This window comes from Heliconius melpomene, chromosome 1 (assembly GCF_056956725.1).
Source record: "Heliconius melpomene rosina isolate 202511_hmr_F chromosome 1, ASM5695672v1, whole genome shotgun sequence".
Classification (NCBI taxonomy): domain Eukaryota; kingdom Metazoa; phylum Arthropoda; class Insecta; order Lepidoptera; family Nymphalidae; genus Heliconius; species Heliconius melpomene.
In genome coordinates this window covers 16,954,192-17,098,370 of record NC_140389.1, presented here as the reverse complement: position 1 = coordinate 17,098,370, position 144,179 = coordinate 16,954,192, and the positions used below count along the sequence as shown (strand labels likewise).

The 144,179-nt window shown below is 33.9% G+C and overlaps 9 protein-coding genes and 1 non-coding gene across 12 annotated transcripts; 5 read left to right on the top strand and 5 right to left on the bottom strand.

Moving 5' to 3' along the window:
- The first annotated feature begins 48,176 nt into the window (after positions 1 to 48,176).
- On the top strand, positions 48,177 to 53,788 carry Atg14 (autophagy related protein 14). The gene is made up of 7 exons (XM_085194157.1): positions 48,177 to 48,439; positions 49,007 to 49,429; positions 49,900 to 50,027; positions 51,050 to 51,194; positions 51,650 to 51,853; positions 52,680 to 52,803; positions 53,239 to 53,788. The coding sequence occupies exons 1-7, from the start codon at positions 48,261 to 48,263 to the stop codon at positions 53,332 to 53,334; spliced, it is 1,299 nt and encodes a 432-aa protein (XP_085050283.1). The 5' UTR covers positions 48,177 to 48,260; the 3' UTR covers positions 53,335 to 53,788.
- Positions 53,789 to 54,476: 688 nt separating this feature from the next.
- Positions 54,477 to 74,404, bottom strand: LOC146541817 (uncharacterized). Its single transcript, XM_085195797.1, has 25 exons — positions 74,000 to 74,404; positions 73,318 to 73,449; positions 71,881 to 71,969; positions 71,475 to 71,567; positions 71,059 to 71,119; positions 70,643 to 70,717; positions 69,899 to 70,069; positions 69,258 to 69,461; positions 68,549 to 68,632; positions 68,219 to 68,379; positions 64,093 to 64,195; positions 63,372 to 63,500; positions 62,734 to 62,802; positions 62,143 to 62,223; positions 61,724 to 61,846; positions 61,122 to 61,196; positions 60,082 to 60,165; positions 59,283 to 59,348; positions 58,666 to 58,776; positions 58,247 to 58,346; positions 57,845 to 57,963; positions 57,487 to 57,575; positions 56,960 to 57,097; positions 56,030 to 56,546; positions 54,477 to 55,640 (listed from the first exon to the last, which is right to left on the bottom strand). Exons 1-25 carry the CDS (start codon positions 74,150 to 74,152, stop codon positions 55,539 to 55,541), a joined length of 3,129 nt encoding a protein of 1,042 aa, XP_085051923.1. The 5' UTR covers positions 74,153 to 74,404; the 3' UTR covers positions 54,477 to 55,538.
- A 141-nt stretch (positions 74,405 to 74,545) lies between these two features.
- Bmcp (uncoupling protein Bmcp mitochondrial) lies at positions 74,546 to 86,189 on the bottom strand. The gene is made up of 7 exons (XM_085194171.1): positions 85,829 to 86,189; positions 85,438 to 85,585; positions 83,486 to 83,690; positions 79,448 to 79,705; positions 79,052 to 79,141; positions 77,642 to 77,892; positions 74,546 to 77,093 (listed from the first exon to the last, which is right to left on the bottom strand). The coding sequence occupies exons 1-6, from the start codon at positions 85,890 to 85,892 to the stop codon at positions 77,773 to 77,775; spliced, it is 885 nt and encodes a 294-aa protein (XP_085050297.1). The 5' UTR covers positions 85,893 to 86,189; the 3' UTR covers positions 74,546 to 77,093; positions 77,642 to 77,772.
- A 1,326-nt stretch (positions 86,190 to 87,515) lies between these two features.
- On the top strand, positions 87,516 to 92,311 carry LOC146541815 (proteolipid protein 2-like). 2 transcript variants are annotated; one of them, XM_085194108.1, is made up of 4 exons: positions 87,516 to 87,674; positions 87,870 to 88,015; positions 88,298 to 88,558; positions 89,048 to 92,311. In XM_085194108.1, exons 2-4 carry the CDS (start codon positions 87,893 to 87,895, stop codon positions 89,132 to 89,134), a joined length of 471 nt encoding a protein of 156 aa, XP_085050234.1. In that variant the 5' UTR covers positions 87,516 to 87,674; positions 87,870 to 87,892; the 3' UTR covers positions 89,135 to 92,311. The 2 variants fall into 2 exon arrangements, with proteins under 2 accessions (XP_085050234.1, XP_085050225.1); XM_085194099.1 differs by lacking the exon at positions 89,048 to 92,311 and adding an exon at positions 88,663 to 89,023.
- LOC146541814 (uncharacterized) lies at positions 90,759 to 99,020 on the bottom strand. Its single transcript, XM_085194089.1, has 4 exons — positions 98,024 to 99,020; positions 97,794 to 97,931; positions 96,940 to 97,206; positions 90,759 to 93,540 (listed from the first exon to the last, which is right to left on the bottom strand). Exons 2-4 carry the CDS (start codon positions 97,920 to 97,922, stop codon positions 93,400 to 93,402), a joined length of 537 nt encoding a protein of 178 aa, XP_085050215.1. The 5' UTR covers positions 97,923 to 97,931; positions 98,024 to 99,020; the 3' UTR covers positions 90,759 to 93,399.
- A 2,022-nt stretch (positions 99,021 to 101,042) lies between these two features.
- Positions 101,043 to 106,684, top strand: LOC146541813 (MARVEL domain-containing protein 1-like). Its single transcript, XM_085194075.1, has 3 exons — positions 101,043 to 101,178; positions 103,350 to 103,613; positions 103,859 to 106,684. The coding sequence occupies exons 1-3, from the start codon at positions 101,044 to 101,046 to the stop codon at positions 104,006 to 104,008; spliced, it is 549 nt and encodes a 182-aa protein (XP_085050201.1). The 5' UTR covers position 101,043; the 3' UTR covers positions 104,009 to 106,684.
- Positions 106,685 to 109,521: 2,837 nt separating this feature from the next.
- Positions 109,522 to 119,473, bottom strand: Cog4 (conserved oligomeric Golgi complex subunit 4). Its single transcript, XM_085194034.1, has 14 exons — positions 119,288 to 119,473; positions 118,934 to 119,131; positions 118,608 to 118,710; positions 117,896 to 118,028; positions 117,476 to 117,596; positions 116,782 to 116,964; positions 115,970 to 116,140; positions 114,491 to 114,615; positions 113,737 to 113,850; positions 112,370 to 112,607; positions 111,390 to 111,639; positions 110,754 to 110,941; positions 110,143 to 110,342; positions 109,522 to 109,659 (listed from the first exon to the last, which is right to left on the bottom strand). Exons 1-14 carry the CDS (start codon positions 119,372 to 119,374, stop codon positions 109,617 to 109,619), a joined length of 2,154 nt encoding a protein of 717 aa, XP_085050160.1. The 5' UTR covers positions 119,375 to 119,473; the 3' UTR covers positions 109,522 to 109,616.
- Positions 119,474 to 119,782: 309 nt separating this feature from the next.
- dbo (Kelch-like protein diablo) lies at positions 119,783 to 128,526 on the top strand. Its single transcript, XM_085194046.1, has 9 exons — positions 119,783 to 120,150; positions 120,376 to 120,446; positions 123,005 to 123,166; positions 124,552 to 124,720; positions 125,476 to 125,655; positions 126,048 to 126,206; positions 126,423 to 127,382; positions 127,750 to 127,862; positions 128,384 to 128,526. Exons 3-9 carry the CDS (start codon positions 123,006 to 123,008, stop codon positions 128,406 to 128,408), a joined length of 1,767 nt encoding a protein of 588 aa, XP_085050172.1. The 5' UTR covers positions 119,783 to 120,150; positions 120,376 to 120,446; position 123,005; the 3' UTR covers positions 128,409 to 128,526.
- Positions 128,527 to 128,855: 329 nt separating this feature from the next.
- On the bottom strand, positions 128,856 to 142,865 carry LOC146541809 (uncharacterized). Of its 2 annotated transcripts, XM_085194063.1 has the most exons (11): positions 142,520 to 142,865; positions 135,764 to 135,850; positions 135,483 to 135,586; positions 135,125 to 135,196; positions 133,476 to 133,625; positions 132,907 to 133,105; positions 131,712 to 131,882; positions 131,301 to 131,461; positions 130,681 to 130,901; positions 129,506 to 129,731; positions 128,856 to 129,286 (listed from the first exon to the last, which is right to left on the bottom strand). In XM_085194063.1, exons 1-11 carry the CDS (start codon positions 142,530 to 142,532, stop codon positions 129,065 to 129,067), a joined length of 1,626 nt encoding a protein of 541 aa, XP_085050189.1. In that variant the 5' UTR covers positions 142,533 to 142,865; the 3' UTR covers positions 128,856 to 129,064. The 2 variants fall into 2 exon arrangements, with proteins under 2 accessions (XP_085050189.1, XP_085050184.1); XM_085194058.1 differs by lacking the exon at positions 142,520 to 142,865 and having other exon boundaries at positions 135,764 to 138,765.
- Positions 129,971 to 130,158, top strand: LOC146541810 (U2 spliceosomal RNA). The gene has a single exon (XR_014878722.1). It is a non-coding gene; the product is annotated as a U2 spliceosomal RNA (small nuclear RNA).
- Positions 142,866 to 144,179: the final 1,314 nt, after the last annotated feature.

The window sequence follows — 144,179 nt, the reverse complement described above, 5'->3', positions numbered from 1 at the left end:
ATGATGATCTCTAAAGAGGCGACGTAACGGACGACATGTGACCAGATGTGTGTCACTATTCATTAGTTTGGGTAAAACACCGAGTGTTTATGGCTGTAACATAGTGAAAATAAATAATATATTATTATATTTGGTGTTATTTCACTAGTTTACTATTTGTTCTTATAGTTTCACGCTGTGAGAATCGAACCCAAAGCCGTCGCGTATACTGGCACTTATGGCACTGCGCCACTACGGCCTCAAGTTTTTTCAGAACTTTGAACCTATAACATTAACAAATAACGCTTTAACTTCCCATTCCACCACAGACAAGTATCATATACATAATGACTAAATCGTTAATTCCAGGTCTAAACCAATTAGCGAGATGGATTAACGCCGCTATCTATAATTAGATAATTTGTGGCGGATCGTAGATTAGAGGCCTTTATGACTTTTTAATTAATGTATAATAATTATTATATTATAATAAGTTGTCGACTTTAACGATAAAGATATATGTTATTCTTCACCCAGAAGAAGTGAAAAGTACAGTGCCTACAGAGTCCAGTCCATTGTGTAATGTCTATAATTACATTGAAACAATTTAAATATAATAATATTTGACACAGCGTTTGGCTATACATACAACCAAAGGGGGGGGGGGGGGGGGGGGGGTCGATTTCTACTCGTGGAAATAATTTCATTTTGTTTATTATGAACTAGCGGACCCGGACGCGGCTACGCCTGCTTGAAATATAAGAATATAATTTCTATAGAAATATAATTTCAATCTAGATGAAATGCTAAAAGTGACTATTATATTTATTTTCATAAGGATCAATATCAAAATGACGTGGTAACGAACGCGGTCGCGTAGCGACGACGGTTGTTATTAACATGGCAGAATAAATTGCATGTCAAATTAGAAAGTATTTTAATTTATTAGTATATATGTGTAATCTAATATTATATAGCCTATAGCACTTCTGAAGAATGCACCTTTCATACAAAACAAAAACAAAGTAAATCGATCCAGTAGATCCAGAGATCTTAGCGTTCAAACAAACAAACAAACAAACAAACAAACAAACAAACTCTTCCGCTTTATTATATTAGTATAGATATAGATATATTATTAATAGGTAGGTACTTTAAAGGAATAATAGTAAAGTAAGGAATGTAACATTGTTGAGTTCTTTTGTATTTATTATATATTAATTTATTTCTTTAATAATACTTTTTGCACATCTGTGTATCTTTAAAATAACTGTATATTTTATTTTATTTTTGTTCTATTCGTGTAATAAAGAATTATTATGTTACTAGCGACCCCCTTGCGGCTTCGCCCGCTTTTACTACTGGATTATTCATATAATGTATGTTTGCAAAGCACTTAATATAATGTGAAAATTAATTAAACCCTAATGGAACCCGCATTTTCGTAGTTTCAATAAGGATTTTCCAATTGTTTTACACAGCAAGGATTTTTGAGTAGGTACCGTAATTTTAAATCTGTGCTACTAATCTTTTCAAGTACTTATTAAAATATATTTAAATTACTATTTTTAGATAGTTAAATGACTATTTTTAAACGGAAGAAATTATAAACAAAAGCCTACCTACTAATAACTACTACCAAAAATATATCGCGCTGAAATAATACATTCAACTCTAATTATCCAATACGTGCAAACGCATCTAAATCTTCGTTGCTATAAAGGCAGGCGGGTTTTTTTTTTGCTTGTGGTTAATGCTGAAGAGGGTATTCTGTCCCTGATGAAAAGCAAGCACTACGTGGCTGCCTGTGAGGAAAATTAAATAGAATGCATCGGCCGGGAATCAAACACGGGCCGCCCGCGTGGCAGGCGAGCATTCTACCACTGAACCACCGATGCGTGTAAGGCAGGCGGGCACGGCGGACGCATGGCGAGTGGCGAGCCGTTTCGCAGCAAGGATTTTTTGATATTGTAACAACTTCTAAAGTACTTATTAAAATGAAAAACAGTAAAGACAGTTTTGATCTACATTAAATGGCCAACGTAACTAATATACTTATTTATATGCTGAGAGTAAGGGATAAGTAAAACTTGAGTCGATACTGCTGAAGTGTCAACGACGTGATGTGTCAACAATTAAATGCGTTTTTCTCTTAAACTATTCGCAATTTCGAAATGTTGTAAAAAGCAAATTTTATCTTCGTTTAACGTTGAAAATTAATAAAGTATTTTAAAGGATAAGGATTAATACCATTATGGAAAAATATCCCTCACAATAAAAAATATATTGAAATTATTATTTTTAGACAGAAATATGATCACTACACGTTATCCTTAAAAGATAAAAATATGCTCTCGCGGACTTTTTTGTAGATCTCATTGAGAGGAACAATACTCCAGTACATTTTTTTCACGTAGTATTTACCATTAAAGCAGCGCATGCGCGAAAGTGTCTCAGCGGGTAGGACTTTATTCATATTTTTCGTATTTATGTTAATTTACATAAGAATGTACAAATAATAAACTATATATAAACCTTCTACGAAAAATACTCGACCTAATGGTGAAAACCGCAATAAAATCCGTTGGGTGGTTTAGAAGAAGAAGAGTTAGAAACAACAGACAGACACGAAAAGCGACTTTGTTTTATAAGATATAGGATATGGATAAACAGATAACGGGTAAGCAGAACAGAACAGCTAATATTAAATTAAAACACTTTTGCCTAATTCCTCTACCATTACTCCAAAAGACTTTAATTGTCACCATATTTCCTGCTGGAGGAAGCAACCTATCTATAATCTAATATAGCGCGCTCCCAAGTCGCTACAGTGGGACAGTGGGACAGTTTCACCGCATCCTTTATGCATCTCGGGGGAAACAATCACTGTACTGATACTGTACGAGAGTACGTGGGAGATTCTAAGCAGTTTGTGCTATTTGTGGTGCTCGGGCAGGCCGCTAGTGTCTGTACTTTATTTTATGTTAAGATTAGTTCTAATGGGACTGTCTAACTCAATACAACAACAAGCACAATTGGGATTTTTTGATATACAATCATTTTAAAAAAACAAAAACATAAAATGTCTTACAAATTAGGATAGAAAGTGGGAAATTGAATTTCTTAATACTAATTTTCTTCTTAACTAAGAGCGGAACGTAGAGAACGCAGTGACTCAACACTATGTTCCCTCTGTTTACTCTCCTATGCATAAAGCTGCTATTCTTTTTTTTGGAACATCTCTTAATACAAAAATACGCTGCTTAAAGTTTTAGAAATCGGAAGTTACCAATTTGACCTAACTCAATTGTCTTTTTCATTAAAAAAGAAAGTATTTTCCAAAGAAATTTTCATAGCCGTTTTTTTTATTAAGTTTGATTGAGAAGTTTGGGATTTCTTTAATAATATCAAGAGACAAAGTTTGATGAGACGCCGAATACTTAAACGAGTGATAATGACTTGAATTTTTTGTGGCAATTCAATTTTTTATGTTTTTACTTTGCATTCCTCCATCTTTTAGGGAGAAACGACAGGGGCGGAAGACACAAGAGTTAGATTTTTTTGTTAGTTCCGCCACGAAACCTATAATATTTTGAATTCAGGAGGAAATTGGAGAATGTCTTGACACAGATTTTTTTTCTGCTTACTCGGCTATATGCCGGCTATATGGAAACCCCTGTTTTATTATACAAGATATTTGAGATAAATATTGTATAATGAGAACACAGATAAAATATCGATATAGATTTCCAATTGTATCTAAGTAGGTACAAAAGGCTGACCGACAGCGGTATCGTATCTCGGTATCGTATTCACCGGCTGCGCTTCACACTTCAAATTGGAAAATTGTACGTCCGCACTCTTGCTGTTGCACGCTATTGCGGACCTCACTTAGCGTTCCGCACCTGAACAATGGCTATCGATATATTTATTTATTTATTACTTTCAAATTACCGTCATTTATTATGATTATATAACTTAATATAATGTGAAAATTAATTAAACCCTAATGGAACCCGCATTTTCGTAGTTTCAATAAGGATTTTCCAATTGTTTTACACAGCAAGGATTTTTGAGTAGGTACCGTAATTTTAAATCTGTGCTACTAATCTTTTCAAGTACTTATTAAAATATATTTAAATTACTATTTTTAGATAGTTAAATGACTATTTTTAAACGGAAGAAATTATAAACAAAAGCCTACCTACTAATAACTACTACCAAAAATATATCGCGCTGAAATAATACATTCAACTCTAATTATCCAATACGTGCAAACGCATCTAAATCTTCGTTGCTATAAAGGCAGGCGGGTTTTTTTTTTGCTTGTGGTTAATGCTGAAGAGGGTATTCTGTCCCTGATGAAAAGCAAGCACTACGTGGCTGCCTGTGAGGAAAATTAAATAGAATGCATCGGCCGGGAATCAAACACGGGCCGCCCGCGTGGCAGGCGAGCATTCTACCACTGAACCACCGATGCGTGTAAGGCAGGCGGGCACGGCGGACGCATGGCGAGTGGCGAGCCGTTTCGCAGCAAGGATTTTTTGATATTGTAACAACTTCTAAAGTACTTATTAAAATGAAAAACAGTAAAGACAGTTTTGATCTACATTAAATGGCCAACGTAACTAATATACTTATTTATATGCTGAGAGTAAGGGATAAGTAAAACTTGAGTCGATACTGCTGAAGTGTCAACGACGTGATGTGTCAACAATTAAATGCGTTTTTCTCTTAAACTATTCGCAATTTCGAAATGTTGTAAAAAGCAAATTTTATCTTCGTTTAACGTTGAAAATTAATAAAGTATTTTAAAGGATAAGGATTAATACCATTATGGAAAAATATCCCTCACAATAAAAAATATATTGAAATTATTATTTTTAGACAGAAATATGATCACTACACGTTATCCTTAAAAGATAAAAATATGCTCTCGCGGACTTTTTTGTAGATCTCATTGAGAGGAACAATACTCCAGTACATTTTTTTCACGTAGTATTTACCATTAAAGCAGCGCATGCGCGAAAGTGTCTCAGCGGGTAGGACTTTATTCATATTTTTCGTATTTATGTTAATTTACATAAGAATGTACAAATAATAAACTATATATAAACCTTCTACGAAAAATACTCGACCTAATGGTGAAAACCGCAATAAAATCCGTTGGGTGGTTTAGAAGAAGAAGAGTTAGAAACAACAGACAGACACGAAAAGCGACTTTGTTTTATAAGATATAGGATATGGATAAACAGATAACGGGTAAGCAGAACAGAACAGCTAATATTAAATTAAAACACTTTTGCCTAATTCCTCTACCATTACTCCAAAAGACTTTAATTGTCACCATATTTCCTGCTGGAGGAAGCAACCTATCTATAATCTAATATAGCGCGCTCCCAAGTCGCTACAGTGGGACAGTGGGACAGTTTCACCGCATCCTTTATGCATCTCGGGGGAAACAATCACTGTACTGATACTGTACGAGAGTACGTGGGAGATTCTAAGCAGTTTGTGCTATTTGTGGTGCTCGGGCAGGCCGCTAGTGTCTGTACTTTATTTTATGTTAAGATTAGTTCTAATGGGACTGTCTAACTCAATACAACAACAAGCACAATTGGGATTTTTTGATATACAATCATTTTAAAAAAACAAAAACATAAAATGTCTTACAAATTAGGATAGAAAGTGGGAAATTGAATTTCTTAATACTAATTTTCTTCTTAACTAAGAGCGGAACGTAGAGAACGCAGTGACTCAACACTATGTTCCCTCTGTTTACTCTCCTATGCATAAAGCTGCTATTCTTTTTTTTGGAACATCTCTTAATACAAAAATACGCTGCTTAAAGTTTTAGAAATCGGAAGTTACCAATTTGACCTAACTCAATTGTCTTTTTCATTAAAAAAGAAAGTATTTTCCAAAGAAATTTTCATAGCCGTTTTTTTTATTAAGTTTGATTGAGAAGTTTGGGATTTCTTTAATAATATCAAGAGACAAAGTTTGATGAGACGCCGAATACTTAAACGAGTGATAATGACTTGAATTTTTTGTGGCAATTCAATTTTTTATGTTTTTACTTTGCATTCCTCCATCTTTTAGGGAGAAACGACAGGGGCGGAAGACACAAGAGTTAGATTTTTTTGTTAGTTCCGCCACGAAACCTATAATATTTTGAATTCAGGAGGAAATTGGAGAATGTCTTGACACAGATTTTTTTTCTGCTTACTCGGCTATATGCCGGCTATATGGAAACCCCTGTTTTATTATACAAGATATTTGAGATAAATATTGTATAATGAGAACACAGATAAAATATCGATATAGATTTCCAATTGTATCTAAGTAGGTACAAAAGGCTGACCGACAGCGGTATCGTATCTCGGTATCGTATTCACCGGCTGCGCTTCACACTTCAAATTGGAAAATTGTACGTCCGCACTCTTGCTGTTGCACGCTATTGCGGACCTCACTTAGCGTTCCGCACCTGAACAATGGCTATCGATATATTTATTTATTTATTACTTTCAAATTACCGTCATTTATTATGATTATATAATTTGATTCACGCTTCAATCTAGGGTGAAGACCCGTCGGGATGATAAAAGAAATGGATTCTTTTATCGTCCAATTTTAGAGACTTTGCGTGCTGAGTGGGTGTCGAATCCACAACCATGGCGATTGCAGCCAGACGATGTGTCACAGTGCCACAAAGAACTCATTTGATGTTCTATCATCTCAAATACGGCAGGTTGATATAATTTTTGATATAAAATGAATTCACAGGAGTATATTTTCACTTTAACAATTATATTATATTTGAGAAATAGTATAACAAATATTAGAACTGCAGAACCCAGTATTTGCTAATTTAAATCAGCCTTGACCAAATTAATTTCAAAGTCAGGCTGACCATATTTCGAGTATGCCAGATTATGGCCTGCCTTTATTAAGGAATACGAAGGCGCATTTTCAGTAGCCTTTTGGTTCCTTTGTCATTCGACAAGAATTTGTAAATTTTAAATCTCTAACCCCTTTTCTAAAGGTTGCACAGCAGCACAGCGAAAATCTATAAATTCGCAGGTTATGTGTCCGTATCACACTCGAATAAATAATTTTATATATTTCTTCGCAACAATACAAGATTTAACAAGACAAAGCGTGACGTTCACTTTTGAGAGTGGAGAACAGAGTACTCCCTCCGCCTATCCTCGCTGCCGCCTATACGCTGGAAAAGCGTTAAACTGATATACTACTTTTCAAGGATTCAAAGCCTATGAGAACGATAAAATAAAGAAAACCGATTTTCTTATGTTACACTTATATAACAATGACTCGCTCGTTTTGCTGCAATCTAAACGTTGCTGCAAGTCACTATGTTATTCTATTTTATTTTCCAGATGCTCCATGATGAAGATACATTTTAAAGCTCCTTAAGTAGTGTTTAAGAATCCTACGTAAGATATATTAACCTAAGAAAAATTTTCTGCGTTCATCGCTATATGCGGGCATACAACGTGAAATAGAAAAAAAATAACATGATTTTAGTAGCCTCTTACATTAATAATGTATTGACAATACAATGCTATCATAGGTTAATCTTGGCACCTTTGCACAAGAGACAATACGAAGAGATTAGAAGGAATATATTACTTAGTGAAAGCTTCCTTCATACAAAACAATCATAACGAATTATAACTCGTAACTATAACAATATCATATAACATATACCTATATGTATATATATGTGTGTAATATTGTAACACCAAAGTTAAATCGTATCGTAACTCCTCCGGACATATTTACGATAATAACGAGATCCCAAATAATAAAGCCTATCTCTAACTGTTATAATTATAACGTTTGCTTGATATTAAATATTTATTGGTAACATTTTGGGAGGTTTACTAAATATAATGTTGAAATTGGAGCAGTGTGTGACTCTTGCGATGGTTGGGAGTTCAATTTTCAGTTAATGGAAAGATTATATATGTATATATTTAAACTTCACCGCTCTGACAAGCAGAAGCGAAGTTGTTGATTCGTAATTATTCGTAACTGGAGGTATCGAAATTGGTTAGACTACACCAAAGACATAATTATGTCTTAGCTTTGCTAATACAATTGTATTAGCGAATAGAGTAAATTTTGGGGCAAAAATTAATAATTTAGAAAAAGCAACCATAAATATAATAGATATAGATATAGAATAAATTAAATGTAAAATTGAATATATTTTTTAAAATAAATATATTTGTTTCTTTATAAAAGAAAAAAAAGATAAACAGCGGAATTCAAAGCTGCGCCTCTTTGAAAGCACCAATTATTTATTTTCAATTAAAATAATTTTGAATTCTTTTTTTATTTGATTACTCTGGGCCTTTAAAAGGCGAAGCATGTGTACTGTGTAGTATCTGCCCTTGGAGATCCATAATGTCAAAATGTTACAGGCGTCTAACTGCGCGTACCGATCGTCGTTATTGTTCGATCGATGTTGGCGTTTACATACACGGCCTTTTCATGTTTAAATATACGAACATTCTTAAATAATAATAATTATTGCAGAGACAGCCTTATGTCATTCCATTCTTTACGTACTGTAGTAATAAATACTTCGAATCGACTATCATCATATTAAATCACCTTATTCACCTTCTTTGCCTCAAACAGAGTTAAAAAAACTAGCGTAACTCGTGATTTCGGCAGAGAGTGGGGAACAGTAGTGTCCTAATGGAAACTGCTTGTCGTAACACTAGGTTCCCATAACCCCTCTGTTTACCTTACTGTGTGTGGCTTGAAATTTAAAAAAAAAACTTAATAACTCACTACGTTAGTAAAGAATACATAGGTATAAGTATTTTTCTATAGAACCCCTTAGGGGAGAACCCTCAAAGAGAAATATAATATATTTATATTTTCTAACTGCATTCTTAGAAAATAATTTAGTAATTACTACGATCAAAGGTAACATGTTTTATTTATATGACTTCAGAATATTTTTAATAGAGCTTTAGTAAAAAAAATATTATTACTTTTTAGAAATAGAAATTTTATAATTACATTTTTTTAATAAAAAAAGTAGTAGTATAATATATTATTTTCATATAAATTATATTTTATCCACTACTACGTGCTATTTTTTTCATTGGATTGGATTTAGAAAAAGGTAAATACAAATTTAAAAACTAGACAATAATATTTTAATTGCTTCAAAATAAAAATTGTTTCATTTTTTAAATCTATTATCGGTGCTCTTCAGCTCTATATTTAAGTAGCTTTTGTTCAATGTATTTAGTAATACAAAATGCAACAAAAATATATATACATATTACGAGAATGTTTAAAAAAATGTCTCAGCTAGAACCGACTCCAAAAAATTTTTAAAAACCTCCTTTTTAAGTCCTTTAAAAAAAAAGACTAAATAAGCATTTTAGCCAAAAAATACATGATTAATCTTGAATACATTGCCAATATGTAGCAATTTGGCGTAAAAAATTAATGACCGCATGAACCCAACCGCGTGAACCAACCAGGCAACAAGAACAAAGGTTTACGTTATACGTCGCTGACAAAAACCTTCATAATTGAAACTGCCCATACATTTTCGTAGTTCCGGTGCGACCGGGGACGTTGTTGTGCTGCTTTTGTCACTTTTTGGGCTTCAACTTTTACAAATTATTACACATATTGTTTGGAAATAATTGAATTTCGGTATTGATTCGGTTCGGGTCAGGTTTTTGGGTTGTAGCTGTTGGTGTCAGCTCCAGTCAAGTTAAAGTTCTATTTAAAATGTATATTCTTTTCCTTTTTTTAGAAAATATAAATATATTGGAATCTGCGCCTCTTGGTTTTTTAACTAAAACTTTTTTTGCTTCACGCTCTATCTCGCATATAGCAGAGTATGTAGAGTGAATCTGGAAACCTACTGTTGTGGACTCCGTTCCCATTAAGAAAGTTTCTAAAATAGTATACGGAATTCGTGGTGGCGCAGTAGAATAACGTCGATTTTATGGGTTCGATACCTTATATTCAAATTACTTATAATGCTCCTCTCTTTTAGACAAATTGAGATTTGCCGTTAAAATTTCCCACTCTTAATATGCAAAGTTTCTAAGTTTCGGCAGAAATAGGAGAACGGAGGGAGTGCCTTGACTACTACCACCTACCCGGCTATGAAGGTAAAAGACTGAGGCTGGGTTTTTAAGTCAAAAGAAATACATAATCTGTGGCGGGTTTCCGCTGAAACTGAAATGTTCTTCAAGTTGTAATAGTTCTCGCACAAATGAGAAAAAGTTCTGCAACTTTTGCGCGTTTTTCCCAAAGTTCGATTTGCTTACAGAGAACTTTCGAAAGCGCAGCCAGCTCTCAAGATGTAAACAACGTGGATTTTGTTGTTGAAGATCGCTCTGTGACGCTATTTAGCTTTATCTAGGTTGTCTTTGATTTTAACGACGAGTCAAAGTTTCCAGTCATTTTATTAGAAAGAAAGTTGTTTGAAGACGTCAAGTCATTTTAACTATCGACATTTAAGTCATAGCATCACAGTAGGACTGCATGCTACTGTAAACGTTATGGTCGTGGGAATGATTCGTAACGATATGTTACTTGACCGACATCGCTAAGCTAGAATATATTTGACTGTATAAAATGAGACGATACAGTGAGGACTACTGTTCCGTGTGCCTACTCTGCTACGTGCGGGAAACAGCACGACACTAAAAAGGTTGAGTAATAACTAGCCTGTACCTAACTGTACCTAACTTGTAAAATACGAGAGACGTGTGCATAAAGTCTCTGTGCGGTGTTGGAAACTGTAATAATTCTAACAGCGTTTCAACATTATGCATATATTTCATATTTATAGTTGCTGGAATAAATTTATTTTCATGAAATATGACAAATTTATATTCTTTGTTAAAATATAAACATAAAAAAGCCGTCGCGATGTATCTTCTCGATTGTATGTTTAAATCCTACCGTACCGATATTCGTGCCTTAACATAAAGTTCCCTCTGCTCACACTGCAATATGCGGGATAAAGAGTAAACTAATTTAAATATTTCACTTAAAATTATTATGTTCATTTTACTAAAATAAATATTGCTGAGAAGGGAGTTTTCTCCCTCTATCTAGCCACTACAGCTGTTGCTGAAAACTATATACAAAATACATACATATCTATGTATCTAATTTGTTATTTTTCTTTTAGTTGCGCCTTAAAATTCTATCAGGAACTTTGGCTAATTACCAGAATGAGGAAATGAACCTACTAAATATTCCATGTGATCAAGTGAGAATCGAACACACAACCTGTCACCGTTTAAACATGTATTTAAAATATTTATATCTTCGATCTAACAAATGAGTTTTTAGAACGTTGTACATAATTCTTAAGTTGTATGCAAGTAAGCGATTTTTTAAATTTTCCGAATGGTATTTGAACTAACGAAAATCTTGTACAATTCAAATAAAATACTCCCACTTTTTTCCCAATTTCCGATGGTGGCGAACACTTCATCTGGCAAATGAAAATAATTTAAATATCATACCTCGAAGGGAACACACAACCACTGTGCCACGACGACCTCAATCATAATATCAAGGATACTTATTTTTCTGGCTCCACTCTCCTTTCCCCGCTATGCATCGGATTTTAGAGATATAGCGTGTTGAGTGGCGGAACTCAACGCCGCGTTTTGCCATGTTTCCGAAGAAATTAAAATATTCAATAACTCACCCACAACCTTGTGCCAGGCAGTGTGACGACACCCGGTTACATCATAATATATTATCATGTTATTTCTCGCGCGTATCGCGACGCGAACATAACCTTATTGAATAACGCTGAAATAGTATCACATATCTCCGGAGCCCACAGTGCTCGAATTTGTAACACCGATATCCCGCGATATACTCCTATACCCAGGAGCTATATTTTAAGGGATCTACAATTTACGATACGTATGCTTCTGACGAAGATAGCCTTTGTAGCGTTGATACAAGAGCTATAATCGAATAATACAATATTTCACACATGGTAGCAGGGTTACCAGCCGGTTAGAAATTGCAGGATTTTTTAAATTTTTTGTTTATTGTAAATGACGAGGCAAAGAAGCGGTCAACTAATGGTAAGTGATCACCGCCGCCCATGATCACGTGTAACACTTCTTCGAATCCATTCGAGGAAATGAAATATTTACTATTTTATTCACTCTGGTGTTGATGCCGGCGCCGCGGTGCCAAACCGCGGCGTTGAGTTCCGCCACTCAACACACAATGCTTCCAGAATTCAGCCGAAGCTTGGTATACAAGGTATCTTAATGAGGACAGAGTGTCTTATTACTACGTTTCCAGGTTCCTTCCGCCTATTCTCGTACGTACGGGATATAGCGTGATATAGCGTGACAACGAAAAAAAACATTGACCATTAATTAACAGCGTATAAAATTTTATAACTGACTGAAAACATACAACATTTTAGCAAAGTGGGACTCGAACACACTTGTGCCTCTTGGAAACCGTTACGACATACGTTCCCATTAACCTACGTCGATATGCTCTGCCAACTCTGTAGAATTTTTCATGATTTTTTGAGAATCATATTTATTAAATATTTAAATAATGTTAAAATTGATATTCCGTTTGAAAAAATGGAAAAATATTTTTAGAAAACATTAAAGATAAAAAAAATCAAATCACTATCGTTCGATATTTGTACACATGGCCACCACAACGAGCGTAGAGGGGAAATATGAAGGTTGTTCTGTCACTCAGCATCCACATCTTAACGGGATACCGAGATACCTCTGAGCCGCTACGCGATGGGACCTTTTGAAAAACACGTTTTCCTCACTATCGGGTTATCAGGTCGGCCTATTTGATTTTCGTTATTGGTATGTGAAGTTTGGTTATATATATGGATATTATAGTAGGCGCAGAGGTACAAGTATGCGACTGTAAACACGTCAGGTTGTGAGTTCGATTCCCATTCGAGGAAAGGAGAGCTTACGAGCACGGGGGGGACTATATATATTATATAGATAAAAATTAAAAACCTCAACCTAGAATCGAATTGACAACTCCCAAACGTATTACACTAACTTTAAATTTATTTCTCAAATACATTTGTATTTAAATAACATGGTATACGCTCGTTTTCGGCGGGCGGGTGCCATACAGGCGAGGTCGGACAATATTTGCTGTCGCAAACAAATAACGCTAGTCGTTTTTGTTTCTGCTGAACGGGAATGTTTTTAACTGGAAGATAAAATAACTCTTCTAAACAACTTTTTCCAGAAACGTATCCCTGGGATCCATATCCCAGGTATTCTAGTAGTAAATAAATAGTAAATGGTTACTGGGGTGTTATTTTTTTGCAGTTCCACGCTGTATCCCGCTGGTACAGTCAAGGCATCCACTCCATTGTCCACTTGTCGACCGAGTTATACGACATTGATTGCGTGTTGAGTGGCGGCAATCACTATAGCACTTTGTAATGTCAGAAAGGAGAAATTAAAATAATTCATTAATTCCAGTCCTTCGTAAATAACCATTTTTTAATTTCACGCTGTTTCAAGGTAGGTTGAGGGAACCTGGAAACATACTGTTCCCCACTTTCCGCCGAACTCTGGAAGCATTGTGTGTTTAGTGTAACTGAAAATATTAAATATTTCATTTCTACAAGTAGGAATCCAACTCACAACCTGTCACAATTATAGTCGCACACTTATGCCCCTTTGCCTCGACTAGCCTATATATATATTATCTGCTTTGCGAAAAATAAAATAAGAAAAATAAAAGATAAACTGATAACCCAACATAAGTATACTAAATCTCAAAGCTAGCGCAAAGACAACTCCTAAGTATCCGTGCCAGCTTTACTTGCGCGTGGATTATACGATACATGTATTGTCGCATACGCCGTGTGTTATTAAACGAGTTGGGTAAAGTTTATTAAAGTGCAGCTAAGTTAATGAAGACTGGCCAGAACGACTTGAATATACTTGATAATTTCTCAAGAATTAAGAAAAGTGGTCGTCCTGGCACCGTGGAATAGCATCGGAATGTAAACGCGACGGTTTTAGGTTCTATTTCCAATCATGTGACTAGATTATTCAAATACTCACCCTGATAACACGACAAAACCTAGTGTTGAGTACCCACTCAACACACAATATGTCAAAAATTAAATAGAACATGGAGAGCGGCGCCCACCCTCCTACATGCATGTTAAAAAAGAACTATTTAGAATATCAATCTCATATTTCAAACCGCAATGATTACACAAACTTACACAAACATTCTCTTCCCGCCACTAAGCAACAAGTGATCACTTATCATGTCCATTTTAATTCATAATTTATATTGCATTAAGCAAAACAAACACGTTTTACTCCAGCCCCGGGGCATCAACACAAAAGACGGTCTTCCGCACCCAAAACACAGGAAGCTATGAGATTTAAAATTAATTTTAGATTACTTTGCCTTACCGAAATGATCTAAGTTTAATTTTGATTAGAATTAAAATATACGAAAAAAATTAAACTTATTAGTTTAACATTAACAAAATAAATTTAAAGCAAAAAGTAAAGTCGATTTAAAGGTTATAAATGAAATTTTAATACAAAAGGATTTTTTTTGGACTATTTATAGAATTAAACCTTTGTACTTAGGCCACTTTTAGTTAAATGCACAGATTTTACAATGAATTGACAACGCGGGGAACAATCTGAACGAAATTATTCATTTCCCAATGAAATGAAACACGGAATTACACACTACTTAAAATTAAACTAATATTTGTATTTTTTGTATAGAGCTAATTTTAATGAATATTTAAGACTATCATCAATTATTTAATTAACTTTGACAACGCCTAAATTCTTTTAAATTTAATTTATAATGCAGGCACGCATTTTAAAGTAAAGTTTAATTATAGATAAAAAAATATAGACCTACACGTGGCAACAAAGCAGCTTCACGCTTTTCCCCGCAAAGCAGAATAGGCAGGAAGAACATTTCCTATCTTTTAGCTCAAATTATTAAATTATTACAAGTTCAATGACACTATTTACTAAGCAACGGAACTCAACGCCGCGTTTTATTTTTCCACCAGAGCGAGAAACTGTTAATAATTAATCCCCCTGAGTGAGGACCGAACTGACAGCCTTTGTATTTAAAGTCAAACGCTTGGCACTGTGCCACGACGGCCTCTAGACTTTTAGAGGTCCTTAATAAATAATTAGGGCACTGGGCGAAGGGCGAGAGGTGGCAGGAGATTGAGGTTTTACGACCGCCGGTATTAGCCCCGCTATTATGATAACAGGTCGACTAAAAAAATTTTTTATACCTTCTGAATTTCTTATAACTTCAATATTGTAAAAGCATTTTTACAACTTCTGTATATAGCTTGATATTTATCTATAACCATTGAGCGGAACTATATTTTTTTAGATGTACTATATGTTTTTTGCATCCGCATGTCTAATATAATATGAAGCAGCTCATGCTGTCAACATAAGCCGCCGTGTCTCTGGGGGCCAAGCGTGCCACTGTAAATATGACATTTGTGGGTTAGATTCCCTCTTGCGGAAAATGAGGAACAGAAGTGTTAGTTTTAATGGTGAAAGGAGTGTCATAAAACTAGGTTCCCATGATCGTCCTGATTACCTAGCTATGTGCGGAATACAGCGTAAAACTAAAAATCTATTTACGACGTGTAGAGGTAATTATTTATCGACAACAAGCTTAAAAAAACCTTTGTAATTCCTTAAGCACACAACTATCAATACTAACAAAAGTTCAGAGGATTAAATAGAAATGATGAAATCTGATAAACGCTGGAAAGGGATAAGTTGGTTCAATCCAAGCGAACTTTCCTTATTGTGAGACGGCCCGCAGACGCTGATTTTCCTTTGAATTCTCATAATAAATAAGATCGTATTTATTGGAGAACTTTTCTAAGCTTTCGTTCCTATCGCGGCTTTTTCAATTTACTAGCTAATTTGCTGTTATATTTTTACTTGGTTTTAGATTGTGAGGTTTTGATAAGCTTCTTTTAAAAGTCGTTTTACGCTTTCTGCCCAAATACAAGACAAGGTATATAGAATTGAGGAATGCCTAAGCTTCCAATTCTTCTGTATATTATCTGACATTCACTCAGTTTTAGAAAGGTTTTTTAGCTTTACGTTAGTTAGCTAGTTAGTAAATTTTTAGGTTCACGTTGTATTCCACCCTGGGAACCTAGATTAAAATACTCAGTTCCCATTAAGACACTTCGGTTTCCCATGTTCTACCAAATTCTTGAGGAATTGCGTGTCAAGAGGCGAAATTTACGTCGCACTTTGCCTCGTTACCAGAGTGGAGAGATGAAAATATTTTATTTTATTAATATTTCATTTCCTCGAAAGGGAATCGAACAATCGAACTGACCGCATGTACATATATATATTGATTCCTTCCAACCACAGTCTACTTTTCCAGAAAGAAAATTAATTTAGATATATTTAAACATGACCACAATAACAATCAGCATTCCTTTTGATTTTAAATAAAATGTTAAATCCCACCACCCTATAATGGAATGGCTGCCACAAAATTTATTTTTCATTTGCATTAAGCAATATTGAAAATTCCTCTTGTGTTGGTGTTCAGTGGCCTAGTTTTGTATTTTATATTTTTATAATTGTATATAGCTTTACATAATATTTATTACAAGTACACACGAGACTAGCTCTGGTTTGGAGGCAAATCGCGGCGTTGATTTCAAAACAAAATAAATTCATATAGCAGGATAGACATAGAGTCAAGATGCTCCTTTCTCAACTTTTCACGTGATTTAGAAAAATTGGGTGTTGAGTAACGGACCTGCCCTTTGCCTTGTAGATGGGGGAGGGGAAGGAAAATATTTAATTTCGCCGAGTGGGAATCCGTTTAGGGGAATGACACGTTTAGAGTCACATTTTATCCCATGGCGCCATGACAGCCTCATATCGGAAAATATTTTTTCATGTATATATTGTAATTTATAACAACTTGTTAAGATTCGTTCCCACAACCATTCCATTCAAGAAAAACTGTGCCACTAATTCAGAATAAAGTAATTTCTTCTCAGCCCATCCCAAGTCATAACTCAGCCTCTAACGACCGCCCTTGGCGCTTGATCGAGAACGGAGAAGTGGTTGTGATTAATTAAAATTGATAGCCGGGTATGGGGCGACACACAAGTGATAGACATAAGCGTGTTTGATAACCCTCTAGGGACAGACGCTTTGTTTGCCCTACCTTGTTCTTTGAAGCTAATGATTGGTTCTGACGTTCAGACAATGCTTGTTAGATATGAATATGTGAATAGCAAGGACCTGTGTCAAGTGCGAGTCGCGCTCGGCCACTGAGAGTTCCGGACCAATTTCACGATTACAGGTTAACGGAGAGTATAACTTGTAAAAGTTGACAAAGTCAAGTTTGGGGGCGTGAGCATTTATTTTGTCCGAAGTGTCCACTTCGTACACGTGTACAATTATAAATTTGGAATAGTTTTTATCTGGAATATAAATATTGTTTTTCGGATATTTTCTCTTATTTGTATTGTAAATTCTTAATTCATGTCAAATTTCATTACTGTAAGTCCACGGGTCTTCGACACGACTCTCTATAGGCTACTATTAAACGCCGAATCAAAATGACATAGAAAATGCAGTAGAAACGATATACAAATGCATTTTTTGATTGCGTTGACTTAAAAGATTAACTTTTTTGTGCTCCAAGGAATCTCGGAATCGTAAACTAGAGTATTCGATAGACTCTGAGAAAAATAGTCGTGACATATGGACAGGATACGTAATTTATTATTATTATTATTATACAGAATCTTAAAGAGAACAAAAACTGTGTAATATATAATCTTTTTCCGAGATTGTCAAGCAGTGAATGTAAGGGTGCATAAAGAGAGGACTCCCCGAGATTCTCCGAACGATAAAATGGGGATTTACGTTTTATAATTCAAGCAAATAAAGTTCCGGATGGCCACTAGTCCCCAAAAACAATTCATCCAACAGAAATCTTTGTGATGTACACGGTACTCTCGATGCCTTCGATGTCTAAGACAACTTCCTTTAATGTCGCTTATGTAAAACATCTCCTAACTTAATCCACTGTATCGCTACATTCTTCTTGACTTAATTGGAAAAACTGACGGCTTGAAAAGTCAACGTCAGGTAAGTAATAAATAATTCAAAAGTCGGGGACAGAAGTTTGAGTTGAGGCGGTTTTAGGGAGGTTCTTTGTCAAATTTCAGTAAGAGTTGCGGCTTATCGAGTTTATGCTTAGAATATTTGGTAAGGATAAAATTGTGGGTGACTTCGTGTGACTTTGTGGATTCTTGGGGTACGATTAAAGAAATCTTATGAAAACATATTTTTACTTGATAGAGGTGATTATGTTTTGTAATGTTTATAGGTGAACTGAAATCATTCTCTGTATTTCATCATTTCAATCACTCATTTTAAAGTGTCTGAGGTAACTCTAACCGCAGATACAATGTGTAATACCAAAAAGATTAACGCTATAGGTCCTGTATAAATGGACTGACTATCTATTCAACAACAAATTCTTTAGTTTTATAATATCAATACACTTATAAATTAAGCAATATTGTACCAGTATGTACCTACATTTTTCATATATCATAAAGATATATTGAAAACTAAAGAAATTTATAAAAATACACACCTTTTGTTCGTATAACATTATTAACCCCATTAAGACCCCCAAGAGAAAAATGTAAGATAATGCTTCATTACGAGAGGGATGCTGGGATGGGGATAATCTATCATCTCCTTACAATGTACCTTTAACACCAACCTTTGTATTACGTTATATAAAAATATCATCATTTATATAAGTAATTTCCTTTCTTTTTGTTTGGTTTCAAAAGGAAAGGACCTGACGACCTGAAACATGGAATCCTAGTTCAGGCGTCAATCTCTTTTCCATTTCAACATTCTGTCGCCGCGTTAGAATATAATCATTACTACTGAAGATTTTTACTAAGCAAATTATTATTATGATTACAGTTTTCCCCCGTTTCCGCTCAATATTGGAGACATTGTATTTAAAAGGCGAACCGCAACGCCACGCTTTGTTTCTTTGCTTCTTCACTTTTAAATAATTCACTTCTACGAGTAGAATTGGAACCCACAACCTTAGCATTCAATCAGACACTGTTCCGCTGCACCATGAGGGCTACACTATACCGCCTCATACAAACATCGTCACTATGTATATAAAAAGCTTAAAATCAAAATCAAAAGTTCATGTAGCATTGTATGTACTCGTATTTTCTGCTTTAGTTCTCTAGTTTGTATATTTAATGAGCGTAGACGGTCGTTACAGCGACCTACATACGGTTTACTTTAAAAGTGGAAATAATTGACATCGTCCTACTTCATTGGCGAGAAATGGTTGTGGGTTCGATTCCCTCTGGGGAAAAGAAAAATGCTATATTTTCATTTCCCCGCTCTGGGAACGAGACTCATGACTCATGCAGCTGGCCAAGTGTGGGAATGTAAGTGCATCGATTGTGAGTTGTCGATTGTTGTGAGAGAGTCTTACTCGGGGTAATAAATTATATTATTATTAACCCGTTATGGTAAGACAAAGATATATCTCGACTAGAACGATTCAAATTATTTTTACACTGGGTTCAAGTTTCTTACTGCTTTTTAAAAAAGCTGGCCAAGTGCGAGTTGGACTTGCGTATAATTGGTTTCGTATCATTGTCCATAAAAACTTCAAAAAAATAATGTTTGGTGTAAATTAAATATTTATTTGTTTTAGTCAGTCTCACGCTGTATCCCGCACACAGCTGGGTAGGCAAAGGGAACCTAGTGTTAAGACACTCCGTTCCCCATTTTCCGCTGAATTCTGGAGGCATTGCGTGTTGAGTGGCGAAACTCAATGCTGCTCTTTGCCTTGACACCAGACCGAAGAAATGAAAATATAAATATCAATAAATATTTCATTTCCTCGAATAGAGTCGAACCCAAAACCGTCGCGTTATAGTCACACCTTCACGCTCGTCAGCGCCACGACGGCCTCAGTTATTTTTTTAGTAATTTTTAGTATTGCGGCAACAGAAATACATAATCTGAGAAAGTTTCAACAGTGTAACTACGGTTCAAACAGATGTACGGACAGACGGACGGAGAGCAGAGACTTATTAACAGAATCTCGTTTTACCCTTTGGGCACGGAACCCTAAAAAGAGTCAAATAATTACGCTAGTTTTAGTATGCCTAACATGTATTTGGTTTTAGTTTCAGTTTGAGTCACGACATAAGCTGTGCCCCCGAGCGTCACCCGGAACCGGAAGCAAGCGCACGTGTAAAGCCCAAACTAAACTCATTATGGGAACATTTGTTAGCGGATTTCAATTAAAACTGTTTTACTCTGATATTGTGTTTATTTGGTGAATTGTTTGTGTTTGTTACGTATATTTTATGTATAGGTACTGTTCACCCCGCTCTCGTGGTAATGCGTGGCATTAATACCCAACCTAACACACAATGTATCGAAAAATTGGGCATCGCCTAGGGAGCAGAGTGTCTTAACACTAGGTGCCCGATACATTGTGAAACTATAATTTTGTACCAAAATAAAAATTTGAATCCGCGCCCCTTAAGATAACAGACAACCATGACATCATCTTCTATAAACCACTAAACTTTACATACCAAATATTAATACAGTTTCAGTATATGTTAAAATATCTATTATTGTCTTCGAACCTACAATTACCTAATCAACCATGCTACAATATTTGGCATAGTGAAACAGCTAATGCTTATTTTCATTCACCTACACGCTTTTTCGTATACTGCTATACGAGGTAGGCAAAGGAAATCTGGAAACCTAGTGTTTAAACACTACGTTCACATTAAGACACATCCGTTCCTTCCGCCGTATTGTTGAGGCACCGCGTGTTGAATCAGAGCTAGAAGGAAAGCTCTAGAGCTTTCCTTACTAGATTGCCTCTGCCTACCCATACGTACATGCCATAAAACCGGTGAATAACCGTGAAATTGCTTTTATTCGTGTAACTTTCATGTTTTATTAGCAGGTTACATTCAGCAATTTCGGCTTTGTCACGTCACGTTAAACGTCACAGAAATTCGTTTTAAAAAATATATTATAATAAGCTCATCTGTTCATGACATGTAGAGTTCTTTCTCGTGAATGAAATTTCGTGAAAATGAAAATCTCATTACATACAAAACATATCTAAATAATCGCGACCTCTTTGTAAGTAACTACCATACTCATATGTCTCTTTATTGCAGATTTCATAAGCTAAGTTGACTGTGCATATTAGGATATGCACAGGGTTCGCATCTCCGCAGCGTTTATCTGTTTTTTTTTTCAATTTTCTTCTGTAATACCCACATTTCGCTGTTAACCCTGGTACCGGCAACAATACACCTTTCCACATACATTTCGTCTCGTTCGTATTCGAATCGTATCCATATAGTGGAGTTGGATACTGCACAAACTTCTGTTACTAGCATTTTTATTGCCCTTTACTTCACGTTTAAATGTCACGCAAAAAGTAAGAAATCCTAGAAAATACAAGAACCGCCGTCCTAAATGACTAGTTCAACGCAAGAACTCCACCATTCACAGTAAAATTAACTATATTATTTTTACATCATGTTAAATAAATATTAAACTTTCTAAGGGCATAATCAAACAGATTTTTATCCTCATCCAGGCCATATTGAGCTCATCTATTACTTTGTAATAAGTTTCAAACTCCTCTGTCGCACCGTTTACATCTGGAGGCTGTATAATTAAACGGACGTAAGAAAACTGTCATCTTGGTCAGTGTAATTACTCGTGTGCCCTGATTTCCCCGGGGTGGTGGGTCACGCCCCGAGCGAGCAAACTCATCGTTCCATTTATTTGGAGATTAAAGAATTTTTAGCAATCGTTTTAAAAATGACTTTGACAGAAATAGACAGATTTTTTAGAAAGTTTCTTAACTTTTATGGAATCCAAAAATTTTATTTTATTTATAATTTCACCACCATCATCTCATCTCTTAACACTTTGGTAATCTTATAAGGTTTGGCTGGCAGACAGTCAAAAAATATTAAACTGTTGTTCTAAGCATGGTGAAACTAAAATTAACGTTCACTTTGGAATAATCAATTAAAATAAAACGTCATGCTTACTTGCAGATATTAGTTATGCAGAGGAGAGCGGTCGCGAAACTCAAGAGATAAATATCATAAGACACTACGTTCCCCACTTTCTTTGCCACTGAACACGCATTTCAAATAATTGCGTGTTCAGTGGTAGAGAAAAATCAGAAAAAAATAAAGAAATAAAAATATCATTCCCCTATGTGTAAATCGAACCCATAACCATCTTGATTATAGTCAGAGACCTAACATAACTAGAATTTTTCAAAAACATATAGATACTTGAGAGAAAAAGAAAGAGTTGCAATCAATTAATAATTATACAGCAATCTTCCACCACTAATTGTCGCGACCTCGCGTCGCCCGCGGGCACTCGCAAATTGGACAAAACAATTTCCACCACCCAACCTTTTCACACTTGTTTTTGATGAATATTTTGATAAAAGCATTTCATTTTGCAATTTAATGACAAAAACTGTTCATTTCTTATCTCTTGGTGGAATTTTAAATTAAATTGCAAAATGGTTAACAATTAATTGGGACGTCTTTGTGTGGTTAGGTCGTGCCTGCGTGAAGAGATGGTTGTGGGTTCGAACTCTACTCGAGATAAAGCTTGTTTTTAAACCATTTAAACTTCCATGAGAGTAGTTGAAAGAACAAACTTTTAGATTTGCGTAGTTATTAGTATCATAGTGACTCATAAATCACCAGTTAGGAAGTCATGGCGTAATGAAATAAGTTCTAAAATAAGCCTACAATCTACCTGTATTATAAAAATCTATATATTTTAAGCCCATTTCGCAGCGACTTTAAATAGTTTTCTGCGTGTACTTAATATGATTAAAATCATCATTTAACAGGTGAACAATTAGAATAAACATTGATTTTAAGATTGACCTTCTATTATATAATATTTTACTTTAAAACATAAGGCAGACCGCGCATTTCATCGTCTATTCTCATAGTCAAACGGAACCAGAAAAAAATATTTCAAACGCTGGCAACCCCTGTTTGCGGCAGGAATTTTCCAGGCAACCCTGTTTTATAGTGTTCAGAAAAAATAAGCTCTAATTTGATATATCATTCATTAAAAAAACACATGAGTGCAAATTATTAACATTTAGTGACATGTTTAAACCAGGCAACCCTAGACTTGCGGCAGACTGAGAGCTGGCAACCCTTAATTTTCCAATTCCTTATGCGATTATCTTTCAAATGATGTGCGATTCATATAAAAAACGTATGGGTGCAATTTTCTCCAAAAACGAGTTACGAAAAAATGTAATTAAAGGTGATTGCGGCAGGATTCTTCCAGGCAACTCAGGTGTAATCTGTTCTACTAATCATGTATTATTCATTAATATAGGCTTAATTAAGAAAGCTGATACCTGCAGGTTTCAACAGTCCGATCTCAGGTCAATAGTAACTCAGAACTAAGTGCTCTATAAAAAGTTATCAATACATGTAAATGTGTGGCTTTACCCCTAACGCCTAATATCTTATCACCAAATAATGATTTTAAATAAACACCAATATCATTATTTATGAATGCATATACCACCAACACTTATTATGTACGTAGATAGATGAGGTTGATTTCCCAAAGGAGGGCTGACGGTCTCACGCAACACTCGTGCCTCGTTGTGTGGATCCATAGCTACTTGCTTACTTAATCAACAAGATATTTAGGTAATAGTATTGTTTTTGCAACTTTCAACATGACTGGATAGAAAGAACTCCGTTTTCAATTTTCTAATAGACACAATGGATCTAATTACAATACGCTGTAGGGCACATAGCAAGGTAGGTTGAGAGCACCTGGAAACTTAGTGTTAAGATACTCCGTTCAATTCAATTCAATTCAAAATATTCTTTATTCAAATAGGCAATTATTATAAGCACTTTTGAATCGTCGAATGAACATATGAACAAAAAGCTACCACCGGTTCGGCAGGCAGTTCTGCTGAGAAGAGCCGGCAAGAAACTCAACAGTTGCTCTTTTCAAAATCAATGGTACAATCTATTACATTAGCTGGCAGCTATCCTGCATTACATTCAATAGACATTAATTCCATACATGCTTATCCTCTAGATATTCTTGAACAGTGTAATACGCTTTACTTGTTAGAATTTTTTTTACAGATATTTAAAATTTTTGTAGTGGCAAACCAAGAATACACTGCGGAATTTTATTATATACACGTATACTCAGTTCTTTCCCCATTAAAACACTTCGATTGCCTTCTTTCCGCCGAATTCGAATTCGAATGGAAATAATTTAAATATACATGTTTTCCCTAGAGGAGTCATATTCCACAACTATCACCTATGCACAACTACATCTCAGAGGCGGTTAAGGCGCAAAGAAGCTGCATCTGACTATACACGCGATGGTTGATCTCGATCTAGGAAAATGAAAATTCATAAATTATTCTCATTTTCACCAGTCCTGACGCAAGGTACTGTAAATGCAGATGCAGACAGGCTGTACGTTCATTTTCCACTCGAGAAAATGAAATAATTATCTAGAATTCTGTGGAAAGTGGAGAACGAAAGTGTCTTAATGGGAATGGAGTATCCTAGTAGACAAAACAAGGCGTTGAGTTCCGCCACTCAATATAAAAATGTTTCGGCAAATCGTTGTAAATGGAGAATTAGAGTGTCTAACACTGAATGCCCTCTACTTACTCTGCTATACAAAAGATGATAAAAAAAGCGTGAAGCTTCTAAAATCGTGTCATAGTAGCATCATTTTGGAACTTATATTTAAAAGAACTTAATAACATGACATTTTCATAAAAAATGGAGAGAATCAGAGGACATTACATATGTATATATGTTTAGTTCCCTCAATCTCAATGTGTTGAATTAATCCACTATTTACTCGGCGACTCCTCTAGGTGTCTATCGCTAAGTGACAATAAATAACAGCTGACTCTTAGAAGTAAGAGCGTAATAAATTGTCGGTGCTCGCGTTAGATTTATACGGGGAAGATAAAAAGAACCTATCTATTTGTACCGTCCCAGTCGAATGTGGGAAAGATCTTGTTTCTTTGATTTTTTATAAAGTTGTTCTTTTAGCTTATTTTTTTGCTATTCTTATTGTACATTCAATGGATGCATTTTGAAAGGAGGCGAATCCAGCTCTAAAAAAAAAGTTGTGGCAACCTTAAGTCGGCCAAATTTAGGCAAACAATCAGTGTTAGATTTTTCCTAAAGCTTGTTACTACCACAGTTGCAGTGAAACGAATTACAGGTACATATATCGTCAACTCATCGACATCAATAAACCGTGAAGCCGTATGTGAAGACCAAAAAGGATGACGTCATAAGCCAGTTAGAGCTGTGGGCATGCTCATCGTACCTAGGACGGTTGATCCGCGGTTAGTGACAAATTATCGTTAATCATTTCGTGGTCCATCTTCGAATAAAAATATGTCTGGAAGATATTATAGCACGATAAAAATTCTTTAGCTTCTTTTTTCTTCTTTAATTTCTAGTTTCGATTCTTTGAAGCATTTTTTGTGTGTAAGTTTTTTCCAAGGCCTATTACAATTTAAAATTAAATAAAAAAAGCGTTTTATTTAAAAAAAACAGTTTTATTTGAATAAAATAACGAATCGACTGTGTAATCGAATTAGTCTAGAGTTAGGCACGCTCGGTCAAACGTAACTCGATTATTCTATTTTTTCATACTTTGCGAGCACTACACGGTACGGTTAGATGTGCTTTATAAATATCGATATTTATTGAATCAGTGAGCTTTTAAAGCTCTGCCTAGCCTGCCTTTATGGTTGTTAAAATCGATTTTGATACTCAATAACATTATTTTATGTAGTTAAATGTATATATTTCTTGTTATTATATTTTACTTTGTTTCATAAGTAAGTGATAGGATATATATATACATTTCAGCATATAGATTTAAAATTAATATTAGTAAAATAGTTGACCTGCAATCATGAAATTGGTACGAAACCCTCTGTGGGCGAGCCCGACTCGCTCTTGTGACCGATTTTTGCTATATAAAAAAAAGATTTCTAAACATCTCAATAATGAATACCAGCTATTTATAAAATGACTGCCTAAACATAAAAGAGCAAGGAGCAATTTGGACGAAAATTCCAAGATTAAATACATCTATCTAAGTATACATCTAGGTATAAGTATTCTACCAACGTTCACGGTTGACGGCTGTAACGACTCGTGAATGCGGGATTCTTTAAAAGCCTTTAATCTGCACCTGCTTTCGAGGTTATGGTGTTTGAACCTTTGTTCAATGTACTTCATGGCTCAGGGGTTATGTTGGTAAGTAATAGGTATTGTATTCAATGAGAAGTCAAGGTTGTCATGTCGCAGTGGGATAGCATGCGACTGTAAACGCGATGGTTGGAGATTTGATTCCTACTTGTGGAGTTTTTTAGCTTCACGAGTAGGCAGAGGTTGCCTGGGAACAACACAACACTTCAACACTTCATTTTACCATTTATTATGCAAGATTTCGAAGTGGAGATTGAATTTAGTAAATACTAACCTCCCAGCTGGAGTTGAAATTGTGAGCTAGAATTTATGTTTTTTTACACTACATTTATGTTTTGTTTGTACGGGTATATTCACACATACAGTATATACATATAAACAACAAATAATAGCCACTTTAGCGAAAAAAGGTGGAATTATTTGACCAATATCAAATTCCATACAAACTGTAAACAGTCCATTACTAGCGACAAAAGAAAGTAACATAATACACTACGGAGGGCGTGAGGTTTAGTCGTGCGTGTGTTACATTAAGATGATTTATAAAATAAGGTTTGTCTTCGAGGAGGTATACTGGATGCTATATACAGTTAGTTATTAGGCTTCTCGAGTGGCAGAAATTAATGTTGCTTTTTATCTTAGTAAGGCAGGGAACTCAACGCCGTGCTTGTGTGTGTTTTTGACGTGATAATGTCTTATAAATCGATGAACGCTGGCGGCACGCATGAAAAAGCATGACTCATTGTCACGTTCTGCCTGAGCTGCGTGTGCAAGCGAGAGCGTACAAGAAACGAGGCGCGATCGGCCTAAGCATTCGGTTTAATAAGATTAACAGAGCTAGGAAACGGAACTAATTCTTTCCCCCCAATGAGAATCGATTACAGAACTGTCGCGTTTCGAGACACCCTACCGATGTTCCACAACGGCCTTCATAAAAAATAAACAACTTATACATCAACTTCCTAACTATATTTAGTTTCAGCCATTTTATGAAAACTTTCATTTGAGTATTCAGTACGAACCCAATAATTAGTAGAGTAGTACAAAACATTTAATAAGCAAAACTAATCGCACGAGAAAGTTTAGAATCCAATCGGGCCTTATTGCGGCGGCGGCACTTTAATTGCCTTACGAAACTGGCGGTCGGCGGGCGGCGGTCGGGGCTATAACGAACACTGCATTCCTTCTTTATTTCCGATGCTTTGAGAATATTAAGGGGTTTTAGATTTTTTTTGCTTTGCAGCTTCGTGCTTTTTTAATATGGTTGTTAATGCATAGCGCGGTGTTCAGTTACGCCGCTTAACACATTTACCGGCAAATTGACCATTGACGTTATGTATGTATATGAATTACAATGAATTATTTTAATGTCTTTGATCTGATACCAGATAAAAGGCGGCGATGAGTTCCTCTACTCAAAAATTAGAATTAAATTGAATTGTGTAAATAAGCAAATAAATAAATAAATGTATTGAAACTTGTTCTCTGCCTATCATGCTCTTTGTATATCTTTAAAGATATATATTTGTACACAAATATAAAATAACTTGAAACAGACTAACTGGCCTGAAGAAGCTTTACGACTGCTCGGGGCATTGATTAGTTCCTCAGACTGTAATAACGGAAAAATGCTGAGATTGTAAAATTCTCAGCCGGCGCGTCTTGATGGAGTTGTTTTATTTTTATTATCTTTCTTATCTTATCTTATTTCATTTTTAATTCTACTTTGCAACAGTGTTATTAAAGTTTGGTAGCATTGTAACGTAAGCCCTAAGTAACTAAATTAATATTACAATTATTATAGTTTCAAATCCTACATATTTATTTGATACACTAAAGTAACTAATTTTTTGATATGATTGTTGAAAAAATACATATTATTTCCCCCAGAATTGTTTTTAATTTTTGTAACAGTCACCTCGTGCGGGGAATAATTATATTTTTTTTATTTCCTTGCCCTGATAGTCAATTTTATTCCCCGAGTGGGAATTGAATAACTTTTTTTTACCGTACAACCTCTTTCGTAACCGTACAACCTCTTTCGGAACCTCTTTCTTTCGAACCCACGCCCAATTGACGGCCTCGAATGCTAAATGTGCATTATATCATATACAAATCTTAGTTAACCCGAAGCCGCAGGTAAATGCTAATATATTATAAAATAATATTGAGACTTCACTCTTAGTAGAGTAAGACCAGCTATATGAACGCTCTAAAATCTTAACATAAGGCTAGTTTACCTCGATGGACCCCCATTACCATTTCTACCCCCATTTCATCGTAATTATGAGGCTACTTTCCTTATATTTTTTGCTCGTTTCCCTTCATGGTTAGTATTTAAGTGTTTTCTAACGTCTTTGCATTAGGACTGGAATGAATATCTTTGAAATTTTTGTACATAACACTACGTATTCCTTTACTGTGTGATTGACAGAAAACGCACGGACAGAATTACACGGCGTACAATGCTGTAATTTTGTCGTTTGAAGATGAGTTGAGTATTCTTATACCCAAAACGAAGAGATAATCAATTTATACCTGCGACAAAGAATGTTTCTATTTCATTATTTATATTTTTTCTAAATAAAATAGAATTAAAGTTTACATTCGATTATTGACCAAGTAATTGAGCTAAAGGTTATTTTAATCTTAACGCCCTCTAAGTACAGGAAGTACTGTGCTTAGCGGATATTGAAATGTTTATTTTTATATTGCAGATTTCAGTTAAGGAGGAGGACTGTACGTCATAATACTCAATTCTTAATTATTTTCATTTGAAGCCGCAGAGAAATGTTAGTATTGAAGCAAAATGAAGCGACAAAACACATTGCACAAATGAACTCATAAAAGGTAATTTGACAAACGTGCGCATACAACGTTTCGACTAGCGACGTACACACGTATCTACACCTATATTCATAATAGATATTGGGAATGCACAAACTCTAAATATGAATCTCCACCACAAAGGGGGCACGGTGGACCGTAATTGGATTCCGAGCACCTGCATCGACCGACACCTGCATCGTCGCCAACGGAATATAAATGTGGGGCATAACTATATGCCTGTGTGCAAAATATTGGGAAACCGTGTTGAATATGTCTTTTCTATTGATTCTTTGTATAGCTTTAACCTGTGGCTTTGGTACTATGGTCAATTAGGAATGGACTTTGTATGTGACACGTGGCCCGTTCTAAGTGTCTGAGGTGTTTTACACTGATCGCAGATACAAAAGGATACGCTACGTTTAATAAGAACTAGCGGCCCGCTCGCGGTTTCACCGCGTGAATTATCAATTTCTGTCTCCATGACTACGTCCTAGTGACATCTATGCAAAATTTGAGACTCCTACCATTTGTAGTAACGAAGTTTCATACAAACTTTCGACCCCAAAAACAACCTCTTAGAAGTCGAATATTGCAAATAATCCCGTGTTAGCGAGCACCTACGTCCTACAACTAACTCCTATACAAAATTTGAGATTCCTAGCACATGTAGTTTCTGCGATTTCGTGATGAGTGAGTGACCTTTCGATTTTATATATATAGATATAGATATAGATTAGTAATTCCTAAGGTCAGCGCATTCAACCAAATGAATTCTTCAGTTTTGTAATATCAGTAAAGATTTATTGTTACTTTAACTATAATCTAACAGTGGCGTAGCTAGGGTATTTGCTGCCCGGTGCGGCTCGTGGGACTTGATGCCCCTTTCCTGTTGATGAGTTCTAAACAAAAACAAAAAAAAAAGTAATCATCGACGATGACTTCTAAAAAAAAAACTTATCCACTTTGATAACGTTGAGTTCTAAAAAAACAAAGTGATCGTCGACTTTGAGCACTTGGTGCCCTTTAAAATGGTATAAGGTCTAAAAAAAACAAAGAAAAAACACACTAATCGTCGACTTTGATGCCCTTTTCCTGTTGATGCCCGGTGCGACCGCCCCGCTCGCACCCCCCTAGCTACGCCACTGTAATCTAAAGATAGACATGTGGTGTACACGTGCATAAAGTAAAGCAGACAGCTACCAAATTGCTTATGAATGATGGTTATACAAATTATATTTTAAAATGACCAATTTTTATAATTCCCCCGGCCTTCCGAGCCGGAGATAGCTTCCTGAAGGACTGACACTACTGACATGTACTTGACGATTCAAAAGAAATGACTGTTATCGCCTATCTGAACCAAGAATATTTTATATTAAGTGAGCGAACTAATTACCGAACGTCGCTGTTAGTCTTGTTTATCGCAGCGAGAAAATAATACATTCCCCTGCATGAGAATCGAAGTTTACAGTAATAACGTTATATGTATGTTTGTTTATAACTAAAATCAACACAAACACCTGTTAGTACTCGCGTCGCCTCTGAACATACAAAACTTAAACACAAACGCAAAACTAGTATGGAAGTCTCGAAGTTATGTTACTTATTAAGCTGTTTCAGCTTGACTTCTGGGACAGTCGTGCAATATTTTGTTAAAAGATTCAATTCTCGTGAATACCAACTAAATAATGAAAATCGGACACTAAATTAACTATTTAAAATATTCATCACTAGGAAATTTAAGGTTGTCGTGGCGCAGCGGCACAGATGCACGAACATGCGACAGAAAACGTGATAGTTGTGGGTTCGATTCCCACTTGGGGAATAGAATATTTCATATTTTCATTTCCTCACTCCTATAAAAAGGCAAAGCGCGGCGTTTATTTCCTCCACTCAACACGCCTCCTCCAGAATACGAGGGAAAGTAGAGAATTTGAATTTGAATTTAACCTGCTATGTGCGAGATACAGCGTGAAGCTGTTTAAAAAATAAAACCGTTTATGTTATAAATAAATATAATAAAAGTTTTAAAAATACAATTATGCAGCGAACGAACAAAAAAATTAAAAAAAAATTAAAAAAATAGTAGTTGTCATCCTTCACTCCCAGTCTCTACCAATCTGGAGCATTGTATAAAAACATAAAAACTAAGGATGTTAATTTTTCCAAAATTACTTATATAACCTTCTGGGGGCGAAATAAAAATCTGCATTTTATTTAACTACACCTAAACGCTTATAATATAAATGTTCCCCCGAGTAGGATTTGAACCTATATTCCAATAAAATACCCAATTTCATTATAACAACATTTTACTTAACTCTATTCTAAACGAAATAAAGTCTACTTTTGCTTAACCTTTAACACCAAATCATATATCAAAAAGCTCATAAATCTTAGTTGACACCTAACCACAAATGTTCTTTAACGGAAAGCTATCTTTATTTCTATAGCTAGTCGGAATAAAATCGCGTGAACAGTCTTGTATTGGCTTAATAGAACTGGTATACGTGACAGGTGGGTGATTTATTTCGTTTTAATTATGATATCGTGGGTATTGACTTCAAAATGACTTGTGTTTAGTTGTAACTACCGCTTTATTAGACTTTTTGATGCTGGGATTTTATTATACATATTTATTACCTTTACTTTTTTATAAAATGCATGGAGTTGGATGTAATTAATGTTCTCCCTGAAAGCCAATGATATGTTTATTAAAAGTTCTATTTAAAAATATCTATCGTTGAGTTTCTTGCGAGCTATTACTGTCAGAATTGTTTTTTGAGTTGATGCACGACGGTAGTGGTAGGTCCTATAAGACTGACACTTGTGACTTTTTCATGGAACATGATGACTCACAAATACTTGCTATGGTTTAATTGAACAAGACAAGACAAGTTACCCTACGGCAGCCCATTAAAGAAACTGTTAACTTAACTTATTTTCACGCTTTAACCCTAGTAGGGTAGCCAGAGATAACTGAAGGTCTACCGCTACGATGTCTGCATCCTGAAACTATATTTTAAAAAACTGTTAACTTAACATATTTTTTTTAATTTATTTTATAAATTTATTTTAAAAAACTTATTTAAAAAAAAATATTTTAAAAACTGTTATTTTAACTTATTTTCACGCTTTAACCCTAGTAGGGTAGCCAGAGATAACTAACTGAAGGTCTACCGCTACGGTCTCTGCATCCTTAAACTATATTTTAAAATAAATATATATTTTAAATAAAATATTGATTATAAGGAGGCCGTCGTGGCTGTGGGTTTGAATTCCTACTCGAAGAAATGAAATATTTTCATTTACTTGCTCTGATAGTTGCCTAAGATAAACCGCGTCTCTAAAATCAAGCTATGCATGTAACAGAGTGTTTCAACACTCCCTCTGTACTATATACACGAGATACAGTGTGAAGCTGAAACACCGCCACCATAGTGTGTATAGGAGAAATGAGAAGTCTCAAACGCGCTACGAAGACCTCTCATTTGAAATGTAATTCACATTTTACAACTTCTAAACTCAAAACTGTCACGTTTTAATTCAAATGTACATTTCCAGTCCCACTCCGTTAACAACGCGACAAGTTTATATAGCTTTAACAGTAAAATTTAGCTTGTAACGAAAAGCTTAATTATAGTAGTAGCTGTTAATTGAGACCTTTAAACGGCGGAACCCATCCGGAGCGGAGCGGAGCCTTGTTTCATTCAAACTAACGAAACGAAAATATTGTTTTAATTTGTTTGTCCCAATGTCACCTAATTAGGGCGACACACAGTTATCATGTTTTTTTTTGGACTGAGAATTTTACGTGATAACGTAAAAAGAAAACTTTGATGAAAAATTACATACTTTTATTATATTTTTAAAGATCTATGCATTTTACTCGCTTTTTAAACCAAAATAACTATAGGCTTCAACGAAATCTAGAAACATCCACTGAAAATCGCTTGCTTTATAAATATTCATTATAAGTCAAAATAATTATGCTTAAGTCACAAAATTTTGTTGTGTGGTTGTAGGTTCGATTCTTATTGTTATAAATTTTAAAAAAACTTGTTTTTAAGTAATAAAATATTTACTTTACTTTACGCTGTATCGTATAAATAGCAGGGTAGGTAGAGGGACCCTGGAAACCTAGTGTTAAGGCACTCCGTTCCAATGGGAACGGGAAATATTAAATAGTATTCTTATTTAAGTTGAGTGAACCCAACCTCTGCGACAAGATAAAGATTTCTCATAAAGAGGGCTTAAAAGAAATTCTATAATATGTACATCCATACATATAATATCTATTATCGCTTACAAAGCGTTCCCACCACGAACTATGATAATGTTCATGTATGCATGTATTCAATACTTGTTCACTTGTCATATGCAATTGCTTTAGTCTTTAATGATGGAAAACCTAGTAGTTGACGTTTCAATTTGTACAAAAATCTACAAATATATATAAAACTCTACCATAACTGAGTCACTGACAGTAGCTACGCGCGGAGAACGCTAAAGTGTGCCGTGTGAATTCCTCGAGGAATTATTTATTTTCTGCAGTTTCTCCCGCGATACCAAACGAAATGAAAGGAAATCTCTAAGCCTTCCTGTACAGTGGATTACTATTTAAAAAATTACGTAATTTAATATAGCCTTAAAACACCGACACCATTTTTCAATTCGAACCAGTAGTTTCTCAGATGAGCGTGCTTAACAAAACTATACATTTTAAAATATTTCGCATTTACAGTATTCTACTTGCATCTAGAGAATAACAAGCATTGTCTAGAGGCGTGAGGGCAGTGCGCTATTATGCGGGGCTCAAGACTGTTCTCTGTTCTATTGTAACAGTATTATAATGGAAGCATCCGCGTGATAACTTCTTGATATTCAACCAACAATTGTATAGATAAACTAAACAAAAGATAATATAGATATTACAGTGGCGCAGTGGTGTACAAGCGACGATTGCGGGTTCACGCTTTTCTTTATTCAATTTTTTTAGTTAGATACAGCCTGTCGTTGATTTGTGCCACTCAGCACGGAATATCTCGGAAATTGCGCAGAAAATGTATTAATATTAGGTTTCTTCTGTTAACCCTGCTACATACTCGTACATGTATGCAGAATAAAGCGAGAGCCCTAAAAATATTACATCAATTGGCATTTCCGGTTGAAAAACATTAATTGCTCTTAAAGAATTCACAATTCGACAAACGATCATAATTTTCACATTATGTAAATTTCCCAGCGCACCAACAACAAATGAATGAAAATACATGAATTATTCACATATACATTCATATTTGTTAAACGTTGAATAATCGACGTTAAAAATTTTATAGTTGAACGAGAGGAGTCTTTAAAAGTCTTTTTATGAGTGTTGTAAGTACCAATCTTTCGTTTTAATGTAAAGACGTCTCGACGATATTATAAATGATAGTCGTATGGTAGAGAAGTTAAGTGTAATAAAATTGTGGTCCGATAGTAAATTCTCTGTCTTATTTTAAATATCTTAATATTGAAATATGATTTTAAAACTATATATTTATATATCAGCAACTTCGGGCTTTTTCCCATATAACTGGATAAGTAAAGGGAACCTACATGTGTTTGTTACGACACTCTATTCACCACTTTTTGCCAAATATTCCAGATATTGTGAGTTGAGTGGCAGAACTCAATGACGCGCTTTCTTTACCGCAACGAGAAAATAATAATAATTTAAATATAATTATTGATACCGTGCAGTTGCAAAGCGCTGTTGTGAGTTCCGGCACTCAACACGCAATGCCTCCATAATTCGGTGGAAAGTAGGAAACGCAGTATCTTAATATTAGGTTCCCAGATTCCCATTGCTTATTCTGCTTCTATATCTCTTCACGCATTCACCAGCTTATACCCCTTGTCTCGCGTAAAGATGTTTTACTTAAAAAAAACATTCCATCGAACCCCCAAATGTCGACGACTGCCTCATACAAGCACTGTGCCAACAGTAAATTTAAATCAATAGCTATTAGTTGTAACAAATAGGTTGTCCAAAACGTCTCTAATGTTAACATAAACGTAACGACCGACGACCGCTGTCAATTAGATGTAGTGGCGGTTCCCATCCGACCGCACTCAATTTTGCTCATTGGAAAATGGATTACTATATAAACTATATATTGTTGAATGTGAAAAATTATGGTAATTTATACCAAGAAAACACCCCCAATTATATTAAAACTTAATATAAGAACGCTTAAAAGAAATCACACATTGTTATACTCCGTTCGAGCAAGCTTCAACTGCGGAAGATTTAGAGTAATAAAAAGTTTCCGTTCACTTTGTGGAGATAGAGGGTAACAGATCGACGACGTCGCGACTCTCACGCTTGGTAATTCTACTTTCTTTTAACGACGTCTCGTAAGTTTCAAATGTGACTTTACATCGTTTTTATATGGCAATTATTAATTGAATTAGTTATTTTTTTAGCTTATGAAGCTAAGTGTATTCCGCATTTAGCATGGTACGTAAAGGGAACCTGGTAACCTCATGTTAAGACACTCCGTTACTATTAAAAGACTTCCATTCCCCACTTAATTCTAGAGCCTTAGCGTGTTGAGTGAAGTAACTCACCAGCGAGCTTTTCCTTGGAAGTAGAGCAAGGCAATGCAAATATTAAATACTGAAATATTTCTCGAAAATCCACAACCTGTCACGTTTAGTAGCACGTTTGTGCCACTTTGTCGGATGATAAATTTGTTAATCTATATATTAAAAACCCCCTCCGTCACTGCACTGTTGAATTGCCACGTTGGTTTCACGGAGAATGTAGGAAAGCACTAAGACAGGATTTTAAAGAGAAAAACAGAATATTCAGGACGTTTTAGCGTTGCAGGAGCCGTTTGTTAATTCTATTTTGAAATATCGAATAAAAAAAATCTCTACCGTACTGTTCACCTAAAATAATAGGAGTTGGCAATATATTTACTCTTCCCCAACGCCCTCCGGGGGGTCGTGGACACAGTCGCAGTACAAATCTAGTTAATAATGAAAGCAATGTGAACAAACTGAAATAGCAAAGTTTATTCTGTTCGCGTAAAGTGCTATAGAATTGAAAAATTAAACTACAGTTGCCTTCAAAGGAGTTTACTTTTGTGTAAGATCAATGAGACTATGTTATTCTTTCTGGGCCGTCGTAGTAGTAGTAGTGGGGCAGTGTGTGATTGTAAAACACGACGGGTGTGGGTTCGATTCTCACTCGATTAAATGAATATATTTAATTAGTTAATTAATTTTTCGTTTCCCCACTCTGGCTGAGAAACCGCAGCAATGAGTAGAAAAAAAATATAACCCAAACCGAATAACTAACACATTTTAGTACCGAGTAACTAACATGTAGACGGTGTTATGTAAATATTCCATTAGTTGGTCGACATTTCTAAGAAAATCCGTTATTTAATCCTCTCCAATGTGTCGCGGCGCGCGGCGTGTATAGCGACAAGTGTTTAGTCGTGATCTGGTTAAATGTAGCTCGAATCTGGGGAAATATAACTATGTTAATATCATAAAAAGTTGGTATTAAAAGAACGTGCTCAGCTGGTTTGGGCACTTCGAACGAATGATAGATAAAAGAATGGCAAAAAAGATTTATGATGGAAAAGTGAACGGTAAAAGAGGCAAGGAGAGATCTTGGTTGACCTTCGAAAACACAGTATCAAAGAAGAGGATGATGACAGTGGACGAGGAGAAAGTGATATGTAGAGACCATAGCGTTTAGCGCTCCGTTCTACCATACAACGTGAGCTAAGTAAGTAAAAAGTTGATATTACGATTTGCCTCTCTCTTGACTTCACTTGAAAAATATTTACATAGGATGTAAGAAGTCAATCTCGTTTCCGTTAAGACAAAATATTACCTTCAATCTGTGAGGATAATATATTTAAAAGCTCCACAATCCTCCTTTAATTCGATGTTTACTAAACAAACATCATCTCAGCCCCCCACAACTCCCACTTGAATACGAGAAGTTATGAAGTCGAGTAGATTAATATGCCACAATAAGCTAAGCTAAGGGTCCATCCATTCATCTCGCTGGAGGCTGGATATTACGTGTTTTTCTTAGGAACATCATTAATGTTAGCAACATTGCTTGCTTTACAAGTGTTCGTTGTTGGGCAGGAAATGATTACATCACGTTTTGAGGTCATGTATTTGGTTAGGTCCTGGGTTCAAATCTTCAATTGAAAAAAACGAACCAAGTGCAAGTTGTATTGCAGGCAGGGGCACAGGCGTGTGTCTGTAACGTGATGGTTGTGTTCGATTTCCACTCGAGGGATTTCATTTCTATCTATTAATATTTTCATTTTTTTGCTTTCATACCAGGGCAGAAAACGTGTTGAATTTCGACTTTCTACACGCAACACTAGGCTACCTCTGCCTACTCTGCTATATGCAGGATACAGCTACAGTTACAGTTGGAGTCGTGCACCAAGGGTTCCGTACTAATTTCATGATTATAAGTCGTTGATTTATAATCATGAAATTAGTACAAACCGTTAGAAGGATAGATTTTGATTACGCTAGGACATTGGGCAGTATGCGGCAATCATGGAACATAAACGGCCGTATCTTTGATTAGGTTGACTAAGAAAATTATTCTTTTCTGTGCTCAAAGAATACCTAAGTATTTGATAAAGTTGAACTAATTGAGAAAGTCAGCCGGAAAGTTAAATAAAAGCAAAAGGTTAAAGGTTAAAAATTTAGAACATCCTGAGGTCGAATTATTAAAATATATTTCTATATTACTAATTACTACTGTTATTTAAATCTATCTAATGCATCTTTTTTGATATATACTACGCAACCCTAAAGCATAAATCTCATTAATGTAATTGATGCTGTACTCGAGTGTATCATCGCAGGACGAGAAATAATTATTTCTTACTCCACTATGTTAGGATATGACAGCAGTTTATTGTAACATTCACTTGAGGTTTGTTTTATATAGAACCTCTTTAGTTTTCAGTTTTACTTTAATAAATAATTTAACGTTGTCAAATGATTACTCATATTTTGACCCTTTTTTCTAATTTTAATAAAATCATATCCACTACAAGTTTTATAGAGTAGACAGAGTGAAAGTAGTGACAAGAAACTTTCCTGTTTCTGTTTTCGCAAATTAATTCTACTAATCACTATTCAAGACATTACGCTATTTACCTATTTATTTTTTTGCGATTTCCAACGCCTCAAGGTTGCCTGGAAAACATCGCTATTTCAGCGATAAGGTCGCCTATTGTACCATATTCCTTTACTTGTATTCTTCTATTTCTTTTTTAGGTGTACAATAAAGAGTTTTATTATTATTATTTATTATTATGCGAATATAAATAAAATACGAGTATTTGATACTAGAAACATTATATCAAATTAACATACAACGTCAAGTTGTTTTAGGCTGTCATGTTGCGAGAGACAGCAATGAAGTTTATTTTCTTCACTTATCTTCATCTTATTACACATGTGACACAGATGAACATTTTATTACAAGAATATACGCCTGTTTGTCAGACCAGGGAAATGAAAATTATTCATTCCCCGAGTGGGGATCGAACCTACAACCTGGTTTTAATGATGATGAATAATGTAATCCAGTTTTTTATACTAATAAGAGTACGTTGTACTCGTAGTTTACCATAAGGTAAGTTTAAACGTAGTAATTAGCTATATTTTAATTTATTTTATTTTTTTAAATCTTTTACTATATTCTTTTAAGTTAGTAAATAGTGATTCAGATATTTCTTAAGAACTCTCTGTCTGTTTAAGATTTCGTACCACACAAGGGAAAAACGGAACTAGCTATATCCTATTAACTACTTAGTAGAGGTAACCTATTGTTAAAACTCTCCGTTTATCACTTTCCACCCAATATTTCATAAGGCTCACTAAAAAAATCACAAAACAAATTGTCTACACCCCAACATTTTGTATTCCACTGTCAGTATGCAAAATAACTTTACGCACTCGCATTACAATTTACGTCAGCGAAATCTTAAAGGGAATTACGTCGTAGGTGTCGGAGATACGAGCACTTCTACACACATACACATATGTCCCGAGTCAAATTTATCCTTAAGACATAAGCTGTCACATAAGTTATGTAACGCTATCGTCGTACAGGTGGTTTTGTGTTCGAAATTAATTTGATAAGCTTTATTTATTTGTGGCTCTATTTTTTTCTAAGTTATGTATGGTAACAATTTCACTTCAGAAATATTTTTTGTTCATTTAATTATTTTATACTTTTTTAGAAAACGTTTTTTAGAAATTCACACGAGTAAAAAATTAAAATCAGACACGATATGTCTCGATAATAAGGCGAAAAATTCGGAAAGGAGTGTCTTGACACTAAATTCTCACTGCCTACCCTGCTATGCGGGAGAAAGAGTGAAAACCGCTAACAAAATAAACCAGAAGTATAGATAAATAAAATATTCCTAAAAAGTCACTTCGCGTAAGAAATGCTTCATTCTAACCTTCGTTTGGTTCTTTATATTTGTGAAAAAAAAAATCTCATTAAAATATCACGCTTTAACATTACACCTTTTAACCTACTTTTACTTGTAGATGCAATTAATTTTACTTTCCGAAGTGAATTAGAATTGGGTCATGAGAACGTACCTACTATACTATACGAGTACTGAACCTGAGCGTATAAATTCAACCGAATGTAAGTAAATTATAAAGTACTTTTTCCCGCATAGTAGGGTAGGAGGTGGGGCTTTCTGCTCGATTTTTGTTTGTTGAGTAGCGGAACACAACGCCGCATTTTGCCTACCAGAGTCTAGAATAGATTTTTTGTTTTATCCTGTATCCCCATATAGCAGCGTAGGCGTACTAGCAACATAGTATTATGACACTCCGTTCCCATAAAGACTTTCGTTCCCCACTTTTCGCAGAATTCTGGAGGCATCCTGTGTTCAGTGGCGAGTGACCTCCTACACGGTCTACAAGAACGTTAATAAACGGGATTTTTCATTTTACGCCCTAAAATCCACGCAAAGTTACGGGCAACTACTGTATAAAAATTGGTATAGCAAAGTATGTGCTTATGCAAATTGAAGGTGGAGAAAAAAGTCTGCTTATGGAGTGATCCATTCCTCAAGATCAATAAAAATAAGAGCGTATTTCTTAGTGGGCGGAGGTGCAAGAGGTGCGGGTTCAAATACCGCTACAATCAATATTTTATAAATTTTTCTAAAACATTTTTCAATCCTCAGAGTTTGAACGTGTTCAATATAAATAACAGTCTATATATAAGTGTCATTTGTAATTATGACAGCAATTCTCAACACTAATTGTTAGCTTTGTCGTCGCAAATTGGCGAAGGCCACAATTTCCTTTCCAGACTTTAACTCTCGGTTACTGGTTTGTCATTTCTTGGAGCGCTGACTTTGTCGTTCTCGGTTCTATTGTATATTGCCTATTCTATTTTGGAACAAATAATTCTATTTTAGTACGATATGGTTCTATTTGAGCACCGTTTTGATTTAAATTGGTGATTTGTAGAATAATATGAGACAATATTGTGCAAATTAATATTTATAACATTAAATAAAACTCTGATAAGATCGATCATCTTTTTATTGTTTTTTTTACAGCTCCACGCCCCACTCTCATGTAGCAGGGTAGGTATAAGGAACCAGGAAAAGGGGAAGATGTAAAAACACTCCGTTTCCTCACCCATATTCGAGATAGTATGTGTTGAATGGCGGAGCTTCAAGTTTAATCTTACCAGAAAGGCGAAACGGTAACAGTACATTCCCTAGAGTGATGGTTTAAAATTAAAATATTAAATAATTTCTAATAGGCCTAGAAGTTAATGAAAATACTAATCCAACTTTAGCAAAAGCTAATATACGAGTATAGTGCACGTATTATTCATCTGTATGGTACGGGTTTGATTTCCCCGGGGAGTGTTGATACTTCCGCTACGCCACTTTAATAATGTATAGTATTCTATACTACACTACACATTATCTACGACTCCTTGTAAATTTTACTAATGTTATTGTAATTGCTATATTTTGTGTGAAGGTAAAAATGCTAAAAAGATTTTAATTAATTTTGTAACAATTAATTACATATAGTGAGAAATTAGCTAATATTTTGAACAACTTGTCCAATATGTTGTTTTAAATTAAAAAAAAAACAAAAGATTCGAAAAGATTAGTTTCGTCACTCAACACGGAAAGGAAAAGCAGCACGCCGTTCCCTCCATCCGCGCGTAATGTCTCTGAAAGGAACGAAAAGTACAAAATAGAGTATTTTGATATTACGTTGAGTCCGTCATGGCGCAAGGGCACACGTGTGCAACGGTAAGCGCGACGGTTGTGGTTGTTCGATTCCCTCTTGGGGGACAACATATTTAATATTTTCATTTCCTCGCTTTGGTAACGGGACAACGTGAGGCGTTGAGTGCCACCGCTCAAACCGCAACGTCTCGAGAATTCGGCGGAAAGTGGAGGATGGAAATGTCTTAACACTACGTTCCCACGTTTTTTCAGTCTACCCTGCTGTATGCGGGATACAGAGTGAAAGAAAAACAAAAACATTTTGTTGTTTATCTTCTCTGCTAAATAGAAAAGGGCTATTATGCCATTAAAAACCCATAAAAGTTTAAATTAATTTAGTGCAACTAATGCATATAAAATGATACTTGACGAAGCAACTTCGCCACACAGAATTAACCACAAAATATATACGTATGTATAAATTGTTTAAAACGGTCGAGTCTGTGAAACATTTGTATACGACAGTGAGAAATTTTAATGATGTACTTATTAAGGGGGGCACATTGTCTCCGGTAAAAGCGCGGCGTTGAATTCCGTCACTGAACACTCAATGCCAGCAGAACTCGGCGTATCGGCGGTCTGTGGGTTATAGTCACATGCCTGTGCCCCTGCGCCAATACTGACCTCCAAAATTATTTCTTATTATATAAATACCGAACACAGTATATAAACAACTTTCCGGAGAAACAGACAGAATAAAAAAAATCTTTGTAGATCCACAACTTTAACAATTAAGACAGCAATCAAAATTAATATGAAAGATGAATTACGTTGTTTTAAAGTACAAAATAAACGTATGTAGCTCTTTTGCCAAATTGGTAACTTTTTTTATTTAAAATACAGGCGGTAAAAACGCTTATTTGTTAAAAATACCAGATACATATATTCCAAGGGGACATAGGTTCAATTTATTTGAATTTCTATAAATATTTAAAAACAGTCATAGTCGCTCGCTTGTGCCTTGCGCCGTGACTGGCCTCAAGTAAGCTTTGTAACGAAAAAAAAAATGACTGTCTTCTTCTATATATGTCACGCTAGTGATGTACATGACATATATTATGTTATTTTCTTCGCAAATATATAAACTGGGTCACGATAAGCATGTAAGCCTCACCTGATGGCGTCACGCATAATACGACACGCCGTGGGCTATTTTATATCAGATTTTATGATATTTCTGACATTATTATAAATTATTATAAACTTCCATTTTGTTATTCTTCCATTATATAGAAGTAGAATATAGTAGTTATGCAAAGATCCTAGTATCGGCACACTCCTTTCTCCACTGAAAGCTATAGTGAAATTAATATTATCAAAATTTATCAACATTACTTTTTTAAAATTGCTACCTCGTAGAATTTGTTTATAGGCGTTTGTTTTTAAGTTATATTTTAATAAATATATTTTTATTAAGTACTGGTATGTATCTTATTTTTGGAAAATAGAAAATTAGAACGGGATCTTTTTATCTTCAGTGTGGAATAACTTAAAAAAAATAAAGTATAATGAAAGTACTTGTATTTGCTAATATGACGTTTCACATATAATTTCGTTGGTAGTTATGGCTGACATCACTTGACGATAAAGAACTTTACAGTAGGTAAGTGACCGGTCTACGAGCTGAAGCTAAGCTTGCTGCAGCAGGATGTAGAGCGGAATAGATAACGAAGACTGATCGAACTCCCAACATCGCGTGTACACTGTAAGTCAAACGTATATGAGATTTACGTTACACATACTCTTTTAAATATAATCCACATGATGCATTGAAACAAACAACTCTATTTCTCTTTAAACGTAATCCGGTGTTATTTGTTAGGCACAACCCTTGCGCGATGGCTCAGCTCGGTGACAAATAAAATACTAAGTCCTAGTGCTGGACCAAGAATGTAACAAATTACCCTGGCGCTCACTTCTGACTGCTCTTGTCCTATTTATAAGAGAATGCAACCATTTTTCCTAAAAAAAATCTAGAAAGCGACTGGGAGACTTCTGGGTAATAATTCTATTTAAATTATTTTCATTTCTCTTAGTAGATAAATTACCAACACCGAAACCTGGGGTTTAGGTTCTCCATTTTCAGCTTATTTGAAAACATTGCACCCCCCTCTTTATTTTATCTGTCCAATTCCACAAAATATTTGATATTTCTCTGTTTCAAATTTAACTTCATAGTCATTCCTTTCAATAAAACATATCCCAAGTGAACGACATTACTACACAACTCTATTGAAGTTCCGCCCCTACTGCAGTACTGTACAAGTTTTACTAAAATAAAATAATATCAGCGAAATGCAAAACAGTCCGAGTTCCGATAACTTGGTTTTGTCCGTGTATTGAATTTGTTCGTGTTTTATTCTGTTTTAATGGTACTGCGCGAAGTTTTTATGTTAACTTCACTTTATGGTAATTTAACTATGAATCTGTAAATTTCATTGTTGGACTTTTGTGTTATTTATTAAGTTCACACTACGTCCCTCATATAGTAGGGTAGGCAGAGGGAAACTAGTGTTACGACACTCCGTTCCCACGCACTGAAAGCTTGCGAGATTTCACATACACCAACACATACAAACACGGCAAGTTAAATAAAAGCTTGTAATACATAGAAAATTATCACAAACATTTATAATATATTTCATTTTGTACAAAAAAATACTTAAGCCTTATTCTTTAAACGGCCCTGCAAGTAATGGGAGACACGTTAAACAAAAGGAGGAACCTTACTAAATGACCTTTGAACTTTGTATAAGATCGCTTGCATTTAACTTTGATAAACCGGAACGGTTAAATCTTTAGCTTAAATAAATAATAAGCTTTTTAGCTTAAGCTTCACGGTCTATCCCGCATATATCAGCATTGGTGGACAACGCGTTCCTCACTTTAATGTGATTAGAGAGTGACATAACTCTTAATTTATATTTAAGATATCTGCGTTCATATTTGAATAATTTATACCACTTTTCATTCATAAACTTTCAATTCTAAACGAAGTGATATAATTCACTTCTGTCCACCTGTCCTACTTGACGTCTGACACATTAATTACAGAGTATTAAGCTACATGTCTAAAATATTGAAAACTTTGTGAGCTCCTCGACTCCATCCTTGACAACTTGTCGCAGATACAAGGAGTCATGTGACGTCACGCCGGCAATCTCGTGACATGACATGTATCGGTAGGAAATGGCGACGTAATGAAGGAATCATAGCTGCTGTACTGCTAGGAAATAAGAAAAGTGAACTTGTGTTTATGAATCGCATGGATGTGGCAAAATATTTGATTATTCTCTTTTTCTTTAATTATTTTTTTCCCGTACATTTTTTACGCTTCACATTGTATCCTGCACATAGCAGGGTAGGCAGCGGAAACCTGGAACCACGTAATTAAGACCCTCCGTTTCTAATAACACATTTTTGTTCCCCACTTTCCGCCGAATTCTGCGGGCATTGCGTGTTGAGTGGCGGAGGTCAACGCTGCACTTTGACTCGTTACCAGAGCGAGAACATATTATATAAATAAGTATTTAATGGGATAGAGGATAGAGGCAGTCGTAGTTAAGCCCTTAAGAGGCACAACGTAAAAGCAACTGTAAAAGACGATTGTAAGTTATATCTCCATTAGAAGGAATGATTGGTTGTCAGCTTCCCACAGTGGCAAGACAGCATGGGCGTTGAATTCCGCTTCTACACGCAACGTCTCGATGAGAACAGAGTGTCATAGCACTACATTCTCTATGCCTACACTGTTGTGCAGAAACAAGTATATATATATTGCATAAATAAAAACAACACAACATATCCAACGTTTCCTAGCTCGGTAGCGTATGAGAGTTGATTAGATCGTCTTGCAATTCTGTAGCGCTCTACAAATTGTCATCGCGAGTTGTTTCCCAATCAATACGTGCATTATTGAGTTCTCGCACAGCGGGCTGTTGTCTCCTGTTACTGTAGATACTGTAGATATAGAATCAAGCACCCAGTACCCTACAGTAGCTATATTTGTAGTAGATATACACGAGTATGTATGTTGAGTATAGACAAAGAGCAGCGTTAAGTGACGCCACTCGACACGTAACGTCTTAAAAATTGGGCAGGAAGTAGGAAAGAAACGTCTTGAAACTAACGGACCCGTGTTACCCGCTATTTATTATACTGCATACTACTTTAGGGAGCAGAGAGATGATAGAGAATGATGATGATAGATATAATTAGTTGGATCGGAACCATCTACCATCGGGTCCTTGTCTATTATCGATTAAGTAAGATTGCCGAAACAAACAGGAGCATATGAACGGAGCATTAAAGGAGAGATTCTGTCCGGCCCATACATCTCGTGTACTATATCTAAAGAATCTTTATGGTTGAACTTAACGTTACCTGACGAACCCACAACCCTCAAGTACTTACTCGTATAACTAATCACTTGTCAGCTCCACCACGACAGCACATGAATTCGTGTACCCGCTAAATGCTAATTTCGCCATGTGACAAATTTGATTACGCCCATCATCCACTCGCCGCAATCACGGCTAACGAACGGCAACCCTCTCATTTTGAATTTATATTTTTGTGTAAAATCAACCTCCAAATTAGAAGAATATACGTAATTACTACCCCCGGCTTGTATCCTGTCATTATGAAGGTTGGCATGTCTGACCTTTTAATATTTATATTTACTAAGGCATTTAACGTTTAAACTAAGTGTGAAAATGATAGTTTGATTTAAATCTTTTATTGCTTCGTAGCTTCACGCCGTATATCGCATATACGTCTAATTTTGGAGATATTGGCGGTAGTCGGCACCGTGCTTTTTTACCTTGTTATTAGAAGGTATAAGAACAAGAAAATGTATGCCAGAGAATGGAAGCCGAAGCCGAAGCGCTTAAAAAAGTTTAGGTATCTATAAATACTTCACATCACTTACCTACCAAACACAGAACACAAGTAAACTTCGTAATAAATACTTGTGATTTAATGAAAAATAAATAGTCCGTAGGTAACGGGCGGGCCGTGAATCGTATCGGATTACGAGCACGCTAACGAGCCAACTCATTTCGCTTTTTATTTCCACGCTGAAATTCAGACGTAACTTAGCTTTACATAAGTGGACCAAGTCTAATAACCAATTGGATAAAAAATTTAAATAAATATTTCTGTTTTTTATTAAATTTGTAGATTGATTGATTGATGTAAGTACTTGTTTGAACTCGATGGTTGTAAAAGTATACTTATTTATTTTGCGGTATAGATGCTTCTCTAGTTCATATTTCTAACTGACTGAATACAGAGAATTCAATGCCCCGCACACATCGAAAACTAAAAAATGGTCGTCTTGATTCTCAATAAATGGACTGCCAACAGAAGAAAAAGTTTTCAATTAGATTTTTTTCTTAAATTAGATTAATTAACTTTCTAATATTAACCGTTTCGACCAAATAATCTCCTTTACTTTACACACATACATACCTACATACGTTATGACATACCTACTTTATATTATTACAGATTCTAAGAAATACGCTCAGAAAACAAAATGCTATCTGCTTAGTACTATTTAAGGAACGGGTAGATCATATGGTATAGCGCGCACTAGTGATTTTTGTCACCGTGACTGTTGCGTCACTGTCACCGTGTACATTACACTAAATGAAGGTGCGCGCATTTGGATACGTGACAATTGGGTGACTTTTTGTCTTTTTGTCTGTCACCGCGTCCATAGATTTGTATGTCCGTGCGCGCATTAGCAACTAACACCCAATATTAATAATGTATCTCCTATCTCCAGTTAACGTCTATCTCGTACTGTCCGACATATCTATCCAATCACTAACCTGCATGCCTACCTCCATCTCTGTCTATTTCAATCTATGGTAGCAATTTTTGGATTAGGATTGGTTATTAACATTGGGCGTAAATGTCACTTCGTTCGCCCTCCCCCTTGCGGTTTCCATACTAGTCGTCTTCCGCATAAACATGAAACAGCAGCGTGTTGCATTGCAGCACCGAATGGCGAATTTTTATTTCAAGAATGGCGTCAAGTTCATCACCAAGGCAAAACGTGTGTTTTCATGAAGATGAAATAGACAATGACAATACTGATTGACGAAATTGAGAGAGATCCATTATATCAAATGTAAAAAATTTCGTCACTGTCATCGCAAGTGCGCGCAGTGTCGAAAAGTATGGTGACATGTCAGTGACAAAAAATTTATTGTCACCGTGACAAAAGTCACCAGTGCACGCTATACCTAAGGCATAGCAGAATCGTTTAATGAAGCAACCTAATACTGAATAGACCCATACATCTAAACTAATCACTTAAATATTATTTTAAAATGACTGACATACTCTATTATATACTATGGTTTTTGTGTTATAAATATGTTTTATATTGAAAATTTTATTAATTATTACTCTAAATAGTTACGTTTAATAACATAAGTAAAATTTTACTTTCAATAATTTACAGTACGTATTTAGCGCTGCTATAAAGTTAAACAAACCTCCATCAACGTCCCACCATAAAAAATAAAAAAAAGCTAACTGTCATTCAGTTGTCATAGCCTGTCACTGTCAAAACTTTCACCAGCTGACAATGACAGGTTTTTGTGTTGAATTGCGATGCAAAATTTAACAACAATTCCGCAAAAATCATGGCGATGAGTTATTTAACTGAAAGCGAAGCCCCGCGCGATTTTCGCGTATCTTCTACTGAAAGTGACGGCCATTATACGAAATGTATACTCTGTTATACTGTAAAAAGAAACTTTTACTGCTCTGATTGTGTAAAAAATGGTAATTTTGTGCACACCTCAATGCCTTACTCGGATAGGTAAGTTTACGCAATTCCCACATCTTTATGAGTCATTGACTTGACTTAAGGTAAGTTAATTAGATTAAAATATTGGGGCCTTGAATCAGGGAAGTTAAGTTTTAAGTTATGTTACACTTTAAATTATTTCGCTCTATATTGCACAACTGACACAATAAATTCTAGTATTTTTTTAATTAAATTAAAAAATTTATGCAACTAATTACTATCTTAGTGCTAAGGGGAAGTAACTACATTCTATAGATTATAAGTGATGAATTCTATGTAAAGATTTAATTTTTACATTAAGATATATATACAGCTTTACAATAAATCAAGAATAGTGTTATTTTATTTGATATGTTTTTTTTCTATTTCATTCTGGTAACAAGACAAAGTGTGACAATAAGTTACACAGCTCAACATGCAATTTTCTGAAAATTGAGCAATGTTTGGGTAACAGAATGTCTTAACACTCGGTTTCACCTTTCTACCTCACTAAATGCAGCTGAATACATTATGAAGCTGAAAAAGACATATTAAAATTATAAAAAGACATATTTTAAACTTATAAAATCTATATTTCAGATTTTCTGAGAAACAAATGAAATTAATGAGGATCAAACTAAACAGACAACATATATTAGAAAGATGTGAAAAATTACTAGCACCAAAAATAAAAAAAGACATACTTTTAACTGAAACAAAACAATCTAGGGATAAATTAGACTTACTAAGACTTGCAATTGAACAACGAAGATCTATAATAGATGTAAAAAGAAAAGAACTTAAGGAATTAAAGGTGTTAAATAATGAATTAAAGTTAAAATTACCAAGATATCAAAAGAGGGTGTCGAGTTTAGGCAAACATGCCCAAGAGGAGAGAATAGAGTTACAGAATAAAATAAGTTTATATAATGACCGAGTTCAGGCATTAGCTGCAATGAGAAGGTCTAGGATACGACAGCTAACTAGATATATATTTCCTATATATATGAGTTATGATTCTAGGTAATGCTTCTTTTATTTGAAACAATATAAATATTTAAATCTTCTAGGTAATAATGAGTTACATTTGAGGAACATTATACAAAGTACAAAGTATGAACCTAAAAATATCAGATTGAATAAAGAATGTTTTGATTTTGAATTTAGATTACTAAATAAATCTGTTCATATCTTTATACACTTTCAGTATTTAATTTAGAAGAATACTTTGATTTTTGTCATAAAGCAATGTCTTATTCCTATGACTAACAGGAAATTTGCTTCCTTTGCTTGCTTCACACTATTGTCCACACATAGCATGGTAAGCATAGGGAACCAGGGTACTGGTGTTAAGATCCCTGAGGCATTGCATGTTGAGTGGCGGAACTCAAAACAGCACTATGCCTTGTTCCCAGAGCGAAGAAATGAAAATATTAAATATTTCATTCCCATGAAATGACATTTTTCCATTAATTCTCTTGTTTCAATTACAGTGACAGTATAGAGGACCTACAGTTTGTAGGTGAAGACGCTGAAGAGGAGACCCCAAAAAGAACTCAACTACACATTGTAGCTCCATGGATAGACATTGACGCGGATTACACGCAAATGCAAAATTGGGGTATATATCTAAACCAAAATATTAGCTTTTTTTATTCTCTCATTGATTCCCATATGTGCAGGGTAGACAGAGAGAATAGTGTTGAGACACTCCAATTTTCGAAACTTCTAAATTTTTGTACTGATTTTTGGATCAACTCCAAAATGGTCGTGTCGGGACAGTAATCAGTAACTATCCAACAGCATTACAACAGCTCTACAGCCCTATTAATATATGACATATTTTTACATATTTTTTTTTTACTTTGGCTTTTTAAGCCAATTAAGAAAAAGTAAAATATATTTTATAATTAAGTAATTTACTTAATATAAGATAAACCCTGGTAATGTACAGTTGAGATAGCTTAGGTAACTTTTATAACTTTATAATAAAAAAAAAACAGTAAAAGAAATGTCAATGCATAAAATATTTTTAATACTATAAGTACATGACGGTTTAGAATTGAAATTTGTGTCTGAAAACAGAAAGGACATTCAAAATTTATTTTTTCACTAACAACAATCGTTTTGTCACAAATTATTTTCAATAAAAGTTAACTTCTCGACATTTTCCTCAACATCACATTCTCATAATCCGGTTAGGTATCTAAACAAGTAATCATAAACAAACAATCATAAAAGCATAAAAATCGCACTCAATTGCGCGAAGCGCGCCAAATTCAAAAGGAAAAAATCTATTTTACATATTTTTAAGAAAAAAACATTTAGGATACTGTAAAAAAAGTAATAGAAAACTAATCTACAATCTTTTTGTTTTTATGTGTCTGTCTGACTAACTATTAAGTGATGTAGGCGTAACTATTAAGAGATTAAATAACAGTTTTAAATAATGTATACAAACCAGTCAAAGTCAGTAAGTTATATATGTACTATTATTACTATTTCATTTTATTTTTATTCGAAATATTTACTCTCATACATATATAAATAAATTTAGATTGAAAACAAAAGGAAAAAAGGGAGTTAATGTAATTTGAATAAACATTTACTTAATATAGCATAATTTAGTTTGTTTCTCTCCAGTGTCACAGAACAGGGACAAGGAAACGGAGTGTCCGCCGGAGAGTGCGCTGTGTCGGTGCGGCGCCGCGCTCGGGCTCGCCGCGCAGCTAGTGGCGCTGCTCGCCTGGACGCTGGACACCAGGCTGCCACACGCTGTCACACTTAGGTGAGCCACTGCTACTTACATACACACATGCTCTATCCCGTATATTGCAGTAGAAACATCGGGGTAATTGAATAGTCGAGTAGTTAAATCTCACATAGTTTGAAAAGGTATTGCTGAAAGAGATGAGTGAAAGCAACCAATGGTAAATAAACACTAATTTATTCAATAAAATATTGATAAGAAAATTATGTTTGACTGTAAGCGCTAATGTTGTGGATCTATATTTAGATTTTTACTCATGCGAATGAAGTATTTTTATTTCCTCCTTCTGGGGTAACAAGATAAAGCGCAGTGTTAAGTTCCGCCATTCAATACGCAATCTGTTCAAAATTGAACATGGGGGACAGAGTCATAGCACAAGTCTCTCTCTGCCTACTTTTTTGCAAGCAAAAGTATAAAACGGTTTTTTTTAATAAGACCATTATAAACTTGTTCTATTTTCATTTGTGCCTCAGCGACTACACTGAGCCCCGCAGCTGGCGCGCGTCCATAACACGCGTGCGCGCCGCCGCGGCCGCGCTGTGCGCCCGCGCTGGTGTGCCCGCACCCGTCTTCCCCGCCGTGTCCACGCCCGCCGCTCCCCTGCCGCCCCTCGCGCCCCTCGCCGGACTGCACCAACTGGCGCTGGCTGCTGTAGCTGACGATCCGGAGTTGGGCACGTAAGTGTTTCAGTTTTAGAATTTAATTGTACTGAACTGATTAATATAATTGTTATATATTCTAAGACGTGTCTGTGTCCCATTTTTATTTTAGTAAATACAGAGTGTATGCATCTAAATAATCGAAAGGTTAACTGTAGCTAATAAGTGGGAAAAGTTAATGTCGATATTTATCCAGATAGGGGTTCCATATGTTTTCAATGATTTTAACTGGTAGTTCAATGGATATTTAGGTACTAGTAAGTCTATTAAGTTGAATACATAATAAAAATTGACAAGGGAACTTACGAGTAACTACTGAATTATTGTAGCTCCATTGTATGTCTTTAATACAAAACGCCTACTGTATTATAATAAACTTAAGGCAAAAAATTACTAGCGCAAGCCCAAAAGTTAGGCTGCATTTGTAATTTTCTATACCTATGTGGAAAAGTAACGTACGTGTAAGTATTTTTTTAGGTGCATAATATACTTATTTATATGATACCAACACAGAAACAAACAATATTCAATTTTATGTCTGCCTGTCTGTCTTTCTGTTTGTCCAGACCATCTGAACCGATTGTTACAAAATAAACATTGAAAGTTAGAGGGTGTTGATGAGTAACAATACAAGCAATAGGCTATTTTTTAATCCTGCAATTCTCGCGAGGTCGAAATTTAAGCGAGAAAAATTGCGTTTGCTCAGCGCGCTTTATTAGCCTAGCTAAATAAATGTGGAATGAATAAACACTTTTTTTATACCCCAATATCTTTTTCTTAAATACACTTAAATAAATATTCGTATAGTTCAAGTATAAATAATTTGAAAATAACAATATATCAGCGAGGAGGGGTGGTGGTCGCGCGGCACGGGGGGTGCGGCGGGCGCGGCGGCGTGGGGCGGCGCCGGCGACGACCTGGACGAGCCCGAGCCGCCCGAGCACCTGCACTGGCCGGACACCGCGCAGGTTCGTTTACAAAGGAATATTTCAATTCAAACGTTCAGACAAAGAAATTCTTTATATTTAAAAACTCGTAGAGATTTATATATTTTAAACTATTTTAGATACTCATACATACACGAAAACACTAACACACTGAGCAATATCATTTAAATGGGCAAGCTTATCTTTTTTCATTTAATTTTATTTTGTTTCATTTTACTTATATTATTTAATGTTACCCTTTTTAATCTTCTATTTTTCTGACACTGTTTTAATGTTTAAATGTTAACGCTACGCTGCTGCAGTTTGTAACTTTAGCAGTTGCAGTGCAGTAGCATTAGACAAATATGTTGATATTTGTTTAATGCTACTTTCTATTTTTTTCCCAATAAATTTTATCTTATTTATAATTTTTAACAGATTTATTTACTACAGTCAAATTATAAATTAACATTTCAGATCGAAGAAATAAGCTGCACGCCGCCTCCAGCGCCCTCCCTCGTGACGTCAGCGGCCGCCTCCATCGCCTCCATGTGGAGGGGGTGGACTAAGTAACTCTACTTACAATGTCTAGTCCAAAATTATAGTTAAGCTAGCCTAGCTCCGGCTGGAAGATGATGGGTGTGTGGATTTTTAGAAAGAGAATGTATGTTATATGTTTAGTAAAATGCGGTCTCCGAGTCGTGGCCGCCCTAAAGTTAGCTGTTTAGTTTCGCTTTACTTTCTTCCCGAGTGAGCAATGCGCAAAAATTCAGAAAATCTAAGCATTTGACCGTACTCTACCTACACTTATTTGGCAGCCAATGTTTTAATAGATATAAAATAGTACAGTTTTGTTGTTATTTTTATTGTGTTGCCATAAAAAATGAAAAGTTCATTTTTTTTAAATTATTTTAATTAATTTTAAAATTTTGTACTCTAATAGACAGTAGTTGTATGTTCATTCCATCAAAGTCATAGCGAATACTTTTAATTGTGACACAATTAGTACAATATATATTTTTTTATATTTTTGTATTTTTTTTATATGTTCTTCAAAGAAAATTATATCTAGTGACTCAAAAGTATTCAATATTTTCAGCGCTTATTTTGTAAGTATCTTAATTTGTAAATACCTAATTTTATATGAAAAATGGTTGTAAAAAAATTGGAATATTCAATTATTTTGAACATAAGAAAAAAATATATATATATTTGAAAAACTTAGTTTAATTAAACTTTTAAAAAGTAACAGTAAAATAACTCGTTACGTATGGCGTCATATGTTCCTATCATTTTATACTATCAACTAATGCTCTCTTTGCCTCGTTAATAGTGCAAGGAAAATTAAAATATTAAATAGTTAATTTCCTCGAATGAGATCGAAGCCCCAAGCTCTCGCGTCACACTCTTGTGCCCCTGCACCATTACTGGCCTCCGTGAGATATGTATTATTGAAATTAATAATCTTTTTTTTATCAGTTAATGCTTCATTGTTCTAACTAAAAGAAAGTATAATAAAAAAAAAGTGTAAATCTCACTATAAAAACGCTAACAACGTAGGTAGTGACAAGCGTATAAGAATTTCGACATAAAAACAAAGAAAGAACGTGGGTTCAAGTCCTGCTACATTAATATTTTTTTCGTTGTATAGTTTGTAAATGTTTAAAAAAAGTTATGGAATTTTTTTGTTTACTCAAATAAAAAAGATATTGTCAGCTGGTGCACCATAAAAACATTGTATTGAGTATATTATTACTATATTATACATTTACTTATTATTTTCTATTGAAATATATTACAAACTTAAACCCATTCCTTTAAAAAACTTTAGTTACATAAAAATTTTTTACCAACTAAATTCTGTACATATATAGTTCATAAATATATTTTTAATAACTGACTTAATGCAGAACTTTTATTTTATAAGAAAAAAAATATTTTTCAGTGTAAACATTTCCCAGTGCATATCGAACCAACAGCAACCAAAAAGGTCTATTTTCACTAAGTATATTATAATTTATGAGATTAAAAAGGAACAAAATGAATAAGCATAACATTTAATAATAAAGTGTATAAGACTTTCAAAACAATATTACAAAAAAAAATTAAGTAAAAAAAAAAAGTGGCACAAAACAAAAGACATAATAATATAATACATACAAGCACATATATTATAACAAGATGTTTCACAATTTCACCATTAATTATTAAATAATATATTCACTTGGCGAAAGAAGCAAGAAGATCTTTTTTTAGCATCACGCTATATCTACGGGATGTAGCATGCTGCTAAAAAAAAGATAGGAGTAGGCAGAGGAAATTTACTGTTAATAGTGTTGAACGATGAGATTCAACACCGCGTTTTGTCTTGTTAGCAGAGCTAGAGAATGAAAATAATTCATTCCTCGAGTGGTATCGACCTCACCGCCGTCGAGTTACAGTCAGACGCAGCTGTGTCGATGGGCGATATTAAAAAGAAATGTCTTCATATAAAATACATACCAAATGTTCAAAAACAATTTTAAAAACGAGTTATATAATTAATATCCTACTAATATTGTAAAAGTGAAAATTTGTATGGATGAATGGTTGTTCCAGTTCATGCAAAAATGGCTTCACGGATTTAGATGAGACTTTACAGCAATACAGTTTATATATCGGAATAACACATAGACAATAATTTATGTAAAGATTTTGTATAATTTTACTATTTATATATACATATAACAATAAGTTTAAGCGGGCGAAGCCTCGGCTAGGTCGGTAGTTATACGTCTTCATACACAGTTCCATCGTCTCCTCGCATCGCATAGCGCTTCATGTGCTCTTTCAACACGTTCTAACAACTCTGAAGGAGATGATATTTCTCTTTTCTGAAAAGAATGTAAGAAAGATTATTTTAAAAATATTTCATATCAACTTTAGCCAGAACTTGCTAATACACTAATTGACTGAGTTGATTATTTGTAGTGCAATAAAGATATTTGTTAATGTTTTTAGTTTGTTTTATTATTGTGAAAATAAGTCACTGCTACATTGTATTCGTTATTTTGAATATTATTATTGTTGACGATTTTACTTCAGAGTTAAGAAATATTTTTTGACTGGATACTAGAAAGATTTAGGGACATTTGGTTAATTTACTAGCGTGACCTTTTTACAAAGAATAAATTAAAAACGGGGTAGAAGATATGATTAATTATCCTAAAACAAAAGAAACTTTAAACTATGGGACTAATATGAGACAATATATAAACTAAACACCTACCGTTTCTCCTGTCAAATTTTTCTTCCTCAACAACCGTACAGGCGGAGTGGGAGGACTATCTGTCTCGCTCGCTCTTACACAATTACCGCATGTAGTCTCTCTCGCACAATTATCTATATAATCTAAATCCGTGGAAAAAATTTCTTCCATGTATTCTGCTCTAGAATGCTCTGTTTCGCTCGCTCTTGAAGACGTATATCGCTGTCTTGCTCCTTTTATAGAAGAATTGCTTGGTATCTCGCTCGCACGCGTAGAACTATATTGGCATCTCGTTTCTTCTATATAGCAATTGTTTGCTGTCTCGGTCGCCCGCGTACAACTGTATTGCCTTCTCGGTTCTTTCAAGTAGGAAGTGCTTGCTGTCTCGCTCGCACGCATTTTATTTGTATCATTCTGTCTCGCTCTATGCAAGTATCGGGAACAGCACGGCTCGTCGCTAACTGACTCAGTGTTGGAATTGCGCGTTCTCAGCGCGCGTATTAACATTTCTTGCTGTTTTATTATTTCTTCTTGTTGTCTGTTGAAAAATAAATATTTTACAATTTTGGAGGTCGTCGTGGCGCAGCGGCACAATTATGTGGCTGTAACGCGACTCAACACGCAATGTCTCCAGAATTCGGCAGAAAGGGAAATTTCGCCATCGTATTTCTTTTGCGGTTCAATGAGATTCAAATCAAGATAATTCTGAAGTAAAGAAGTGTTTTTTTTAGCTTCATGCTATTACATCAGCCATGCGGTATACAGAGCAGAGACAAAGGAAATCTAGTGTAAAGTTACACCGATGGTACCGTGGTAAAAGTAATTCATTTTCCCGAGTGAAATCGAATACATAACCGTCGCGTTAAAAGTCGAATGCGGATGGCATCTTGCACCACGACGACTTCTACAGAACTTTCAATTCAATAAACCATAAATACTCTAAATACTAACGTGTGTGTATGTTTCTGAGCGCGCACCCACCGCCGTACGGCGCGCGCCGCGTGCTGTGCGTGCGAGCACAGCGCCGCGCCGCGACACTGCGCCTCGGACACCTCGCCCTGGAGGGCGTGGACCAGGTTGGATTTGTCCCTGTCATCAATCAATGATTGTTATGAAATTTGTGTGTGAAGGTAAATACTATTAGGTTAAGGTATGAATTTATTTTTTTTATTTACGCAAAGCAACAGAATACACGGTCGAAGAGTCGTTTCCAAGATGCTGAGGTGGGTATACGGCGTAACGCGGTCTGACCGCATACGTAACACATTCATTCGAGGTCTTGGGGTTGTGATATAGCGGATAAGCTCCAAAAACGTCGCCCGAGACGGTTTGGTCACGTTACGGCCACGGTCACGTCACAACCGTTGCATGTAACTGGCGGATTAACGTAAATTAAATAGTAACTGACGTCTCTGAATCGGTAATTAAAAAAAGTTATAAAATACAAATTAAATAAGAATAGCATAAAAACTACATACCTATATCGGGCAGCAAGACGTCGACATCGGTCACGCCACACTCGCACCTCCTCCGACAACTGCGATACTTGTGTTTCTAAGGATTTTTTCTAAAAAAAGAAGTCACAAAATACATATTTCAGTATTATTAAATTATGTTAAACATATCTTAACTTGGTTATAATTAAAATGAGTAGTGGTAGATAGTCGTATGTAATACTGAGAATATTATTATAGGGATGCTAAGATGTTAGCAAGAAATAAATTGTAACAAGTGGTCTGGCTCTTTACTTTACAGCCTTCTTTTAAATAATATTTCTAAAAGAACTCCTTTATACTTCAATCTTTAAATAAATGACAGTTTTATAAAGTAACTTACGTCCTTAGCAGTGTTTTCAGCTTTCTGAACATCCTCCCGAAGTTGTTTAATCAGAGTCTCTTGTGACTCGCATTGTTGTTGTACGTCATAAAGCTCCGTATTCTTATTACTCAACAGGACTGAAATATCAATAAAATACTTAGAATAAATTTTATAAGGAAAATAATATGAACTATACTAACTAATACTATAGTTATGGGTTCGATCCCCACGCGAAGCAATGGATTATTTTTATTTTCTCGCTCTGATAACGAAGCTAAGCGCGTCGTTGAGTTCTATAATTTTACAATCCAAAATACATATTTACTCTAAAACTACGGCTAAATGACGTCTAAATGAGTTTCTTCTTTAGGCGTCTTAATCTTATACATAGGCATCTTATATTAGGCATCAGAGCTATACCTTCTAGCTGTTGCACTTGTAGGGCAAGAGTATCGCAGGTGTCGTGGCGCTCTCTCGAACTTTCTTCGATACTAAACATTTGTTGTCTGATTTGTTGTAGCTATAAAAATAGAACTAATTTTATTTTGATTTATGCAAGTCAACTCAATCGACATATTAGGTACAATTTTTTCCCTCCTTAAGGTAAAAGTATGTAGTAGTACGATGTATAATAATTCAAGCATATTTTCTTGAATCGCATTAAGAATCTTTTCGAATTCGATTAGGATATCTTTCAAAGAAAAAAGGTTAAATCAAAATCGGTTCATTCGTTTATCGTTCGGGCTAGCTACGTTGCCACCGAAAGACATTACACCGAGATGTCAAGCTTAAACACCCTTCTGTTTCGAATATTAAAAATAGATTACATTTTTGCCCACCTCTTGTTCTTTCTGTACAATCTGAAGCTGAAACCTATGATCCACATTATCTTTTTTCTTCACGGTCTCTTCTAACTCTCTTATTCTCTGCTGGAGCTCTGTTAATTCTAACTGAAACGAAAAACACATTATCATTACATACATAAATTTTACTTAATTAATTAACTTATTTTTACCAAAATGGTTATACCATTTTGAAATCGTAAAAGTAACATAAAAATATCAGTCACTTTCATTCCTGCACGAAGCTATTACTGGCGATCAAGACATTTTTGCTGCCGAAATATTTTTTAATTATTTTAAGTCTATTAATATTACTTACAACCGCTTGCGGGATACAGCTTCACGCTGTATCCCGCACACAACAGGGTAGGCAGAGGGAACCTAGTATTAAGACACTCCGTTCCACACTTTCTGCTGAATTTTGGGGGCGTCTAGTGGCAGAAATCAACGTCTCGCTTTGCCTCGACACTAGAGCGAAAAAATGGAAATATAAATTTTAAATAAATATTTCATCTCCTCGAGTGGGGATCGAACTTACGACCAGTCATTTTACAGTCACACTCTGTAACCCTTGCGTACTGTATATTACGTACATTTATAATTATATAACTTACTTTCATGGCTTCATTGGATTGTTTCAGTTTCTCGTTCTCCTCCTCCAATCCGCAAGTACAATCCCACTGAAAACAAACCAAAAAGTACAGAGTAAAAACATTAATAAACAATATAAAAAAATAAGCAGTGCCTGTGGATACAGCATGAAGCTAAAAAAGAATAGTAAATCTATGTACCTAGTTTGAAATAAGAATTACATACATTTATCGTTCCGTGCATGTGTCAAGTATGATAGTGAGAATTAAGCTGAGATGTGATTGAGCATGTTTGAGCATGTTTGGAGGATGAGTGAAAGAACACTACAAAATGAATAATAGTATATGAGAAAAAAAATCTAGGAGAGTTAATAAAACACAATGAAAGAAAAAAATATTTTTCTTATATATTTTTTTATTTTATAAAGTGGTCACCTTGTTAATTTATACTAAATTAAAAAACATGCACTTGCGATGGAAACACATAGTCCCTATAGAAAACCTCGTCAAGTTCTTTATTGAACATAAATCATAAAAACACAATCTTTAATTACCCTCCATTTTTGTTATCCTTTTCCAATTTTATGCGGAAAAACCTTAATATTAGATAGTATTAGTAGAAAAACACATTCCAAATATCTATCTCTCTATTCTCTTACGAATACCTAAACATATTTACTTCTAAATCTAGTTCAAAGTAACAGATAAAAAATATAACATATCAAACAAAAAACATCCTCTAAACACGTTAAGTTACACAAAACAAACAATTTTACACACACAAAAACATTTCAAACAAAACAAACGACTTTGATATACAAACATCTACGATCCCCTGCAACCTCTTCAGCTGATCAGCGATGACCCGCAGCTCGTCCACCACGCCATCCTCACGCTCCCACATCCCCTAACACATTATGCCAACATTTTTATACACTGAGTGCTTTTGTACCACTTTAAATGAAAACACAGTCTTAACTACTCTATAAAAGCCTAATATAATTAAAACAAAAGATATTTTGGCCAAAAACTGTTCATCTGTATCTTGATATTTTTTTTAGGTATGCGTTTGAAATATTCTACCCTATATGCTACTTCTATAAAAGGAGCGCCGACACTTCCATCCATATAGTACGTCGTGATGAAAAGGCACAAGCGTGTGACTTGCACTCGGGGGAATGCATTATTATATATTAATATTTCCATTTCTTTGCTCTGCTGCCAAGGCATAAGCGCGGCACTAAATTCGGCGTTCCCTGACTACCCTGCTATGTACGGGACACAGAGTGTATATGTAGGTATATACGGGATACAAAATATAAATAATATATATTTTTATGAATATATGTTTGGTTGAATGCGCTAATCTCGGCAACTGCTGGTTCTAATTAATAAATTATTTTCCTATTGGACAGTCTATTTGTCGCGGAAGGCTTTACGGTACGTTACGGCGGATTTACGGTATCGATAACCTTACTTGCGGTTAGAGTTACATCCCGCTCTAAAAATGTGATACGCTAATGAAAATGACAATAATAGTATTAAAAAGTAGAAAGTCATTAAAGAGAACATCTTAATATTATTATTATTAAGACATTTCGTTAAACTGCAACTAATATTATAAAAAAAACAAATTCTCAAATAACTAATTTGATAATAGTTTTAAATAATTGATATTTAATAAAAAAAATACAACATGCTGACGTAATTCAAATTATAGCAAATTTCTTATTAATAATACAAAATACATTAATATTATAACTATAAAAATATAACAAGCATTTTTCTTTTATTTCAAAAAGTGATTTCTCCTTGTCCACACCAATATTCGGATACACTTGTCACGCCAATATTAATATTTACCGAATCGTTGTTTGAAGAGTTGTTCAAGAAATTTGTTATTTCCGATTTTAAATATTCCACCTCTAGAGCTATATCCTGCAACAAGAAACAATTAAAAATTCAATAATTATATTTTCTTTAGATTACTTATCAAATTTATCTTAAATAGAGTAAATAAATATGGTTTTAGGACGTCTAACTTTTAAGGCCATCGTGACGTAGGGACGACACACTCGGGGGGATGAAATATTTTAAAAAATCTTTTCCTCGTTCTGTTTATAAAGCAAAGCGCAGCGTTGAGTTCCACAACTCACCACACAATGCCTCAACAATTTGGCGAAAAGAGGAGAAAGTAGGATAACTAATAACACGGAGTGTCGTAACACTAAGTTCCCTCTGCCTATCCTGCTATGTGCGGGATACAATACGAAACTAAAAAATCTCTTATCTTTTATCTATAGAACAGGACAATACAAAGAACTGTATATTAAAAAACTGTTTTTCCAATTTTAGGTGTGTCAGTGTGCGGCAATGACCCCGGTAGCATTGCTTATACAATCAGAAACTGTCATGGCCTCATTTTTCATAAGTACAATTTCTACTTAAATATAACATCTTGATACCTGACATTTCTCCATAGAATTCCTCTGCCATATTAAATGAGTTTGCTCCGTTTGTTTCTTCTCTAAGCGCATGTCGAGATACGATCGTCTTAATATGTTTATTAATTCCTCTTGCTTTGCCGTCTGAAATGAAAAAAAAAATACATTAGTAGGCCAATCGTGGCGCAGAGGCTCGGTGTGTGACTATAATCGCGACAAGTTTTGGTTTCAATTAATTTCTTTTATTCTAATTCTAATCTAATTAAATTCTAATTTTCTCGAGGGAATATTTTTTTAAATTTTATTGATTCCTTTGCCCAATTAGAAAAAAAGCGGCAATTTTATCCGCTACTTCACAATCAAATCAATGAAAAACAAAATAAACAAAATATTTCAGAGAAAAAATACACTGAAAATAACTATACAATAATATAGCTCACCTCATAAAAGCACTCTCTATACAACTCCTCGATGACTGATAAGTTATCACGCAGAGTTCTTACTACACCGTAATCCACGTCCTAAAGTTTAAAATAGTTTATATATCTAATACATTTATAAACACTATTTGTATATTTAGATGTACAATTTATAAATCAATGTATCTACTAAATGAAAAGAAATGCCACATTATAAACAAAAGTCTACCAACAAAATCGAACTATGTTATAGTTACCCACTGGTTAATATGTTAGAGCATAATTATGTATATATAATATAAATATGAATATATATCTATAAATATTATATATAAATATCATATTGGACAATTTTAATTTCTTAAAATATGGACAATTATAATCACCTTTCTCAACTTGCAAAATTCTTCGTTCTTTATACCACATAAAATAATTAATTTAATAGCCATTTTTTTCCTAAGTTCACAAGGTAACTTAGTTTCTGGATTCGAACACAGAACCTTATGAAATAAAACAATCACCATGAGATATTAATTGATATTTTTTGTGGACCGATTGTATATTTTTTCCGATTCGAAATGAAATTACAAACAAATAAAAGTTTAAATATACCTGCATACAAGATGTAGATACATCAGTCATCTCGAAGTGATTGCCGTCCGCCGACGAACGGGTGTTGAACTGAAAAACATATGTGTATAAGTGTGCTGACTTGTAACTCTACATACATACATCCCGTAGTCTGATCAAGACTTTTGATCAAGAAATTAAAGTAATAAGTTGTAGATTTGATTTTGGTTTGATTTGAACCTGTACCTATTTCATTGAACGTACTGTATGTTAACATCTCATCATAAGAAAAGGTCAAGCATCAAGCAGTTTCTTTTCTTTTTTCCGCGTAGCGTACAGGCCGACAGAATATAGCGCTCAGGCTCTTTATGCCACATTTTCCGTTGAATTCTCGAGTATGAATCGAGCCCACACAGCCACGTTTAAAGCCACACGCTGTGCCACTGTGCTAGGACAGCCTCACAGGTATAAATGATATGCATATTTTAAAGTATTTACTGAGAAAATGATATCGGTTCGATCGACAAGTCAAGGACACCTTGAAATTAGGCTTACTGAAATTTAGCGCATTGCATTTGTATACTGGAAAGAAAATAATCAAAAGTAAGAAAAATGATAAAATCAAATCTTCAACTAATTGTAGGGTGGCCACAACTCGTCGAGCACACAGTGTTACTTACAACATTAGTTTGTTGAGTTTGGTGTGTCGTCGGTAGAGCCTGGGCTTTGGAGCTGAGAGCGGTGATGCGAGATTCAGCCAACGCTAAGCTTTCCGCCTGAACCCGAATCGTCTCCTCTTTATTCTTTAACTATTTAGATAACAAATAATAAATAAAAGTGTAATATTAGTAAATATGACAAAAAACGTAAGGGCATCATGGCGCAGCAGCATTGGGGTTTGACTGTAAACGCGACGGTAGTGGGTTCGATTCGATTCCCACTCGGGAGAATGTAAAATTTAATATTTTCTTTTTCTCGCTTTGGTATCAAGGTAAAAATTCGAAAAGTTAAAAAGTGGGGAACGGAAGTGTCTTATTCCTCATAACCCTTATTCGAGTAGAGAAACATAATTATAAATATATATACTCGTATAAATTCTGCTATTAAACAAATATTAATCCGACCGGCAACATAAATCTGCCATTACTAAGGAACTTAACCAGGCAATGCCCCCTGAATATTGGGCGGTCATTAGTGAAGCAAAAATAAACCGAATTAAGAAATCCTTTTGATCCCAGAAGCATCGTTAAGAGATAGCCATCGGTTTATATATAGATATCAACAAACAAAGTCAGTCTCTGTATACCTAGTGGTTGTGGGTACGATTCCCACTCTGAGTAATGCCAGTTTCTATGATCTGGTCAAACATAGTTTGGCATAGGCTAAAAAAAAGTCACTTACAATTTGTATAGTAGCGTGAAATTTGTTCTCGAGGAGTTGAATGCGGGTCCCCTCGCTAGCCGCACTGTCAATGCTCACTGCTCCTAGGCTATCCTGGAAAATACATTAAATTTAAAAACGTTACAAGTGACATTTTAATGAAATTAAAAAATATATATATTTTGTAGAAGTCGCTGTGTTTATTTCAATTTTTTAAATAAAAAAGCACATAATTATTTTTTTTATCAATATTTTATTGTTTTATTAGATAAAACCTAAATACCTAAACACAGAAACAAAAAGAACTGGCTCGCCTTTCTGTTCTTACTTTCCCGTATTAAAAATACAATTTAAAATAATACAATACCGTATAACTGAATGAAAACATAAAATATCGTATATTTTATATAAAAAAGTTCAACTACTATAGGTAATTGATAAAGTATCTACCGTACTGATGTAGTCAATATTTTCATTGCAATACACCAAGAAATTCCCCTAACTGACAAAATTAGGCCAGGGACGAACACATCAACTTTATTAAGTTTATTTGCATTCGTATATATATTTTAAGTAACATTTTGGTTTTATATCCACTTTTAACTTCGCTGTTAATGGGTGAACAAATTTGCCGCCGTCTCGTCTGTCAACGTCCGGTCGTCCTTTTGAAGTCTGCATTTTAATATACCTTCAGTTCTCAAAACAAATTTTAAAGTTGAAAAGTGATAACATTTCACAAAGACGCTCACAGAGTAAATGATCAAATTAACCCACAAAATGATTTCGACCTCTCGTAACGTTATAACGTCGTAACGTTATGCATATAACGGGACCGACTTCGAATATTTGAGAAAACAAAATAAAAACAGAAAAAAGTACCTCGAGAATTCGGCAGAAAGTCGGGATCGAAAGTGTCTTAACAGTTTATTTTCTGAAACTTTAGTTTTCAATGTACCTATATATTTTCTTTAAAATTATAATTTTATTGGACCACGAAAGTAATTCAGATAAGTGAATAAATATTAGTGTAGTTCAAGCGGGCAAAGCCACGAGCTAATCGCTAGTATAAAACATTTAATTCTCCCGAATGGAGAATAGCAGGCTCTTGCCCGCCTGTCTTCCAGCGTCATATGAAATGAAAAATTGGAAAACGGAATGTCTTAACATTAGTGTCTTCACTTAACTTGTTATATGCTAGAGATAAGTGAAACTAAAAAAATACAGAATGTTTTAAAACCTCCACCACAAAAATATAAAAAAACAAAAAGAACTCGCGGAAACGTCGTTAACGCCGCAGCGTCCCGAATAGCTAACGTAGAATTTACGATTTCCTCGAAGGTTTCCGGCTTGAGATGGAATTTCAGAAAAAAATTAATATTTCTGGCTTTGGCTTTCTTAAATGTTCAAATTATGGTTAGAAGCAATTCCTAAACTTTGCATCATCTCAGTAGGACTACATTCCAAGTTCCACTACTAGTGGTAGCTCTCTCTGGATCTGACTATACTGACATTTTTATTTAACTTGACTTACTTCAACAGTGCCCTATTAGTACAATTGAATAAAAGATACTTTGATTTAATTGTAAAGTAGCCAGAATGTGATCACGTGATGAGATATTTTATTAGCTTTAGCAGAGGGAACTTAGTGTTAAGACTCTTCATTCCTCACTTTCCGCCAAATTTTCGAGACATTGCGAACTTAACGCAGCGCTTTTGTTCTGGTACCAGCGCGAGAAAATGAAAATATCAAATAATTCATTTCTCCAAGTGGGATTCAAACCCACAACGATTGCGGTTACAGTTAGATGTGGTTCCCACGCAACAGATCCTGATAAATATAATAATATATAAATAGTGTGGCTCACCTTACCGAAGTCACTGGTATCTGAATCTCCGTACATGAGGAGGCCGTTGAACATCATGTTTATACAACATTCAAACACAAACGTGTGCTCCTATACTGCAGTGTTTAATTAGAGAATTAAACATAAGCACTTTAATATATTATAATGTTCCTGATAAAAAAATTTTGATAGATCGAAAATAAAATAGTGATAATTATGGAGGTATTTATTAAATTAAATAAATAAATATAAAAAGCTTTTTAAGCAAGCTAAAATTTTAAAACTTTTACAATATACTGAGTAATAAATTTAAAATTTCTGCGCTTGTTAAAATTTCAAATGTATGTTGATTTTTTTCTCTCTTCGTTTGTTCAAACATGTGGATAATACCATAAGAATATTTCTATTAAACAATTAAGTAGAATCAGAACTCGATTAAAATTCCTAAGTCGTTATTTACGTTATCCTAACGATAATTCAAACAAAATTTCACCAAAACAATAATATCAATTCTAAAAGTTAATCACGATAGTTTTAAGCTGAACTCGTCTGAACTCAACTACCGCGTCGAAAGTTCACAAAAACACTGGCGCGTGGGCGTTGGGGTGGCGCGGTATATTTAGCAACTACTGTAGTGGCGGAAACGATACTGCATGTCTGTCTATACGTTATTTATCACCTGAACTTAAAGTGTACGCTTAGTTATTTTAAAAGCTTTTAAGGTTCATTCAAATATTGGGATAGTTTTAAGAAAAATCATGTTATTTTTTGTTATATTTTTATTTTATGAATCTTTAAGCATCTAGCTTAGATAGCAGGATGAATTAACCAGAATAAATCATTTGAGTGGGGTAGGGACGCAAACGTAAAAGGTTATTAGCTTGATTCCCACTCGAAGGAATAAAATATTAATATATGTATAATAATAGATAGATAGATAGATAGACTGGTAACTAGGCAAAGCGCGGGGTTAAGCTGCGCAACTGGAGATCGGAGATGTCAATATGGGAAACGGAATGTCTTCACACTAATTTCCGCCTACCCCAGAATGTGTCGGCTTTACGCTGAAAGCTAAAAAAATCTCTTCGTTCTCTTTCCTTAGTTTACTTTCCGTTCATTTTAGACTTACTTTTAAGAGTTTTAAGCTACATTGTGTACTTGTTTTATTAATCTTTTGCTTAATTTAGATTAAAAAAAAATCTATGCTCAAGTGTAATTGTCAAACAAATACATTTATCGAACTGTTTATAAATTTCAGACTATTTTACCGCTATTAATTTAACTATTATATATTTACGTTTAAAAAGCACTTTGAGAAAACTTTGCTCTCCGTGACGTATGCAGGTTATTTAAAACATTGCAGCACTAAAATAAAGAATAAAGAAAAACAACAGAAAGCGCGAGTCAGTCAAAACAGAGCGGTGTCTAGCGGTGTGTTCATTAGCCACGAGCCACCTCGCCACTTCCGACGCCGCCGCCGCCGCCGTAACATTTCGTCACACTCGCCCATTGACACAAATAAATTCAGAGATGAAAACACCAGGATAATTAAAGAGAAAATAAAATTGACTATATACGTAACTGATGGTAGATATAGTAGAGGTGAGTTAAGAGATTTTTTTAGCGTAACCCACGTTACATATTGAATGTACACATTAGCGTGTACAGTTAGACACTACGCCATTAGGTATACCAGGGAACAGACACTCCACTCTACTCTTTGTCTTTAAAGCTATAGATTTTAATACCTAAGCACAACTAACTAAAAAAATATTGTCATTATATAAATTTGACAGAGAGAAAGCTATAAATCACTCCGTCCTCCACTTCGACCTCAAAAACAAAATACAAAAATATTGGCTTACTTTAGCTTTGCTTCGTTCATGTTTACTATTCGACGTCGTTTCTCTGAAAAAATGCAACTTTTATGTTTAACCCAATTTTTAAATTACATTTCACGCATTAAATTTATGACTTCCAAAAATAATACTATAGTTAATCGTAAGCCCCGGTTTCCTCTCGAAAGAGAAATGAACGGGTAATGCTTAGGAGGAACGACTCCTTTTTAATAAAATTGATGTAAATTTTCACCAAAAAAGAGTTTTATCTTTTATAATTACTTAATAATTTGTTAGCTGATTTCACCGGAGTTATTAAATATTTACGCATCTTACACAATACGTATCTACATATTTCACAGAAGCGATCGTGGCCCGTGGGGCTGTTACCGAAATATTTTCTTTGTGTATATATTGACTCTCTACTTGACTCTCTGTCTTGCAAAAAATTTAAATTGTAGTTACCTAAAAAAAATATTTTGATTCCTTGTTCCATTAGAAAGTTGATCTTTATTTTCTGATGAAGACGATATACGTCCACAGTCACAGTATATGCTGGTCCTTGATAGAGTGTCCTCATTGTCAGATATCGAGGGATCTGACATCAGTAGTGGCGGCGACGGCGACTGAAATATTTTTTCATTATAAATTATATAGTAAAAATACATATTTTCTAGTTAAATAATCAAAAAGCCCGTTTTTAGCAGAAAAAAATTCTAATTGCTAAACTCCTTTTCTTACAGAAGTCACTTAAAAAATACGATACACTACCATCTAATATTATTACTTACTCACTCTTTCGATTATAAGTACATCACTATCAACCCTTTGGAGAGGAATTACATTTATATGACTGGTGTTGGGCGAAGACGAGATTGGCTGTAAAAAAACATTACTTATATTAATTTACCTGTTGGTCGAGTAATAGTGACATTGAATACTAAGCTATAGAGATAGATTGTATTTTGTTACAAAAAACTGAAAAAAAGACAAATAACTTGTACTTAATATTTCACTTCCTATCGCAAAATTGGAATTAAAAACGGAATAAAACATATTTCTTTGGTCCAAACACACACTTTCTAAAAAAATATATTCAGAATAAAAATTACAAATAATAGAAACAACAATACTTACATCCTTTTTTCTATTTTTTTTTTTCATACCACACAAATTATTTATTTGTCTTTATGTTTTCATGACTTGCTTCTTATTTGTCACTGTATTACTTATTTCTTTTACTTTTCAAAATAGAAACATTTTTTAAGTACATTTTAGTGTAACTATAATAAAAATACAATATATAAGGTGAATACTAAGAGAAAGAGGGAGAGGCCCTCCAAAATTACTAGTAGTGGAACAGAAAATAGTGGAATTCTACATTTTAGAGTTTACAACTAAGCTTCTTATCGGAACTGCTCGTTAAAATTTCCAAAAGCCGTAAAAACCAAAAGGGGCCAATAAAACAACAGCCAATTCCCAAGTAATCTTTATTAAGCAATCAATCCTTTGAAGACAGTTCACCCCCCGACTCGTACATATCGCGGCTCTCCCAATTAATATTCAAGTCCATGTTAGGTCTAACTCTACGTTTTCTGCGCGGCTGTTGCTGAACACACGTGCTGTTCGACGAGTGGTAGGATGAGGGTTTATATTCGTTACCTTCCTCTTTTTGTAAGCTTAGCCTGGATTCTGTCACTTCTTTTAGCTGAGAAAGAGAAATAATTATGTTAAAATGAAATGAAAACCTATAGTTTACCAATTTAAATATAAGGTCCTCCAAACATACACATAAATCACCAGGCAAAACTTAGTAGTTAAAGTCAGCAAAACCATTTTTACTCATATTTTTTAAATTGATTAAATGAAAACTGCTATGTATTATCTAATATTCATATCCCAAATAGATCTAATAGATCTATTGAAATCGACGATCACGCGACGATTGTGAGTTTGATGGCCACTGATGGCAATGATTATAATTAAATTATTTTCATTTACCCGCTCTGTAGACAAAACGCGGTATGCGGAGAACAGCGTGTCTTAACACTAAATTCCCTCTAATTTCTTTAATTAGATACTGTCCTTCTAATTTCTTTGATTATAAGGAATTTAGTGTTAAAAAAACAGAATATAATAACCAACCTTAACTTTAGCCTGCCTCAACTGTCTCCTCATCTCAAGTATAACCTCGTCCTTGAACTTGGTGCGCATTTCAGCCACATTGCACTGTTCGTACAGCGCCGTGAGCACGCCCTGCATGGCGTGCAGCTCGTGGCGGAGAGACACGTTCTCCTGACGGAGTGCCAGGAGTGACTGGTGAAGGCATACTTCTCATATTCTCTTATAGAATGATATTAATAATAAGATTTTTACTCCTGTTTTGTCTACTCCTTTTCTTCTCTAATACTAACTCTTATCAGCGGCTTCGCTCCTATGGTCAAATGGTATCTCCATTTGAACTACTAAGTTACGAGCAATTACCATATGTAATACCTATTACATATTCTAAGTGCTCGTAGTAACTCTTACTCCAAATATAGTGGCTTAAATATGTAGAAAAAGTTCTATAGGCTTCCTCGATAAATAAACAAGCCCACACAAAAAGATTTTTAGTGATATACAGATAGTATACATTAATACAACAGGAATATTCTTAACTTTCAGAAAAGAGACCAGATGCGTTTTTTTGGAGCCATGAACTACCAAAAATGCAACGCAATGAATGATTATTACTTTGTGTTCCAAAAATACGAAATGAAGTGTATTCATTTAATATATTCATTTGGAAAATCATTTTTAAGCAATTTTCCTGGAAAATACCTTAGATCTTAATATTAATTTATCGCCACCTACTTAAAACTACAAATAAGTCACAACGAAACTTACTTTTGAACGACGCTTGATATCTTCACTATCCCCTTGTTTCACACCAACCTCCTTCACAGGCTCTATGTCACTGCACTGTTATAGAAAATTTTCTTATCCATGCTCATTTAAGTATAAACTATAAAATGTTATATGTCTGTTATAAAAAAAAGAGAATTAAAAGTATATTTTTTTAAATTCTTTATTTAGCAATAAGTATTTTGATTTGATGTCAAGAGTAGAGCTAGGCAACGTAAAGTGCCTTAGAGTTCGTTTGTATAAAAAATATATTAACTGATATCTAAAGGTCTTAAACGATTTCCTTTTAGTATTATTTAGCAAAATCGTAATACGAGTATTATTCTAACGTGTATTAAGTGATCTAAAGATATGTGTTTGGACCAATTTTTTTAGCTATATGTATTCGAAAGACTCACCTCTTTATGTCCACAGCAAGAAATGTCAGTTGAAACTTCAGCATCCTTTTTTGTTACATCTCTAGAATACGAAAAATACATTTTTATCTATTTTATTCCTTTCCTTTCGAGAAACAATAGTTTTTTTATTAATAAATAAAAATTACTTAAAAGACTATTGATTGTAATGTTAAGCTGAACTGGAACAAAATGTGATAAACACTACCATTCCCAATGTTTTTAAAAAGAGAGAATATTCACATCTGTATATCCCGAAATATGGAAGAGATGATTAAAGACAAAAATACCTTTAAAATGCAAGTCAATTCTTATTGAAATTGATAGTTCCTGTAATATTTGATGTATAAATCCGATAAATTTAGAGAAGTTGTGCCTAGACCTTGTATAAATTAGGTAATAACTAATAATTAACTCACGGTGTATAATATTTGCTCTTAGACAGATCATTTCTTAGAGATATTATAGTTTGCTCGTACTGTTGCATGTCCTTGTTGAGCCTTCTTATTTCTCTAAAACATTTGTATTCAATTTGAGTTTTGAATAAAATGAAACCCGACAAATATTTTATAAACTATGTAAACAAAGGCATGACACACGAGTCAAACTCGCATATGTAGGTACATTGTCCCTATGCACATGCAGGTATCTAAAACACGCAAGAGTCCGAGAGTTATCTTTAATAATTCATAAAGTTCTTGTCAAGCTATAGATACCTATTTAAAATTAATGTACTTACTTTAAAAATATATTTTTTGACCTCAAATTTACTTACAATGTAAGAAACGCTGTAGAAAAATATTGGTATTTGTTTTGTAACGTTACCTTTCTTTAGATACATTTTCAATCTTGAGCGAGTCATTTATCATCTTCATCTCATTCAATTTGTCGCATATTGTCTTGTTCTTATTTTGCTATAAGAATTACATTTTAATGCACTTTAAAGAATAGACAATCCTGGGTGGTAAGCATTAAATAGGGATAAGTATTTAAAGCTTACCATCCGAGTGGCAAGTTGTTTTTATTATTTAATAGATTTTATGTGTTGAGATATTATATATAAATATATATATGTCAACGGTAACATGGCTATGCGGCTAATCGCGAAGCTTTTTTTTAAACTAATGCAAGAATCGATTATAGCTATTAAAAAAATACTTTTTCATAAAAATAAATAGTAATGCTAAAAATGAGAAGAGGGCGTTGAAATAAAACAAACAATAATGTAAAAATAATTTAATATATAAAATAATATTGGACAAAAACAAATTTAAAGAATAAAGAAAAATATATAATAAAAATAAAACAAATATAAAAAAGTTTGACCATTTCTTAGAACTTACAAATTTTTCTTCCTTTACCACATTCTAGTTTCATATTGCCATCTTTGTTATCGCCTTGGTCTAGATTTGGATGGTTCCTACAACATGATGGCAGTAGGTAATAGGTAAACTTATCTTCCGCATTAAAAACAGAAAAAAATCAAATATAAAACCACAAAAAAAAAAAATCATACCAGACAACAGGTCCAAATATATCAGATTGTGTAACTTCATGAAAGTGTATGCCATCTATAGCGCAATAGTCGAATTGTCGGAGTCGCCGAAGCACTTCCAGGAGACCTCGTAAATCTGAATCCTTTCTGGACAACTGCTTCCTGAGGGTCACCACTTCTAATCTCAGTTCACATTCAATCTGTAGATTTCAGATGCTGTATTTAAAGACTGTTACTTAATTTACACTTAAGTATGTATCGTGTATCTATATTTTGGCCATTAACGATCATTTCATTGATAATTTAAATTCAATTAAAAAACATTCAGGTACGGACACTTTTATAGCTTTGCTTTCTTTTATAGCTTTCCATTCATCATCACAACAGCATTTTTCCTCTATTCTATGGTATCCACTTCGCTCGTTCTTTTTCATGCTCTCCGTCCTAATTTATTGGTATAATACCTACTCCAATTTTCAAAACCTATTGTTAATACGTTTTATTTGAATTTGTTTTTTAATTTGTAAAAAACGAAAACCGTGTTAAAAAAAGTTGATTTCTTTTCTCCAATATTTTTTCATACACGAGATAAGTACACGTAAAAAATAATACCTAATAAAAATTACGTTAACGTCATAATATCATATATAACTACCAATAGTTTCTGATATCAACATAATATAGCATAATTCAGTCTTTAACAAGGGTTATACATAATAAATACACCTTACATTTTCAATATAATGAAACAATTTAAATTTACGTACTTCAGCATGTTTCCGCCTTTCATTCAGCAGCCGCGAGGTGACCTCCGTCTCCAATTCCTCTACAGTTTGAGCGAGCAATGTGTTCTGCGCCACCAGGTCGCTCACCCAGGATTCTAGGATTTGTACTTGCTTCTAGTTTGCAGAAATAAATAAATAATTATTGATATGTGTATTCATTTTTTTAGTTAATCTTTAGTTAGGACAAATTCGAGGCCACAGGGACACAAAGTGTAACTGTAAGCGCGACTGAATGTAGGTTCGATCCCCATTCGAGGTAATGAAATATTTACCTACTTAAATTTATATTTCCGCTCGCTCTGCCTCCAGAATTCGGCGAAAAGTGGGGAACGGAATGTCTTAACGCTATGTCCCTTCTGCCGTATAGAAATTTCAACAAAATAATAAGAATGTACTATTTAATTAACAATGAGTCAGTGGCAGACTATTAAACTGTAGGCTGTCTAGTTTTTGCTACTCTTATTTCTACAATTGTCAATTCCTTAGTAACCTTTAGTTACCATCTGATTCGTTGAAATCGTAAGAGAAATAGTTTTAACACAATATCACGTTACACTCAATGTTTAGATAAAGGCTACATAATGATTTACCAATAATTCTATGATCTTTTATTTCTATAGGACTTTCGCAGTTCGTCGGGGGTTAAAATCAAAATCAAATTTACTTGCAACTTCTTAGGTCCTCCGACTCTATGAATAATTTCTATTCTTTCTTCATAAGCTTTTTGTACGTCTTTCAATACACTCAACGTAGGACCTCCTTCGCAGCCGCATGCGTCATCTCTCTCTGCTTTCTCACTCTCTATTATATTATCCATGATATAAATGTTTCTTATACTAATGTGGCCATTTTGCTTGTTCTGTCAAAATGAAACGTTGATAAAAAGTATGATAGACAGTTCTGTATTAAACCTCTTTTATATGGCAGAATACTTTTTTCTATCCTTCTAATCCATTTTTTTTTATTTCACTGGTCTACAGAAACTATTTTAAAAAGTTTATCTTAGATTTTATATTTAAAACAAGATTAAATCTTTGTGAGTTATTTTATTATATTTAATATCATTTTGGCGATCATACAGAGAAGAGTTAGAAACTGAAACTATTGAAATAAAAATTATATAAATATTTTTGTTAACTATAAATAAATATAAGAACACGCCGAGAACATAATTGTCGTTTTATTGCAGGTTAAAATAAAACAAAACAAATAAACACCAAAATAACATTTATTCAGTTATAATAACATTTGGCTAGATTTGTACCTACAATAGCGTGTTTGACACTTAATTGTTAAATAAATACAATATGTACAACGTACAAAGACTACTGTAGACATCGACCGAGGCATTTCTTCATAGAAATTAATTATTGATACGGGAATATGATCACTATTCAAACATAAGGCGAGTTTTAAAGATGATTTACATTACAGTGCCCTATCCTATCTCATAATCATGTATCATAAATATTCTTATAGGTTTTTGGGTGGGTTTAGGTGATTGGAGCGAACAATATGAATACTCTCATTGTTTCTCATATAAAAATATTTTTAACAGACTGAAATCGGACAGAGAACAAACCGTGACTGTCACTATAATGTGTATCCGCCCTTAATGTAAATGAAGTCATGAATAAATGAATGAAGGTATATCACAGAAACTTTCGGTACTGTATTAAAAAGAAAGGAAATTCCTTTTACAAGAACACATTTTTTGTTAAAAAAGGGAAAATCACTTTATACATATTAAGTTGAGAAATAAAAAAAGTACAATTATAAAATTTAAGAAATGCTTCTTTCTATAATTCAAATGTTGATCTGTTTCTTTACCTATAAATAATAATTTCCTTCATTGAAAATAACTTCAAAAGTACTATCGTTTATAAAAGCGGCAGATATACCAGAAGGCTAAATAGATTTAAATTCAAGACGGAATTGCGGATTGATTTTTATATTACTTAAATCGATTTAAAAAAACAGATACAAGTCTACAATACATTTTGTGAATAATTTTTCCCCGTTACTTGTCATTTGTACATTTAACGGTTTAAATTTCCATATTCTACAGTGAAACGGTCAACTTCCGCCCTAATTCGTAATTACTCACGTTATTTAAGTGAAAAGAGAAAGGAAAATGTAATTCCTAAAAAAGATTCTTCGTACAATTGCAACGAAATTGATGGATTGTAACAAATACAAGAATTTTAAAAATAAAGGCGGAAAATACTTGACAACCAATGCATCGGCGTAGTATTGCCGGACTTCAGATTTTTTTCTGCTGTACCCTGAACACAGCAGGGTAGTCTGAAGGAACCTAATGTTAAGGCAGTCCATTGCCCATTTATCGCCGAATTCTAAAAGCATTGCTAATTTTACCTCGACACCGGAGAGAAAAAATCGAAATGGAATGAAATATTAAATATTTCATTTCTTCAAGTGGGAATCTAATTCGCAGCCCACGTTTACAGTCACACGCTTGTGCCCCCACGCGACGACTGGCTTCCAAATAAAAATAAAGTCTGGTAAAATTTAAAAAAATACAAAAAATCTGTTAAAAAGATCATCTTGTCTCTAGATACGCCTAAGAGCCTACACCGTAACAATGGCTAATCCGCCACTGGCTATTCTAAAGTTCAATAGGTATTGTAGTTACCCAAACCAAAAACCACATACTCCTTGATCTCATATTTAAAATTCCTTTGGTAAAATTTTATACGTCTTTCTTAAAGTCAAAGTGATTCTTCTTTCTATAAACCTCTGTATTTACACTTTTTAAAGAAAAAAAGTAAATACAATCTCCTTTTATCGATAGATTTTTTACAGTCATAAGAAATATCTACATAACTATTATATAAATACATTTTAAGTTTTATAAAGAAATAACAAAGAAATGCATGCTTAGCTATAGCTAAGGTATACCTAGATACGTCAATTAATATTTAATTGCCATTGACAATTGTGACAAACTTAATGAGTCTTAGTCGTCGAGTGTTACAAAAAAGAATTATAAAATTGTAAATGCATTGGCACCTATTAAGAAGCTCTACGTTATATTTAAAAGCATGAAAAGTAAATTTCAACTAGTTTTTTGAAACAATTTTATTTAACTATAGATTAAGGAACTGGGAAATGATTTTTGTATATTATTAAAACACATAATCATCTCTGTATACTTTTTAGAAAACATATTAAAAAATATATGTAGAGGCTCTTGGAAAGCGTCCAAGTGCAAGTCCACTAAGCCATACATTCAAGCTACGTCGAAACTCTTATACGGTTGTTACAATTTATTTATGTTGTTATAATCTCTATAGGGATTTTTTATAAATTTTCTTCCCTAAGTATGAAATTTCAAAAATTTTAAGAGCATGTATAGAGTTTAAAAGTTTTTATAAAAAAGGTTTTTTTTAGGAACATTGGTTCGGAATTTATTTTTAACTAATATTTATTATATTATTTAAATATGGCGTTTCTTTAAGCTACAACACAAACAGATAAATATTTTAAATACAAAATATACATATGTAGCTAAATCTACTAGCACTACTTAGTAGTTTTGTAAAATAAAGGATAAACTTAAGTAAAATAAAAATCGAGGCATTTTTGAGATTTCAATACATACATCTAAGAAAATTAGAATATTACTTTATAAAACAACATTACGTGTTGTAAATAAACACAGTAGTATAGAAACAGATAGTTTATATTATACTTAAAACTAAAACTAAGTTCTACATACAGGGAGGACATCACTACACCTGAAATAGAAGAAATAATATTATAAAATTACAAAAGTAAGAAAAAAAATAATATGGCATATTTAATATCGATACATTATTTCTTTTTTTCTGCTTCACACTGTATCCCGTAGCAGGGAAAGCTAAGGAAACCTAGTGTTAAGACACTCTCCACATTTTCTGCCGAATTTTTCGAGGCATTGCGTTTCGAGTGGCGAAACTCAACGCGAGCGAAGAATGAAAATATTAACAAATAATAATTCATTCCCTCGATTGTAGATCGAACCCACAACAGTCATTTACAGTCACACCCTTGTGCGCCTGCGAAACGATATACCATTTATTTATAAATTTTGTAAAATATTTTTTGCGTTCAAATTTTTATGATCCTTTCCTACTAATAATACTACTACTACTACTACTGCAACAACACTTTAAAAATTTTAAAAATATTTAATTTCTTTTATTTTTTGTACTTACTCAAATAACGAAGTATATTACTTTATTTTCATTCTTATTCGTCATCATAAATAAAAAAAAACATTATAAAACAACTAAACTAAGCTGACCTTATTAAAAAGCCAGCACCTCCCATCATTTCCCAGCACCGCCCACATCTTCCCAGACACTTTTGCATTTCCCCGCACCCCCCCAGCTTCCCCCAGGAGATTCGTGGCGTGTCGGGGGTTATGTGGAGGAGTTAGTAGAGGCGCTTGAGTTGCTCGTAGGTAATGAAAAAAATGATATTCCAGGGCCCCATCCGCAGCCATGTCGGTATGAACCCTTTATAGAGCGCTAGGAAGCCCTCGTTGCGGACTGTCTGGAAATTGGATTAGCTCATTGAAGATAATGACATCGTAAAACAGTTGGTAGAATCTGGGTCAATAAGTATTACGACACACAATTACGATTTTTTACGACACTTTCCACCTAAATTTGAGACATTTCGTGTTGAATGACGGAACTTAACAGCGCAGTTTATCTAGTAAGACAATGTAAAAAAAAAAATCTATTACTAGCGGACGCGCGCAGCTTCGCTTGCTTATTTAGGGGTGATTTCTAATAAACCACGAAACATATGTTTAATTAAATATTTTTAAGAGTCTAAATTTCAAATTTTATAAAAATCGGTGGCGATTTAAAGATTTTTCCATACAAACTTTCAACCCCTTAGGGGGTGAATTCTAGAAAACCATGAAACACATGTTCAATTAAATATTTTTAAGAGCCTAAATTAAATTTTATAATAATTGGTGCCGATTACAAAAAAATTCTATATAAACTTTCAACCCCATATTTACACCCTTAGGAGGAGAATTCTAGAAAACGATGAAATACGTGTTCAATTAAATACTTTTATAGATCAAAATTTACAATTTTATAGAAATCGGTGTCTATTTAATTTTTTTTCCATACAAACTTTAACTCCTATTTCACCCCTTTCGGGTTAAAATTTTTCAAAATCCCTTCTTAGTGGATGTCCAGATTACGAAAGTAAACATCTGCCCAAATTTCACGTTTCTACGCACAGCGGTTACGGCTGTGCGCGCGTCTTACCTCAGTCAGTGAGGACAAGTCCTTTTATATATATAAGAACTAGTGAACCCGAACGCGGCTACGCCCGCTTGAACTATAAGAATATTTATTAAATATATTTATGAAATTATTTACAGTTTTAAATAGAGAGATGCGTTAACTTTGCAAGTGGTTGCTTAGCAACGACGGTTGTTATTAACATGGCGGAATAAATTGTATGTAAAATAATAAATATTTTAATATATTGGTATCTATCGAAAATATTACAAATATGAGAAAAAAAAGTATGCTATGTTCATCCCGGGACCCTCAAGTATCTCTATATGAGTATTTTATCTCAATTAAATTAGCGATTTGGCCCTGATTGCGTAAAAGACAGACAGACAGACAAACAGAGTTACTTTCGAATTTATAATATAGGTATGGATAAGATACATATTTACCTGTACAAAACAATCTATAGTCCCTTTATATATTTTTTCATGACTTTTCGCTATGTGATCCTTGACCTTCCTTTGGTTCATTAACCTTGTCTGTAATAAGAAACAAATATTTTAATATAATCATATTATACAAGTATTTACAGTTGTGCATAAGTTTATTTCAAAAACCATACGGCACGGCTATCTAAGAAAACGCTCACACACACACACAATTTTTTTCGACTTCCTTGTTATTTCGAAGAAATAATTCAAATAACAATTATTGAAAAGACAAATAGACATTTTATAAAAAGACCTTTTTTTTTAATATAAAAAAAATACGTAGCGATATTTCAACTCGCGCCTCTTGGAAACGTTATAATTAGCATAAGCAATCTGTAAACTGCTGCAACTCACCCGTATAACGTCCAAAGGGGTGCTAGCTACCGCACTTCCCAAACTGGCCAACAAACTCGACACCAAATGATTTAAAGGCACGTCTCCCAGAGGGACCATGAGTCTCCGTTTGCACGCGTCGTAAACTGGCAGCTCTACGGCCGCTATGAGGGCCGCCCTCTGTGACGTCGGCCCTACGCCCCTCCACAACCCTCTAGTGCCCTCCAGTTGGTATATTTCTATGAAACATCGCACTAGGTTACGTTTTTCGTCGCCTACCTGAAAAAGATATTTTTTTATTTCGTAGTTTCTTTCATTTTACATATTCCTCATTTAGACATTATGAACGTAAAGGTCCTCTTCCTCCTTAATAAGTCACTAATCTGTTCTTTATTTTGCTGAAATATTATAACATTGTTGAGTCGCGGAACTCAACGCCGTAAGTTTCGTTTACCATATCAACAAAGACAATCATAAATCTATAAATAATTTCAAAAATTTACACCGACTTATACATATACCTGTCAATACGTCTATTGCACCTCCACAAATGCGCAAATACATTACAAAATATAAACAACACCTGTTCAGAATGTTTTGTCAACATTCTATGTGGGATCTATTAATAAATACATACATATTTACTAAACTTGTTACATAGAATGTATTATTGTTTGTTCGAATAAAGATTAGCATTTTAAACTACTTATTTAAATGTTTTCGTTTTGAATACACACAAAAAAATATTGAAAATTTGTATAAAAAGTCAGATCGTAGGAATGGTAGCTATTTTTTCACGGATCGATCGGCTTCAATTCCATTATATTTATGTTCAAATTAATTATTTAAATATTGTACAATACATTTTTTTTTATGGAAAAAGGACAAGGCAAACGAGCGTTCGGGTCACCTGATGATGATCACCGCCGCCCACGACCCCGTACAGCACCAGAGGAGCTACAGGTGCGTTGCCGGCTTTTGAGGTGGAGATAGACGCGCTTCGTGAAGGTACCCATATCGTACCGATCTGGACACACTGCTTCGGTGGCGCGTGGAAGGAAATTTCTACGAAACCGCACAGTAGTGGAGTGCCACGTATCCAGGTGGTGTGGATGGTATTTACATATTAAAATAAGTATGATAACATTAGTGTAGCCCAAATACTTTATGAAGTTTCCGAACAGACGTTTGAGTCAAAGTCACGCTATACATAAGTACAGTCGTGAGCATAATATTCAGATATAGAAACTGGCGGAGTAGATAACACTTAGCGTCGTGTCCTACTGTACTCGAGTGTTGTGATCGGGCTCACGGGGTAACGGTGCGGTATGACCGGGGGTGTCTCTATGGCGGTATTTAAAATGCGCGTTCCGTACAAGAGTCCGCGCTTAACTCCGGTAATTCATACAGTTCTTGTTGGGCTATATTTTAATTTATACCTCTCCTTCAAGGAGAGATTCACTAAAATATATTCAATACAGCATCATTCATAACAACGTAAATAAAATCTAGATATAATTAAAATATTAGCCAATATTCAATATACTTAGGTATATTTCAAACATAAATAATCACAGTATAGTCAAGGTTACTAACCTTAACACGCTTGCGAGCGTGACAAAGAAACAAGATAACATTATACTTATGTATATAAAACAATTATTTTATTATAATCATGTCTGTCATAAATTCTTGTGCAGCTATGACTTGCATGAATTGCGGCGTTTAATTCCGCCACTCAATGCCAAATTTCTCGAAATGGAGGCGAAAACTGAAAAACGAAGTGTAACACTACCTTCTTTCTGCTTAACCTGCTATACACTGTTGACACTCGGCGGACCCAAACCGGAACCTCTCTAAGAACATAATCTTGACACAGGACAGAGACATCATCAATCATTTTTGATAATAATGGGGATTAACTCCATATTTAATTTAATCAACCAAATGTTATTTTATACAAAGTTATTTCAGTCCATTAATTCCATTTAACTGGCGTTTTTTTGTTTCACGCATCTTTCACATGTAAAGATAATTTAAACTCTATGATTCTATAACTCAGATCAGAGAAGTATTTTCTCCAGCCCTCCCACGAAAAACAGATTGACTTTTTTAAGCTGATGGTTCGATCGCTATTTTTCGCCCAATTTCCGAGACATTGCGTGTTAAATAACGGATGTCAACGCTTTACCTATCAAAACGGAGAAATAAAAATCATTTAAATATAATTGTTCTATAAGTAGGGATCGAATCCACAACCATCGCGTAGTAAGGTTACTAACCGTAACCTATAGTTAAACGCCATCAAACAGCCATTGCGCCACGACGGCCTTTATCCATACCTATATTATAAATTCGCAAGTAACTCTGTCTGTCTGTCTGTCTTTTACGCAATCAGGGCCAAACCGCTAATTTAATTGTGATAAAATACTCATACAGAGATACTTGACGGTCTCGGGGTGAACATAGGATACTATTTTTTCTCATATTTGTAATATTTTCGATATATACCAAATAATAAAATATTTATTAATTTGACATACAATTTATTCCGCCATGTTAATAACAACCGTCGTTGCTAAGCAACGATTTGCAAAGTTTGTTGTTAGAAAACGTCACCCAAAATAAGCTTGCTTAACGCATCTCTCTATTGAAAACTGTAAATAATTTCATAAATATATTTAATAAATATTCTTATAGTTCAAGCGGGCGTAGCCGCGTTCGGGTCCACTAGTATTTATTATGAATTAGCTAAAACGTCAGTTTTTAATGTATGGATATTGCCGTTAATCCAACCTGAGGCAGGTACTATCGTGTTATTAGAATACGACAGTAATTCAGATTAGAAAATAAATAATCGTGAAACTATAGCATCGTTAGTTTTTAGATAATATAATTAACAGCCAAATGTGTATTCTCTTAGTTTCAGTCAGATTGTGTGATATGACATTTGGCACCGCTTCGAATGAGTAATTAATATCTAAGGGTTTTGGAAGATATTTTAGTTGTTTTTTTTTATTTCTTTAATAATTTATGTATTTATTATTTGTAGATATTTTTAATTTTGTTACATTTTCATTTCTATTTCATGTTCCTTTAAAAAAACCTTCATCGTCCTAGGAATTAGTCTAATTGTACGAGAAGGATGTGAATTCGAATTAAAAAATTCTCTAATACGCAATATGGAAAGTACATAACGCCGTCTATGCGCTGTGATCCTGTATACGTAATAAGTATAATGTAAACAATAACAACTAACTAATAACACATATTAACACGGCAAGTTAAACAGTGCTTGTAGAAATACGTTATAATCCATAATCATTACATGACTATAGATTTCTAAATGTAAGAAAATTAAAAATGACGTAGTTTTGGCAACAGCCACAGTTTAAAGCGGATCACCAGACGCTCTCATTACTTACTACAAACGTAAATAATAATCAGTTCATACTATAAACGAAAGACATAAAAAAAATGTTCGTTTTCCTTCTGTATATCAGCTATAAATAAAAAAATCAGCTTCACTCTGTATCGCGCACACAGCAGGGTAGGCAGATGGAACCTAGTGTTAAGACACCCCGTTCCCCACTTTCTGCCGAATTCTGGAAGCATTGAGTGTTGAGTGGCAGAACTTAACGCTGCGCTTTGCCTCGACACCATAGCGAATAAATATTGCACTTCCTCGAGTGGGGATCGGACCCACAACGGCCTCGTCATGACGGACATATATATAAGTAATTTGATATAAATAATCTTTGAAACATATAATATAATATGTTTTCTTATTTTGTGGCTAACTACAAAATTAGCAAAGTAGTTTTCTATATCTAGGAGAACAGTGGCACAGTAAAAACACATACTCCGGTTTTGAGTTAAATTGTGCGTATTTTAACTTCGGATAGAATTTGCACATAACAGATAATCTAGTGTCATGTTCTCATATGTGCCGATTGACGGTTGCTTTTAATTGCTGTATGCGTAAAAATAAATAATAATAGTACCTAATCGAATGGAAGTCGACTTCGCGACCATCGACCGCATTCACTGACAACCAACCTGCATCCTGACTTTAAGTACATCGGTGGGATTAGCGATCGCGCTCGACAGGCCGCCCGCGAACGCCGCACAAAAGGTGTTAGTTGCGAGGTGCTCCTTAGTGCCTCCATCTGCCCGTTTCGTCGCCAAATACTTCTTGAGAGAGTAGTAGGTGCCGAACTTGATTGTGCCGTAAGTAGCTTGACGGAGGACTGCTGGCCAAATGCTAAAATATTTTTATTGTTTAAGATTTCATTTTATAATTTAGACAAAAAAAATGTATTACAAACTATTGAATTGAAAAATCAGTTTTAATCAAGTGAAAATTGAAATCATCAGTAAGAAATGAACTGACATATCTATATCTGGGAAACATTGCTTGTTATGTACGAATGTATGTACATTATTACTGGTATAGTAAGTGTTGTGGTGCCGCCACTCAAAACTAAATTATCTTTAGCTATACACAGGAGCTGCATGAAACAAACAGCTGATCCAACAATACATAAATGTTCCATGTAAACAAAAATCACATGTCTTTAACAATTCAATAAACAATCTCCTTGAGTAGATAACAAAATGAAACAATAAAATCATTTCACATTTATATTTACATAACAATGCTAGAACATTCATAACAATAATTATTTAAAGTCAAGACTGTTTAATAAAATAACAACTTATATTTTATTGCTTTAGCAATTATGATGTGTAGGAAAATCTTCAGTTGATGAAAGACCATAAACAAAAACAATCAGCCACACCCTCCATTCAGAAAAAATATGCAATTTTAAAATTAGGCAGAGTATTTTATTCTCTACTTTAACACCATATATTCCATATATAGGGATACCCCTTTGAGGATTAAACCCACAACCATTGGAAACCAAAATAAAATAAAAAATACTTATGTCGCTCCACATTAATGATTGCTACTGGCTAACTACTAGCTAATTATTGAGCACTACAAAAATTTGACTTTAAACATATAACTCCATACATAAGATGACTTTCCAGTATGATCTTTAAAAAAAATTAAAATGGTTGTAAAATCCGAAAATAAACCTCACAGATAATTTCATAATCAAACTTTGTTTAAGTACCTATATAGAAAACATTTTTTTTATCAATAATATAGAGAACTTTATTTTTAAATTTTTTCTGATCTTTTACCATAAAATAAAACAAGTTTTAAGTTATGCAATATTTTTTCTTGATAGAAGATAATTCCCCAAATTTTCCTATTCTACATAGAGATATAAAGATAATAGTATTATGTAGGGATTTAAGTCAGATAAAAAACATAGTTATAGGAGTAGTGTAGATAAGATACATTTATAGTAGTCTATTAAAAGAACTATAAACCAACGAAATATATTTCATGATTCCATCAATAAGTATCCATTGTGGTGAAATGGGATAGCATGTGATGGATTGATGCAATAGACATGGGTTTTTACCCTCCTCGGAGGAATAATTATTTTAATTTCACTGATGTGGCAAAATAAATTGTGGAGTTGAGTTCCACCACTCATCATGCAGTATATTGAAATAAGGTGGAAAGGAGAAAACAGAATTTCTTGACATTAGTTTTCCTGTCCTTGTCCGCTCTTTAAGCATTTGGGATTACCATTATGAAGTAGGCTGTGAAGATGACAAAAAATATTCTAGTCCAAAGTGTTTAGTTATAGATGGTTATGACTTTACTAATGAATATTATCACACTGTTTATATACACTTATCTTAGATTTTTTTACATTTCCCTTTCCCTCTATTTTATAGTAATTTGTTTGTTTATAGTCTATTTAGTTTGCATATTGTTTAAACTATACATCAATCTTTTTTAAGGAATCAAAAAATGTTTTCATTATAACCCTTCTTCAAAGGAAATTAGACTTATCATTTCTGAGGTTACAATCAGAAATTGTGCCACAATATACAATATTAAATTATATAGTTTTATATTAACTTACCCACAATAAAGCGCCTTAACACCTTCCTGCTGAGAAGTCTTCACAAAGCAATCAACCATACCAGTGTATCGTAACTCCACATGTCTAGGATCTATCTTTTGACCCTGAATCTGAAGTCTTGTCTTAGTAGTATCAATTGGAAATGTACCTAATTATGATTTAATATTTAATAAAATAATTAAAAATAATAAAAAATTGAAAATAATATAGCATTAAGACACTATACATAATTAATGTCGCCTTTAAGCCATAAAATAAGAAATAGAAATATAAATAGATAATTAATGTAATGACCATGAACACCAGGTTTACGAAATCGAACGGTTTTATAACTTATTTTTGTATAGGTATTTTAATATTTATTAATCAGAGGTTATAATAAAAGATTTACCAAACTCGGCGACGATCGACGCCAAGCCGCCGTAAATAAACGGTCTCCAATCTCTATCTCCCATCACATGCAAAATTAACTAATACGAAAAACGCCAATTTTATATAATTTCTAAGCGAGCCGGTGCAAGGCTCTTGATGATACCGGATTTTTATAGTTTAGCTTATTAAAGAATCAGACAGAATTAAACGAAACCATTTTTAAGTTAAGTAAACAATTTGTGCCTTTTAAAAGTTCTATATAAATCACGGAAAGGCGGTTTCTAATTTATATTGGAAGATTTACGATTATAATTTATATCCACTTGCACAGTGCACTGGAAAGATCTTTCACTGACAACTGTCAATTGAAATTGAAAACTAGAAGAAATTTGGTAACAGATTAAACTATAAAATAATGAAATGACAGTATTGTATTGTAAACCTGAGATTACTATATCGAACCGTACGCAATAAATAATATTATACTGTATACGGTCGTATGTTTCCCCTTTTTATTATATTTTAAATATTTAAACAACCCTACATCTTGAAAACGTATAAGCTGAGAGAACCTAGGAAATATGTATGAACTGCTTTAGGTGCATTGAACGGTGGTATAATTAATTCATATTATACAAGAGGACGCGCGCAGCTTCGCCTTCTTATTACCACCCCCCTTAGGGGTGAATTCTAATATACCATGAAACACGTGTTCAATGAAATATTTTAAACATTCTACATTTCAAATTTTATAAAAATCTGTGGCGATGTAAAGATTTTTCTGTACAAACTTACAACCCGTATTTCATCCCATTAGGGTTAAAAAAATTAAAATCTCTTCTTAGTGGATGTCCAGATGACGAACGTAAACATCTGTCCAAATTCCACGTTTCTATCATCAGCAGTTACGGCTGTGCATACGTCTTACTTCAGTCAGTAAGACTGAGAACATGTTCTTTTATATATATAGATATACATGCTCGCCAAGTGTCGACCATCACAAACGTCTGCACAAGATGTTTGGCGTGGCTTGCGATGGCTTGCGAGCTTGCCGCCGACATGGATCACAGTTGATTTTAAAACGCAGATTAAAAGGAGCTTACGGCAAGCACCTGCGAGGTGTTCACACGTTGGTGCATATATATCTCACTCATATCTATATTTTAATAATTTACTAAATAAATAATAGAGAACTGTACAATCTACTAGTTTATTTTAATATAAGCTAAATGAAAAAAGTATACGTTTATATGGATGGTAAATGAGCTAAAATATGTAAAAACATTATTCTTCGTGTGTTTATGAGAGGCTGAATTCAATTAGATAATTCAAACCCACATTACAATATAAATTAATACATTTTATTGAACTATACAATTATTACATAATTAAAAAAAACTCTCGATAATTAATTAATTATCGTCTACATTTAAACAAACTATATTTTCACAAAAGTATACTCGAGAAAATTTTATGACGTCTATCATAATAGAGACTAGTGAGCTTTATTATTAAGTATATATTTGCATAAAATGATTGCGCAATAGAAATCTTATATTTTAATAATATTACTAAAACAAAGTAATTTCGAATTTTTTTTAATTTAGAGAAACAATCTTATATAACAAGAAATTTATATAATCTACTCAAATCTTATTAACATATCCCATGTCAGTGTCACAACATGACAGTGTCAGAATCTGATATCATCTATCTTTGACATGTGTCAATCAATGTGTATTTGTCGGAATTAAGTGCCGTCATTTTCACTTAATTGTTACTTTTATTATATTCACAATATTTACGTATAAGAAGTATTAGAAAAACCCATATAAAATTCATGTAACCTTGCTACCTAACCTTATGTAAGTGATATTAAATGCTATTGACTTGTTGCTTTCTCCAGTTTTAAGCTAATTCTTGAAATTCAATCATATTTAATGAAATTTGCTTGTTGATATTACAATTTATAATTATATACTATAATACTAGTTTAGTCTACAACTAGCTTTCATATAACATATTGTATAAAATAATTATAAATATTTTATTTTTAACAGGTGAAAACTTTCGTTGAGTAAATATGTTTGATCACTTCGCCCAAGGGCCAACGCCCTCTAATGAACCGCCACCACCACAAAAAATACTTAGATTCGACAAGGGCTACATAAAAACGATGCCTGGGATACTTAAAATTATTGAAATAGTATGTATTATTTGTATGTTTAAATAAAATGACTGTAAACACTATGGTTGAGAGATCGATTACCTTTCTCTCGTAACAAAAAAAGCACAACATTGAGTTCTGCTACTTAACACAAAAAGTCTCAAAAATTGGGCAAAAACTGGGAAACATAATGTCTTGATACTAGGTACCCTACCTTGTTATATGCAGTATACACCATCAAGTTTTTACAAAAACCAGTGTATATACCAATGTTTATACATATTTTACTTTTATGTGAATATCATCTTGTTTATTTTCCAGGTGTGCAACATAGTAGGATTTATTTGCATCAAAATATCTTGGGCATGGCTCTCAGCTATTTTCTATAATATATTATACTGGGTAGGAAACATAATAACTGCATTTCTCCTCCTCATGTACACATTCCACTTTGTAGAGAAGTATGATAGATGGCCATGGCTAAAATTTGAATTCTTTTACTGTGGTGTTATGTCGTTGGCTTATATTGTTACATCTATATTTGCTACAACGATTGGTGAAAGCACAGGATATGCTGTTGGGGTAAGTTATAAATCTTAAATTTTAACATTTTTTAACTCTTATTGTAAACTAAGCATAGAAGAAGCCAATTTTCTCTAAATAAAATTAATTTATCTTTTATTTAGAAGAAAACTGACATTGTCTACAGCAGTGGCATAGTATTGGACTACAAAAGTGACAGTTGGGCGATTCCCACTCAGAAAAATGAATTATATGAATTTCTTTGCTCTGATAGTGTCGAATTCTGCCACTCAATACATAATCTCTGAAAATTATATGGTTTATGGAGAATGGAATGTCTTAACACTAAGTTCTTTCTGCCTACACTGGCATAGGCAGAAGTGTAAAAAAATAATGCAATTGCCTCCACTATAGTGTACTATACTGTAATGTTTACATTTTCTACCTTACACATGACATGTTCGAGATTGTTAATAAAAAGCAGCAACAATTTAAACCATTTTTGTAATATGCATTTTTATTTAATATCTTATGTTTTTATATTTCCAGTTCTTTGGATTATGTGCCATTATAGCGTATGGTTTTGATTGCTATCTAAAATATAAGGGATGGAAAAGAGGACTACCACCTCAATAGAACCTATATTTGATGTAGGTTATGTCTTTAGCATTTTATAATTAATTGTTATTATGTTTAAAAGATCCTTTTAAGCCTTTTTTTTAATTAAACATGAATTATAAATATTCAACCAAGTAAGAATACATAAAATAAATAGCTTTCAACCAAAATTTTTTTATTTTAGTTTTGTATAAATTTAATTTTTGAGGTTTTTTTTAAGAACAATCTTTAAAGACCACCTTTTAAAAATGCTAGAAGTACCTATTTAGTTTTAGGTTCTTGGATTTAATTAATTTTGTTTTATTACATTAATGGTTATATGTACAATGCACAAATTTATAATATTTATTCATTATCTGTAAGTAAAATTACTTTTTTATCTTATATACTTATTTTTGTCCATATTTACTTATAGGTACATATATAAGTTTAGAGTTTTACTTATACCAGTATTTCGATATGATTGTGTATGCTAAGGAACTTAATTTTTATATGTTTATAAAATTTTATAGATACTAATTTCATTTAAATAATGTTTGTCAATAATATTTTTAATAGTATACAACATTTTAAAGGTATTCAACATTTTATATAGATATTGAATGTCTATATTTTATAGTACATATTTATAAATTGTAATTTATTTACTTATTGGCAATGTGTGAAATATTACGATTGTGGCACAACTGTTATTGCAACAATTGTGGATTTGATACCCACAACTGACTTCATCTTCTCTGCATGATAATACAGTGCGGGTTTGAGTTCCGCCATTTAACATTGAAAGTCTCGAATGTAAAAAATTGTCTTTCCCTGCTGTATGCAGGATACAAAGTGAAGTTGAAAAAAACATCTATATATTTTTTAAAACAATAAAAACTGTTATATCCTCTTAAATTTCTAAGAATTTATCATGTTGTAAAAAGTGTATAGTATTTTTATATGAAAATTGTGCCTTTAATAGACTGAGATGTTAATCTGTAGATTTAAAGCTTTTTATGTAAGAATTTGCTACCTTTTTTTTATAAAAGTACTTATTGACACAAAATAAAAATTTACACTATTTTCTAAAGAATATTAAGTCTAAGCATGTTTTCTTATAAATAACACTCAGAAGATAGTATATAATAAGGTGCTTTAATTGACTATTTTATGTTATATTCTTTTTTTGTCATATATACAAGAAAAGTTTAGTTAAAGAATTTTGAAAGTTTTTTTAAATCCCTATACAGAAAGATGATTTGTAATGTTTTAATTTTATTATTTTTCATAAGACTTTATTTTTGTGTATATTTCTAATATGATCATTAATTTTGTATGTTAAGCTTTAAGTAATTTTTTTTAGTTCATTTATGTCAAATAATGTTTATGTATGTCTATAGATTTTGCACCCCAGATACTTTTTTAAATTCAAAAGTTGTATTCAACATTTAAAATAAATAAATTTGGAATTTAATATGTATATGCACTATATATTATTTTGTGTTTATATAGTAGAAAAGATACTTTATGTTTCACATAAAAGCTGCTAACTAAATATTATATAACATAATGAAACTTAATATTTTTTAATATATTTATTATCATAAGCTTATTTATTTGTTATTAATTATTATTGTGCATTTTAAATAAAATACAAGAAAATATTTCAAAAGTTTTATTCATTGAAACCATTACATAGCCATAATAAGTCTTGATTATATCAATTTCAACAGATTACACATAATATATGTGGATTTAATTCAATTAAACATATTTTTTAAATAGTAATTAATAGTGTATCAAAGTAATAAAATTTATTTTTAAAAATATTTTTATGTATAAACATTTTTTTGAAACCAAACCACACAACCAATGCATGAACAGATAGAACTGTCTCACTGCTTTAGAACAACTTAAAAGTGCAATTTATACAGTACATTTTTTTTTTATTATAAAGATGAATCAATTAATTGATTTATATTTTCATAGTGATACAACAATGCAGCAATTAGAGTTAACAATAAAAATGCCCAAATAACATAATTATTAAATAATCTTAACATACAATATTAAAACTTACGTTTACAAATCTTATAAGTTTAAATCTATATTTTTAGAAAATTGCTTCTCAACCGTTCATTTGTTATTAGAAAAAAGAACCATGATAAAGATGATGAGGGATGATTTTTTCATATTACATAAATGGTTGAAAAACACTGTTCTAACCATACCATTACATTCATTAAAAAATTGACACAGGCGTGAGCGAGTGAGCGGACGGAAAGTACCTATTTACATACTAGTAATAAATTACAAGATGTGTAAAATGCTTTTTTTAAATATATTTTATACATGTGTATTAATAAAGTTGAGGTGCGAAAGGCAATAAGATCACTTCTAATATTCGGTCAACAAGAAAAAATACGTTCCTTATTTTTACTATTTTGCAAAGCAGATTAGTTTTCTTCTTTCCTGACAAAATATTTTTAGATTTTAATTATAAAATAGTGTTAAGCATTTTTATACTCACCAATAATAATATTCGAAACAGTCGATTTTGATGAGTTTTTCACATCAAGGCATTAGAATTACCAAAACATATTTTTTGGCAATTTGCCTATTAAATAGTTGTAACATAATTCATTTTTGTCGTAAATTTTAAAAAGAGAAAGAAAGTGAATATTTAAATCTCGGTTATTAGAATATATCAATAATTTACAAATATACACTGTTGATCTATTTTGCTTGGGAGGCACAAGGATATTTATATGGTACAATACATTTATCTATAACAGGAAAGTAATTAAACCAAAATATAATAATATTTAAGCTTAGAAAATATTTAAATAATTATAATGGTTACAAATTTAACTTTAATATATTATGTAAGACATATTTTTCCCATTATATAAACAATATAAGTTTTTAATATCATTTTATTATACGATCATCACCCATGAGGCCAATCGCGGCACAATGGTGCGACTGTAAACTTGATATGATGTGGGTTCGATTCCCACTCGAGTAAATAAAATATTTACTATTTCCATTTCCTCGCTCTGGTAACGAAGCCAAGCATGGCATTGAGTTCTCAACACGCAATACCTCCCAAATTCGGCGCAAAGTGAGAAAGAAGTTTCTCAACACTAGTTTCCCCACTGAAAAATATATTATCCATTTAGTTGTAAGTGCGCAAGCATATCTCATTTTTTTTATAAAAGAAATAGATAGTAAGTACCAAACCAAAAAACTTATAAATAGTAGTGTAAAAACTTATAAGAATAGGTGGGTTAAAGTGATATAAGACAGGATTATAAATATATTTATGTACATTACAAAACGCTTATAGAAAAATAAGAAAGCTTGCATAAATAGAAAAATGTAACTTAATTTTATATCAAACGACTACGAAGTCGAAAGACTATTTGTGTTTATTAAAAAGGAAGCATGCATAGTGGTATTTTAAATATTTGGTAAAATTTATGAAATATCTATATTTTTTGTATATACTTTAATTGTTATTTTTATGTTTATACGTTAAGTATTTATTATGCTATATATTTTCTATTTTATTTATAGAACTCATAATAAATTAACAATAACTAATTGTATATACTACAAGAGACTAGAGAAAACTTAACAAAACTATAATATACAAAATTACAAATATACAAAAAAATCGATTTAATAATCGATTTTAAATACACAATCTAACAAGGTCTAAAAAAGTTCTACTTAACGGTAAAATAGCTTATTATAAATACATAAAATATACATTTTGATAGGTTTCTTTATTTTTATTTTAACAGTGAAAAAATGCATTACACAATATCTATGTGGTTTTTTAATCTATATAAAACACCAATTATGGCAGTTATGTTACTTTAAATTAAGCTTTTTACATCAATTTTGCCCAAGTTGTATAAATACTGCAATCTATTCAATATCAATTTTAAGATTAATGTAATAATATGAAAGGTGACTCAGAATTTGAGCAAATCATGGTAAATCTAACAGTTATAATGCAGTGTTCGTATTGAAATTAAGCAAAGTTTCAAATATTAAAAAGTTATCTTATAATTTTATATTCGAACAAAAACTAATGAAAACACGTATATAATGTCATTGTTTTGAGGATGAGTCAAACATAGCAAAGCATAACAAAGCGAACATAAATTCTGTAATTCAATGTCATAATCACACTAAATTACGTAAATTTATGTAAATATTTCGTCAAAAAACTGGAACACACAGGAAAAAATTCAACGACATTTTATATAAATACTATAACCTCTTATTCCTTAAGGTACAGCAGACGGTGTGGTCACAGGAGTCTGCTTAGTTTGAACTCGCGACCCTTGCGCTAGTTCCCCATTCTGGATCGCCCGCGCTTTTAAGAACACATCGAAGCCGTATACCACCATGGCGAGGTAGCCGAAAAACTGTAAAAATATATGGATATGGATGGTAATTCCATATGGTAGTAGTAAGTCTTTACTACTCAAGTTGATCAAATCGATAGCTTGCACAATGTATCTGTGAATTTTGTCTTCACCTCGCAAGCATCTGGCGAGGGGATCTTTTTGTTATCCAGACATTTGTACAAACACCAAAAAAAATCTAAATATTTTAGTATATACCTAAATTAAATACTTTAATATTTTAATAAGTATAAGTATTCCAAACTCAATCCCAAACGTTGTGGGCTTGTGGCGATGCAAGTGACGTCACGCCGTCACGGTCACCTAATGTTTATCTAATCGTCGGCTGCCATTATTTTGCAATATCGTCGTGATAACCATTGTGTTTGACTTTAACCATATATTCATGAAGAAAGTGCTAGTAGGTCATGTTATTATATTAATGTTCAATGTTCCTTATACACGGGGAAGCGTCCTATGAAAAAGTGGCAATTAGGCATCACTTAAAGTATTAGTAATATGTATGTCGAATTCTAATGGAGAAGAATAAGTACTTATGTCAAAGTTAATTCAATTCAAATACACGTTCCACGGGCAATGCGTAAATTAATTAGATATTGGTCTAAATTCCTATATCCATCCTACATATATAGCGATTTTAAATGAAGATTAGGTCAGAAACTTTTAAACTTAAAAATAACTAACGTAACCTACTCTTAAGGTCCACTAAATTTGTAGCTGCGGCGTTAGTTTATAAGTAATTAAAACCCAATAGAAATCTGTATGGTAAAGAAGTTGCAACATTGCCTGTGTGGCGTGTGCCCGAACTTCCCCCATTAATTGCTCTCGTCTAATATACATTACCCGCTGCGCATTAGGTATTTTTTAGAATACCTAGGCTAAGTATAAAATAGGTTCCCATTGTTAAAAGAAATTAAGAAAAATATCGCTCTAATTCTATTTATCTAAGAAGAAATATCTAAAAATGTGACATATCAACTACCCAACAAACTGACAAAAAAAAACACTGTGAGAATACTTAATAGATAACAAACAATTAGGTTTCCTAAAATATTTAATTTACCAATTGGTTTTATATTTTATGACGAGTTCGTTAAAACCATAAAAAGATGCCCTTGCCCGCGTCCTTGCTTCATAATTAAATTAACAACCAATAATTATGACGAATGGTTATTAAGGACATGTATAATTGTAGGTATACCTTAGGCTTATATTGGGGGCGTGGCGCAGCGGCACAGTGTCTGACTATAAGGTCGACGGTTGTTGGTTTGATTCCCACTCGGGAGAAGAAAATATTTTCATTCTCTCGCTATGGTAAAAAGAAAAAACCGGACAAGCGCGAGTCGGACTCGCTAACCGAGGGTTTAGTACAATAGATTTCGTTTCGACAAGACCCTTTCATCTAATACCTCACGTGAACTAGCGGTGGTATTAAAGCCGCCTTTTTAAGGTTATTATTATTAGGATTTTCACAAACGTATAGTTTTTAGATTTTTTCCTGCACTAGTATCTATAGATGCTAGCTGCCAAATTTCATAATTCTGGTTTATTCGGAAGTACCTTATTAATTTTGATTTCCTTTATAGGGTCGAAATATGCGTGTGTTGCAATTTAAGGCACTTATCATTTTTTAGAATTTAGTCACAAATGTAAAGTTTTCAAATTTTTACCTGAACCAAATTTCATAATTCTAAGTCAACCAGAAGTGGTAAGTAGTGAAAAAAGAGTTGTAATAGCTTTTTTCTCCTTTGCGAATCATGAGATATCCTTAAAGATTATTAAAAATTACCTACAATTGATGAACAGAAGCTTGAATAAAGGAAGGTCCTTGTTGACCTTTTTTAATAAGTAATTTGCTCAGTATTGTCACGTTCGCTTTGTAGAAATCAGTTAAGACATACTATACACAGAACGTTTTTTTTAAATATTTTTTTAGAATGGGTATATACTAACGATTCACCATTCAAAACGAAGGTGGATCTGTGAAATAAATATTTTTGATGTTTTGCACATTGCTCACATATATCAGGGTCAGCAGACAGAGAGAGCACTTTCCCCCAAATTGATAGCATTGCGTGATATACTATTGCACCCGGCTCAATTCAAATCTTTCCCCGATCAATTAATAAATATTGAACCCGCGAATACCCCGATTATAATAAAAAACACTATTCCACTGCGTCTCGGCTTCTAACTAGAAAAAATATATAGTTAAAGTTTAATCTCATATCACATTAGCTACGATGACGTTATATAAAACTAATATGAAGTGTACCCAACACTTTCACTACCTCACGACGCTTTATGTATACGATATCACAAACAATTTCTAGTAGAAAAGCAAAGTAATTTTCACATTACATTATCTTCAGATAAGAAGAAAAACCATTTAATTCTTATCTAACGTTACTTTAAAATAATGACTTTTAAATTGTTATACATACAATTGTTTGTTCTAAACTTCCATTTCCTTGACTATTACATAAGATTTACAGATTAACACTAAAATTTAGCAGTTAGTCATTCAGACAATAATTGGATAGTAACATGTTGTTAGTAGCATGTTTAAATTTTGAAAAATCGTTTATTTCTTTCTTGTGCTCACCTGTTCATACTAACAATTATATGGACCAATTCATTTGATTTTTTAAAGAATTTCTTAAAGACAATATATTAAAAACTGATGGAAATTTGTTAATTTTGTTTTTTCCTCTTATCCTGTTTATTTCTCTGTAATAAAAATTCGAACTTAACTCGAATTTATGGGATCTGAACCCATAAGCATTATTCAGTCCAAGATGTCCGAACTAAATCACAATAACATTAAAATAATGTCGTAATTCGTTATTGGATTGTATGTTATCAGTAAAGTACTCATATTCTTAGTATTTACTATTTAGTCATGTTTTTGTTATGGTATTTATTGAGAATATTTTTCTCATTCACGAAATAATATTTGTTTCTAAAACAATACATGTATTACTATGAATTACGTAATTGTAACTTGACTAAGCTTAGCTTCACACTATATCCCTAGTGGGGTAGTCAGAGAGAACGGAGCGCCAAATGCTACGGCCTCTACATACCTCTTTCGCCTTATCCACTATCACCAACCCCTTCATACGTGTCCTCCTCCATGTGACCCACATTTATAATAAATAGAACAATAATATATAGAAACTGACTGTAATCATGAAAGGTGCTAGGACTAAAGAACTATTTTATTAAGGCAAAGGACAGAGATGGGTTTTGCTCATAAACAAATAATATCCCCAAAACTAGATTCTAAGTACAAAACAGAGTGTATTAAAACTAGTGTTCCTGCCTACACTGCTATATGTGGGATATAGCATGAAGGTAGAAAAATAAGTTTAATTCAACATTTTTGTATCAACTTACCCCAGCAGCAGAATATCCAGCTGAACCGAATGCTACTACAATAGTTGAAGAGATCAAGTTCAAAAACGCAAGGATCCCACAACCAATCATTTCCACTTTATACCACATAAAGTTATGGTATTTTTCCACTATGTGAAACAGATACATCACAAGCAATGAAAAACTAAATATAAGTCCCATATAGGCTACTATGTTAAAGTAGACTCCTCGGCCATTCGACCAAAATGCTGATGAATGTATGCATATGAAACCTAATAAATTAAGTATCTGTGGACAAGTGCAAAATTAATAAACAAATTATTCAGAAATTGATATTTATATAAATTGATATTTATATAAACTAATATATTTTATTGATAGAAATAAAATATATTAGTTTCAATAAAAAAAATGAATTATTTAGAAATCTGAAACAATTTAGTATAATTTTCTGTTAAAAATATAAACCAACTTTTTTTTCCAACTCTGAAATTTTTTACCAAATCAAAGAGACAATAACAATCACTTTAAGTCTATAAAATATTTTCCTAAGATTTTTTTTATATAACAAACTGAATTTAATAAGGCAGTTCATAAACATATATTAAACTTAACTCAATATCTTCCTTAGGGTTAATTGAGAGAAGCTAAGATTACAAAATTCCATTTCCCTTGTACCACCCAATTTTTTAAACATTGTGTCTGAAGACCACTTTCTCTCTAACACAGCAAAGAAGTTAAAAAACTTAAATAAGAATCATTCCTCAAGTAGAAAAACACATCTGATGAGTCAATAATGGGGCACTGTCCAGCAGCATAACAGTCTTAAAATTAATATATAATAATAATAAATATTATAGAGCAACAATACTTACAATAACAACTGCTTTAACTATTCCTGGAATAGTTTTAATATAACTAGAGTCAAATCTGATGTCTGTCCTAAATATCACATTTGTTGATCCCATACTTTGTGGAGAATTTTGTGTTTGTGGTGATGCCATTTTTGTTTACTAAAAAAATAATTTTAAAATTTATAAATTTGTAAGTTTGTTACTTTTAAAACAATATTGGCCAGTTAAAAAATATAAAAAATATTACTTACATAATATTATTCGTATTATATATAAAAAAATAATACAGATTCTGCGTCTTTAAACTAGCAGTGAGATAATAGATTCGAGATAAGGTTGTAGTCACCGCGTCTCCTTGACACAATATTACGAACCAATACCGAAATGTGTTAAATGCATCTCTGAGTCATATATTTAAATAGCAAGCCATGATTTGTTTACGGTGTTTACTATCAACCAACGCGATGATTACCCCATTGTACTTCACGGTTATCGGAAAATGTGAAAAGAAACTATCCTCATTTCTTGTAAATTTATCTTATAGTTTTCATATTTAACTTAAACAATTTATCAAGCGAGCCGCTTATTTAAATAAATAATATCACTCAGTAAACAATACAATTTCCTACGACCTCTGAATTTCAACGAACATCAATTTTTGTGTCATATTCATGTACCGTAACTGTCAAACGTCAATTTGACGTACAGTGATATGAGGAACCGACAAATAGCTAATGATATAGTTGGGAGACTTCTGTGCTACAAATGTCAACTGTCAAATATAGTACTGCAATGTGTCATTGTCACTGTCAATATCAAAATGCCCGCTCTTTTCATTTTGTTATTATGTTACTAATTTAAGCGGGAAGACATATTTGGCCCTCATATACTTGAGGTTACACGTGTTGTAGTCGATGTGATTTGTTACTAGGTTGTTAATAGCTCATTATTAGCAAGTTATAAAGTAATTTAAATGTTTTAATTAATAAATATTGTGAATTGGTTAAAAGAGCAGCTATAATTAACACTGAGTAAATACCTATATGTGTTTTCGAATGTTGTTGGTGTTTTATATAGGTTTCTAGTTATTTAAACTTCAGTTTATAGTTATTTTGATTTTTAATAAATAAGATTGTATTTGTAACAATAGTGTTGTATAGTTTTCTTTTGATATTTCACTTCTGAAACCTAATTATATATATTTAACTTTATTTGACAAAATGCTTATCGTTATTAGTTATATAATATAACTAATAGAGACAATAAATGTGTAAAATATTATACATTTTTTTTAAGTAAGAGAATCAGTTTCTTTTTAAATATAAATATCATAAGGCATTTAAGTTTTGCGTTAAATGAAACTGGCACTTATATTAATGTTCGGTAATACGATAGTGTTCGTAAGTTAATAATTTTGTTATAATACTTTAAATAAATATGATTAATTCGCATACAATATTCAACTAGAAAAATACTTTTGTTTTTTATAAAAAAGAATAATTACTTTGAATATATTCAGAAAAGTAAAAAAAATACTAACATTTTATATGGTGTATCGAATTGGATAATTAAACAAACATTTCGGAGTGGGTGGAGAGAGGCAGTAGTGGTGTCAAAATTGTCATAACTATTAAATATAGTCACATATTATTTTAAAATATAGTGATAAATAATTTTATTATATTAATTTATTTGTTTAAATATAAGGACCAAAAGTTCACGAAAGTTTTTTTAACGGTGAAAAAAGTGAGTAAACATTATAATACTTTTAGTTTACGACGTAGATATAAAATTTCACTAACCCATGTGTATTGCTCAATAAACGCTATTTTAGGACGTGACGACCTAATGTTTCAATGAAATAATCACACCGGTTTGAAAATATGTATTCGTAACATAAGAAACTCCAAGTTATAATTTATGTACTATTGTTTACTGTCAAAGTTGCGTAAAGAACTTACTTGACTATGTTTAAGCATGAACTAATAAGAAATACATTTACTGATAACAAAGATGGATCTAATTTAGTTATTATTTACTTGATACATACAATATCTTCTTAATAATATATATATTATTATTATACACATTACAATATATTGTAATGTGTAATTCTCGTAAATGATGTTAATGTAATTGAATATCAGATAACATTCATATTCCTGAAAATTTGGTGATAACTATACAGAGATAAGCAACTTAATGTTTTTGTTGCACTCCACCCCTTTTTAATATTTATATTTTTGGTTAATATTTTCTATACATAATGTACACTTATCTTACATAGATTATCAAGTCTTGTAGTTTCTTGTAGATTATGTAGTTAGGTTTTTTAATTGTATATCATTCTTACATGGACAATAACAAGATTATAGAGACTGGCATTTATATGATTTTTTTTCAGTTTCATGCTGTGTCTTGCACACAGCAGGGTAGACAGAGGGAACCTAGTGTTAAAACTCTCTGAGCTGTTCCTCATTTTCCGCATCTGAATTTTGGAGGCATTGAGTGTTGAGTGGCGGAACTCAACGCACATCTTTGCCTCAAAACCAGAGCGAAGAAATGGAAATATTAACATTTCGATTAATATTTCTTTTCCTCTAGTGGGGATTCAACCCACAACCATCACATTACAATCACACTCTTGTACCCCTGCGCCACAAGGGGATAATGAATTTATTAAAAAAAAATATTTCACCAATGTCAAGACAAGGTTTTGCATTGTTTTGCCTGTCAAGACAGTATCTTAAAATTTTTGGGTGTGCTTGTGCATACATTGTAAAGCTTACAAGAAAAAAATATTTTATTTATATATATTTTTGTATTTTCTTTTATATATTTTTATGCAAGCATCAAAAATTGTCTGAATAAATATTTTATATATAAATAATTAAAGAAGCAAGGTCATACATTGTGTATTGTCTCTTTCTATGAGAATCATCATATTATAACAGCAATTAATGCTCTTACAGAATATTTTGTACATAATTAAAAATATTTCTAAGAAGTTTTGTGTATTTTACATTATATGGTTTTAGTGTCCATTGTAAAGTAAGTCAGTATCTTGTCAATCGGATTAGTAAAAATGCTTGTCGTAGGTCCATAGCCACTTGAGAGAAATACTATTTTTAAAGTATTAGCAATTTGTAGCATTATGTTGCACCACTCAACAAAATTAGAAATTTGGCACAACTTATAGAATTGTCTGAAAAATATATTTAGTAGTGAAAAAAAATATATATTTTTGTTTAGACAATATACATAAATAAAGATGGCAGAAACAGGATTCCCAGGGCAACACACGACAACCACAACAGTGACATCGAGTACAACCGTCCAAACTAACATACGGTTTGACCCCTCATATGTTAAGACAATACCTGGAATACTCAAAGTGGTTCAAGTGGTAAGTATTTTTAGCTTTGTGCTGTATCGCAGAAATAGAATTGTAGGCAGAACAGGAAACTTAGTTCTTTAAACTGGAGATATGTGGAGTAAAAAATTAATCTTAAATATATACATGTATTTTATATTATATACTTACTTACTTATATGTCAAAGCTGTTTGACATTTGTCAGACTTCACCTAATCTTTCAGTTGTTTGACTGACAGATTTATTAATTTTTTACTTTTTTGCTTTGGCTTTGATTAAGGCCTTAAGTCAGACCCGCAAATTGAGTAGTCAAACCTAGCATCGCAGGATGGAATTGTCAGTACCACCATTAATGAAACCACAGCTTTAACTACTGTATAAATAAATATTTTTATTTTCAAACAAAATAAATAATAAAATTATCGTTGTAAAATAACACGCCATTTGTAAGGACGACGCACGCATACATAAACCTATCAGCGTCACACAAAATACAAGTATGGATAGAAATCGTGAAATGTAAAAAAAATCCTACGTCCAAACTGTTGAGGTATCTTGATTAATTTCTTTAGGTATGGGTTTGAAATATTTTACCCTATATGTAGTTTCCGTAAATGGTTCGCTGACACTTCCAACCTGCATAGATGTAGAGAAAAACATTCTTTTAAAATACAGTACAATTTCACCAATTCTTTTAGATCAAACATCCCATAGTTCAATACACTCCAAATATAATTAATAGAAAGAATTGAGATTCTTTTATACAAAAATATCTATAAATATGAAATAGGTACTGCTAACAATACTTTCACAACATTTAGTCGTGAAATGCACCACTTATCAGATAATGTTATCTTAAACTCATATAGGTATTATAAATCAAAAACATTAATGTTTACATTGATTTATTCATCTTTTACTGCATGAATACAATCTGCAAATAAAATTAACACTATTATTACCATTAACATCTTTTGGGATTATTATAAATGTTGACCAACTTATGCTCTTACTAGCTCTTATCAAGAGAAAAAAGTCAAACGTGCTTTTAGTTTATTAAAATAAAGAATATTTTTCTATTTATTCATTAATAATACCGTTTTTTTTCCTTAAATCTTAATTCTCATTGAAAAGAATTTCAATCATTTAAACAAGCTAGGTTAGGTTAAATAAAGTACCTATTACAGTGAAAATATTTATGAATTTACCTTTATATCAATTATTAAAATAAAAAAATACGTAAAATATGAACTGGTCATGAATTTATTATAAATTACACATACTTACAATTTAAGACTTCATTCCCATAGACGTAGCCCGTGATATGACACTGCCAGATTTTACGTTGCCAAAGAATGCCATGGCCAGAGCTGCTAAGCTGCCTGCCGCCACTCCGATTGTAGTAAATCCTAGCGGCGTTAAAAGACAAACGGCCCCTGTACAGAGTGCAATACTTCCCACTACGTACACTATTCCCACGGCACAAGAGTTACCCATTTTTAGATTATACAATTTTTTAAACTACTAATTCCGTTTAAATGATGATTTAAGTTACTTTTACAAAAGAATGTTTAGAACTGAGAGTAAATTGTAAACGCACTGCGCATAACGTAGACGTGTAGGGGAAGTCCCCTTCAAAGTGTTCTTCAAAATTTTTATTTGAGTCTCGAGGCAAATGATTTAAGTCACACAGCCAAATAAATTAAGAAATAACGTTTTTAATTCGATACAGGATTATTTAAAACAACATTATTAGTAGTTAAACAATTTGTATATGAAGTATTTTACAGGAACATATCACAAATCTGCCTTGTAGTGTTTAAAGACGATACAAAATATAAATATTTTTAAATTATGATTGTGAAGTTTCTTTCGTATTCGTTTCACATTTTTAATCTGCATATATCTAATACATTTTTAAGATACTTTGGGGAATTCCCCGATATTTTGATATTTCCACGTATATGAATGTACTTGTTCGCACTTGATTGCTTTATATTTGTAATGTATTACTGTATAAGAAGGTTTTAGTACATCCTTTTAATAATCTTATACTTTAAATAATCCTTTTAATTTCAATAGTTCCTTTTAATAATCTTATATTTTAAGTTCAATTCCCAGAAAAATGACAGAAAGAATGACTTATTTTCTATTCCTGAGTTAACTTGGAAAGTGCACTTTGTTACACTTATATTTTTTTCAGCTATGCAGCCTCATCGGTTTTATCTGTATCTTATGCTCCCGCCTCAGCGTCAGTAAAGGTTCATACTTCAGTTGGATATCGATGATCGCATTCTGGTTTACCGGCATATTGCTAGGTTTTTACTTATTTCACATAGTGGAGAAATTCTATAAGATACCATGGCTGAAAATAGAGTTTGTTTTCAATGCTCTCTGGACACTACTGTACCTTCTTGCTGCAATATTGGTAGTAACTGTTGGTGACAATGCTCACTCGGCTGCCGCGGTGAGTTTTTTTTTGACAATAGAAACTTATTTAAGATTCTATTTTCATTTTTTGTAAGTTTTGTTTTAAATATATCGAAGGTGACTGAGTTTGAAAATATTAAAAAAAATATGAACCAATAAAATATATTTGTATTTCCTCAATTAAAAAATAACTTCTCGCAAGATCTTCAAATTTTAAAAATGTATGTATCATCAACTTTATATATCTACAAGATTTTTTCTAATCGTTCTTCATTTCTACAGTTCTTCGGTTTCGTAGCAACACTCGCGTACGCGATCGACGCTTTCCTTAAGTTCAGGGCGGTGAAGGCGGGCGGTCTGGCGCAGGGCTCGCGCGTCGTGTCGCGGCAGACTACGTCCGTGGTAACGCCTCCGCCTAGAGAGGGATACTAGTATGTTACCATTAGGACACTAACACTACACATTTTAATATATTTCCCATTTAATGTGCTACCCTTTCCACGTATTGATAGTCAAACACTAGCACTATACTTTTACTATAACGCTATGATAATAATGTTCCCTTAGTAACACTGCCTTAGGATGGACACTAACCTGTTATCACTGTTGTTAGAATTGGTATTACTGTTACTATCACTGTGACACTATCACAAGGTATTTATTATTTACTTAACTTACTACTTAAGTTATTAAATGTGTAATTTTTGATATATTAATGTTTTTAAAACATTATCTTTGCAACATTTAAAGTTTTGGAAGTATTGTTATTAATTTTTATACGGTGTATTATAATCAATGGTCGCGTATTTAAATTTTGTTAGGTTTAAAAGCCATATATATAGAGTTTATAAATTAGGATATAAGTATTTAAAATGCAATTAATTATATATTTTTTTCTTAAGTTTAAAATGTATTTGTAAGTTACATTAGTTAATTTAATGTTATATAACTGTGACATTTTAAATATGAATATTTAATGAGAACTGACTCAGAATTTATGCACCATGACATTAGTTCACATTTTTTTATTGATCAATCTATATCAAATTATTATATTATTGTTATTACTACAGAAGTGCCTTTAAAAAAAGGATTTACTGTTTTACTGTATAGAAAAAGAATTTATTACTTAATTATATACATATTTTTTTATACTACTGAATTGTAAAACTATTATCTTACTGTTATACTTAGCAAAAAAATATATATTACTATTATATGTATAATAGTAATAGATATTTAAGTATATATGAATAATGGAAAAAAATTAAAATAAAAATTATTAATAAAAAATAATTAATATTTAAGCTAAAGATAAAAAAAATATATTTTTGCTGTATTAACGATGATCATTATATATACATAAATTAATAAATTCAGCGATGATTAATTTTATGCCTTAAAATGTGTAACAAACTTTAAATAGAATAAGCATCACCCACTATTTTTACATATTATATTTACAAAGAAATTAACAAAAAAATAATATAACACGAGACCATCATACTACCGCTATGTGAAATAAATGCGGCGTTGAGTTCCGCCTCAAGACGCACTGTCAATAGTTTAGTGTGACAATAGTTTATCTCTGGTGCATATCTTCTTATATGCTGGATGCTTCTTATATACAGCGTGAAGCTGAAAACAAATATAACTGCGACTTATAGATATATATATCTAAAAGTAAACATATATATGTATCAACAAATTGATAGAGATTATTAAATAAAATGACAATTTTAGATTTTATTACATTATTATGACATTTTTTATTAACATTGTTATTGTTATACCATTTTGTATTATTTGTTTATTTTTTTTGTTTTTAAATAATCTTAAGATGAAGTTTTGTTAATAATATTATTCTCACAAAGGCACAAATCACAGTAGATTATAAATCTTTCTAAATTTACTATATTTACGATAAAAGCTGAAAATATTAAATGAATTATTATGACAGTTATATGAAATAATAAAAGACAATATCATAGCTTTTAAATATAAAGTGTCCTTATTAAAATAGTAATTTGGGAATCACAATAGAATCTGTCATATTAAAAAAGAAGTTATAATTATTTAGATATCACTTCTGTGTATTTATAAACATTTTATAATCAATATTTTTGAAGGTAATACTAGCGCACTAATTACCTCAATATTTATATTGTTAATTAATATTAAAATAGCTTTTTTTCTATCAAAGATTTTATATTTAGATAATTTTTCCATTTCGAAAATGCAATTGCTATTAATTGATATGCTATTAATGTAGTAAATGAAGTAAGAACCAAAGAAAAAAATACTGTAAAGCTCAAATTTGTACTTAACATGAAAGCACCAGCAACAAAAACAAAGTCAGATTATTAAAAAAATCAAATTACAATTTTTTAGATTGAAAATAATTTAATTTTAAATATTTTTGTAGAATGTAAAAAATCAGCAAAATTTTTGTACAAAAAATGTTTCCATGAAATATCCTACTTATTGTATCTGGCAACACTTGTTAATGATAAGAATGTTTTTTTATATGAATCAAAAAACAGCACTGCACCTAAACTTAGTAAAATATTTATACAACGATTTTATTAGTACCTGTTCATTTTACAACTATCTGATAATGTTAACTTATTTGATAGATTCACTGTGTTTCTTTTTTATTTGTAATATTTTCCTGCTCATAGTTATTATTTCTTTCTTTATGTAATACATTACTATTCTATAGAATATAATTATTTTATTTACATTTAGTTATATTTATTTATTTTATTTTGATATAACAATTGTATACTGAAGTTAGTTGTGTGTGTCGTGTCGTTGGATTCCGAAAATATATATATATACTGCTGTAGTTATTTTCATAAACTAAATTTGGGGAAAAGAAAAATATGTTTACGAACTTTATATCTAAATAGAAAGAGATAGCATTACATATCTGTCCAATAAAACGAAGTTATCAGAAGAAAGTGGACCTCGTTTCGAAGCAACGATATTTTACACTTTTATGACGCTAATTGAATTTATAATTTTTCGGCAATATGTTGGAAAAGTGTTCATTATTAATATATTTTTAATTTTAAGGTAACCATGTATGTATTCGAGGAGATGAAATATTTATTTAAATTTATATTTTCATTTACACGCTCTGGTGTCGAGACAAAAGAACGGCGTTGAGTACTGCTCAACACGCAATGCCTCCAGAATTCGGCAGAAAGTGGGAAACAGTATCTTAATACTAACCTGATATTTTATTTTAATTTTTTTATGTATGTATTCATATCGAGAACTTATCAAAACATTTGTAAAAATAATATCAATAAATTATATCGTCGGCTTAAGAGTGTAGACCTGTAAAGTTCTCATAAGAGTCAATAAACTAAGATGTTATCAGAAAGTTTTTACAATGTCAAATATGTATTTGCACTCTCTACTACATGAAATAAAAATGCGGATTTTGTATTTGTTTTCAAATCAACACAAAAGACGGTGTTTAGAGTGTACATACACCACACTCTTAAGCCGACGGAATGAAGATTTGAGTGAGTGCATTTAACATTATATTTTTATTATCGTAATAAAATAATAAAAATATCATACTGATTCACAGCATCTCAGCTGAGACGTCCCTTATTAAATGCAAATTAATTTAGTTTTTATCTTTATAATATAAATAGCCGCTTTTGAATAAATCATTGCACTCATCTGTTTATATTGAATTTTTGTATTATAAAAATAGTTTTAAGATAATCATATTGGGATTTACTAATATGTATTTTAATACATTTTTAATATCTACTATTTGTATATTGTTGTTTAATGCTCTAATATACTATATTATTTTAATTGGTTTGCTAGTATTTTGCAAAAATGCTGTTACAACTTATAATTCTTTATAATAAGATTTTCAAATAAATCACTATTAATGCATTTCTTTTTGTTTTTATTTTATTTTAAAAATATTATGTTCAGTTTCTGTTAAACATTTATATTTATTAATGACTTTCATGACCGAATTATTGTAGTTTAAAATAAAAACCATTTATTTTTATAATGCAAACATTTATCCAGAAAATAAATAAAAAATATATATTTGGAAATATTCAATACCTGTTATAATATGTTTGCATAAACCCTATTGAAATATGCAGCTTTTATTTTAAAGATTCATTCTTATTTATGATCTTTTTAGATACGACAGTACTAAATAGGTTTAAAAAATTTTTTGTATATCATCTTATCCTATCCTATATCTTATAAAACAAAGTCGCTTTTCGTGTCTGTCTGTTGTTTCTAACTCTTCTTCTAAACCACCCAACGGATTTTGATGCGGTTTTCACCATTAGGTCGAGTATTTCTCAGGGAAGGTTTATATATAGTTTATTATTTGTACATTCTTATGTAAATTAACATAAATACGATAAATGTGTATAAAGTCCTATCCGTTGAGACACTTTCGCGCATGCGCTGCTTTAATGGTAAGTACTACATGAAAATAATGTACTGGAGTATTGTTCCTCTTAATAAGATCTACAAAAAAGTCCCCGACAGCATATTCGTATCTTTTAAGAATAACGTGTAGTGATCATATTTCTGTCTAAAAATTGTAATTTCAATATATTTTTTATTCTGAGGGATATTTTTCCATAATGGTATTAATCCTTATCCTTTAAAATACTTTATTATTTTCTACGTTAATGAAGATAAAATTTGCTTTTGACACTATTTCGAAATTGCGAATAGTTTTAGAGAAAAACATTTAATTGTTGACACATCACGCCGTTGACACATCAGTTGTATTGAGTCAAGTTTCACTGATCCCTTAATCTCAGCATATAAATAAGTATATTAGTTACGTTGGCCATTTAATGTAGATCAAAACTGTCTTTTACTGTTTTTCATTTTAATAAGTACTTTAGAAGTTGTTACAATATTAAAAAATCCTTGCTGCGAAACGGCTCGCCTCGACGTTTTGCTTATACAAGCGCGTCCGCTGCGCCCGCCTGCCTTACACGCATCGGTGGTTCAGTGGTAGAATACTCGCCTGCCACGCGGGCGGCCCGGTTTCGATTCCCGGCCGATGCATTCTTTTTAATTTTCCTCACAGGCAGCCACGTAGTGCTTGCTTTTCATCAGGGACAGAATACCCTCTTCAGCATTAACCATAAGCTCGAAAAAAAGAACCCGCCTGCCTCTATAGCAACGAAGATTTAGATGCGTTTGCACGTATTGGATAATTGGAGTTGAATGTATTATATCAGCACGATATATTTGGTTTCATATTTTTTGTAGTAGTTATTAGTAGGTAGGTTTTTGTTTATAATTTCTTCCGTTTAAAAATAGTCATTTAACTATCTAATAATAGTCATTTAAATATATTTTAATAAGTACTTGAAAAGATTAGTAGCATAGATTTAAAATTACGGTACCTACTAAAAAATCCTTGCTGTGTAAAACAATTGGAAAATCCTTATTGAAACTACGAAAATGCGGGTTGCATTAGGGTTTAATTAATTTTCACACTATCTTAAGTGCTTTGCAAACATACATTATATGAATAATCCAGTAGTAAAAGCGGGCGAAGCCGCAAGAGGGTCGCTAGTATATATATATATATATATATATCTATATATATAAAATCGAAAGGTCACTCACTAATCACGAAATCTCAGAAACTACAAGTGCTAGGAATCTGAAATTTTGCATAGGAGTTGTTTATAGGACGTAGGTGCTTGCTAAGACGGGAATTTGCAATATTCGACTTCTAATGGGTTGTTTTTGGGGTTGAAAGTTTGTATGACTTCGTTACTACAAATGCTAGGTGTCTCAAATTTTGCATGGACGTCACTTATAGGACGTAGGTACTCTTGGAGACAGAAATTAATAATAAAGAAGTTCACGCAGGCGAAGCCGCGGGCGGGCCGCTAGTTGATATAATAATACTGAAGATATAAAAATATACACTTGATTTGTTTAATAAATATATACTGCTCATATAATAAATTTAAACATAATAAAGTTTTACAATAGTCAATAATAAAATCCACTATAATTTTAGACGTTTGATCTCTTCCAGTTTGAAATCTATCCTGAAAACAAAATAGAAATATAATTTAGTTTCTATCTAATTATATTTTTTTGTACTTTGTCTTATCAGAGCAGAAAGGTAAAATTAAGATGATTAAATAATAATAATAGTTTATAATTCATCAATAATTTCATTTATTTTTTCGAATGAGGATGCAACCCACAACCGTCGCGTTTACAATGTCCTCATCTCTACATAATAAACATATATCAAGGGGCTGTCGCGGGGCACAGCGTCTAACTAGAAACGGTAAACCCAACAGTTGTGGGTTCGATTTCCGTTCGGACGATTGAAGCTGTTATTATTTCTTTGAGAAATAAAAACAGTTTTTTTCGCCCGAATGGTAGACAGAACATTGCGTTGTATTTCTCCACTTAAAAAAGAAATGTCCCGATAATTGGGCGAATGAAGTGTCTTAACTCTAGGTCTCTGTATACTATGCTATATACGGGATACACCGTGAAGGTAGACAGACACTACATACCTCCTCGCCAGCACCTCCCTAACTCTTGCAGGAGACATGGGAGTTACCGGCAATGCGTCGCTCACATCTTTCACCCTCTCTATAGTCAGGAGGGTAGCGGCTGCGCTCAACGCCGCGGCTCGCTCTCGAAGCGCCGGAGCTCCGCTCCCCACCCACGAGGCGAGGCGGCGGCATCGGCGTTCAACGCGGAGACCACCAGTCTGTAGGATTATAAATCTATGTGTAAAGTTCCGTTTAACCGTCGAATTTGGGGCCAGTCTTGGCGCAGCGGCATGAGCGTGCGACTGTAAACGCGACAGGTTGTGAATTTTATTCCTATTCGAGAGAATGAAACATTTAATATTTTTATTTCGTTGCTTTAATAACAAGGAAAAACGCGTTGAATTCTGTCACTCTACTCAACCCTCCAGAATTCGGTAAGAAATGAGGAACGGAAGTTCTAATGGGAACGGAAAGTCTTAACACTAAGTTCTCAGGATCCCCGCCTACTCTGGTATGTGCGGATACAGCGTGCAGCTAAAAAATAGTTTTAAAGTGTAACAGCATTCTTTATATAACCAAATGGAATACAAGTGTTGGATAATGTATTGTACGACTACCACGCAACGCACCCTGGTGTAGGAGTTCCGCAGCATGGTGCGCTCGGCGCGTGCCAGCAGGTCGGCCAGCGCGGCGCTCACCACCGCGTCCGCCAGCGTCGCCAGCGCGCGCGCCGCCTCGCACAGCGCTTCCAACGCCGCCGGCAGCGCGCCCGCCTCCTCCTCCACGTCCAGCGTGCTCAGGTCCGAGCTGTCCTCATCTGGGGACAACGTGTTCATGGAACATATACATAGATACATATATATTTCAGAAGATTTTTACAATTTTGAGAACGGATTTGTATTTCCTACGATATGATATAGGAGTTAGAATGGTATAAATATATACATAAAGAAAAAATAAAAAACAGATTTAGCTAAATTGCACTCTAAACTGACGATAATTCTCCTTCACGGCTATCGAGTAATAGTGAATCACCATAACTATTATTTTTTAAATTATTTTTTTAATTATTTTTTTGTTACCATCATTAAATATTATCAAATTTCAACAATATCACACATACCTACCTATCATACATACATGTTCCATGACTGCGACTATTAAAAAATCATTATAAGTAACAATTTCAAAATTATTACAAAATTTCATACATAGTGAATTCTTATAACCTTATAGAAAAATATTACAAAAAAAGTACAACTTACCAATATCCCCACCATCAACCAACACATCAGCCCACTCACTGATTGCCGGCAACAGTGACGCTCTCAGCGCACCCAGGCCCACATCTAATGCGGATCTAAATGCCGCGGCGGCACCGGCCAGGCCGCTGGCACACGACTTGAGCTTGGCCTCCCCACTCCCACCACGGCACAGCAGGGAGGCGTCGGCGCAGGCTTGCTCTGCGAGCAGTTCTGCCCATTCTGCTCCCATTGAACATTCATTGATTTGTGCCTGTTACCCATAAAATACTTTTTTTAGAATCATGCTAAGTTAAGAAAGCGTATCGCATGTAGCAAGAAAAGCAGAGATAATTTAGCTTTAAGGAGAATTTCCTCCATTTTTTAAAAGTTGAATGGTGGATTTTTGTCTCGTTATCAGAGCGAGGAAAAAAAATTTTAAATCATTAATTCCCCTAAGCAGGGAATCGAGCTCATAACCATCGTGTTTATAGCCACACAGTGCACTGCGTCAAGTGAAGGCTTTATCTTAAGCAAAATTTTTCTTTGAAACATTTTAAATTAAACTATTTTAACCGGATTAATCACATTTATTTATGATAATACATATTTTTGGTTTTATTTAAAAGGTGTAATAATCGTGAAAACCAAAGAACTTTTCTTTTAAAGTTTATTTATAAATCTTAATCTCCGAGGTAATGGATTGTAAAATTCAAAAGGATTTTTTTTTCAATGAAAACTGATCGTTTAAACACATTTGACAGTCATCACGTACAACACCTTGTGACTGTCCAGATCCCTCGACGGTAGCTATACAATCACCAGGATGGCCGCTCTGCCTTCCCCTGTATTCCCCTATGGAGAAGCAGAGGCAGGATGTCGGGCAACACAGGAAAAGAGGCGGTAAAGGGAACTTGCTACTGATTCTAGTATAGCAGAGGCCTCCCTTCTCCAGCCAATATACATAGCGCCTCACTTTCACAAATAACTATGTATACACTCACCAAAAACAACGCCCTCTGACTGTCCAGGTCCCTGGAGGGCAGTTTGACTAGGGCGAGGGCGGCGGTCCCCCCTCCCCCTGCTCCCCCGAGGGCTGTGGCAGGGGGAGGCAGGGGAAGGGCATCGGGAGGCGCGGGGGAGAGGCGGCGGCGCAAGGAGGTGGCCACGGCTTCCAACACGGCAGCGGCCTCGTTGAGCACCGCGCACACGCCGTCCACGCTCGACGTGGATATGGCGCGTCTGATGATGGAAAAATATTAAAAAAAAATAATTTGTACATCGAGATTGCGTTATACAGGGTGGAAGAGGCAGCGCTTCTTTTATTGAAGTTTGGACGTAGGTTTTTTTTTTCATTTCACGATTTTTATCCATACCTGTATTTTGTGTGACGCACATATACGTGTACGACGTCGCTGCTTTGACAGGTAAGTGTGTGCGTGTTTACGTTATACTTTACAAATGGCGTTTTATTTTAAAACGATAATTTTATTATTTATTTTGTTTGAAAAAATAACTTATTCATTTTTTTTCTGAATTATATTAGGCTTTTATAGAGTAGTTAAAACTGTGGTTTCATTTAAAGTGGTGCTGACAATTCCACCCTGTATAAGTATATTCTTATACGTGTAACTTAATAGGTATGTTGTCAGGAAACAGTCACCAAGAGTGACGTCTTTAACTTGTTTCTTTTTTTCAGCTTCGCGCTGTAGCAGGGTAGGCAGAGCGAAGAGTGCAGCGCAAATGCAGACTCCGCCGACGTAGGCCAGGAGGTAGGAGGAAGGCGTTATGCGTATCTTCAAGTCCCCCTATCCTAGAGGAGCTACAGCAGGAGCGTCAGGGTGCAGGGTCCTCCTGCAAGTCATCGAGGCTGCGGGTGCCCTAGGAGAAACCCCAGGGCACCCTAAAGGCAACGGTGGCTCGTAATAGCGGGGCCTTCCAGCGACTCTTCGTAGTAGTATGCGCAAGCGATCCTGCGGCGTGTCATATTGGTGGAGAGGGTTTCCGCTGGGTTTTAGTGGGTGGGATCGGTTTCAGCGGTGTAGTACCACAGTACCACTCGCCGTAAGGCACTTGCCATCCGTGCGGGCGGTCTGCGTAAATGCATTTCCCAGAGATAAAAAAAAAGTTTAATCAGAGCGAGTCAAGTTTTAAAACGCCGCCGCTCTCCACTACCAGCGAATTCTGACGGCATTGTTATGTGGCGGAACTCAATGCCGCGCGTTGTCTCGACACAGCGACAGCGACAAAATTAATATATTATATATTTTATTTCCTTAAGTGGGAATCGAACTCATATCTGTCGCATTTACAGTCACACGACTAGTTAAGTTATGAGGCTAGTCGTAGGTCTTGTTAGCTTAGTATATACCTTATAACTTTCCTTGCGATGAAGAATACGTCGTCCACTAAGCTCGATGTGTTAGCATTAGACTGTGTATTCGATAGTTTCAACGCCTTGTTTACGCTTTCTTCTAAGAAATACCTGTTATAATATGTATTATATATCTTTATTAATAATTTAAATAAAAAAAAACAGTTTCACGCACACATCATGGTAGGCAAAGGGAACCTAGTGTTAAGACATTTCGTTCCCCACTTCCCGCCGAAGTTTGGAGTCGTTACGTGTTAAGTGCGGGAACTTAATGCCGCGCTTTTGCCTCGAGACCAGAGTGAAGAAATGGAAATATAAATTGAAATAAATATTTCTTCTCCTTGAATGTGGATCGAACCCACCAATTGATTTTACAAATGTTACAACAATGTTTTTTAGTTTCACTATATGTGTGTGTATTAAGAGGGTAGACAGAGTGTTGGTTAAGACAGTTTATTCCTCACAACTTGATCGAACTATTTTGCATGTTGAGTTGCAGAACTCAACGCAGCTCTTTATCTTCTTGTAAGAGTGAAGAAATGAAAACAATTCATTAGCCCTAGAGGGAACCGAACCCATAACCATCACATTTACAGTCTAACACTTAACGTTACTTTAAGTAATTCAAAAAGCATATAAGACTTAGTGGTCAGAGCACTTGAACAGTAAACAAGAGCAGCAGGTTCAAATCCCATTACGTTTGTTTATATATTTTACACCATTCTACTTTACTAAAACCATACTAAGATACCTTTCCAGTGTCAAATAGTTACTCAATACTTCTTGAGCAGTTCTAGTCATGTCACAATTAGCTATGATTTTCTCAATGGCCTCTTTACACGCTGTTTTTGTAGCTTCATTTGCGTCTTTGTTCGACTATATAATAAATAGAAAGAGATTTTATATAATAATTTGTACAGATAATTAAGAAAATATATAGAAAAGAAATTATAATTAGTACATTGATTGGAAGACAGTGTTACAAAGTTTACAAATGACGTTTTAAATACATACTTATTTTGTTAATTTAAAAAGAATAAGTCAAAATAAAAGTAAGTAAAACAAAGCAGCTTCCGCATAGGAGCATAAGAAACCTAGTGTTGAAACGCTTCGTACCAATGCACCGATTAATTTTCGAGTTAAATTACGGGACTTAACCCCGCACTTTGTTTTGTTACCAGAGCAATGAAATGAAAATAATAATAATAATAAACCCACAGGGCAGCTTCCGGAGGGGAATTGTAATCTATCCCCCGCCTCTGGCTTGCCTTTATTGGCCGGCAAAGTGGAGCGCAAGAGCTATATGCTTGAAAGGGTGGAAGTGCTCAATCTGCGTAATAGCGGGGAAACCCGCTCACGAGCTCCTCGTGATGGTGAAACCGATGCACACCTCTCTATACCCTTAGCCGACCACGCCGATGTTGCGCCCGACGCACTACGCCGCTTTGTGGGGGCCTATCGAGTGGGAGGCGAGTCACCGTCCGCCAACCATTCAATTTGAGACTATTGTAAAGGCGGACGTCCGTTAGTTTCATTCAATAGGCCAGTATCCAATCCATCCAAATTCCATTCCATAGACCTTGTTTAGATTTCCACATTTTCCATAGTTTCTACGCATTAACCGGCGACCATCTCTGGGCAATTACCCAGAGATGGATCCCGGCAGATGCGTCACATTAAGGCAATATTCTCTTAGGGGCCTCCCCTTAGAGAATATTGCTTTTACGTGTTGGACCTGTGTCCCCACGCAAGCCTTCCAAAGGACCGGGTTTTTTGAACCCGTGGATCTTTAAAGAGAAACATAATAATAAAAAAACTTTCTACTTAAATAAAAATACGTTTCGGACTCACGGACGAAGGGTTCCGTACTATTTCATACCATCCATAAAACGGCAAAAACATAAATACATTATCTGTGAAGATTTTAATTGCATAATTCATATAGTTCCTGAGACAGCCTGGTGACAGACAGACAGATAGTCTCAGTAACAGGGCTCCGTTATACACTTTGTGTAGAATCCCTAAAAATGAGAATTGAATGCAGGTTGAAACAAATGGAAAATAGTTATCATTCTATGCAAATGCGACGATTTTAAATTCGAAATCCACTGGTGGTAATATATTGTTTTTATTTTTAAGCTTTGGTAGGCAAAATGTCGTTTAGTTCCGCCACTCAACGCATTGTGTTTTAACTTTTCAACCTGAATTAAAAAAAAGAGAAAAAAAATACCTGTATCTTCCTCCTCAAAAATGCAAAGTACATTTGCAGTCTGGAATGCATTAGTGCTAATTCGTTCAACACCGGCTCCACCGTCAATGGATCTGAACCCGCATTTCCCAATGTGTTGATACGTCGCGACGACACCATTTCTGTGCATACACGACGTATGGCACTACAGATCTGAGGTGAGATTTAAGGTGTTTGTTATTGAAGTGACCATTAAATTTTAAACTATGGATGGATCAGGGTAATCTGTTGTAATTTAAAATATTTGTTTCAATAATTTTATATTATGCTGTATATGTAATACATTAAAGGTTGCAATAATTATCTAGTAGTAGTAGAGTTTATACACCCTCTTGTTCTATAAACGCAGTCTCAAATACCGATTAGTGTACTATAAAGATTACTTTAATGATAATAATGAGAGGAATAAAATTATATTTTCATTTATTCGAGAAGTTGTTAATTATTATACAATTCTTTGGCTCTCATCACACTCTATCCTACGAATAGCAGGTTAAACAGAGGCATTCTAGGAATCTAGTGTCAAAATCATTACATTCTCTACTTTCCGCTCAACTCTGGAGGCATGAGTGGATCAAGGCCACGTTTAACCTCTATATAATAAGTTAGGAAATGAAAATATTAATTATTTCATTTATTCGAGTGGAAATCAAACAAACAAGCCATAGTGTTAACAGTTGCACACTTGGGCCCCTGCACCACGACTGGCCTCAAGACAAATATTTAGATCCATAAAGAAAATTAATATTTTTGACGCACAACCCTCAAAGTATTCAACCAGTCACAACACTTACCGTAGGCTGCACCACCCCCACCGCACCGCACAGCAGCGCCCCATGCTCGGGGGTGGCAGGGAGCGCAGCCCGCACGCGCTCTAGGGCTCCGGCGGCAGCCTCCAGTACGCGCGTGGCGGAGTCCGCATGCGCGGCGCCCGACGCGTGCTGGATGGTGCTGCAGCGACGGAGGGTCACGTCTAACTGGGGTTAGAAATACATTATAAAATATTATTCTTTCTTTTAAATGTATACAGATTATAACGGACTTCAAACCCGGGTGGCAACCATTCAAAACAGACGGACGTGTAGATCGAAGTAGAATTATAAAAAATAATGACGCCACAACTAGCCTTTAAATTAAATATTATAATTATTTCTTCATTTCTTTGCTCTAATAACGAGGCAATGCCTTCAGAATCCGACGGAAAGTAGGGAATTCACATTGTAAATATTAACAACCTCAAAATTTTATATTAAAATTTTAAAAAGTAATTTCGAAAAGAACATTAATGATATTTTTATTTAAATAGTTTTTCAAAATAATTATATATAAATACTAATATATTAAAATTAAATCTCATAAAATTATACGTGCGTGTGTTAGCGGGCACGTTTGTATAATTCAGTATTATATTATACTTAATTTGATTTACTGAATTTATATTAATTTATATGAAAATTATTAATATTGTTATGATAAAAGACTTTTCACCTGCGAAGCAAGATATTTCGCGAACAACTCGACCCCCTCCTCCGCACGTCCTATTTGAGGGAACAATTTAAACAGACGCTCGACCGCCGCGTCATCTTCATTTCTGGAAGCTTCTTCACACCTGTAATTAAATACTTTTTTAGTTCACACTGTATCCCACTTATACTTAGGTATGCAGAGAGCATCTAGTGCCTTGTCGAGACATTACATGTTGAGTGGGGGAATAGCACAAGTAAGAATAGCTAACTGTTGCGTTTAAACACACACGTTTTGCTGCTGCACAACGACATGTGACAGCCTAACTTTCCTATTTAGCTTAAGTAAAAATCGACTTTTCACAATATAATTAAAACATAAATTAATAACCAAAATAAAACAAGAACCCCCACTAAGAAACAAAATAAACTAATTACCACTCACTTTTTAACAAGGTGGTTTCTCAAGGTGTTAGCTGCGGCGTCCATGTCGCGCCGGGGGTCGGGAGCCCCGCGCGCGCGCGCCGCCGCCACCGAGCCCGGTTCCATACTGAGGAAGCGAGCCACGTGGCCCGCAGCTGGAATGTCAAAAAATCAACTTCACACTGTACTCCACACACAGCAAGCTAGGCAGAGAGAACCTAGTGTTAAGACACTCCGTATTCTACTTCCCACCGAATTCTCGAAGCATTTTGCGTGTTGAGTTGTGGAACTCAATGCCACTTTTTGCCTCGACCCCAGAGCAAAGAAATGGAAATATAAATTTAAATAAATATTTCATTTCCTCGAGTGGGGATCGAACCCACAATCAATCGATTTACAGACACAATTTGTGCCCCTGCACCACAACTGGCATAATAAAACAGTTTAATTAGTGATCAACTAAGAGAAAAGAGAAAATAATTTGTAATTAGTGAACAGAAGCACAGGTTTGAGTCCCGTGTTAAAATTTTGAGGTTTAGTCCTTAATTTGGAATAAAAACATTAAAAATATAAAAAAATGTTAAAAATATATTTGCTCAAAGTGAAGATCCCAGAGCCTTACATTTACAGTATGCCTCTATAAAATTTTAATTAGTGCAAAATAAATAATAAAATAAACTTTTATAAAACTATTTAAATATTTTTTTATAATATTTGATTTTTCAAAAACAAACCTGTTTCATAATCATGTGCCTTGATAGCTGTTTCAACTCCTGCACTACAAATTTTAAGGTCTATCAAATCATGCACTCTTCTTTGACACTCAGCTACCCTAGACTGCAAAAAAATATATATTATAACATCTTTATTTTTCACATAATATACAAATCTTAAGTGTAAGTGTGTAGTTTTATAATATTACACTAAAGCACAATTTCAAAATAAATTCTATTGTATAAAAGATTAATCCTTGGCAATGCTGTTAAACAATTTATTGGTGATAAAGTTTTTAATTACTTTTTATAAGCATTACAAATATTAATTAATATTATATTTTTACCCTAGCCAAATCCAACTGGCGTACTTTAGCGCTAACATCTCTAGCTAGCATTGCAGTCTTGTCCACCATACTAGCCGCTAATTCCGCATCTTTCTTTACTTCACCTAGCTTCGTATATGCTTGGCTAGCAGTACGCAACCGGCCTTCTAGTGTGCAAGCTCGTGACAAAACATTAGATAGGGCTTCATTTACCTCACTCTGTTAAAGAAATATCAAAAATATTAATAAAATAAGTATAACGCTTGATGAGGGAGGCCTACGTTCAGCAGTGGACGGCGATAGGCTGATGAAAAAAAAAGTATAACAATCATGAACACGTCAAGTATATTTCTAAATGATTATTAGTTTAATTACTTCTTCTTTTTCGATCTCATTAAGCGCTTTTTGCAGTCCTTCTTCTGTAGATACATCATATTTTTCTAAAAGCAGTGTTAAAGACATTATTCTTTTATTATTTTAATTTACTATTGGTACTTTATAATACAATTATTATTTATTTGACATCTTTAAGATTATATTATAGACAACTGTCATTTGCCAAATTGCTTGACATTTTATCTGAAGTAAAAAATATTCATTATGGATAATTAACAGGATTATATTCTTTATATTGTAAATTGTGCGTTTACAAATGTACATTTGTTAGTTAGAAGAAGCAACTATTTTAAATTAATGAAATGTATAAAATACTTTTAGCTGCTTTTTATCAATAATATTTTTTACAGTATTACAAAATAAGTTTGTTTCGCTATGTCGAATTTCTACTTGCACTCATATCATATGTGATGTGTGGCAACTGGCAATACAAATTTTGACACTTCTACGAAAAGTGCGTTCCGAAGTTCAATCTTATATCTCGAAATATTATAAAATTATTTTCTTTTGTTTAAAAAAGCAATTTTATGCTGTAAATATTTCAAGTTATAGCTATTTTAGTAAACTCTGTAAATTGGTGATAAAGTGCGTTAGAAAAAATTTTTATTTTTATTTGTTATTGTGACATTCAAAAATGAGAGAGACAATACTTTCAGAATGTACTTTTAAAAAAGTGATGGTTATGATGTCTAAACTAGTGTAACAGTAAACATAAAAATTTCTTGTGATTAGAAAATCGATGTATCAATAATTAACTTTAGTATATGCCTCAGACCGTTTACTTATTAAGTAGCGCTCATTTGAGCCCAGTTTCTGTTTTGTAGTGTAAAAAATCCTTAAAGGTAAGAAGGGGCAGGGAGCATTGACATTCGCATAAATTATCGAGTAGTAACAAATGTGTTATTGTATATATGAATAAAAAATAGAGCACAGTGCTAATGTGCTGTAGTGCTTTTCTAGTAATATAGTTTGTTCACGTTTTTGCAAAATTACGTAAAATCGATGTTAACAAGTGGGAAGTGAATGTAAAACTACAACCTGGCACTGATAGTGGATGGTGGTTACAGATTGACTCCGTGTGGGGCTGGGCTTCGCCCCCGCTGCGCTTGCAGCTGGGAAACGCGCGCGGACACAAGAGGTAATTTTAAAACTAAATTAAATTAACCATAAAAAATAAGTAAGAAAGCACAGTGAAAACAATTTACACCAGTGAATATAAGACTATGTAAACTTTGCATAACTCATTGTTATATGATTATATGCATGTATTAAAGTTTAATACAGTTTAGTATTGTAGAAACCATAAGCTAGTAAATATGTTCAATTGTTTAACTAAAGTATAGTCAATGTAAAAAAATATTATGTTAACATCAGTAGCTATTATGCTTGATTAGTTTCTATTATTGATTAGCATTGACTGACTAATGTAATATCACAATATTGATTATTTTTCATTAAAATTAAGTATACTTTGTTTACAAGTTATGTATAAGAGAACATGGAGAAAGAAGTGTTTTAACACTAGGTTGTGCCTTTTAGGCTGCTACATGCTAAAAGTATTTGAAGTCAAAAACATAATGCAGCTTCAAACTTATTTGAAAGAATATTCTCAGAGCCAAACTCTGTTCTCCACCTTCCACCTGAAATTGAGACTTTGCATATTAAGTGACAGAACTTAATGTTCCTCTTGCCTTGCCAGAATTAAGGTTGTTTAAAATTTCAACCATCGTATACTTACAACCCTTTACTACCACTGTGCCATGATAGCCTTCAAAATGTATGTATGTTTTATTACACCAGCTATTGTTTATATAAACATAGTTCTTTAATAGTTTTAATTGCTTTCAATTTCATTGGAACTATTTATAATACAGAATCAGTGGGTATGGCAGTGGTATATACAAGTTGTTTATTATTAATAGTTACTTCCATTTTCTAGCTGTGGTAATAAGATAAAGCATGGAGTTGACTTTTTTTATTCAATATGCAATATCTAAAAAATTGGGCTGTGCCTGAGGAATGGAAGTTTTTTTAACACTAGGATCCCTCTGCATACCCTACTATATAAGGTATACAGTGTAAAGCTATAAAAACACATCCTAGCACATTGTAGAGAGAGTCATAATCAAATGCACTGATTAAAGTCCATTGTGTTAGATTTTACTATCTACTCTGTAATCTTGTGTTAGTCATGTTAGTCAAATATAAGTTTTAATATACAATTTTTGGTTTAAATTCTATTTTTGAGTGTATTATCACTTTAGTGCCTTAATTTTTGATTCTGGCTAAATATTTCTCACAAATTGGGCAATATGTGGGGAACACAAATTTGCTATATATGGGGGGTTACAGTGTGAGGCTTATTCTATTTTCTAGGTCCTGTGAAACAAAATGTGTTGTTAATCATTCCACTCAACATACTATATCTTAAAATGGGATGAAAAATGAGAATGTAGTGTTTTAACACTAGGTTGTCTCTGCCTTTTGTAATACAGGCCGATCATCGATGAATGATTCAGTGAAGCTAAAAAATATCACTTGATAAGAAAAGTCTGAGAAATAGAAACTTCATTGAAACTAACAAATACAAGAGAATTCATTGATAAGATATATTTAATACAACATTTAATATTTGAAATATAATGATTGTTATTATAAATGTTCCCAAAGATTTTTAAAAAGTACTTTTTAAAGCAGCAGCAGCTGGGCACCCTCTGTTATCCTCCATTTAATTTAAGATATGGCGTGAGGTAAGAGGTGAAGTTCTTGGTGAAAGGTGAAAACACCACATTTTGTCTAACAGAACTGGGCAAAAATTATTATTTCGCTCAAGTGGTGATCAAACCTGCAAACATGACAGTCGGGAGCTCTTTGGGCACAATGACCTCATATTATATAACTCATAGTTTTTATATAAGTTGGATTTACCCTAAATAAAAGGTCTCAAAAATCTGTATATTAAATATGAATTCTTTAGCATAAATGATATAATAGAAAAATAAGTGTGTCAAGGCAAGTTTAAAATATCTTGACATCAAATTAAATTATCAGCTTGGTTAATGCTAGGTATGTTTATTTTTATTCTGTCTGACATTTAGCATTGTAGTTAATAATGTGTAGTATTTGAAGGTTGCGAGGTCAATCCTAGGAATCCAACTAGTTGAAACTTGTTTTTATCTGTGGCTGTCTGTCTCTTATATTCTTATATTCTTCAATATCTATTGTAAATTCTAAAGCAACTCTGTCCACAGATACAAGAGGCTTGACATGATCAACATGATTTAATATAGTTATAAGTTCCATAATATGATTATAAGCTTATGATATTTTTACCATGTTAGTGTAAGTCAAATAAAACAACTTCCATCTTAACTAAGCTGAAAAATATATTATAGTTTAAAAAATAAAAAAAATTGAAATTAAAATAACACGGTGGTTAATAAGTTGTTAAAACATCTTTTTATGTAAGATTTACTTTTATTTATTACTATATAAATAGGTGAAGGCAGTATCTTAGTTGGATATCTGTTTGAAATGCATTGTCCTTATCATACATTGTCTTCTTTTGCCGTTTTACCTCACACATATTCTTCATACAACGTGCCATTCACGATATGATTAATGTCCATCGGGTAACTTCAGAACTCCATGAACATCAGAACAGAACAGAAGATTTACATATTTTTTTTATTAAAGGATGGGAGAAGGCGGGTCCCCCGGCGGCGGCGGGGCGCGCCTCTCGCACACGTCGGAAAAACACCCGCGCGCCATCTTGGGCGAGCTCTCCGCCCTCCGTCGTCACCGGGAGCTGTGTGACGTGGTCCTCAATGTTGCTAATAGGAAGCTGTTTGCTCATAGGTGAGTCTTCTTAGACCAACGGAAACAGGTTAACAGCCCTGGGTATGTTTGACGTGTCTGTGTATGTAGCATCGTAACTCCCAAAAGGATAAACCGATTTTGATTATTTTTTTTTGTTTAGAAAGTGATTTAATTTAGAGTGTTCTTACTAATGATTCAACAAAATATGTTTACCTGTTATTAAATCATCAGCTTTTTTTTATGGCTTGTTTATTTATAAAGCTTTTTGTGTTGAGGCTTTTAATTTATTTTATAAGTTTGTGTTTAGCCATTTCTGAGACAAGAATGCACAAACAAACAGACAAAAATTTAAATAATATCGTTTTGAGATCGATATATTGATAGATTTTCCTAATAATAGATATTCTCATATAAATATTTCCAGTTTTTCATGTACTCTTTTATTTTTATCCACTGGCTCATATATTTATTCAAACCATAATGTATTTTAAAATTTTTGTTCAAATAATATGACTTACAGTGAAAATAATAAAAAAAGACTCGCGAACAATGCCGTTTAATTTTTTTATTTGTGTAAACGACGTTGTACTTATATCAGAACGCAAGGTTGTAAGTGTTTAAGGAAACTGTAATTTATTCATTTCACGCTACATTTAATCACTTTTATGCGAAGGTTCTGGTTGATATTTTTGTTTTTGAATTTTATAGATTAGTATAGAGGCCAGTTGTGGCGCAGGGGATAAGAAGCCTTTGCAGTTATAACTCTATGTACAGCCAGAAACAACGTAACATTAAAATGCTATTGACTTGCTAAGATAAGAATATAAAAAGACTGTATAAAATACAATTGATATAAATAAACACAAATACAGATTTTTATATTGAAGTTGCTTATTATAATAAGACTATCACCACTATGGACTGGGTCCAATGTTGTGATAATTTAACTGTATATTTTGGACAATGAATATTTAAATGTATCTGCTATAATTTAAGATAAAATGAAATGAAGGGATATTTAAGAATATTATGTAGTGTTCAATAACAATATTATCTTGGCGTGATTTTTGCTTTCTCTACATTTTAGTTGAGACTTGAAAGAAAGTATTATTATTTATTACGTTATTCTTAAATATACTTCGGATTCTTACCCTGATATCTTGAACCTGGAGTCAAATTGGAGTCTTTAGTCTTATCTATTTAAATGACCTTGTGTAAAAGATTTCTCCAGATACTATAACCCATGAGGATAATAACTAACATCTACAATTTTTCCATACACAGAGTGATCCTTTTAGCATTCGGTCCATACTTACTGTGTAATTAAAGTAAAATTTATAACAATTTGTAACTTACTTGTACTCTCCCGGTAAGTATCACGCTCATGAGAGTAACAGGTTCAATTTCCCGATTTTCCTACACAGAGTGATCCTCTCAGCATGCAGCCCTTACTTCCGGGCGATGTTCACTGGTGAACTAGCAGAGTCTCGTGCCACTGAAGTCACGATACGAGATGTGGATGAACATGCAATGGAACAACTCGTTGAATTCTGTTATACGGCCCATATTGTTGTCGAAGAGAGTAATGTGCAGGTGAGTCCTTTTTTTAGCTTCACGCTTTATCCATTGTGCGATAGCCAGAGAGAACGAAGAGAGCCAGAAACGTACCGTACGTAACGTACCGTTGTCACCTCGCCTACTGACATCAACCGGCACGTACATATACTAGGAGGGATCCTGATGCTGTGGACGTGACATTTAGTATCATAGACATTTCTCGAAAATCAACTGAGCAAGTGGTATGTCACTGTTTTGTTATTATTATTTTTATTTAAAAAGATAAGGCATACAAGCGTACTTGTCACCTGATGGTAAGTGATCACCGCCGCCCACGACCCCGTGTAATACCAGATCAGGCCTTTAAGGTATATATCTTGCCTTTTTGAAGGTGCCCATGTCGTATCGACCTGAAAAACCTGCCGCAGGTAGACCATTCCACAGTTGCGTGGCGCGTGGTAGAAAGTTCCTACGAAACCCCACAGTGGTGGAGTGCCACATATCCAGATAGTGTGGATGGTATTTTAGTTTGTGAGAACGCATAGCGAGGAGACTACGCACAGCCAAAGTGTCAAGACTTTCACAAATCATTCGGTCCTCACCGATTCGCACTGGTGGATTTAAAGATACCGTGTATTACATGGCGGGATTTCACCTGTCTGTTTCAATGTCTGTTTGTAGTTGGGAAGTGAGTTCAATTACAATCGTTTTTAGTAATGATAGATTCTCTTTTTGTACCCTATCAAAATCAAGAGATATCTAAAAAAGCAACAAAAATACTAATTTCCCAGGCCCTTCTCCCAGCAGCGTGCCTTCTCCAGCTCCAGGAGATCCAGGACGTGTGCTGCGAGTTCCTCAAGCGTCAGCTCGACTGTTCCAACTGTCTCGGTATACGTGCCTTCGCAGACACTCACTCTTGTAGGGAACTGTTAAGAATCGCTGATAAGTTCACTCAGCAGAATTTTCCTGAGGTGAGAAACTTTGATTGATACAATAAAATTTGTGTGTAACTTTAAAGTATATTAATATAGTTAATCTATATAGTTAGTCTATATATAAAGTTACGTAAATTCATTTGAAGGAAGGTTGATACGTCAGATTGCTAACGTGAAACTATAAACATGCACACTTTGAACATAAAGAGAAGTATAAAACTATAAGCATTCATTCTGTCTTTATTTTGCTATTAAATATGTACAATTTTATATTAGTAGTGTTCTTACCCTAATCATACAGTTGTGCTTATTATTCTATGAAGTCAGAAAGAACTTTCATTTTCATTCTTTAAAGTTGAATAGTTGGAACCGTACCATACAGTAACAAAACCTTAGGTTGATATGGTCTATATATGTATCTATTCCAGGTAATGGAAAGCGAGGAGTTCCTCCTGCTTCCAGCAGCTCAACTCATAGACATAGTGTCCTCCGATGAATTGAACGTGCGCTCTGAAGAACAGACCTTCCAAGCTGTTATGTCTTGGGTCAAATATAATGTTGCTGAACGAAGACAGCATTTAGCTCAGGTAGGGATTATGAATATTCTTTTGTTTATAATTTAGTGCGAAAATTGCAAAGTGGGTTATTATATTCGATATAATCTCATTAAATACTGATTTAGAAAAGTTTTTTTAGATAATGAAAAGCAGAATTGTTTTTTTTTCCCGACTGCTAAAAAAGAGTTATGTAATCACGTGTATCTTGTATGTATGTAATATTCTTTTTTATCTCATATATCCCAGGTTCTCCAACACGTGCGCCTGCCACTCCTTAGTCCCAAGTTCCTCGTGGGCACCGTCTCTTCGGAACTCCTGATCCGCTCAGACGACGCCTGCCGTGACCTCCTCGACGAGGCCAAAAACTACCTCCTCCTGCCACAAGAGAGACCTCTCATGCAAGGACCCAGGACCAGACCACGAAAACCTACTAGACGAGGAGAAGTGCTATTTGCAGTCGGTGGTTGGTGCAGTGGTGACGCCATTGCTTCCGTTGAACGTTTCGACCCTCAGACAGCCGAATGGAAAATGGTGGCGCCAATGTCAAAACGGCGCTGCGGCGTCGGCGTAGCTGTGCTCCACGACCTGCTCTACGCCGTCGGGGGCCACGACGGCCAGAGCTACCTCAACAGCATCGAGCGCTACGACCCCCAGACCAACCAGTGGAGCGGCGCCGTGGCCCCCACGTCCTCGTGCCGCACGTCCGTGGGCGTGGCCGTGTTGGACGGCGCGCTGTACGCCGTGGGTGGGCAGGACGGCGTGCAGTGCCTGAGCCACGTGGAGCGCTACGACCCGCGCGACAACCGCTGGAGCAAGGTGGCGGCAATGACCACGCGGCGGCTGGGCGTGGCCGTGGCGGTGCTGGGCGGGGCGCTGTACGCCGTGGGCGGGTCGGACGGGCAGGCGCCGCTCAATACGGTAGAACGCTACGAGCCGCGCGCCAACAAGTGGACGGCGGTTGCGCCCATGTCCACGCGCCGCAAGCACCTCGGTTGCGCGGTGTTCGACGGACAGATATACGCGGTGGGCGGCCGCGACGACTGCACGGAGCTCTCATCGGCGGAGCGCTACGAACCGGCGGCGGACGCGTGGTCGCCCGTGGTTGCGATGACGTCGCGCCGCAGTGGCGTGGGGCTGGCTGTGGTCAACGGGCAACTGTACGCGGTGGGCGGGTTCGACGGCACCGCCTACTTGAAGTCTATAGAGGTAACTGACTATATTGTTTATATACTGATATGAGGCCAGTCATGACGCAGGGGCACAAAGTGTGACTGTAAACCAATTAGTTGTGGGATCGAACATCCCTACTCGAAGAAATTAAATATTTATTTCAATTTATATTTTCATTCCTTCGCTCTGGTGTCGTGACAAAGGGCAGCATTGAATTCTGCCACTCAATACACAATGACTCCAGAATTCGCCGGAAAGTGGAGAACGGATTGTCTTAACACTAGGTTCCCTCTGCCTGTCTGTCTTGCACAAGCAAGGTGCTTGTGTGTGGGATACAGCATGAAGCTGATTAAATATTATATATTTAGTCGATCTTTTCGTTAAAATAATAATACATCTGCAGGTGTTCGACCCGGAATCGAACCAGTGGCGTCTGTGCGGCGCCATGAACTACCGGCGGCTGGGCGGCGGCGTGGGCGTCATGCGCGCGCCCCATCACGACAACCACTACATATGGTACGTGGGTGAGACTGCCTGTGGTGCTTTAATTCTAATTTATTTTCAATTCCTCACTCTGTGGAAGACAAAGCAAGACGTCATGACTCGAAAGTTGGGCGTTTGATTCCCACCCGAAGAAATCGTCGCTCTGGTAATGCAACAAAGAGCGGCTACTCAATTTTCGCCATTAATTATAACTAGTTATATATCACTAAAAGCTTTACAAAACGAAAACGTTTTGTCTGTATTACAAGAAATTCTTGTTTTAATTAGCTTTACTCTATATTAAATATGGTTTAAAATACTCCATTCTCCACTTGCCCTTCAAATTAAATACACTGCGTGATGAGTAGCGGAACTCAACGCCGCACTTTATCTTACCAGAAGGAGTAAAGGAAAATAATTCATGGCCTCGAATGAGAAACGAGCCCACATCCATCGTATGTGTGTTTACTACACAGCGCTGTCCTATTACAACCAATGACCTGATTTTTTATGCCTATTATATATATATACATAGTTTTAATTATATTTTACAGGAACCGCAAAGACTCAGTGGTGTGAGTTCCACCATCGCTCCTATAAAGATAAGTCGGTATTCATTAATCTATTGTTAATATTATATATTAATTGACTATTTATAATTATAATATAAATAAATTTAAATACAAAGTTTAGAATATAATATGTTTTTTATTTTTCTGTAGATTATAAATATATAATGATAAACGGCTTTTATATAAGAAAATTTTCATATGAAAATTGTAAATTGTGATATGAATGGTTTTATTAATTAATGATAATGATAAGGTTATTACGTTTGTAATGTTTTTGATTACATACTATAATTATATTGAGTATATCTAGACTTATCTTGTCTTTGAATTACCTATCCCTTACTTAAAGTGCATCTAAAATCTCATTTGCATTAGCAATTTTATAAATATTTCTTTTATAATAAAACAAATATAGAACATTTCTTTCGCTTTACTCTGGGTACATCCCCGAAAGCAGCGTAAGCAGAGGGAACCTTGTATTAAGACACTTCGTCCCCTGTTAATCCTAATAAACTATTGGGCTTGTTAATTTTCTTTTTAATTTTATGCAGTCAGGGTTCTGTTTTTTAAATATTTCTTTATTTTTTTGTAGTATTGTAATAAAAAATATATGTATTGGTTTTTTGTGTGGATGATAGCGGGATTTTTGAAAATTAAATTTGCTTAAGTAGCTGGCGGTGGCGAAGTAGCTTTATCCACATGGCTCTCTTCCTCCCCCTCATCCCCCTCTTCCTCCAAGTCCCCTTCTTCCCCGTCCCCCTCAGCTTCTCCATCAGCTTCTCCACCGCCTTCTCCATTAGTTTCTCCGTCAATAGTGTCATTGTCTGCTATGCTGGCGCTTTCGTCGATTGCCTCATGGTCGTCTTTGTTTTCGTGACGTTTTTGCTGAAATTATTGCGTATTATTATTTTTAACGTACTATTTGTAATAATCCATTTCTTTGGGGTCTAGGGTAGCGAGAATTTAGTGTTAAGATCCTCTAGTATTCGTTTTTCAGTTTATTTGAGACATTTAATTTTGGGTCATGGAAACAACATTCAGGGAAACAGAAAGACTGACAGTTATATATTTGGAAAGCTAAAAGACCAAAAATAAATAGACAACCTTCTTCTTCTTCTTAGATTTTGGTTTCGGTTTAACCTCGGGTTCACTATACCCTGCTGGGAAGAATCGTTCGCACTCTTCCATGCCCATCACATTATCTTCGCTCACATGTAAAGGTCCAAGGGTCATCAGCTCCTCAGGAGGACCTTCTGGAGGAATGTCCTTAGGATCGACAAGTGCAGGTTCGACAACTCCGACGGCTATCATTAAGACTATTGTTTCGCAACTGTAATTTTATGTTGATATAGGAAGAAGTTAGGTTAGATTGAAAATTTTAATTAACAACACGAATGTTACATGATAATGATATTATGTAAAGTAGAATATGTAAGGACATGTAGTGTGTATGCCACATATGCAACATTTCGAACTCGCTCAACAGATGGCACTGTACAAGTTCAGTGACGACCCCCGTTTTCTATAAAATAGTTATCGCTTCTCGGCCTTTTGGCTAAGATCGATCCTATCCTCTTTCGGGGGAAGTCTCCTATAAAAAAAACTCTGTTCTTTTCAGCTTAATATCTGAAAGTTCCCGCACCGCGAGACCAGTATATTAAACTGATTTCTGTAAGCTGACGGGATGTTCGGGGCTCGCTCACTCCCGTCGCGGGTCGGCAAGGCATTGCAGTGCCGCCGGGATCGGCCCACATTAAACCCACAAATAGGGACACGACACCGAATGGAAAGTATCGAATATCGATACTTTACTCATGACTATGAGTAGTATTGAAAAAAAAGTACCGACCTAGATTAGATACCTCAAGCTATCGAGTACTTTTCTTAGGACCGCGCGTACGTCAACGTCAATGTCAGAATCGAGCCGTTGCAATACTAGTACAGTCTTAAGCATCTATTTTTTTTACCTTCACGCACGTAAGAGAGGATCCTGAAACCTGCGGATCTAGTGTTAAGAAACCCCGTTCTCATTAAGACCAAGTCTCCGTTTTGCACCAAATTCTAGAGGGATGTGTTGAGTGGCTATCTTTGAGTGGTGGGAATTGAATCCACAACCTGTCCAGTTTACAGTCGCACGCTTGTGACCAACGACTGGTCTAATCTAGTATTTCAAAAATTAATAATGATTACGACGCCAATAATTTGGAACATAACATGATTTGCAAATATTTTTTGAAAATTACAATGAACTTTAAATCTATAATATAAAATGAACTCACTAATCTTTTTCAACCCTCTCTTCATACTTGTCAATGTTTTTGCAAAGCAACTTAGGTTCATCTATATTAGCGTCTGCAAAAAAACCATAACGAAGTATCCTATTGGCCAATTTAGGGGTGCCAGTTATAGACAGAACAGCTCTTCGCTGCCAGGCTCCGAACACCATGGCGATGTGAGGTGGTTCCGGAGGGGTGGAGGGCTCTACCAAGCCTCCTACCATCTGTTAGATGAAGGTAAAGATATGTTAAGATATGTAAATTGTAAGTATCTTTAAAATTTTCCATTATTATTGAAGTTATGACAATTATTAATAAATGATTAATTGTCCTATAAACTTTTCGTAAAACTTTAGATTTTTTTAGTTTTTTTAAACAAAGCAGATAACAGAAGGATATCATAACAGATATTCCGTTTTCGATTCATTTTTCAGTTGAGTGGCTAAACCCGATGCTATGCTTTATCTAACAGAGTGGAGAAATCAAAATAAATAAAATCATTCCTTCGAGTGGGGATCGAACCTGCAAGTTTACAGTCAGACAAATTTTGATATAAAACATTTGCAAATATATGCAACAGACATATTACAAGAGAGTTCAAAAAACATAATTAGGGAAATTACTTTAGGGAAGAGCAAATCGAGTACAGAGGCCCTTTGATGTCTGTCTGCAGGCACAAATAAGCCAGGAACACCGTTCGCCTTTAGTTCCTCAGATGGAATTTTTTTAGGCTGGTCTTCTTCCCCTTCTAAACCTTCACCGAGGAGTGCTCGACGTACTACTTCTGTAAAAAATCGGTTCGAAATTTAGTAAAATTGAAATACCCTGGGTTTTAAATTGCAGATATGATTTGTCGGGTTCATAATTAGTTATAGTTAGGTATGGGTAATTGTACCAATTGTAAGCAATTAGAATTTAAGGGTGTTAAATTAATAAGTATTCGTTCTTGATCGTGTCATCCAGAAAATTTACATTTTAGCCATAATTCATAGTCAGGGTGTATGTTTTAGCCACAATTTGAATGAACTCCCCACCAATAATATTTCCTTCTCTGTCTGGTAATTTCTTGAGCAATAACGCAAGTGACGGTCTCTCAATTAAAGCTGCAGCTGCTTCTGGGTGATTGAACTCTGGGTTCTCCATTGCTAGAATCCTTGCTCCTTGCTTTCCCAAAACTAGTGGACATTTGTCAGCAACTAGGACGCCTGAAAAAGAAAGTGGCACACTTAGCGTGTAATCCGCTGAAGTGATATCTGTGATATACATTTTCCCAATTTTTACAGATAAAGTGCGACGTTGAGTTTTGCCATCTAGCCTATAATCTTTCTTGACTTACAGGTAGTAAAAAAATGAAGTGATTTATATTTAAAAACATATTTGTTATAACCAGCGGCCCCCCCGCGGCTTCGCCCGCTTGAACTACATGATTATTCATTTAATAAAGAAAATTGACTGACAGTCAAATGTGTCGATGTCAATCAATAATTTAATTTACTCATTCAGAAACAGCCTTAAATGTTAAATTATTGATTTGGGTAAGGATTTATAATATTCTTTGTAAAATAACTGTAATGATTGCATAATACAAAACATACTCAAATTGAATCGAATAATCCAATATCGAAATCTAATCCAAAATAATTAATTGAGAACTTCCTCCTTGTTTTCAAAGTCAGTTTAAAATATAGATAAATTACAAACAAATACAGATTTATTATAAGTAGGTATAAGTATAGATATGGATTGCTTTAGGTATATTTGCAGGCAAACTCCTTGGGTTCATTCAAATGACTATAACTTTTTTTAATGTACCGATTTTGATGAAATAAACTTTAGATGTTAAGTTGGGTTAAAAGAAAGAAATTGGTGAAAGTTTTACGTAAATCGGGTCAGTACTTTCAGAGATTAGCGTGATCATACATACAGACAGACAGACAAAAAATTAAAAAAAAATTTTTTGCTTTCTATTATTCTTTTTAAGTCCGTCTATCCATTGCAGTCAGAAATACAAAACGTACAGACAAAATATGTTAACTGTTTTATTCCTAATATTATTTGTTTAAAGCAAATTAACAAAAGGACAAGCAAATTCACAAAGTTTATTTTGTAAAAAAAAATGTAAATATTATTTTCACTAATTTAATTAAATTAGTTAATTTATAAATCCCTAAAACTATATTCATATTATCTAAATTCTAAACTATATTTATATTCAGTCATATTATCTACCATGCGGCTCCAAAGCATCAGAGATCTTCCTCAAATTCTTTTGCGCGTGCGGCATCATGAGTCCCGGGCAAATATCATTGAAATGTATTTCCAAACGCTTAGCCCTCGCCTCTCGTCTGAAGGTCCTGGCTGATGCAGCGGCTTCAGCTTCCTTCTCACGACGCTGTTGATATAACTTTTCTTGGGCTAGCGCTACTTCCTGAAAGATTAAACTTGTTTATTTCTTAGCAAGCTAACTTTACACAATAAGAAATCATTATATAAGTACGTCCGCTCTTTTTTTTAACAGCGTAGGGTAAGCAGTTTTTTTAACCGATATAACCACAGAGCACTGTCCACAAAAAACAACCGGATATTTTAATATATTGTTGTTTTTTTTTAATTTTTTCGTTTTATAATTGTAATTGAGCTTTATTTTTCATTTTTGTATGTTTAACTATTTGAAATTGCGTTGCGTTTTGGATGGTGAGAGTTTATATAACGCATCATCATTTAAGTATAGTATAATACGACACACGGAAGCCGCGTTAGCGTTAACGTATGGACGAATATTATAATAATTTTCTTACTTGCTCGGGCGGAGTAAGTTCATGCGGCGCTCGCTTGATACGTTCTCGTTCACCTTTCCTCACTTGTTCCTCATTTTGGAGTTCCTCGACGATAGTGCGGGCCAGGCGCGGCGCGTCTGCTCCGAACACCACGTTTATTAATTGACCACCCTGGAAAATTTGCCAATTAAAGAATAAAAAATATGAAACAATTGTTAAAAAAAAAAATAATTACTTATGCATAATTCATTTCATTAGTAGAGCCACAGATGTGTTTTTTTGGCACTTGGCCTCCTAAGGCACGGTAGTCAAAGGGAAGCTAATGTTAATATATAATATATATATTACTCTGATACCCATACACGCCTAATTTTTGATATACTGCGCGTTAAATTGGGATATTCAACACCGCGCTTTGATTAATTACCAGAGCGTGAAAATGTAAATAACTCATTCCTCCGAGTGGGAATCCAACCCATAACCGACGCATCAACAATTAGACGATGTGCTGTTGCTTCACGATGACCTAAGTATAATCGACATATTCAAAGGCTATAAGGTACATACATATAATATGTAGCATTCATTATTTTACCCATACTCATGTTTGGTCGATACCGTCCACATCCGTGCCATTGGAGACTATAGGGATAGGTATTATCTTTTTCATATGTGGTGAAAAGGTACATTAATTACTCATAATGCTTTGTATTAAAAAATAATGTTTAGAAATAAATAATTCATTTCCTGACTTCCTAAGGAACGATAACAGAAGGGGTCGGCCTTATAAATTATATAATTGAAAATAAATTAATTTTGAATTTGACATTTAAAAAGTTTCTTAATTTTCTCTAAATCCGAAGGGGAGACATAGGGGGTTAAAAATAAAAAAGTAATCGATATTTTTTTCTTTAAAAAAATTATAAAACCAGTAAACGAAGTGAGACAGGAAGACTGACAGAAACAGCTCTTTTTAAATATCCTCAGTAGAAGAAATCGGCTCATTTTCTGTTCGAATAAAAATCAACAAGCAAAATATGTAAAAATACCTGCTGCAGTTTCTCTGTAGATTCAGATTAGTTAATAAGTTTTTTTTTTGTAATTTGAACTCATTTTGATGATACTAATTTATGAATGGATGCTTGTGAGACGGGCGTTAATAACTGCCACACAGTTTGTAACTAATGCGGTTATTATTGTTATAAATTGTTTTTTTGTAATTTTGCTTTTGAATAAATAATATTATTATTATTATTATTAATAAGGTCTTAAAACGTACATAGCAGGTATCATAATACGAATTGTTTAATATTTAGGTTTTTACTTTTTGTGTTTGGGGCACTGTCACGGTCTTTAAAACGAGGCAAACGCACATCATCGTACTAGAGGGCCCACGGGCGGTGCTGAGCACTAAGCAGCTAATAGGTATGCAAGTCTAAGTTGCAACGACTAGTTCTTCTAAACAAGTATGATATTATATAGACCTTCCTAAATGCATATGGATATGGAAAGTTCCGTTTCTTCCGTAATTAAATATGAAATGTTATCAAAGTTCCAGGAAGTATGCTAATGATAATGACATTAGTTTCAGGGTTGTATGTGTGTTTTAAATGGCTTATAATTAAGAATTTATTAAAATTGCAATTAAATGTTGGCTTTAGCAAATTTACCGCGAGGAACATCCAAGTAGGTTCGCTGCGGTTCCTGAATCTCTTCAAGCATTCTATTGTGTCTGCTTTTGCCTGTTAAAAATATATATTAAAATAAAAATAAAAATCAAAGCAGTTGAATTCCGCACATAGCAGGTTAGGCAGAGGGAATCTTGTATTCCCACTTTCCGCCGAATTTTGGAGGCATTGAATTTTTTTTAATGTATATGTTTCTATTAGGCTGACTGGAAATACGACGGTTGTGGGTTCGATTTCCACTGGGAGGAATTAATTCTTTACATCTTTGTTCTGATAGCTAGACGCAGCACTACTCTGCAATATGCAACATTAAGAAACTTTAAGTTATAGTTACTCTTACCACAGCTAAATGTAAGTTGTCTCCGCCGATTTCTACTTTAATTTTCTTGAGGTTCCCAACCATGCCGATGCATGGTCCACACCACTCTGTATACACGTCGATAACTAGCAAAAACAGAAGTATAAAGCGTCATAAATCTGCTGATACATTTAGAAATATCTTAATCAATTTTAAAATATATATACCTAACAATTTTTTTCACGGATTCTTTTAGGTAGTTTTAAAAAAGTTTTATCGTTATTTTACTAATAAATACTATATGTATTAATCTTCCCACTTACCCAACAACCCATCACGTAAAACGAACTTGTTCCAATCGTCATCGTTGTTCAGCTCCGCCTGCAACTGCACCTGCGCTGCCTTCTTGCCTGCACCGGCGGCGGCGGCGGCGGCGGCGTTCGCGACCGCGCTCGTTATCGACATGGTGGCGAGTGAGGGCCATGAGGGCCATACGTACGGGTAGATACGACGGGCGTAGGCAAGGAATGGTAGTAAGTGGCAAATTTTTTAGATAGGAAAAATTGTATTAATAGGCAAATTTCAATTTCGTGTGAAAAGCATATTTAAGGAAATGTGTTTTGATAATTTAAAAATTCCCGAAAATGCGAGTCGGACTCCCATAGTGATGGTTCCGAATCAATTTCAAGATTGTATATCAAAGGGAAATATAATTAATAAAAATTGACAAACTTGAGTTTGCGAATGATTTTCAGTTTTTGAATCTTTGTCATTTATTTTACTACAAGTTCGCATTTGTCACATTTCTCAACTGTAAGTCCATGTACATGGAAGTATTTCTAGTGTTGAGTACGCGGCGACTCTCATACTCGTATCATTGTATTGCGTTGACTTGATTTTTTCTGTGCGTGCTTTTATCGTAGACGTGAATATTTAGTATTAATTTCAGATTGGTACATTCACATCATATCGAGATAAATGCTCTTGACAGACGAACAACAAAGTGATATTGATAGGGTTTCGTTATTTTCCTTTTAAGTTACGGAACCTTAAAAAGAACGTGGAAGTTATGAGATTTGTTGACTTTATGTTGCATCCCACATATAGCAGGGAGAAGGAAACCATTGTGCCAGTATCCAGGAGGGACTCCGTTCCCCACGCAGTGGCGTAGCTAGGGTATTTGCTGCCCGGTGCGGCTCGGGGGATTTGATGCCCCGAGTTCTAAAAAAAAAAGGTAATCATCGACGATGACTTCTAAAAAAAAAAAAGGTAATCATCAACGATGAATCGTGGACGTTGAGTTCTAAAAAACACAAAGTGATCGTCGACTTTGATGCCCCTTTCCTTTTGATGCCCGGTGCGGCTTAGAGGACTTGATGCCCTTTAAAATGGTATAAGGTCTAAAAAACAAAGAAAAAACACACTAATCGTCGACTTTGATGCCCTTTTCCTGTTGATGCCCGGTGCGACCGCCCCGCTCGCACCCCCCTAGCTACGCCACTGTCCCCACGCATCATCTAGTTTCCGAGAAATTGCAGTATCAGTGAAAGAACTCGACGCTGTGTTTTGTCTTGTTGTCAAAGTTAAATTACAAAATTAGTAGAGCTTAAACATATTTAATATAACAATCATAATGAATATAACCAAACACCTACAGTACATATCTGTACAGTCATTTATATAGATAAGCACTAATTTATAAAAAAATATATTAATTTTCTCAACATTACTGTACGGGACTTCTTCTCCCTTCATAGGTCTATCGTATAGGGCTCGCATGACTAGTAATCGAAAAGTAAAACTTGGCAAGGTGAATCGCGTTTTATGAGATTCTTTTATCTACCATGGTCGCTTGTACTTTATGGTGGCTGGCTATATATGGAGCTAGAGAAATGATGGGTTTAAATGCTATAGAAGATCGATGGAATTCAATTAAGACGTAATTATAAAATGATTGTGAGAAGAGCAGTGGGACTGCGCCTGACTGTAAGCGCGATGATTGTGGGTTTAACTCCCACTTGGAGGAATGATTATACATATTTATTACAAGCACTATTCAAAACACCTGAAATGGGAAACCCCAAAATAAGGGAATAAACATATATATATCAGATCACAGATCCACATATTATGTAATTATACATCGACACATGCGATTAAACGTCCGCAAATGCGATCACACATCTACACAAGTGGGGAACAGTGTCTTAAGTTTTAACTCTGGGTTCCCTTTAATTACTGTACAATAAATATTTAATAAATAATATTGATTTGATTATTGATTTTGATATTTGATTTGAAATGGAACGCATTTAATTAATAATAATATTTTTTATAAAGCGCCTTCTATCGGTTCTTACTAGTTCTATAGTCTGCTAGAATAGATGGCGTTATTTGTATGAAGGAAAGTTTTATACTTTTGGCATAGATGTCGCTAGTTTATTCCTGTGGATTACTACAACTACCATAAATTTGAGCTGCTGTTGTAGAGTTGTCGGGAGACTGATACTTTTGGACTATATCTATATAAATATAAACTGTTTCTTTTACTGAGTCACTAACAAACAATCAGAGACGAAATGACTAGTCTGAAAAACTTAAACTTTGGCATGTAGGTATTTAGTAGCCAGGGAGAATAGGAAAGTACTATGAGAGGGTTTCTCGAAATAACCGAAACGGGAAATAACGGAATTTAATTTGACGTTTTAAAATCACGCATACAAAGTTGCGGGCGACGACAAGTATATCTAAATGGGCGATGGAAAAATTAATATAAAATTGGTAGTAAGTTAAGAAGTGAGTTAAGAAACTTTGTATGGTGGGTGGTGTAAGCTAATATATTGACGAAATACGTTACGTTTGATTTTATATGCACCGCTTATTTTTTTATTTAGGCATGCTCAGACAAAAAAGTCTAAAAATCTATCTAATCTAAATCTTGGTTGATAGTGTTATTAGGTAGTGGAACCGTTTTTAATCAAGCATGTATCAAATACGCCTTAACTGTTTTTTGGAATACTTTGGTACATTACGTTTCACGTATAGAAGGCAGCTGTCAGAAACGTAAACATAATGAACTCTTCCATCAGCGTTGCTTCGCGTGATTTAACCGTTTCCAAATGATAAAATTCTTTTCCACTTTTTCTAATGTCAGTATCGCATGCCACCGGCGAGTCTGCTTCCTATCATAAATCGTAAATTATCCTTCATAGCCGAACTTGCCTAACTTGTTTTGCCTCTTCTCGATGAAAAGAATGGCCGTAAAATTAAAATATATCTATTTTGGGTATCTAACTCTTGAATACTTGGTTAAAGTACAAAATTAACTATAGTGATAAATATTTGTCATTTACATTTACAAATTAGATAGAAAAATTAAATTGAATTAATTGAATTTGACTGATATATTTATTATTACTAGCAAAAGCTCGCAATTTCATTCTATATAACTATATTTGTATTATCCTTTGAAATTTGATACAATATGAGGTATTATAACGCGTATCATCCATGGGTGTATCTTCACATATTTCCCAGGGGCGGCCTGGGCTGCAGTACCTAGTCACTTGAGAAGCGATGATGTGGAGTTAACATTTAATGTATGAAATAATAAATTATTTTATCGTGTAGCGCAAGACTGTAGTAACAAGGAGAAGGTTTTTGCAAGCCCGGTTTAATTTTTCATCTACAAATTAAAAAGAAATCCCACATTTTTTTCGACTTTATCTTAAACAAATCTTTTTTGTGAGAGTTTTAGGGGTACGGTTGGGTTTTCGTTTTTTTAGGTAGGATGGTTTCCCTTTTTTCTGTCTTTTTAGGATAACTTAAATTTTTGGTATATTAATTATACCTCTCTTTAATACTTTCGTTTTTGTGGACTATTTCATTTAGTTACCTTTTAAAAATATCGTACTGAGATAATGCGATATTCGACCGGCCTAATGTACATGTATCGGAACACTGGGACATACAAGCTGAGTGAGGTCTGGTCATGTTAGGCATAACCCATCTGGCTTTCTACATTCGCGCCCATGGCAATCTTATGGCGCTGGCGCTGTTTGACTATACGCTTTAATTTTTATAAATTTAAAAAAAAGTAAAAAGGAGACTATTTTGGTATGATCTGCTCTCACTAACATGGGCTATAAATACAACCTATATCTATATAATGTATATGTCAATATTTACGGTTATAAGTCAAATAAATATTAAGATATTTTTTTTTACCTGGTTCTTGTACATTTTACGTGCGCTTTAGTATTGAGTAACTTTTTAAATATATAATAATTATAATCCAATTAGAAATATCATAAAACACCTCTAATTTACACTCCAAATGGAGTAGAAAAGTTAGATTAAATCTACCTGTGTTTAAACTTTGCAAATTCAATTAACAGTGAGGTTATAAGCATAAACCGTTGTTGTTAGTTCAGCTGGCAGGCGATGCAACAATGCAAGCGAATCTAAAGTTACCCTATCCTCTCTAATAAACATGTAGGTAATGAACAATCCTACTTTGTTTCGGGAGAGCTGGGATTGAACCCCAAATATGTACAGTACATGTTTATACTATATCAGTAGTTGCGCTAATATTTGCAATGTCGTCACTAACGCTGATACCCGCATAGACACTCAAAGGCGACTGCAATTTAATAATTTACGCTTTTTTGTTTTGCTATAGAGTTTCATTTTTGTTATCGACTGATTTAGAATTTTTATGCAGGTACTGAATTTATAGTCTTAGAATGTGGAATATTAATCATTCAATTACATTTTAGGCCGAGAAAAAAAAGTACCGTTAGAGGCCGCAGAGATGCAAGGGAAAAGTGTCTGAGTGTAAACTCGATAGTTATGGTGTCGATATCCGATTCAGAGCAATAACTTATTTTTCTGCTCCGCTCTGGCTAAACAAATAAACGCAATCTCTCGAATTGAGTCGGGAATCGTGTAATGTCTTAACAGGATCTCTACCTGTCCTGATATTCCGCCTGAAAAACCCTGCTGCAACTGCCCCTAAACAGACACCAAGCAACCAACTATATAGCCACCACGATAGCCACACCCTAATAGAAATACAAATTAAATAACAATATTGTCATACCCCAAATGAAGAGATGAGGGAAAATATTTACCAAAGGTTTGAAACGATCCCAGATGTATGACAAGCATACGTAACATTGTATGTGTTTACTTCTCATTACACTGAACGTGGATGTCAAAGCGATGCTCTAGCGTCTCCTTGCCGCGCTCCCGCGTGACACTCCACAGCTATTGAATACGTGAAAATTTGGCAAATATTATATTTGTTTTTGAATTTCAGTATATATTTGTGTTTGCTGTGAATTTTAATACCGTCTAGTGTCTGATTATAAACGTTGATGTAGGGGCATCAATATAATAATAAATATTTAATATTTTCATTTTCTTGCTTTGCCAACGAAGCAAAGCGCGGCATTGAATTCAGGTTTCCTCCGCCTACCCTGCTATATGTGGCACGATAACTTCTTCGGCATTATGTACGAAATTAAAAAAGAGGTTTCGACCAATATATATTACGTTCGCCGTTAAATTGGCAACTGTAATCTAAGCTATTAGTAGATCAGTATCTAATAAGGGTTGCGTCGAACCTGCATCGAATTTTTATCGGTGCTTTGTATCAGATAGCAGAGACCTGTGTCATCGAGAAGGGCGCGACTTAGGATTGTAATTTTATTACTTATCAATGAAAGAATATATATATTTGATTTACGATAAGACGATAAGAAGCTCGAAATTAATTTATTCTTAAATAATCTATATATATAAAATCGAAAGGTCACTCACTCATCACGAAATCTCAGAAACTACATGTGCTAGGAATGTCAAATTTTGCATAGGAGTTACTTATAGGACGTAGGTGCTCGCTAAGACGGGAATTCGCAATATTCGACGTCTAAGGGGTTGTTTTTGGGGTTGAAAATTTGTATGAAACTTCGTTACTACATAATTATGCCAGGAGTCTCAAATTTTGCATGGACGTCACTTATAGGACGTAGGTACTCATGGAGACAGAAATTAATAATAACGTAGTTCATGTAGGCGAAGCCGCAGGCGGGCCGCTAGTATATCTATAACTTCAGCAGGGAAAGTGTAGTGTTAAGATACTCTTAAGTTAAGTTCTCCACGCATCGTCTAGTGTTTGAGACATTGCATTTTTTACTTGTTACCAGAGCGAATATATAAAAAAATCATATCATGGATGAGGAAATTGAACCCAAAACTGTCGCATTCACAGACGCAGACGGCCCAAAGTTATTTATGACTAAAAAATAAATATAGGTACTAAGTAAATATATTTAGAACTAATAAAACTTGAATGTGATATGTTTTCCCAGGCATTGCGTTACACGATATAGCTTTCAACTTTTGAAGTATTTGAAATAACACAAATATTACGTTTAGTTGAAAAATATCTGTATGAATTGAAAAACGTTAGGGAATATTATAAATACTGCATTCAACACAACATTGCAGCGCAGTTAGTGATTAACTGAAGTTATACGTACGTACGACAGCTTGTGGGTTCGATTCCCACACGAGGAAATTAAAACTATACTTATAGAAAAAAGAAAAATAAAATATGTATAAGAAAATTCTTATTGGGGCGCAGCGACACAATGGTGTGACTGTAACTCGACGGTTACGGGTTCGGTTCCCACTCCAGGAAATATTTATATACATTTATATTTCCATTTCTTCGCTCTGGTGTCGGGGTAAACAAAAATTTATATTGTTAAAAAACATTTTTTCGCAATAACTCGCAAAATATATATAAGTCCCAATGCCTGGAAATGTAAGGAAAGTGTTATAACAAGAGGTTCCCTCTATATGCAAGGTTAATTTTACAGTTAATTTAATTAAATAGGTTTTTATTACAAAGCTTTTAATTTTTTTTAGTCCTGTAATTCAAAGCTTCACCGTTTTACCGTAACACATCTCCTTAATCATCACTTGCCCAGCTAATATATCTAACCGTACAGACTCCGCCGCCGCCATCGCCCACACTTCATTAATTCCCGCAAACATAATAAGATACTGACGTGATAGCCTCATTCTTGGCCTCCAGGTAAGAGAATTCCGTCACTTTAGTCACTAAAATATACCAGTAACTTTATGCCTTTGTGTGTTTAATTTAGTGTTATGATTAAACACATTGTATAATTAAAATAAAATGTATCACTAATTCACTACACTTTCGTTTTTATTTTCTTAGAGCGTATGTTACTTTTTGTACAATGTCACTCTAATATTTTAATTTAGCTTGTCACTAAATCTTGTCTGTTTGTCCATTTGATGAAAACTCTCACTAATTTTTAATCCAGAATGTTAATAATCTGTCCTTTTAATTTAATATATCACTAGTGATTTCTCCGTTCGTTCCCTCCATCTGCACTGACTGGCGGTTGTACAATGATCTAGCTACATAAACATTCCGTGTTCTGTCGCCGTTAAAAAGTAATATGGATTTATTATCTTACGCTTATATGCAAATGGTTGACAGTAAAATTTTTGGAACAAATTAAATGAAGATTATTTTCGAATTGCGTGGATCGGCTTAAATTTTGTGCTATACGTTAGTTGTAATATATTATGAGGATATGTGAAGAAAGTAGGTTCGATTTGTATATTTATCAAATGTTGGAGTTGAATTATAAAGTTTTATACACTACTTCCCAAAAAAGTATAGTTATAGCTTTATATATTTCTAAAATCAACGTCCAAAAGAGTTTTGAATTTCATACTTATATGTTTTCGAAAACATATAAATCATTTATCATTATCATTATATTGTAATAATGATAGTCAAACATTCATTAAGCTAAAACGAATTATGAACTATTTAAATAATTAATGAACAAATTAAAATACAATAAGTATAAATAACAGGCATATATATATAGATTTCAGTCTGGCTATGCAGGTAAGGCCCGGGCCGCCCGCCGCCGCGCACTGTGGGGCGGTAGGGCGGGCGGTACAATTAGGCGGTTACGAACACGCGAACCAGATCACGGCACGGAGTATCACATTAACTTCACCCTGCTTTAGGGTACAGCTTACAAATATGAAATGAAATTTTAGAAAAAACTGTAACATAGAGAATATTTGATAAGCACGAACCACTGTTAATTAAAAAATAATATTTTCTTCAGACTTTATTTTGATTTTTTTTTGTTAAATTGCCAATACAGATGTTATTATATCATTCATTATTTCTGTAAAACCTTCGCTCTTTACTATTTCTATAGGAATTTTCCTTAGTATTATATTACCTATGTATAACAAATTTCAACTTTCTAAGTCCAATAGTTTCAGCTGTGTGTTGTCAGTGATTCGCTCACTAACAGAACAGTTTTCCATAGCTATAGCTATAGGTGAAACCTCTTTCGGAACTAATGTAATAGGACAACACCAAGGGCATATTTTTGAAAAACTAAATATATATATAATGTATAAAAAGATGTTTCAAGAATTTGTCTTAAATTTTGACAAAAAATATATTTACGCAAAATAAATTATTAGCTTAAAACAATTTGTTTCATTTGACAGTTCACAATGAAATTTTGTTCTGCATGGTCAAATATTATTGATGATAATTAATAATAAAATATATAATAGATAAGATTCCATCGTTTGTGTTGCAGGAATCTTTATTTAACTTTAGTTATTTTTATTTCCTCGCTTCCCTCCGTTGGTTCCCTT

Coding starts and splice junctions, on each gene's coding strand:
- Atg14 (XM_085194157.1), top strand. CDS start 48,261: ATGGCGATGAGTTATTTAACTGAAAGCGAAGCCCCGCGCGATTTTCGC. Junction 49,430..49,899: donor TATATGAGTTATGATTCTAG/GTAATGCTTCTT, acceptor TTTCAATTACAG/TGACAGTATAGAGGACCTAC. Junction 51,195..51,649: donor CCACACGCTGTCACACTTAG/GTGAGCCACTGC, acceptor TTTGTGCCTCAG/CGACTACACTGAGCCCCGCA.
- LOC146541817 (XM_085195797.1), bottom strand. CDS start 74,152: ATGGATAATATAATAGAGAGTGAGAAAGCAGAGAGAGATGACGCATGC. Junction 69,462..69,898: donor TGAGGCAGGCTAAAGTTAAG/GTTGGTTATTAT, acceptor TCTCTTTCTCAG/CTAAAAGAAGTGACAGAATC. Junction 58,777..59,282: donor AATCCAATGAAGCCATGAAA/GTAAGTTATATA, acceptor TTTTCGTTTCAG/TTAGAATTAACAGAGCTCCA.
- Bmcp (XM_085194171.1), bottom strand. CDS start 85,892: ATGGGAGATAGAGATTGGAGACCGTTTATTTACGGCGGCTTGGCGTCG. Junction 83,691..85,437: donor GTTAAGGCGCTTTATTGTGG/GTAAGTTAATAT, acceptor AAAATATTTTAG/CATTTGGCCAGCAGTCCTCC. Junction 77,893..79,051: donor CTATAGATTGTTTTGTACAG/GTAAATATGTAT, acceptor TCCAATTTCCAG/ACAGTCCGCAACGAGGGCTT.
- LOC146541815 (XM_085194099.1), top strand. CDS start 87,893: ATGTTTGATCACTTCGCCCAAGGGCCAACGCCCTCTAATGAACCGCCA. Junction 88,016..88,297: donor TACTTAAAATTATTGAAATA/GTATGTATTATT, acceptor TTTATTTTCCAG/GTGTGCAACATAGTAGGATT. Junction 88,559..88,662: donor GCACAGGATATGCTGTTGGG/GTAAGTTATAAA, acceptor TCTTTTATTTAG/AAGAAAACTGACATTGTCTA.
- LOC146541814 (XM_085194089.1), bottom strand. CDS start 97,922: ATGGCATCACCACAAACACAAAATTCTCCACAAAGTATGGGATCAACA. Junction 97,207..97,793: donor TAGTTAAAGCAGTTGTTATT/GTAAGTATTGTT, acceptor ACTTGTCCACAG/ATACTTAATTTATTAGGTTT. Junction 93,541..96,939: donor CTGGATATTCTGCTGCTGGG/GTAAGTTGATAC, acceptor ATATTTTTACAG/TTTTTCGGCTACCTCGCCAT.
- LOC146541813 (XM_085194075.1), top strand. CDS start 101,044: ATGGCAGAAACAGGATTCCCAGGGCAACACACGACAACCACAACAGTG. Junction 101,179..103,349: donor TACTCAAAGTGGTTCAAGTG/GTAAGTATTTTT, acceptor TATTTTTTTCAG/CTATGCAGCCTCATCGGTTT. Junction 103,614..103,858: donor ATGCTCACTCGGCTGCCGCG/GTGAGTTTTTTT, acceptor TCATTTCTACAG/TTCTTCGGTTTCGTAGCAAC.
- Cog4 (XM_085194034.1), bottom strand. CDS start 119,374: ATGTCTTTAACACTGCTTTTAGAAAAATATGATGTATCTACAGAAGAA. Junction 119,132..119,287: donor ATGAGATCGAAAAAGAAGAA/GTAATTAAACTA, acceptor TTTCTTTAACAG/AGTGAGGTAAATGAAGCCCT. Junction 110,942..111,389: donor GGTTGATGGTGGGGATATTG/GTAAGTTGTACT, acceptor CGTTGTCCCCAG/ATGAGGACAGCTCGGACCTG.
- dbo (XM_085194046.1), top strand. CDS start 123,006: ATGGGAGAAGGCGGGTCCCCCGGCGGCGGCGGGGCGCGCCTCTCGCAC. Junction 125,656..126,047: donor CTCAGCAGAATTTTCCTGAG/GTGAGAAACTTT, acceptor TATCTATTCCAG/GTAATGGAAAGCGAGGAGTT. Junction 127,863..128,383: donor CACGACAACCACTACATATG/GTACGTGGGTGA, acceptor TATATTTTACAG/GAACCGCAAAGACTCAGTGG.
- LOC146541809 (XM_085194058.1), bottom strand. CDS start 135,905: ATGTCGATAACGAGCGCGGTCGCGAACGCCGCCGCCGCCGCCGCCGCC. Junction 135,197..135,482: donor ACAACTTACATTTAGCTGTG/GTAAGAGTAACT, acceptor TATTTTTAACAG/GCAAAAGCAGACACAATAGA. Junction 133,106..133,475: donor AACTTACTCCGCCCGAGCAA/GTAAGAAAATTA, acceptor TTAATCTTTCAG/GAAGTAGCGCTAGCCCAAGA.